At 51.6% G+C, this 124,813-nt stretch overlaps 5 protein-coding genes and 1 pseudogene across 8 annotated transcripts in view; 2 read left to right on the forward strand and 4 right to left on the reverse strand.

Annotated features, from left to right (window-relative positions):
* BTBD2 (BTB domain containing 2) overlaps positions 1-2,823 on the reverse strand; it is an 18,691-nt gene extending 15,868 nt beyond the window's left edge. Inside the window, exon 1 of the mRNA XM_037137961.2 lies at positions 2,426-2,823. Within this exon, the coding sequence (XP_036993856.2) occupies positions 2,426-2,799 (374 nt within the window). The 5' untranslated portion in view covers positions 2,800-2,823. The remainder of the gene's footprint in view (positions 1-2,425) is intronic.
* Positions 2,824-26,376: 23,553 nt separating this feature from the next.
* MKNK2 (MAPK interacting serine/threonine kinase 2) lies at positions 26,377-36,640 on the reverse strand. 2 transcript variants are annotated; one of them, XM_037137953.2, is made up of 14 exons: positions 36,504-36,640; positions 36,223-36,357; positions 33,377-33,464; positions 33,167-33,268; positions 32,985-33,082; positions 30,453-30,532; positions 30,097-30,170; positions 29,719-29,823; positions 29,514-29,569; positions 29,320-29,415; positions 28,664-28,858; positions 27,919-28,083; positions 27,124-27,167; positions 26,377-26,810 (listed from the first exon to the last, which is right to left on the reverse strand). In XM_037137953.2, the coding sequence occupies exons 2-14, from the start codon at positions 36,271-36,273 to the stop codon at positions 26,579-26,581; spliced, it is 1,386 nt and encodes a 461-aa protein (XP_036993848.1). In that variant the 5' UTR covers positions 36,274-36,357; positions 36,504-36,640; the 3' UTR covers positions 26,377-26,578. The 2 variants fall into 2 exon arrangements, with proteins under 2 accessions (XP_036993848.1, XP_036993843.1); XM_037137948.2 differs by having other exon boundaries at positions 26,377-26,816.
* Positions 36,641-54,990: 18,350 nt separating this feature from the next.
* On the forward strand, positions 54,991-55,100 carry LOC119044211 (uncharacterized; annotated as a pseudogene).
* A 1,939-nt stretch (positions 55,101-57,039) lies between these two features.
* Positions 57,040-75,720, reverse strand: MOB3A (MOB kinase activator 3A). Of its 2 annotated transcripts, XM_037137941.2 has the most exons (5): positions 75,506-75,720; positions 74,406-74,497; positions 63,932-64,471; positions 59,018-59,220; positions 57,040-58,432 (listed from the first exon to the last, which is right to left on the reverse strand). In XM_037137941.2, the coding sequence occupies exons 3-5, from the start codon at positions 64,350-64,352 to the stop codon at positions 58,403-58,405; spliced, it is 654 nt and encodes a 217-aa protein (XP_036993836.1). In that variant the 5' UTR covers positions 64,353-64,471; positions 74,406-74,497; positions 75,506-75,720; the 3' UTR covers positions 57,040-58,402. The 2 variants fall into 2 exon arrangements, with proteins under 2 accessions (XP_036993836.1, XP_036993829.1); XM_037137934.2 differs by lacking the exon at positions 74,406-74,497.
* IZUMO4 (IZUMO family member 4) lies at positions 74,946-78,001 on the forward strand. The gene is given in 9 exon segments (XM_053658461.1): positions 74,946-75,054; positions 76,110-76,253; positions 76,256-76,312; positions 76,315-76,341; positions 76,445-76,475; positions 76,477-76,520; positions 76,603-76,639; positions 77,312-77,352; positions 77,815-78,001. Coding segments are annotated over 9 exon segments (657 nt in total). The 3' UTR covers positions 77,982-78,001.
* A 1,941-nt stretch (positions 78,002-79,942) lies between these two features.
* Positions 79,943-121,633, reverse strand: AP3D1 (adaptor related protein complex 3 subunit delta 1). Of its 2 annotated transcripts, XM_037137912.2 has the most exons (32): positions 121,285-121,633; positions 108,011-108,106; positions 107,085-107,165; positions 105,459-105,539; positions 103,079-103,186; positions 101,291-101,420; positions 100,208-100,347; positions 99,959-100,032; positions 98,312-98,361; positions 96,661-96,710; positions 95,823-95,871; positions 94,555-94,700; positions 94,326-94,474; positions 94,018-94,248; positions 93,291-93,522; positions 92,636-92,781; positions 92,059-92,200; positions 91,225-91,296; positions 90,391-90,466; positions 89,944-90,140; positions 89,479-89,552; positions 89,049-89,223; positions 88,457-88,522; positions 87,746-87,874; positions 86,645-86,785; positions 86,247-86,294; positions 85,676-85,865; positions 85,380-85,468; positions 84,883-84,968; positions 84,046-84,167; positions 83,857-83,936; positions 79,943-80,794 (listed from the first exon to the last, which is right to left on the reverse strand). In XM_037137912.2, exons 1-32 carry the CDS (start codon positions 121,378-121,380, stop codon positions 80,699-80,701), a joined length of 3,642 nt encoding a protein of 1,213 aa, XP_036993807.2. In that variant the 5' UTR covers positions 121,381-121,633; the 3' UTR covers positions 79,943-80,698. The 2 variants fall into 2 exon arrangements, with proteins under 2 accessions (XP_036993807.2, XP_036993817.2); XM_037137922.2 differs by lacking the exon at positions 121,285-121,633 and having other exon boundaries at positions 108,015-108,103.
* Between the last annotated feature and the right edge of the window lie 3,180 nt (positions 121,634-124,813).

Here is a 124,813-nt window from a genome sequence, read left to right on the forward strand (position 1 = left end):
CATGGGCCTTGTGAAGCTAGTGCCACAAGAAAGTGACAGGTCCAGGGGGTGGGACAGTCTGATGATGCGAGCATGCACCCCCACACCCAGAAGAGGCTGCACCCAAGACCCCACTTTCAGGGTGGCCCCCTGCTATCGTTCCTAAGCACCCCTCCTGCTCCATCCACACACTGCCCCAGACCAACCCACCCACTTCCATCATTATGGACCCTCGCAAACCACAGACCCCAAAGGCACACTCCTCTGGTCCCAGTGCCTCTGGTCATCTCTCTGGGGTGTCTCAGTCCCTCCGACAGTGTGTGCCTCCATGCCTGTCCTCCCCTGGGGTGCTCAGGCCAGGAGTCCAGGAAACCCCGCCAAGGCCCCTACGCTCCCTCAGCTGCCAAGCTACCCCTCAGCACCTCACAGGAACGTGCCTCCCCCAGAGATGCCGAACCCTTTGTGTACCTGTCTGCTGCCCCCATCAAGCCAGTTGTCTCCAGTGGTATCTGTGGCCCACTCTACCCTTCAAAGCAGATGTGGTCCCAGTGGCCCAGGGTGCCTCTTGCTTCCTCTGCCCAGGCTTTGCATGGTCTCCCATGTGCCTAGCCCCTCTGGTTTCTACGCCTCGTCTCCCTGAACCCGGAGCCCTGCACGCCCCTTCCTGTCCCGCTTAGCACCTCTTGCTCAGGGGTGTCCTCACTGGAGAAGGGCAGCTGTGCCATCACCCCCAGGGCCCTGTGTCTCCCTACTGCTCTCAGAAAGTGTCACTACAGGTCACACCTGTCCTTCCTCACTTCCCTCTCCTACCACAGCCCAGGCTCCAGGGCCACCAGCCAGGCCCCTCTTCTGCTTCTCTCCAGGGGCCCCTGTGCCCACCTTTCTTGTCCCCATTTTGCCACCAGCCACCAGACCTTCAAGCACAACTTAGCACCTGTCCCCAAGGTCAGCTGGCACTCAGAGCAGGAGCCCCGCCCCCTCACTGCCCTCAAGCAAAACCCTGAGATGCCCTGGGGGGAAAGGGCTTCCAGCTGCACTGCCCTGCCCCTCCCCAGAGGGCTCCGGTAGGGTCAGGTGGGCAGGACAGCCTGGACTAGACTGAGCAGTATTTAGGAACAGGAGGAGCATGAGGAAGGCCAGGGGTCCAGGAGGGAATCACAGGTGGCGACTGACCAGTGCCCCACCCCCACTCCAAGCTTAGAGGGGCAGTCCACACGGATGACGGGAGAGAGATGGCCACACACACACACCAGGGAGGAGCCAGGGTAGGTCCTGGAGACCTGACCACAGGCCTGGAACATTCCAAGGACAGGAATCCAGGCTCATTTGTACCCAAGTAGCTAAGAAGAAACCAGCAAGATTCTCAAAGGCACAGATTACTGACCACGCTCCAAAGAGGTGGGGGACCCTCACAGCACGTTGGGGGACACTGCCAGAGGAGAGGCAAGAAAGCCCCCAATTCCCCTTCCCCCATGTGGTCCCCAGTGAGCCTTCCCCACCGAGGTCCCTGGGGTGTGCTGGGCAGCAGGGTGAGAGGGACCAGGAGTGGGCAGGACAGTGTCTGACATTAGCCCACCCAGCCCAGGAGTTTGAGGGTTGCACCCTGAAACCGGCAGAGGGATGGGGCCTGCCCCTCTGCCGGTTTTCCAGAGAGGAGGAGGCCTGGGGGTTGGGAGGCAAAGGGCTGGGGAGGTCCAGGGCCTGGGGTCAGGGGGCTGGAAGGGCTCTGGGACTGGGGGTCCAAGCTGGGGGGTGGTAAAGGAGCTAGGGTAAGGTCTGGAGGCTGGGGGAGCCAGGGGGCTGGCTCAGGGGCGGGCTACATAATTTAGGAGTCTGGGGGTCCTGGGTTTATGAGGGGGAGTCTGGTAGAGTTCTGGGGGCAGCAGTGTGGAGGAGGTCTCTGAGGCAGGATGGCAGGGCCCAAGGGTAAAGGAGCTGCTGGGGGTAACAGGGCCTGGAAATCCTGGCCAGGGTGGCAGGGATGGGGACAGTTATAGGGCCACAAATTTCTGATGGGGATCCTGGGAAGAGGGGAGGGCTAGTACTTCGGGGTTGTGGGTTGGGTGGGGGCCTGGCAGGGTCACAGGGCCCAGTGAAGGTTGGGCCTGCAGAAGGTGGTTGAAGGCAGGGGAGGTCCTGGAGGGGTCCTGTGGGATAACGGAGATCTGGCAAGGTCCTAGGGTCCAGGTGGTGAGACTTAGGGGCCCTGGTGGGGTCATGGAGGGTCCTGGGAAGCGGGGTCTGGGGATAGGCCGTCCGGGGTCCCGGTGATGGCAATGGAAGGTCCCGGGGTGGCGGGTGCGGGGATGGTGGGTCCCGGAGATAGCAGGTCCCGGGGTCCTGGGAGGAGGGGTCCGGGGTCCTGGGAGGAGGGGTCCGGGGTCCCGGGTTCGGGGATGGTGGGTCCCGGGGTCCGGGATCCGGGTCCCGGAGCGGCGCGGCCCACCTGTGCGCGGGGATGCGCTGCGCGCCGAGCCCCTTGCCCACCAGGAAATGCACGTCGCACAGCACCTCGTTGTTGAAGAGGAAGGCGAAGCGCTCCTGCACCGTGGGCTTGGTGGCCTGCCAGTTGTACACGGGCTCACGCAGCAGCGCCGCCGCCCCCGGCTCGTCGGCCGCCCGCTCCCCGCCCGCCGCGGCCTGCGCGCCCGGCCCCGAGCCCGGAGGGGACGTCCCGGGGGCAGCGGGAGCCGAAGCGGCGGCGGCGGCCGCGTTGCCGGGGGCGGGGGCAGCGTTGGCGCTGGGACCCGGGCCGCCCCCCGTGCCCGCACCGACACCCGGCGGGCACGACGCGCGGCCGCCGCTCCCACCCGCCGCCATCTTGTCGGTGCGGCGCCGCGGGGCGGGCGGGGCCGGCCTGTCTGGCGGGGGCGGGCGCAGGGAGGGGGAGGGGAGGGGAGGGGCAACGGGAGGGGGCAGAGGAGGGGGCGTGGGGAGGGAGGAGGGTGGGAGAGGGAGAGGGAGAGGGAGGGAATGAAAGAGCAGCGGGGGCCTGTCCAGAAGGGCATAGCAGACCCCGGGCTCCACATCCCAGACCTCGGGCAGGGACCCCGTACGCTACATCTCCTGCTTCACACTCGCACCCCGGACTCGAGACCTTTCATTTCAGACCTCGGCCCCGGACTCTAGATCGCATTCCTCAGACTCCCGGCCTCAGACTCCAGACCCTGGATCCCGAATCCTGGACCCTGGGTCCCCGGGCCTCAGACCTCGGATCCTAGACTCGGGTCCTGAACCTCAGTCCCCACATCCCAGATCCTACATCCCAGACCTCAGGCCTCAGCCCACTTGCTCCAGATCCCACACTTGCTCCGGATCTCAAGCATCAGACCCCAAGCCCAGACACTGAACCCAATCTCGGGAACCAGATCCTGATCTCTGGCCCAGGTACCCAAAGCCCAAATCCAGACTCCACCCGAGCTTGGACCACCGAGTCCATATCCCAGACCTGGGAACCTGGGCCCCAGCCCTCAGCCCTGGACGGTCTGCCTGCCCACTGGAGGGAACCTCTGCTGTACAGAGGGGCAAACTGAGGCTGGGAGGGAGACTGCTGCTGTATTGGATGCTCTGTGCATTCAAGACTCAACAGATACACAGGAGCGTGCTCTGGGCCAGGTCCCTGTGGATCCTACAGCTCTTGTAGGTCAACGCCTTGCAGACTCACCTTATATAATGCATGTATGGAAAAGGTAGGAACTTGCAAATGCCAGAAAAATATAGGAAAAATGAATACCATCTATTATCCTACTATGCATAAACAGCTAGTGTATTTGTTTTTTATGTTTGTTTGTTTTGTGTTTTACAAAGAGCAGCATCTTTTTTAAAATTATCAACTGAGGATATGTTTATTGATGTTAGAGAGAGAAAACGGCAGAGAGGGAGAAAAAAAAACCAAACAAACAATAATCAGTTGCCTTCCTTACTCCAACCAGGGATTGGACCCGCCCCCTAGGTATGTGTCCTGACTGGGGACTGAACCTGCAACCTTTTGTTGTACAGGACTACACTCCAATCAACTGAGCCACTCAGCCAGGGCTTGCTACCTGTAATTGTTGTTGATGAAAGATAACTTTAGCTGGGCTCCTGTGTGCCTTCAACACCTCCCAGAATTTGGAGAAACATCCTTGATTGCTGACAACAAAATATTCCAGCCTGTATTATACCTCCTTGCCCCAAAACATAAAATCAGCTATTATGTTTCCATAAGAACCCTCCTTCCTTGAAGTGGGAAAGAGTATTGAAGACTGCGTTTTTAATACTGGGGATTCCTCTCCAATTATTGCACACAGACTTTTGGTGGGAAACCGATTAAAGGCTACTTCAGTGCTCAGGTTGAATTGATAAGTTTTAAAGACTGTGAGTTCATATTGCTATTTCCAGTGTAGCTCTAACAATATTCCTTAACAGGTATCCTTAGTGATTACACCCAGCCAGGCCCACCAGCTGTTATTTAAAAATTTTAAATTGACTTGAGAGAGAGAGAAAAAAATCAGTTTGTTGTTCCACTTATTGATGCATTCATTGGTTGATTCTTGCATGTGCCCTGATCGGGGATCGAACCCACAACCTTGTCACACTGGAACAGCACCCCAACCAACCGAGCCACCTTGCCAAGGCCATAGTAAAGTTTTATTGTCATGTAGCCACACCCATTCATTTGCTTTCTGTCTACCTGCTCCCTGGCCTCCCAAAAAAATCTTGAGCAGTTGCCCTATGGCATGTGAAGTCAAGAATATTTATTCTGTGGTCTCTTATAGAAAATATGTGCAGACCCCTTTTTTAGAAATGATTTTACACTTTTCTCTCATCATTTAGTAAACCATATAAATTTCTTAAAATCATTATTATAACTTGTGTAATTTCTTATTTGTTTTATCTGTCAACATAGAATATAAGTTCAGATCATAATAGTCATATCAACAGTATCTAAAATAACTTCTGCCCTGGCTGGTGTAGCTCAGTGGATTGAGTGCAGGCCTGTGAACCAGAGTATCGCGGTTCGATTCCCAGTCAGGGCACATGCCTGGGTTGCAGGCCAGTTCCCAGCAGGGGACGCATGAGAGGCAACCATACATTGATATTTCTGTCCCACTCTTTCTCCTTCCCTTCCCCTTTCTTGAAAAATAAATAAATAAAGTATTTTAAAATAACTTCTGCCCTGGCTGGTGTGGCTCAGTAGATTGAGCACAGGCCTATGAACTGAAAGGTCGCTGGTTCAATTCCTGGTCAGAGCACATGTCTGGGTTGCATGCCAGGTCCCCAGTTGGGGGTGTGTGAGAGGCACCTGATCAATGTTCAATGTATCTCTCACACACTGATGTTTCTCTCCCTCTCTTTCTCCCTACCTTCCCCTCTCTCCAAAAGTAAATAAACAAAACCTTTTAAAAATAAAAGAACTTCTGTTGAAAATTAAGGTCTCAGGTCACAGCAGCTGTCCTGGCATGAATGACCGGCCAGCTGGCCGATCAGCCCAGGAACTGGGCATGTGACCAATGTTGGCCACTGAGATGAGAGGATGAGTTCACATGGTGGAGGATTCCAGAAAACAGTAGACTGGCCCCTAGGATGGCAAAATAGGGCAATGGAAAGAATCTGCCTCCGAGACGACGCTGCTGAGCTTCTCTGGCCGCACTAAGCCTGGAGGCTGCACTGGCCTGGGCTGTTTGTTTTCTGAGCTAATAAACGTCTCTATGAAGTTAAGCAAGTAAAATCAGGCTTTCTGTTACTTGTGGCTAAAAGCATGTAACTGATGCAGCTGGCCGTGGTAGCCACTTTGAACACCTCTTGCTAATGACAGACAGGGAAGTAACTTTGTTCTCGCCTCCCTTATAATAATCCCTAATGTTATGTGGTTATGTATAATATAAACAGTTGCCTGGTGAGTAGTTTCAGTTATCTGTAAGCACATATAAAGACTTGGGGGGACATGGGGAAAATGTCTGGGGATGTGTAATAGCTGTAACAAAATTTCACAAAAGTAGTGGCTTAAAACAGCACATTTATTATTGCACCATTCTGGGGTCTGAAATGGGTCTCATTTGGCTAAAATCCAGGCCTGGGCTGGCTGGTTTCTTCTGAAGGCTCCAGGGAGAATCATTTCCTGCCTTTTTGGGCTTCTAAGGGTGGCTGCATTCCTGGGCCTAATCTCTGGATCACATCTCTGACTCTTGACCACCCTGCCTCCCTCTTACACGGGCCCTCGTGATGATCCTGGGTGCCCTGAGAAATCCAGCATAATTTTCCCATCTCAAGATCCTTAACTTCATCCCATAGGCAAAGACCTTATTTCATGGAAGGTCATATTTTCATAGCTTCTGGGAATTAGGATGTGGACATCTTTGGCTGGGGCCATTATTCTGCTGACCACAGAGTGAATGGACTATATCTTTTTGTTTTTTGATTCTAGGGGTTGGCTGGGCATTTCCTGTCTTGATCTTACCTGGGCTAATTTATGAGACCATAGGCACCTGGAGGATTGGGGGAGGGGCTGGGCTGGAAGGTGCAATATGGCTACTTTGGCATATTGGGCAATGGGTGCTGACTGTTGGCTAGTTTTCCACACAGCAGCCCAGCCTTCAAGAAGGCTTCCTTACATCACATCTAATTCCCACATCTCACTTCTGCCGCATTCTATGGATCAAAGCATTTGATGCCCAAATGCAGAGGGGCAGAGAGACAGACTCCCCCTAGGGAGGAGAGCAGCCTCAAAGTCCCACTGCAAAGGGAAAACAATACTGGAATGAAAGGAATTTTCAGTCACTGCACAACCCACCCAAGTCCTCTGGTCCAGCTGTTTAAGTTCACATTCTCCTGTCGGTGTTCTGACACCTGACACTCTTCACTCGGCAGCTTTCAGCCATCAGTTCTTACCTGATGGGGTGTTGGGGAGGTCAGCTCCAAGAAGCTCACTTGACGAGACAGAGAGAAAGCAGCAGAAGCTATTCCATGTCTGAAGGCATCACGAAGAGGCACAGCAACAGCCCACCTGCAATGGCGTTCATACATGGCAATAAGTTGAAAATCAAATGCACATAGTCTGCTCGGGTCCCACTAGAGGACATCACTTTTATTCTGAAGTTGGAGGGCTTCTGGGTTCACCAGGTTCAAAAGGCTAGTGAAGCCGGTGATATTGGCAAGAGTTTGTAACTCTTCATGAAATTATTGATTCAGGCAATGTTACTGATGGTATAGAGACCCTGAGATGAACGGCTGGTGGGGAATAGAACCATCCCACGTGAGGGATTCTCATCACACACAATGATGTCCATATTCCTAGCAAGACTCCTCAAACAGCTATAGTCATTAAAAAGGAGGTTGAAGGGCAGACGGATGGATGGACTAGGAGCCTAAGGCAGACGGTGCTCACATCTGGAGGGTTGGATACAGCAGAGGAAGTAGTAGTGCACAGCAGTGCAGAGAGGACAGTCTCTCAGTGAGCAATGCCAGGCCCTGGCTGGTGTGGTTCGTGGCTTGGGCGTCATCCTGCAAACCAAAGGTTGCCCTTTTGATTCCCGGTCAGGGCACATTATGCCTGGGTTGCCAGGCAAGACTGGTGTTGGCGGCTTGCAAGAGGCAACTGACCCATGTATCTCTCACTCATTGATGTTTCTCTCCCTCTCTTTCTCCCTCCCTTCCCCTCTCTCTATAAATAAATAAATAAAATCTTTTAAAAAATGAGGCTGGAACAACTGGATATTGCTACTGAAAAAGTACAAAATGGGACCCCTCCCTCATACCACATACAAAGTCAATGTGGGGAGGACTGTGACATAAATGGGAAGAAACACAGAGCAATGACATCATAGAAGATGATTCGGGACAATACATTTATAACCTTGTGTTAAGGATTTCTGAGGTAGGTCACATAACAATAAAGCATGATACATTGGGTTATATAAAAATTAAATAATTCACTGTTGGTGGGATTGCAGACTGGTACAACCACTATGGAAAACAGTATGGAATTTTCTAAAAAAACGAAAAATCAACATGCCTCTCGACCCAGCAATTCCACTGTTAGGAGTATATCCTAAGAACCCTGAAACACCAATCCAAAAGAACCTATGCACCCCAATGTTCATAGCAACACAGTTTACAGTAGCCAAGAGTTGGAAGCAACCTAGGTGCCTATCAGTAAATGAATGGATCAAAAAACTGTGGTACATTTACACAATGGAATTCTATGCGGCAGAAAGAAGTAAGGAGCTACTACCCTTTGCAACAGCATGGATGGAACTGGAAAGCATTATGCTGAGTGAAATAAGCCAGGCTGTGAAAGACAAATACCATATGATCTCACCTTTAACAGGAATCTAAACAACAAAACAAACAAGCAAGCAAAATATGACCAAAGACACTGAAATACAGAACAGGCTGACAAGGACCAGAGGGGAGAGGGGAGAGAATTTCAAGGGAAAAGGGGAGGAATTCACAGGAACAAGTATAAAGGACACACAGACAAAAACTAAGGTGGGGCGGGGAATGGGAGGGAGGTGAGGAGCACTGGGGGGGGGCAGGGTTGGGAGTAAAAGACAGAAAACTGTACTTGAACAATAATCAAGTACATTTTAAAAATAAAAATTAAATTAAATTAAATAAGAACTGTTTAAAAGACACCATTGGGAGAACGAAAAGGCAAATCACAAAGGAGGCATTTGTAATGCATGTGACTGATAGAAGGTTTATATCTAGAATTTATAAAGAGTGCTTAGAGCCCTGGCCAGTGTGGCTCAGTTGGTTGGAGCATCGTTCCACAACCGAAAGGTCACAGGTCCAATTTCCAGTCAGGGCACGTGTCTAGGTTGCAGGTTCTACCCAGCTGGGGTATGGGCATGTGCGAACCCCGGTCTGGGCACGTATGATTCCCAGCCTGGGCACCAATCCCCACTTTGGGAACATGCAGGAGGCAATCAATCGATGCTTCTCTCTCACATCAATGTTTCTCTCTTTCCCTTCCTTTCTCTCTTAAAAAAGACAAAAAAGTATTCCTAGAAATTGAGAAAAGGTCAGGCAGCCATGCTGAAAATTGGGCTGTACTCAGACGAATCACAAAGGGGAGAATCCAAATGGCCAATGAATTACGAAGAGGTCAACCTTACTAGTAAATAGGGAAATGGAGATAAAACCACCATGAGTTAGCATTATAGACCCCACAGATTAGGAACCAAAATTTAGGTGTGCTAATAAGCTTTGCAAAAATACAAGCCAATGGGAGCTGTCCTATCCTTGTGGTGGGTAGGGATGTGAATTTATGCAATAACTTTGAGAAAGAGTTTAATCTTTTCAAGTGCATTTGAACCTACACAAACACTACAGCCTGGCGATCCCGCCCTTGTATATGTGCTTTAATGAAGCACGAGTGCATATACAGCCAGATGTGTTCATATCAACACTTAACTTGTAACAGCCCCAACCTGAAAATAACCCATGTCAACCTGAAGACAATTGGATGCCTACAGCCATGAAAATGAATACACTGAGCTACATGGAATAACTGAAATGAACCAGACCCAAAGAAATACATGCAGTATAATTTCACTTATATAAATTTTTGAAAAAAGCAAAACTAATATTATTTACGCTGCATACTCATGTGGTCAAACTATAGACAAGGCAAGAAAGTCATAATCATAAAATTCAAGGCACTGGCTGTGCTGGGGGTAGGGAAGTCCAGGCGCACACGGGGCCTCAGGTTGCCAAGGTATGGGGCAGGCTTCTCGGGTCCTGTATAGGGTCACGTGTTAGCATTAAAATAACTTGTTAATTTATCCCTTTATATGACATGCGCTGCTCTAAAAATGTGTGATTTCATAGCAAAAAGGTTTTCACAAAAGATATCAGTCAGATTATCAGTAGTTCACTCACTTGTAGAGTTTTTATTAAAGAAAATAAGAGGAATTCAGAAAGCATCAGCATTTCAACTTTGATGAAAAAATGCAAATCTTCACAGGGATTAAAACAGGCATTGATGGGACTTCCAGCCAAGATGGAGTCGTAGGTGGAAATACTGCACCTCCTCGCACAACCAAGTTTAAGGACAACAAAGATTTAGAAACAAAAACACAACCAGAACAGACAGAAAATTGAACTGTACCAAAGTCCGACAACAACGAACCATTCATCCAGACCAGGAAGAGGGGTGGAGTCAGCGGCTAGTGGAGAGGGGTGCCCGCAGGAGGAGACGGTGGTTGACAGAACTGGGTGTCAGGAGGAAAAAAGGCGAGAAAGGCGGTTGGCTGACCAAAAACAAACATTCGCGCACAGATAAACTAGGAAAAAAAAAAAAGGGCAGTGAGACAGACTGCACAACCCAGGTCCCCAGCGACAGGAAATAAAGCCTAAAAGCACCGATTGGAAAAACTTTTGGGGGTTAAGGTGCTGCGAGCACCAGATGGGCCCAAATTGCTTGTGGGAAGCGGCAGAGGGGACCAAAATCCGAGAGAGAGCAGAACAAGAGCCATTGACCCTCTCTGACCCCGCCCCACATACAGTCACAACCCAGCAACTGGGTTGCCCTACCCTGGTGAACACCTAAGGCTCCGCCCCCACATACGTAACAGGCACAAACAGACCAAAACATTATGGCTCAAACAGAACATATCAAAGTCCCAGAGCCAATACTTCTAAGTGACCAAGAGATAGCCAACCTATCAGATGCACAGTTCAAAACACTGATGATCAGAATGCTCACAGAACTTGTTGCTTTTGGTTGCAAATTACATGAAAAAATGAAGACTACACTAAGTGAAATGAAGGGAAATGCACAGGGAACCAATAGTGATGGAAAGAAAACTGGGACTCAAATCAATGGAGTGGACCAGAAGGAAGAAAATACAACCAAACAGAAAAGAATGAAGAAACAAGACTTCAAAAAAATGAAGAGAGGCTTAGGAACCTCCAAGACATCTTTAAACGTTCCAACATTCTAATTATAGGGGGTACCAGAAGGAGAAGAGAAAGAGCAACAAGTGGAAAACTTATTTGAATAAATAATAAAGTAGAACTTCCCCAATCTGGCAAAGGAAATAGACTTCCAGGAAATTCAGGAAGCTCAGAGAGTCCCAAAGAAGTTGTACTCAAGAAGGAACACACCAAGGCACATCATAATTACATTACCCAAGCTTAAAATGAAGGAGAGAATCCTGGAAGCAGCAAGACATCAGGGGACAGTCACCTACAAAGGAGTGCCCATCAGACTGTCAGCTGATTTCTCAAAAGAGACCTTACAGGCAAGAAGGGGCTGCAAAGAAGTATTCCAAGTCATGAAATCCAAAGACCTACATCCAAGATTGCTCTATCCAGCAAAGCTTTCATTTAGAATGGAAGGGCAGATAAAGTGTTTCTCAGATAAGGTCAAGTTCAAGGAGTTCATCATCACCAAGCCCTTATTATAGGAAATGTTTAAGGGACTTATCTAAGAAAAAAGAAGATAAAAAATATGAACAGTGAAAGGACAGCAAACTCACAGTTATTAACAACCACACCTAAAACAAAAGCAAACTAAGCAGACAGCTAGGTCAGGAGCAGAGCCACAGAAATGGAGATCACATGGAGGGTTAGCAACAGGGGAGTGGGAGGAGGAGAGGGGTGGAGAAGGTACAGAGAATAAGTAGCATAGACAGTGGGGAGAAAATAGACAGGGGGAGGGCAAGAGTAGTGTGGGAAATGTAGAAGCTAAAGAACTTATGACACATGGACATGAACTAAAGGGGGGGATGTGGGGGAAAGGGGTGTGCAGGGTGGAGGGAAATGAAGGGGGGAATGGGACAAGTGTAATGGCATAATTGATAAAATATATTAAAAAAAAACAGGCAGCAACGCCCAACCCTCAGTGCTGTGTCCTGTTGTATCTGTCCTGTTGCTACAGAGATTAATCAGAACTTAAAAAAAAATAAAAAAACAACCCTCTGAGACTTATTTCTTTAATAATACATAAGGAAATATTCCAAAATGAAAAAAATTCAATTTTCATATGCCTTATTCTTGATTTAAATTAAAAATATTTTAAATTAAAAGCTTTTCATAAGAACCCCTAAGTTTGAAAGCATTTTAAATTTGTAAGTATACTTTATTGATTAATTGATTGATTTTCACTGACTTGAGAGAGAGAGGAAGGGGGTGGAGGGAGAGAGAGAACATTGATTTGTTCCACTCATTTATGCATATAATGGTTGATTCTTGTGGACTGACCTGGGATTCAGCCTGCAACCTTGGCTATTGGAACACCACTCTAACCAACTGAGGCTGCCTGGCTGGGCTTGTCAGTAAACATTTTTTAAAAATCATCTGTACCCTGGCTGGTGTAGCTCAGTGAATTGAGCGCAGGCTGCAAACCAAAGGGTCGCCAATTTGATTCCCAGTCAGAGCACATGCCTGGGTAGTGGGCCAGGTCCCCAGTGGGGGCCAAGTGAGAGGCAACCACACATTGATGTTTCTCCCTCCCTCTATATAAATAAATAAAATCTTTTAAAAAATTACCTGTGGCCCTGACCAGTGTGGCTCAGTGGGCTGGGCATTGTCCTGCAAAGAGAAGGGTCACTGACTTCACTCCAGGTCAGGGCACATGACTGGTTGCAGATTTGGTCCCTGGTCAAGATGGAAGCAGCCGATTGGTACTTCTCTCTCACGACAGTGTTTCTCTCCCTTTCTTTCCCTCTCCCTTGCCCTCTCTCTAAAAATAAGTTAAGAAAGGAATTTAAAACCATCGGTGGTTGGAGAAGAGAACTGCCACGCCCTCCTCTTGGCGGTGTTGGAGCCTTGGGAAAGGTGGGGTTGATCGTTTCGATTAGAGAGCGTCTTCCTCAGGAGCAAGACTGTCTTTTCTGTTTTTGAAGATTTTATTCACACATTTAGAGAGAGGGGAAGGTGGGGAGAAAGAGAGGGAGAGAAGCATCTATGGGGCACCTCTCTCAGCCACCCTACCAGGGGCCAGGCCCACCTGTGCCCTGACCAGCAATCCAACCGGCAACCTCCTGTGTTGTTGGGCGTCGCTCAGCCAACTGAGCCCAGGAGCCCAGGGCGAGCCTGTGTTTTCTGAGCAAAATCAGGACGAAATGCAAAAGCGGAGGAGTCGACAACCATGCTGTTTCAAACCACTGTACTGAGGACCCATGGTGGTCAAAGGAAGTTAAATTACTTCTGAGGTATAATCTACATGATCTGTATTTATTTTTTAAACATCTCACACTTCTGTGATTAGCCAGGGAAGAGACCAACGTATCTCTCAATAAAGATTTTTGTGCTCTGAGTTAAATTTTTTTTTTATTTCTCTCAACCACAGAATTTCTTCCTTCATGTCATACACTTATTTGCAAGGTCACAGCTCTTCAGCCTTGTGCTGGGGACATCACGTGTAGTCCTGGCTAGATGGATTTCCGGAACAGGCACAGCCTGTGTGGAGACAGAAATCAGGGCAGGGATTGTCTGGGGAATGGAGTGAACTTTCTGCGAGGCAGGAGAGTTCCACATCTTGATGAGGGTGGGGGAGATATAGGTTCTTGCCTAAATTACTCATCAAACTACGCTTAAGGTCTGCGTAGATCACTGTAAATAAACTGTATCTCAGTTAAGTTCTGGCGACATAATAATACTACATTTTTGCCTTCAGGTCTGGCTGCTTCTCCAAGACACAGATTACCAATGCAGAAAGTGAGCCCAGCAGTCCCAGGGTGACAGGGAGGATCACCGCGACTTTTTTTTCCTAACCCTATTGACATTTCTTGCTGTTTGTTGATCAAACACCTGTCCCCAGTCTCTCGCTATAACTTTGAGAACATGTGAGATTTTCACCAGCTGGTCCTTGAACAGCCACTGTCCTCTCCACGCCAGTGCTGGCCTCTAGAGGGCGCTGTTTGCACAGTCAACCCCAGGAATTGTTTGTATGTATGTATGTATGTATGTATGTATTTTCTGCTTGTTCATTTATATTGTTTTTTAGATTCAACTGTTGATAGCTATGTAGTTATTGCCATTTTATTGTTTATATTTTTAAGATTTATTTATTTAAGGAGAAAGAGTGGGGGAGAAACATCAATGTGTGGTTGCCTCTCATGTGTCCCGAGGACCTTGTCTGCAACCCAGGCATGTGCCCTGACTGGGAATCAAACCTGCCACCTTTTGCTTCACAGACAAGCACTCAGTCTGCTGAGACACACCACCAGGGCTTATTTTTTTAATCTTCTTCTTCTTAAAAAAAACCCTTTAATATTTTATATAACACTGGTTTGGTGGCGATGAACTTCTTTAGTTTTACCTTGTCTGGGAAACTTTATCTGCCCTTCCACTCTAACTGATAGCTTTGCTGCGTAGAGTAATCTTGGTTGTAGATCCTTGCTTTTCATCACTCTGAATATTTCTTGCCAGTTATTTCTGGCCTGCAAAGTTTCTGTTGAGAAATCAGCTGACAGTTTTATGGGAGCTCCCTTGCAGATAACTAACTGCTTTTCTCTTGCTGCTTTTAAGATTCTCTCTTTGCCCTGGCTGGTGTGTCTCAGTGGACTGAGTGTCAGTCTGCAAACCAAAGGGTCATCGGTTTGATTCTCAGTCAGAGAACATGCCTGGGTTACTGGCCAGGTCCCCAGTAAGGAGCACATGAGAGGCAGCTACACATTGATGTTTCTCTCCCTCTTTCTCCCTTAACCCTCTCTCTAAAAACAAATAAATAAAATATTTTTTAAAAGGTTCTCTCTTTATCTTTAACTTTTGGCATTTTAATTATGATGTGTCTTGGTGTGGCCTCTTTGGCTTCATCGTGTTTGAGAGTCTCTGAGCTTCCTGGACTTGTCTATTTCCTTCACTAGGTTAGGGAAGTTTTCTTTCATTATTTTTCAAATAGGTTTTCAGTTTCTTGCTCTCTCTCTTCTTCTAACATTCCCATGATGCACTTTTTTTTGCTGTCATTCACTTTGGTACTTATGAATTTCAAGAATTCTAGCTAAACATTATACAATTCACTCATGCAAAATTGATTGACCACCACCCCATGAGTTTTTAAAGTAGTTTATGCCCTGTGTGGGCTTTTTCACCATCATATTTTTAGTATAAGTGGAAGCTTTTTTTAGCCTGAACTGTGTTTGAAGAGTTTTTTAAATGGTTGAAACTAGGCCAGGTACTGTATCACACTAGAATCCCACTGCCACGCTCTTTTCTCCCACCCGAGTTCCTTCCCTCTCACTTTGGGTAAAATCACAACACAGAGGGTAGACCTCATCACAGCCCCTTTCACAAGACTGTTCTGATTGTGGAGGGGCATGAGGTCTGTCTGGAAAAAGTCCAGCCACTGTTAATATAACAAGAATGGTTTGTGTGACACCGATATAACCTGGCAGCCAAGGAGAGTGGACTGCAATTCATAAGTGTGAACAATGATGATTTCACTGTACTAGTCAGTAGGAGTGGTAGATGCTAGTGAGTGAGCATGTGTACTGTGTGGCTATCACATTCAAAATGACTGAGTGAGTAGAACAATGAATCTGCAACTGTGTGAAGCTTGAACATTCCTCCATGGAAAATATTCAGATGATTCAGAAGGCCACAGCTGTGAGCAACTGATGATTGGCAGCTTCACCATGACAACGCACTGCGATGCAAATGTCAGTATATTTGAAGTTGCTCCAAAGGCTCCTTATGCTTTCCTCATTTGAGGGGATCCTGTTTTATTTTTGCGGTTCTGTTTGGGTGTTTTTTGCTTCCTTATATTTCAAATCACTGATTTGATTCTCAGCTTCATCTGCTCTGCTGTTGATTCCCTGTAAATTTTTCATTTCAGTTACAGTGTCCTTCATTTCTGACTGGTTATTTTTTATGGTTTTCATGTCCTTTTTTTATGCTATTGAAGTTCTCACTAAGTTCATTTATTCTTCCCTTAAGTTCACTGGGCATCCTTATAACTAAGGTTTTGAATTCTGTATCTAGTAATTGTTTGTCTCCACTTTGTTTTGTTCTTTTTCTGTAGTTTTCTTCTGTTCTTTCATTTGGAGCACATTTCCTTGTCTCTTCCTTTTGGCAGCCTCCCTGTATCTGTTTCTATTATTAGGTAGAGCTGCTATGTATCCTGGGCTTGGTTGAGTGGCCTAATGTAGTAGGTGTCCTGCAGGGTTCATTGGCACAGCCTCCCTGTTCTCCTGAGCTGGGCACTCCAAGTGCACTGCCTGCCTCACCCGGTGTGAGCTGTATGCAGCCTCCTGTTGTAGTTGAGCCTTAGTTGCTACTGACACATCCATGGGAGGGATTTACCCCCAGAGCAATTGATCGAAATGACTGGCTGTGACTGTTGTGGAGGATCGGCTGTGCAGGGGCCCTGTCCACACTGCAGGACTCACTTCAGTGGGGTTCTCGTGCCTGCTGAGTGTTTCATTTGTGGCGGCGTTTGCGTGGTGCTTCGATGTGGTCCACCCAGCTGTGCACTGGGTGTGCTGGCTCTGGCGCCTCCTGGGAGGTGCGAGCCACGGTCAGTTGCTACATGTGTTCTGCCTCAGACCACAAAGCGTGAGCTACAAAGTGATCTGCAGATGGCAGCCGCTTGCGGTGGGTTTGGAGGTGCCCAGGAGAGGCCGGTCTGTACACCGAGGCCGGCTGCTGCCGGTGCTGGGCCTGTGGCCCCTTAGCGAGGGGTACGGGGCACGCTGAGGCCAGATGCTGCTTGTTTGAGAGATTTTAGCAAAGTCTGAAGCACGAGGCAAGACAGGCTGTTAGTATGGAAAAGCCACTGGAAATAGTTTGGGTGGACCTACAAGTTGGATGGTGGCGCAGGCGTCTCAGGGAACCAGCAGTGCTGGGTGAACAGTGACAGCCAGGCTGGTGGGGACTCAGATGTGGCGCCCAGTCCAGGAATTTCTATTTCCTTCTGGAGCTTCTACAATTTCTATACAACTGTCACTGGCCAGCAAGGTGGACAGCGTCATGTCCCACTGCACTGCCATGACGTTAGGACACTGGAACTATCTATCACACAGGGGTGTCATTCACATCAAAAATGCCTGATATGGGAGGAAATAGACTGGGCAGTTAGCAAAAAGATTGGGGGGGGGGAGTGCAGCTAATGCAACTGCAGAGGAGCAGGGTGTGCCACCCAAAAATACGCTACTTTGGCATGAGAACTCTTTTGAGCTGAAGGCATTCGGATGCCTCCGATCTCTTATCTGCCTAAGAGAAGAGCCTCTTGAAAGAAAGTCGTGAATCCCTTCCTGGGATCAACTCTGATTTTCTGCTCTTGGAAAGAGAAGCTGCGCCACTCCCAGACGGACTGTGTCGCAAACTACTGCACCCCCGTCTCTTCTCCCGAGGGCCCATTCGTCTTCCCTGAAGTTCACTGGCTCTGCCGTCAGCGGCCGTTGCTTCCTCCTCTTCCCTTATTACTGTGTGTGAAAGCTATTACCTCACTGCTCCTTTGGGCATTCGCTTATTTCTGTAATGCCCTGAGCATGTAAAATGAATAAGTTTAATTAATAGAGATAAAAGTTAACGATGTCTCCTGTTAAAATGTCTTTCATTAGTTTAATTTGCAGACCCCCCAAATTAAGAGTGTAGAGAGAAAGGTTTTTTCCCCTATACACCAGAAGTTTGCCAAGTAAGATCAGCTACAGGTGGATGCTCCTTCATTCCACTTGGCCTACATTAGCTGGGGTCAAAGGTAAGAATGCTTCAGACAAGCCAGCCCAGCCTTCTCCTTGACATCCTGGCCAGGCGGGGACCTCCTGCAAGTGGGTCAGTGACCCCAAGTGGGCAGGGCCCAGGTCAGGTGCCCGGTGCGCTCGGCCTGGATTTAATCCTCGAGCCATTTGTGGTCCCACACCCACTCCTGCTGCGAAATCTGCCTGTGCACAGAGTGGAATATTCACCCCCAGGAACGGCACGGCCTCTGTCAGGTCATGAACTGAGTACGTGGCTGGGTTTGGGGCAACGAAGGAGTCACCTTCGACTGAGACCAGCCAGGAGCGTGTAGCTCTCCATGAAATTCTCAGAACTTCAGTGGTGTTGAAACAACAGGCGGAGTCATAGAAGGGGAGCCGGGTCACTAGTCTGGTCACATGAGTCCCAGCCACGCTACGCTACTTGCATCCTTTTTGTCCGAGGATGAACTCCCATGAGTCCAAGACTCAGGTCTGCTTCTGGGAAACCGGGCCCGAGAGAGACACCGAGGGGAGAAACCACAGTCTGGGTCTGCGGGTCTTCAAATAAGCGGAAGGGCCTCCGAAGAGCCCCCGACAGGCCCGACTGGTGTACTGACACGTTTACAACTCGCTGAGTAGCCATTCTGTTCCTCATGTCAACCTGCTCTGGAGCCCTGGCTGGTGTAGCTCAGTGGATTGAGCGCGGGCATGCAAACCACATGATCGCGGTTCGATTCCCAGTCAGAGACAACCACACATTGATGTTTCTCTCCTTCCCTTCCTCTCTAAAGATAAATAAATAAAGTCTAAAAAAAATACTCCTCTTAAAAACAAAACAAAAAAAAATGTGCTCTGGGGATGGAGCCAATGACCTGCTTTACACGCTTTAGGCTTGACTGTTATACTCCAGAAGTAAGTATTTAACAAGCTGGAATGTTCTGAAAGACTTTGCACCTGTCCAGAAAGGGCCGTGCAGCACCGAGGAGCCTTAGGTAAACAAACGGAGCACCTGAGCCAAAGCAACGAGTCCCACCTCCATCCCCCCTCCTGGTTATCTCTTCGAGATGTGGAAGATCCCACGTCCTCCAAATAGTTCCCTTCACAGCGACGAGCCCTAGCACTGAGGTTTGCTCTCCCCCCATGTAGCAGAGCTCTTTCCTGGGGAGATGGAGCGCCTCTTTCCCAGAGGCGGCGCTGGGACGAGTGAAGCGCTTGGCATATGTTACAAGAGAAGGCGCGAGGCCAGCTCTGAGACTCTGGAGGTGCCTGCCACTGTCCTCAGGGAGGAGCAGAAGCCATGAAGACATCAGCTCTGTGTTCTGATTTCCACAGCGTCAAGTGAGCAGGTCTGTCCCATCAGGACCCACTGGGTGTGTGAGCCCAGCGGCGGCTGAGTGAAAGGGAGCCTCGCCTGGCTCGTCTGTGAAGTTGGGGTTGCTTCTGCCCTGGCTGGCTGGTGAGCTGAAGGACACGTCAGTATGTTGTCCTGTTCTGCATCACCTCTTTGTCTCCACGGGGTCCCTGTGCCCTTCAAATGCTGGCGCCATACCCCCCTCCCTGGAAAGCCCCCACAGGCCAGCCCCCGTCCCAGGTGCAGAGTCAGCCCTGTGGGCACAAGGACATGGCCGTGGCCGGGGGTGGCAGACCAACCCCGGATGGGGTGCCAGGGCTGCTGTCCCCCACAGATTCTTGGTTCTCTCAGAGGCATGGTAGGGGCTGGGCGGGCTCATGTGAACGGTCTGGCCAACGAGTTATGGCTGGAAGGGACATGAGTAGCCGGGATGACTCTCTCCAAAAGCCTGTCTCCTCTGTGCCGTTGGAGGCTGTGTGCCTGGGAGCGGGGAGATGCAGACAGATGGGCCCAGCCATCTAGGACTGAGCCAGAAATAAGCCTATGTGGGGCTCATTTGGTTTACTTACTTTTTTCTACTGTAGTAAAACATACCTTACCATCTTAACTACTTTTAAGTGCACAGCTCAGGGGCATTAAGTCCAGTCCCATGTTGGGGATATCATCCCCACCATCCAGCCCTGAAGGTTCTCATAGTCCCAAACGGAATCTTTGTCCCCATGAAACCCTCCCAAATTCTTGCTGTTCCCATGGAGAAATCAGCCCTCCTACAATCCGGTGCCAAAGGGAAGGACCAGGAGCCAGGACCTGCCAGCAAAGCAAACCACAAACTAGACCTTCTCAGTGACTGTGACGTCACCAGACACACCATGACGCAGTAGAACCCCTCTGCAGGCAGAGACCGAGCAATGCGCCCCCCACCCCAGGGCGGGGGGCGGGGGAGCCATGATTACCACCTCTGCTTCCCCAGTGTGGACACCTTAAATGAAAACTTTTATTCACGTACAAATTTGTTAAAACTCACAGCACAAATATGTTTTCTGTATTTTCCTTCTGGGAAATAAAGTAGTCCTGGGGTATAGCAAATACATATTGCTTTTATGACTGGAAGGCAGGGATCAAGTGGAGAAAGAGGCAGAGAGGCAGAGGAGGCCTGAGTGAAGTCAAAGAAACTCCGGGAGAGTGCCCCCTGCGACTCGACACGCCCGGTCCCCGTCTGAAACTGTCCCCTCCTCTGCGCTTGGGTTGCCTGGAGTGGCCCTCCCAGCCAGGGCCCCAAACGCAGGAGCGCATGGAACTCCACTCCCACTGGGTCCTTGTCCCTTGCCTCCACCCCTCACTCCAGGGTGGGGGTCCTGGTGACCCCACCCCCCAGGTGCCACCCACTGCTGCAGTTTGTTACCCCAGGCGGCCATCGCAGAGCATAAAACCTGGTGGGGGGTGTGAGAGACAGGAGAAAGCCCCCACCCCACTTTACAGGACGGGGCGGGGCAGGCCTCATCCCACACAGAGGGAACAGAGCGGGTGTTAGAAAGCCGCCCAGAGACCTCAGTCACTGGGCCTCTCCCTCCAACAGCATTTTTGGAGCACCAGCTGCATGCCCGGGACACAGGACAAACGGATGGAGGACATGAGAGCTGGGGGCCAATCAAGAACTTGGGGTGAAACCCAGGACAATACAGAGGTGGGGCCTCTTCCACTGAAAAGGGAGGGATTTTCCCACCAGGGCCCCAGTGGCCCACTGGGCTACATAAATTTAAGTAAGTAAAAGAGGAAGTGACGAAAGCATTCTGTTTCTCATTCTCATTGGCCACGTCACAGGCTCAGTAGCCACCCGTGCCTGGTGACTGCGGTACTAGTGAGGATGGAGCACGTGTCCGTCATGCCAGAAAGTTCTTTCTGAAGCTGCCTGGTTCGTGTCTGATGCGGGTCCATTTCCAGGCGAAAACAGAGGGTGAGCCGAGCTTCCCTTGGCTGCACACATAGTCTGTTTGCTGAGAGACCTGCAGCTGGCCCAGGACACACATGCTGGATACAAGGAAAAGTGGTGGCTTCCCGATAAGATGCATTGTAGCGATGTCCACATTGCAGTTGTGACATTGTAATAGAGTTTTGCAAAATGTTACCACTGGGGGAAACGGCAAAATTTTTCTTGCGACTGCATGCGAATCTATTTACAACGGTCTCTGCAAAAACTCACAGCACAAAATACTATCTTGACAACTGTGTTCTTTGGTGCCCCCTTGAATTCCCTGTCTAGGCCAGGGGCTTGCTCACCCCTGCTTGGTTCTGACCCCAATTTGGAGAGAGGCTATGAGCTAGTTTCTTGCCATTTCGTGCCTGACACCACGCCGCAGAGACGGGTAAGATTGTCCTGGGAGATGGGGACTGCGATCCACAATGAAGGTCTACAGGTTGGACAAGGCTGAGTCACTGGGGTAATGACCTTGGACCAGGAGTGACCAGGGGTTGAGCTCCCAGCCCTCATACGGCCCCCGCACCTGCGGAGTGGGTGCCACAAGGAACATGCATATAAAACTCTGGCAACGCCAGTGCGTCCCTGTTTGTCATTTTGCGAATCATTCCGGGGTCTTGGCAGCCTCTCACCAGAAGCTCTCTCCAAGGGCCTTGGGTGTGGGGGTTTTGGACCTCCGACCTCAGAGACCTCCTGTCCGCCAAGCCAAGCGTGCAGCACTGGGAAAGCCCCCTGTTCTTGGTGTCCGAGCCGCCTGCAGTCTCACAGGAGGTCACAAAAGGGGAACTGGGCAGGGGAGTGATGAAGCTGTTGCCCTAACATTCCACATGGGGAAACTGAGTCTCCATGAAAGAGTGAGGGATGTGATGGAAATTCCGTGGCACCTTCCTGGGGTCGCCTGCCGACCCCACACCTTACTGAGCGGGAGTGCTTCATGGGTTTCACAGAGGGGACGAATGCAGCCTGGAGCCTCTGGGTCCCAGCTGTCTGTCCACACCCCAGAGGCGAGAATCCGGCCCTCCGCTCCCTCGCCCCGTCTCACCCCATCAGGCTTTGACCCACGCGGTATGTTCTTCCTCACATCTGACTTGATTCCATCACGCTCTGTTTTAAACCCATTTCTCCCCCTTCTGAGTGAATCTAAGACCAGGAGGCCACTGGATTTCCTCTGGAGATGAGAAAATTAAGGAGGACAGTAATGTGGGGTGATTCACAGGGAGGGCCTGTCAAGGGGATTAGTGACAATGACAGGGATGAAAACCTGCGCGTCTCTAAGGCTGGAGGAGGTGCCCCTGGACTCCCCCCCATCCCTTGGGGTGGTAAGTCACTCCTTGGTGCGTTTATTGATCACTTACTCTGTACCAGGCCCTACATAAACTCGGTCCCATCATCCCTTTAATTAAAAAAAAATTGAGAGGGGGGGAAGGGAGGGAGAAAGAGAAGGAGAGAAACAGATGTGAGAGAGAAACATTGATTGGTTGTCTCTCATATGTGTCCTGACCTGGGACTAAACTGCAGACCTTCACTTTGGGGGATGATGTCCAACCCACTGAACCACAGTGGTTGGGGCTTATCCTTTTAATTTTTTAAAAAAGATTTTATTAGTTTATTTTTAGAGAGGGGGAAAGAGAGGAAGAGAAGCATCAGTGTGTGGCTACCAACTTGAGCGACCCCCACTGAAGACCTGGCCCGCAACCCAGGCATGTGCCCTGACTAGGAATCGAACCGGCAACCCTTTGGTTCATAGTCCAGTGTTCAAACCTCTGAGCCACACCAGCCAGGGCATCCTTTTAATTCTTATTAAGAAGAAATTCAGCACTAGCAAGTGTGGCTCGGTGAGTTGGAGTATCGTCATGTAAACTGAAAGTTTGCAGGTTCGTTTCCTCGTCAGGGCACGTGCCTGGGTTGGGGACTCGGTCCCTGTCTGGGCACGTATGACAGGCAGCAGGTGGGTGTTTCTTTCTCAAATGGATGTTTCTTTCCCTCCCTTCTTCTCTAAAATCAATAAGCATTTCCTAGGGTGATGATAAAAAAACAACAACACTTCATTCTTTCAAACAGGCCAATGACAGTACATTTACTATGTCATGCAGCCATCACCCCAAAAAGAAGTCCCACCCCCATCACAGTAGTCCCCCCCCCAACTCTGCTAACAACCATGAACCCACTTCCTGTCTCTGTGGATGTGCCTGTTCTGGGCATTTTACATAAATGGAGTCAGACACTGCATGGCCTTTCATGTCTGGCTTCTCTCACTTCGGTTTTAAAAAACAAAATGTTTTTTTTTTTTTAAAGTTTCAGGTTTGCAGGAAAACTGTGCCATTACTAGAAAGGGTTTCCATAGCCCTGCCTATTCCTCCTGTGTTAGCGCCACGTATCAGCACGGACGCTGTCTTGTCAAGGGGAACGAGGGCAGCTCCCCAAGTAACAGATGTCTTTCCGATGGCCCCCACTGGGACGTGTGGGGCCAGTGCCTGCAGGCAGCTGGGGAGCCCAAGCTGGCATCTCTGTTTACCCAGGTGGAGACTGGGCCCAGTGCAGCCAGGGCAGCCACAGCCACCAGCCTAGGAATAGCTCGCAGCTGCTCCAGCCCGGGATTTTCCTGCTGCTCCTGGAGGAGAGACGTGGAAGGGCGGGATCTGCCAAGAGGAAACCACCAGCATGAAATCTACAGCAGAGGCTCAGGGAACAAGCTGTGCCGGGTTACAGGATTTGGCAAGCAGCTGGGGGCAGGGAACGGTCATTGGCATGGTCTGGCAGGGCTCTGTGCCACCTGGGAGGGTAGTGGCTGGGCGTGTAGCACCCACCTCTCCCCACCCACACACACAGGCAAGGCCAGGCAAGGGACAAGAGAGGAGCCTGGGGAAACTGAGATGTGGCCTCTGGGGGCTGGGAGGCCAGGAGACCTGGCTGGGCCATGGTCCTGGAGGGGGCTGGTGGTGGCCTGGTCTGGGGGTGGGTATTTGCGGGATCTGAGAGGAAGGGTCTAGGAGGGAGCCGAACAAATGGAGGGAGCAGGGGCAGGCTCCAGGGTACCCAGGTTCCCTCCTGAAGGGCCAGGTGGCAAGAGGGTGTGCCATCTGCTGATCTGAGATTTCTAGGCAGGACAAGGGTGACCTGCTGCACCCCGCTATCTTAAGGAATCATAGGTGTGCTTTCCCTCCCAACCCAGAGAGCCCCCCTCTCACTCCCACCCAGCATCAAGACTGTCCCCAGGTTCTGGTGGGTCACCTCCTCACTCTGCCTGGCATTTATCACATTGTGATCTGCCTGGCATCACCCCCACCAGGCCTGTTATCCCTCACCAGGCTGCCTTCAAGGGTGGCAATGGCTCACCAGGCTTTTTGGGCCCCAAGTCCACACTCCATGAGGTGACAAGAATGTCCTTCCAAAACCGAAATCTGATCGGGCCTCTGCCCTGCTCACATCCCTTCTGCAGTGTCCACCCAAGAGAAATGAACACAAATGTCCACAGAAATCCTGTGCCAGTGTGTCCGCAGCAGCATAATTCACAGTGGCCAAAAGTGGTATCATGGACAAATGAAGAACCGCGACGTGGCCCATCCAGATACCAGAATTACCACTCAGCCACGAAAAGGAGTAAAGTGCCGGTACTCGCTCGAAGGGATGAACCTTTAAAACACGATGCTCAGTGTGGGAAGCCACGCAGTCTTAGGGGCTGACACTGAGTGGGCCGCCTCATCCTCATCCCCACCCCCACGGACCCTGCAGACAAGCCACGCCCACAAGCCCTACCTGAATTCCAATCATCACGTCAATGGTTCAGGGCCACTAACTAGGTTTGGGGCAGCTTGCTTTGTGGCAACAGAAAACCAGGACAAGTTTTTATGAGTTTTATTAAATCCTTATAAAACAGAATACAAAATCCCGGCACTGACAGTTGGTGTCGAGGAGAACTTCCGAGCTGCATCAGTGCGCCCGGTACAGTGGAGTTAAAGTGCTTAGATGTTTTTCCCCCACTTTAAAAAAACTTGAGTTGTCTTTTCAAACACATCTTGACATGGAAACACTGCCATTGCCCCACCCCTGGGGCCAGAGCAGCCCAGCAGCCTGGGTCCCTGGGACCTCGGTGCTCATTCACAGTAGCGGTTCTGGCCCAGTCCTCCAGGTTGCACTGCAGATGTGATGGGGGAGAGGAAGTGGCTGTCCCACCATTGAAGGGGGAAAAAAAGCTGCTCACAGCTCAGCTTTCCAGACCAAAGTGGCCACAACGTCCGCAGCTGGGTGAGGCCTCATCTTTCACAAAAAGGCAGAACCCCCAGTTGGGATACACTGAACCACTGATGGGCAAGAAATGGAGGGGAGGGCAAGTGCCCACCTGGGGTCTTTGGAACGGCCAGCCCAGAGTCAGGTGGGTGGAGATGGACACCAGCCTGCAGATGGCAACAATTGTACAAGACTCAGGGGAGGGGTCAGTGTCCGAGCCCCCCAACCCACGAGGCCCTCTGACATTCAAGTATTCTTCAAGAATAGGAAAGGAAAGTCAACTGATGTTCTTAAAAAACTAATGGAACAGAATGAAAAACTAGACGCCAGAGGACTGTCCAGCTGGCTTGCCTAAAGACCCAGCCGCAACTCAGGCCGAGCTGCCCTGGTAAGGGCTGGGGGCTGCCCTGCTGGCAGAAGCACACACGTGCACAAAGGAAGAAGCTTGTATTGCATAGTGTTTCCCACCCAAGGACGAAGAGGGGTGTCAGAGTCTCCCCAAGCCCAGCGGGTCATACGACATCTGACCTGGGTACTGGGGTGGAGTGGTTCCTGGGTGTCTGAGGGGGCGGTTTTCCTGAAGGTGGGCACAGTGGAAATGCTGCCTTCGAGGAACAGGGGATACAGCAGGACCCCTTGCCAGCCCTGGCTCCAGGGAGGGGAGGAGGCAGGGCTGACAGAGCTTCTATGCCAACCCAACAGTCAACAGGGATGCGGCCATGGTCAGACTGAGCCCTGAGCAGGGGCACTTGGGTGCCTGGGGTGAGGGGCTTTACGGGACCTCCAGGTTGGCTGACAGGTGCCGGTCCAGCTCCCCCCCTTCATTCCTCCAGTGGCCAACTGCCCTAGACAGAGCCACCAGTGGGGGTGGGTCTAGTTGGCAGCTCTTCACCCCACCCACCCACTCCCGGGACACCACTGGCCCCCAGAGTGCCTTTGGGAGGAAAGGAGGTGCGGGATCGGTCCAGTCCTGAGAACACTGTGAGGGCTTGGGAGGGGGAGGGGGTGTGTGTTCCGGGGCCCCCCAGCTCTGGAAGACAGCTAAGGTCCTCCTCTCCTGAGTCACATCGGGCAGGGGCGAGGGCACAGGGCCTTTCACAGTACAGGTGAGCGTGTGGGGCCAGGGTGGCGGGGCGGGGGCTCGTGCAGCACACACACCCTCTGCTCTTCTCCCAGGGCACCTGTTTGCTTTTAACACCATTCAAAGGGGAAAAAAAGGGGGTAGGGGACAGAAAAAAAGGAAAAACCCAACAGCAAAAACTTTATATAAAAAGACACCCCCAGCTGAGCTGAGCTGAGCAACTCAGAACCCATGGTGGGGGGAGGGGGCGGGTAGCACAGCCCGCTGGTCACTGGCTGGCAATAGCTTAAAAAACTCTTGAGATCTAACGGGGAAGGGGGCGACCAATGTACAGAGGGAGGGAGGGAGGGAGGGGGTCACACGTGGTCCCCGACTAGGACCACAGGGGCTGCTGACAGACTGGCTCGCTGCCGCCGCTGGGCCAGCTTAGATTGGGATGGTGGGGACAGATGCAGGCAGCGTGAGGTAGGTCGGATGACCATGGGCTGGCCCTGCTCCACTTCCTCCAACTCGTCCTCCTCGCGCTGAGCCAGCTGCCGATTCATGGCGATGGCCTCGGCTGCGAAGGACGTGAGGTCTTTGGCACAGCTGTTCCTAGGGACAGGGCAGGGTAGTCATCAAAGAGGGGGAGGGTGGTGGCTGCCAAGTGTACCCCCTGCTTCCCTTGGAATGCCAGAGCCCATGCAGTGCCCTGGGGGAGGAGTTGTGGGCCCCCAGTGCCCCCGACCCCAGCCCAGGGCCTAATCCATCACTGGATACAAGGATGCCCCGTGCCTGAGCAGCTTCCCCTATAACTTAAAGGGTATTGATTAGCCTTTTTAAAGAACTTAACTTTTAACATACAACCCCCCTTGCACTAGGGGCTCCCCCACCAGGCCCCAAGACCCCATGCAAGCCTCACCTCTGCAGGACCATGGGCGTGGGCAGGGTGTTCTCTGGAGCGCACTGCAAGGGGACCAGGGAGGCGGGGTGAAGAACACAGCAAGGCCCATCCTCCCCCAAACCAGCCCTCCCAGGCCCCCAGCTGTCTGGAACACCGAGGGTCAAAGAGTACACCTGCCTGGAAGCTGCGGCAAGCTGAGATGAAGGGGGTGCTTCAGGAGTGCCTGTAGTGGAGGCCTGGTGGCTCACCGGCCACCCCGCCTAACCATTACTGACCCAGCCCCTCTTCTCTCTTCTCAGTCAGGGTCTCCTGAAACTCCCACCAAGAATTCAGAGCCCCCTCCTCTGGCTTGCCTTGAGTAGGTGGTCTTCGCTAACCATGGGGCCCCTGCCCTGGTGGCCCCAGCTTGAACGACCACTGGCTGGGAGAAATGCCAGGCTCTTCTGAGGTCAGAGGGAACAGAACCCTTTCTGAGGCCAGCTGACCACCCATTTGCCCCCTGGCTGACCTTAGCTTGCTGCTCTATGCCAGACGGGAAGAGGCCTGAGAGCTCTGGAGCACAGGCTGGGGATTTGCTAAGCAGCTCCTGAAGCCCCACCCCAACCTGGCCAGCAGGCGGGGGAGATTTCCTAACTGTGCCTGGGCCTCCAGAAGATGACCGTGACCAAGCCCCAAAACCACGCCTCAGCAAGGGGCTGACACTGGGCCCTGAGGGTTCTCCCACACTTGTTCTGAATCGCAACCTGGGCCACTGGAGGCCGGACAGAGGCAAAGCCCCCATGCCCTGCTGGCCCCAATGGGGCTGGTACTCACCCCCTGCACCCAGGGGTGCTGCAGGACCTGCGCAGCGCTCAGCCTCTGCTTGGCATCGCGAACCAGCAGCTTTGAGATGAGGTCTTTGGCAGCAAAGGAGATGTGGGCCCAGTCCTTCTCAGGAAACTCGTACTTGCCCTCTTGGATGCTTTCAAACAACATGTTCTGGGGGAGGACACAAGGGAAGGATCAGCCGCAGCCCAAAGGGCCAAGGCCCAGGCCCTGACATCTGATGGGCAAGTCTGGACCCCCGGGTCGGGGGGCGGGGGGGGCTGCTGCTGCACCGACAGGTTCTGTCAGGGTCCTGAGGCCTGCCCTGTGGCCAAGGAACCAGGTACAAGGACCCTGAACTGGCTACTCAGACAACAACGTGAAACTCAGGCCCAGGGTCCTGGGATCAGCTGGCAGGGCCAGGGACTCTCTGGGGCCTAGGAAGGCGAGGAAACAAAGGTCTAGCGGTAGCTGGTCTGGAGAGCTGCCCTCCTGAGGGCTCCAGGACCTGAATCCTGGGCTTCTGGCCCTGTCCAGGAAACAGGAACTCCATCACCCCAACCCATAGGCCTCACTCTGCCTCAGCGACCTGAACCAAATGCTCTCTGCTGTTAGGCACGGGCCCCGAAGAGCCTCAAGAAACCTGCTAAGGTCAGGCTAGCGTTACTCTGTGGATGCGGTCAGCGTTCAAGGGCCAGGCGCTGAGAGCCACACAGCGCAGGGGTTGGGGGCGCACAGCAGGTCCCTTGCGCACCTGGCAGGCTGGGCAGGCCTCACCACGATCCCAACCGCAGTCGCTGCCACAGTGGCCCACGAAGGGTGGGTAGCCACTGAGCAGGATGTAGAGGATGACACCCAGGCTCCAGAGGTCACAGCGCTTGTCGTAGATGCTGGCCTCCTCGCTGAAGGCCTCCACCACCTCAGGGGCCATATACTCTGCAGAACCACACTGTGGGAAGGGGAGGGGGTGTGTGTGACAGCAGGACGTAGAGAAGGAGGGCAGATAAGGGCAACTGCCAGGGACTTCCCAAGGTACTGAGAAGCACAGGAACGCCTAGTCACCTGAGCCTGAGCCCCGCCGTGAATGACAACCCTGCTTGGCCAATCATAGGCTGACAATGAGGGCCAGCCCCGCCCCCTTACCACGGCTCCGCCTCAACCCCCACCCCAGCCCAATCAACAGGTGCTGAAAGCCTGCCCCGCCCTGCCTGACCGCAGCTCCACCCTATCCCACCCAAAGAGCCAATCAGCGGCTGTTGCTAAGGGAAAGCCAGAATTCCACGGCCCCAGCCCCCAGCATGTGAGTAGCTCTGCACCTTAGCTAGGGACAGGATGCAGTCCCCGTTTCCCCAGCACCTGTCCCCGCCCCCAACCCCCCTGCCAGCCTAGCCCTGACCCTGGGGCCCTCACCGGGGTTAGCAGCTCTGGGGTGGAGATGGGGGAGCAGTCCCCATTTAGTTTGATGCCACTGCCCAAATCAAAGTCACAGATCTTCACAGGGGAAACCTGGGAGAGGTTTGGGAAGGGATTGAGGTGGGGCTCCTGTCCAATCTGCACAGGGCCCCATCCACCCCATTCCACAGAGGTCACAACCCCCCCCATACCTGGTTGGGGTGCTCACAAAGGATGTTTTCTGGCTTTAGGTCTCTGTGGGCGATACCTGTGGGTAAAACCAAAAGGGAGGGTCAGTGGGTGGGGTCAGCTTACCTTTCAGGAGCCCTGGGCAGGTGTGCTGGGGGCAAGGCTGGACACCCACAGGACCCAGGCAGGTTGGTGAGAAATAGGTGGCACCCTGAGCAGACAACCCACCTTTGTTGTGCAGGAAATCCAAGGCGCTGGCCACGTCCTGCACGACCACGCTGGCCTCCAACTCATTAAAGTGTCTTCGCTTATGAATGTGGCTCAGGATAGAGCCTGGTGCCAGGCCATAATGGAGGGAAAAAATGTGTAAGGGTCACCTCTGTGTCCCCAGGCTACCACCCAGAAGCCCCTCCCACCTGGCAGGGAAGTCCCCACTCTGGCCTCTTTCAGCCCAAAGTCCTGGAACCGAGCTACTGTGAGGATAGGAAGCCCAGGCCCCCCAAATACCCCTCTGGTGTACAGGACCCTCTAAAAGGCCTTTCATGGTGGCCTTGGGCCCATGGCTCATTAGGACCTCACTGGGCATGTCTCCCAGGCCCCACGTACCACCACGCATCTTCTCAAACACCAGGTAGAAGCGGTCCTCCTCCTCGAAGAACTCAATCAGCTCTAGAACGTTCCTGGGGTGGGAGGGATGGGGCAGGATAGGAGTAAGGCCCTTGTGCATGCCCAGTCTGGGAGGGGCATGCCCTCCCCACCTCCACCTGCCCACAGGAAGGCTGGGACTGGGTCCACAGGCCTCCTTCCACCTCGCCAACTTTGAACTGCTGCCTAACACTGAGCCCAACCGCAATGGCCTGGAACACAGTGGGAGCTCCCTAAGTGCTTGCTGGGGATAAAGAAGCATTCAGGCCCATTCATTTGCTAAGACATGGCTTGGGGCTGAGGGTGAATCACATTACCTGTGTCCCTGGCACTGATACAGCATCTCCACCTCCCGAAAAACCCTACTCCGAATGTGGCCGGGCTGCTTTTCAATGATCTGAAACGTGTGGGGGTGGGGGAACACAGCAGCTGGGTCAGCCTGACTTTCCAAAGCCCAAGGGGCCCCACCAGAAACTTTCCCTGTGCCACGCCTGAAACTGTTAGAGCTTTAGATCGTTAAGCTCTGGAAAGCAGAGCTCTCCTATGGGGACCCAGAAGTTGCCAGAAGTCAGAACTGCATTATCAGCACAAGTAGTGGGGCAATGTGTTTCCTGAGCAACACTGAGGGAGGGGTGAGTGGGACAAGAAGGCAGAGAAAAAGAGCCAGGCCCTCTCCACTCCTGACCCTGACAGGCCCAGGGATGTATTTGGGACCTGGGAACACCTTTTCACAGTGGCAGGTTCCCTTGGACTGAGAAGCCTCTCCTTCCTGATGAGGAGACTGGTGGCCACTGTGTTGGCTCCCATACCACCCAGGGGACTAGCGGGGCCTCCGGGCACCTGGCTGCCAGTCAAGCCATACCCACCTGCCTCTGCACCAAGTCCTGCCTCCCTAGTTCCACACCAGTCTGTGTTGATATCTGTGGCCCCATGAGCCTAGGTGTTTCAGGCCAGCCCACAGTGGCCCTGCTGCCCACCAGCAGACCCAGCCTCCCAGACTCCAGAGCCTTAGCAAGCCAACCCACACTTCAGTGCCAGCCCCACCTGGCACCCAGGAGCTCTAGCTCTAAGGGCCAGAAAGTTCTGGACCCATCACCCACATGCCCCCAGCCACCTTTGCTCACAGACAGGTGGGGTCAGAGGGTGCCTCGGGTTCCCTCCTGGCTGGGAGGATGGGCAGGCTGTTACCACCCATGCCCAGGCTCCCTTCCCATCACAGCAGCCCTGAGGAAAGGAATGTGGTGTGTTCCACGGGCCAGGACCCCGCAGCAGGCAGGCACACAAGTCCCTGGCCTTCAAGACCTGGGCCTATGCACTGTCCCACGTATCTCACGTGTCTAGTGACAAACACACCTGTCCCAAAGAGGGGCAGAAGAACCAGATTCCAGGGCCTCTTGAGACAAAGCCACCAGCCACACCCTTCTGCACTAAACCAAACCTCATCCTGCCCCTGGAGAATCTGGCTGGGACCCTACTTCACAGAGAAGACTGCAGTGCCTTAGAAGAGGGAGATGGCCTTCTGGAAGGTCACACGCGGTGTGAATCAGGCTACCTACTCCCTCTGAGCCCCAGTTTCCCTATCTGTCAAACAGTGACAGTGAGCCAGGCTGCCCAGCAGGCTCCTTAGGAGAAAGGTGCTCAGAGATACACCTCATATGCACAAGCTCCATTCTAAGTGTATTTTTTAAAGATTTTATTTAGAGAAGCATCGCTGTGTGAGAGAAACAATTACTTGTCTCTTGCACACTCCCACTGGGGGTCTGGTCCGCAACCCAGTCAAGTACCCTGACTAGGAATTGAACCGGTGACATTTTGGCTGGCAAGCTGATGCTCATTCCACTGAGCCACACTAGCCAGCGCTCCATTCTAAGTGTTTAATTCTTCCACACCATTGCCACTGCACCTGGGGGCTTCCAGGGGGCAGCGACCACAGCCACCTTTGTGACTGGACTTCCACCAGAGCCTGAAGCTTCTGGTCAGCCCTGCTTGCCAGGGAGCACCTGGCCTCCCGGCCTGGGCAGCCAGCCTCCTATGACTCCACCCAGCCCCAATGCGGGGTCACAAGAGCCTGGAAGGTTTCTTGAAATACAGAGTCCAACAGTCTGGCCAGACAACAGAGGTCACAGGGCCACAGGGCCACAGGTCCGAGGCCATATCTTGGGTCAGAGGCCACATGGGGTGGGAAGGAGGCTCTGCCCTGGTCCCCCTGAATGCTGAGCCCTCAGTACAGTATTGACTTTTAATCCTAGTAATGAATCCAGGGATACTAGTTGTCCCTGGGGGCCAGCCTGAGGTTACCTAACTGGAAAGCATCAGCTTTTTTTAAAAAAGATTTTTATTTATCTATCTTCAGAGGAGGAAGGGAAGGAGAAAGGAAGAGAAATATCAATGTATGGTTGCCTCTTGTGTGTGCCCTGCTGGGAACTGGCCTGCAACCCAGGCATGTGCCCTGACTGGGAATAGAACCGTGGTTGTTTGGTTGGTGGGCCTGCACTCAATCCACTGAGTTATACCAGCCAGAGCCAAGCATCAGCTTTGATAAAAGCCCTGCCCCTGTCCCCCCCTCAGTGGCCATTCTGGTACCAGGTCCTTAGCCACCTGCATAAGGGACTGCCCTTCACAGTCACTTCCCACCTCTGCCTGGATTTGGGGACTCAGTGCAGGCTGACCTGGATTCCTAGGGGTGGCCTGAGTCACTGGCCCTGGGGCCATTTTTAGACACTAGTTTTCCCCAGTTATGAGTCCAGGAGTTCAAATGCCAGTTCCCTTCCTCCCACTACCAGGGTCTGCACCAGGTCCCAAGTGCTGCTGGGAAGAGGTAAGGGGACAGGTGAGGGCACTGTGCTCACCTTGACGGCATACTCCTGGTTGGTGATGAGGTTGATACAGGTCTGCACACGGGCGTGGGCACCCTCCCCAAGCACATCCTCTTGTAGCTGGTAGACATCTGGGGAGCACGGGTGGTAGTGAGAGCCACCCTGGGTGGCCTAGTCATCTCCCCACTGTCCCTGGCTCCGCCTACCCTACTCACCTTCAAACCTGCCTGAGAAGCTGTCAGTTGCCCGGCACCGCTTTTTCTTCTTGCTCCTTTTCTTGGCATCTGGGATGTCAATGGGCTGGCTCGTGGGCATATCTGCACCAGGAGACCGGGACATGAGGCCCATGAGGCCCATCTGGCCTCTGCAGCTCTCAGGCACCACCTAGCCCTCCCCCACAGTCCCCACTCTCCTGGGCCCCTCACCAGGGCGGGCTGGGTGCTCCAGGATGAAGTCAGTCTCCCCGAGGTGAGCTTGTTCTAAGGAGAAGGCCAGCTCGAAAGGATTCTGCCCCTGCAGAGAAGAGGAGGGAACTCTCAGGCCCTGCTGCTGTTAAGGCTGTCTATCACAGAATGACCTGGCCTATGTACATAAGCCAAGGGAGAGAAAGCCTGGCTCTGACTGACCGTAAAGAAACAGACCTTCTACCCCCAGCCCAGGGCCCTCACGGCTGCCAGGGAGCAAGTGAGAGTCACTGTGGGAACCTTGATTTCCTCACCTGCAGAATGGGGACAGCTGGCTCGGGACCAAAGGTGAAGAGCTGTCAGCAAGGGGGTGATTTATCAGCTCTAGGGTGGGGCTCCCAGCTGGCTGCCCTGCCTGCTTTCCCACGGCCTCATGGGCTCAGCCCTTCCTCTGTAATGAGGTGCCATCAACCTCCCTGCCTTATGCCGCTCTCTCCCCTGTTCCACCATTCCCCCGAAGCTCACAGGAGAGGCACCCATAGGCTCCAGCATGAACAATGGGCTGCCTCTGCCAGGGCCACAGCCTTCATTGTCCCATTCATCCCCAGATACCCCTAAGAGGGTGCCCTTCACAGGCCTAGTGCCCAGCAAAATAAACTAGCCCTGTCAGGGAGGGGCCTATTCAAGGTCATTGGGTGGCCCCCAGAACTAGGGAGAGGCACCAGACCTTGCCCAAGAAAGACAAGTAGCTGGGCATTGGAGAAAACTCCTATGTGGCAAATAGAGGGCTGCTGGGATAAATGCCATTTGTGCAAAGCAGATGATCCTGTGTGAGGACTGACAGTCCCGCACATAAAGACTTCGAGGCTGGGACACTGAGACCTGGCTGGGTTCCTTCAGGAGTTAGTTCTAATTTAACTCCCAACCTTGTGGTGGGCCAGGTGGTCAGGGCCCTGGTGGGCATGGGGTGGGGGAGCCTGCATCTGCAATTGTGGTGCTAGGGCTAATGCCTGATGACCTGGGCCAAGTCACTGGCCCTCTCTGGGCCTCGTGACAGCTGGAGTTGGGGCTGTGGGATGAGGGTCATTCAACAGAGAAGAAACTCCAGTGGGGCTGTGGGATGAGGGTCATTCAACAGAGAAGAAACTCCAGGAGAACCCTAGGGATACCCGGAGGGGCCCACTCTGCCAGGCCAGATTCCTACAGACAAGAAGCCCGGAAGCCAGGCCAGCTGCAGAGAGGGCAGGCAGAGGTCAGAGGGAGCAGCTGAATAACAGGCGGGCCCTCCCAGCCTCCCTACACACCCTGCAGACAGTTGTTAGGAGGTACAGGGGAAAGGGAGGAAAGGAGCACTGCAACCAGTCTGCCGACGCTCATCCACCAGCCCCTGCCCCTTGAGCAGACTGGCTCCCATGGGGACTGAAATCAATGCTCTGGTAAATCTCCATCTTCCACCTGAAAGGAGGGGCCCCAGGGAAGCCACAAAAGGGGGTGAGTAGGATGGAGGGGGTGATCAGGACATGAGAAGGCTGCCCCCAACAACTGAGTAAAGGTGTAAGGACCCGAGGGGATCATGGGTACTTTCGCCACCCCCGTATGTCTGTCCCAGCCCCCAACTCAGAAGAGATGGACCCTGGACAGCCACCTCAGCCAAGATTCCCTGTCCAGTGTCCGTACTCCCTCCCATGAGACTCTCCCAGTCCCGCCTCAGCACAGGGCACACAGGGCTCTCAGGCAGCCTGCAAATGCCAGCCTTCAGGCCTAGGCAGTGTAGGCGGGCCAGGCCCAGGGCTGGCTGTGGGCCTCCAGTCAGCAGGCTTTGGCAGGAGGTGGCTGGAACCATCCAGAAAGTTTGAGTATGCTTTGACCGCAGAGCTGGCCCTTCCCACTGACCCTGTCTCAGCTCAGATCCAGCCCCAGGAGTTAACAGACCACCACCAGTGAGATCCTGAGTCCACCTCTCTCCCACTCAGCCAGGCCACTTGGACACGCCAAGACTGTCACTATTCTGTGGGGGGATGACGTGTGTGTGCACGGGGTGGGGCACTGGCAGGAAACGCTGGCTGGACAGGCCTGGGAATTCTAACCCAAACACTCTAGGCTGGCTCCTCCCACCCTGGTGTCTGGCTTGTCTGTACACACACACACACACAGGTCCTGCCTCCTCTACCGGGCAACAGGTCCCTGCCCAAAGAGGCCCAGGAAAGCCATTACATAACTTGACAAGCAGGGTGGGGTGGCTGCTGACATCACTGCGTCCCTTGGGCCAGGCCCTCTGGAGCCCCTGCCCAGCACCTGCCCGAACCCCCTAGACTTGCTCTGAGACCAAGACTCCGAAGCCACGGGGCCACCACAGAAACTTCTCGCTCCAACAGGAAATAGTGCTTGGGCCTGGGGTGTCTGGGAGGTGCAGGGTGGGGGGCATCCAATCTACAACCCCATTCCTCAGACCACCTAGGAGAGCATGTGTGGGAGGGGTGGGCCTGCAGCACTGCCTGGGGCTCTGGGAGGAAGGACCCCACAGACCTCATGGTGCTGGCAACAGGACTGTGGCCTGCTGACGCCCCACCCAGCGCTATACACCAGCTAGGGCTTGCAAGGGACACATAACTAAGGGCCTCCACGGGCAGGAGCCCCTGGCCGGCCTAGAGTTCCTACAGGAAAGACTCTAGAGGCCCCAGGGCGCATGAGACTGGACTGTCGGTGGCTGACTACACCACGGGCGCGCACACCGCTGGGGCAGCCCCAGGGCCCAGGTGGGGGGCGGGCAAGAGCCCTGGGGATCCTGAGGACGAGCTCCGCGCCTCTCCCACCGGCCACTCGGGTGGCCAAGCCCGGGGCGCCCCTGAAACCAACAAGGCCCTCACCTTGAACGAACGATGGAAGCCCTGAAGTTCGGCTGTTTTCTTCTGCACCATCTTCTGTCCGGGCCCCGCCAGCGGGGTAGGGGACTACGGGCCCCGGGGGCGGCCCGTGGGCGGGGGGCGGCTGGGGAAGGGTCCCTGCAGGAGGGAGCAGACAAAGGAGGGCGTCAGTGGCCGCGGCCAGCGCACCGGGAGCCCAGGCCTGGACGGCGAGGTTCCGCGGGGCCCGATCCCCGCGCCCGGGTCGAGGACAGGCCGGGCCGGGGTCGCAGGGCCGCACTCACCGGGGTCGGGGTCGGGCCGGGGCCGCAGTTCCTTCGCCGCCGCCCGACACGCGCAGCGCGGACCGCGCGGGGAACAGCAGCGCCGCCGCCGCCACCACCACAACCACCGTAGACCCCCACCACCCAGGCCGCCACCGCCGCCGAGTGGAGTCGCGCGCGCCCGGCCGCCGCCGTCTTTAAGGGCCAGGCGAGGCCCCGCCCCGACGCAAACCCCGCCCCTGGGACCCCCGCCTACACGCTCGCGGAGGGGGCGGAGTTGGAAGGGCTCTGTGGGCTTGACTGAGGCTGCCTGCTCTGGACGTGGTGTGCGTACCTATGCGCTTGCGCTGTGCAGCGCGCTTTGATAGGGGCGCGTGATAGAGGAGGGGTTACGGCGGCTGCAGGGGGGGGGTGTCTGAGACTTGAGGCCTGTGGGACTCTGATACGGAGCCGGAGTTGGATCCTGGCCCTGCCTTCTGTCAAGTCCCCTAGTGTGCCGCCCAGGGCCTAGGATACATTGACTCTTTTTGGCGACGTTTCTCCTCTAGAACCTGCCTTGCAGCTCCCTGATCCAGGCGCCAGTTGCCCTCCAGGCACACCGGAACAGGCTTTGAACTTCCCTAGGGTTTCATCCTGTTGTTGGCAGGGAAAAGGGACCATAGTAGGGAATGGGTACTAACATCCATGAAGGACCCTCCCTCAGTCCTGCAAAGGAGGGTTTTTTCTGGACTGATGGGGTGGGGGGCTAGAACAGGAGGTAAAACAATCCCATTTTGGCTGGGGCACCCGATCCAGGCTAAGATACAATCAACCGTACCTGATCCCCACTAACTCCCTGTCCCCCCAGCCCAGTGAAGCAGCCTGGGTACATGGAGAGCACAGGCCTGTGAGTTGGAGTCCTCCTGTCCCCCAGGACCTAGCTTGTTCTTCCAGAGGCCTCCACCGACCCACCCCCAACTCCCCCAGCCAGGCCCAGCTGACCCGAAGGTGGACTGTCCCCTCATCCACTAGCCACTTCTATTTATATGCTTCCCCCACAAGACCACAGCTCAGGCCACAGGAGCTATAAGGTCTAACCTCAGCTAGCCTTCCATGTTGTTTGGAAGGACCTCCCCAGCCAGCCCCTGCATGTGCATATGTGCGTGTGTGTAGACACATACATTGGCTCCAGGTGCCTGAGGCTGGGCTGCCAGACCTGTCTGCCCAGGGTAAGTCATGGGTCCTTCCTCGTCCTTCCACCTCTCTTGCCACCCCTGCCTCCTGTGCATTTGTGGTCACCTGCAGGTCTTCATGTACCTCTGGATGACAGAGTGGATATCAGTGGGCCACTGCCCCTCCCCAGAAGGTCAGTTCCATGAAGGCACAGATCTAGCCATTGCCCAGCGCAGGGCCTGGAACACAGGCAGGAAGTACTCAACGAGTACTGAAAAGAAGGCATGTGTTTGAGCATTTGTATATGTGTTCACATACATGCATGTGTGTGGGGTTGGGTGTGTGCCTGTTATAGCGGTGGTTCAAGTGTGATAGCTTCCTGCGGCTGCTCTAACAAGGTACCGCACAGGGTGGCTTAAAATAACATAAATTTATACTCTCTCACTTTGGAGGCCAGAAATCTGAAATCATGGTATCAGCAGGGCCATGCCCTCACCAGTAGACTTTAGGGGAAGATCATTCCAGCTTCTTCCAGCACCTGGTAGTGCCAGCTGTCTTTGGTGTCCATGGTCTTGTAAAGTATGAGGGCCAAGCACTGGGACCATCTTGGTGCAGGCATCAGTGGGTACCTTGGCTGTGCTGGCCCGAGTGAGACAACCAGGTACAGCCCCAGCCCAGCCTGCTCTGGGGGCGAGGGGGGATGCTAGTGGGAATCAGTGGAGGGGAAGGACCTCTGTGCCCTGCCTGCTGGCTCTTAGGCCTCAGCGCTGTCCTGATGTAGGCTGGCCACCAGCCCCAGACAGCCAATACCTGCCATCCTCCTGGAGGATGGCCCTCTTTACAGGCCCAGCTTCCAGAAGTGTTGGGTTTTTAGGGTCTGGGGAAGGTGGGAGGGCTGGAAGGTACATCTGGGGGCACAGCTGGTCCTTCCCACTCTGTATGCTTTTCCTGGGCCCCCCCCAGGGGTCTCCCCTACTTCTGGGAGGAGATCCAACCTGCCCCTGGGTGGAAGGAGGCTGCTAGGCATGTGAGGCAGGAAGCCTGGCCCCTACTCTCAAGCCTTCTGATTTGGGGGCAGCAGGTTTCCTCCATCCAGGCTGGGGCAGTGACAAGTCAGCAAGAGGCAGGTCCAGACAGGGCTGATGCGCAGGACAGGCAGGGTGCAGGACAATGGAAAGGGAATGCAGGGTGCAGGATGCCAGGGAAAATGGGCAGCCTGGGAGGGGGACTCAAGATTGCCCTGGAGGGCCAGGGGCCAGCCTGAGGCTCCCAGAGCAGGAAGAGGTTTCTGGGAGGTGATGGCCTGGAAAAGGAGAGACTGGAAGTGAATACCTTTCCCACCCCAGTCATGGAGGGGACTTGACAAACCTTGGGCCAAAGGTGTAGGGAGCTGGCTCTCTGGAAGGTGTCCCGTCCGCCTCCAGCCAGCCCTTGAGAGAAGCCTTTCACTTCTGCAGGGTGACTCTCAGCCTATGTCACACATATGATCATCCCCATATATGATCATCCTCAAACTCCAGAGAAGACACAAGGCAGGCCCTGACTGCCAGCCCTGGGGTCTCTGCTTTTCCTCGCCTCCCTCTTTTGAGCCAGGAGGAGACCAGCTGGCTAAGCGGCATCCACTTTGACCTGGTCAGGTGGCTGGAGCCCTGGCTTGGTGGCTTAGTTGGGGGATCAGTTGGGGCTCAGAGTTCACCTCCTGAGTACTGACTGGGGAACCCCAGGGCAGCTCAGAGCCTCCACAACCAGCAGGTAGAGCTCCCAGACTTAGCACATAAAACAGAGCATGCCAATGAAATTTGAATTTCAGATAAACAATGAATAACTTTTCAGTATGAATCCCATGTATAAATATGTCTCAAGCAATTATTGTTTATCTGAAATTCAAATTTAACTGGTTCCCTGTATTTTTTCTGGCAAACCTACCAGGGAGTAACAGTAAAGACCTTTGTCCCCCAACATTAAAAAAAGGCACCAGTTTGATGTGTATGCAAGTGTGAGCAGGCTGGGGTGTGTGTGTGTATGTCTGTGCATGTTCACAGAGGCACTGAGCCAGTGCATCTCTGAGAGTGGAGTGGAGGTGTGGGGAACGTGCACACACCTGTGTGGGGTTGGGAGCTGTGGGGCTGGTACTGGGACCATCACAGTATCCTCACAAGCCTGTGCCTTTGAGGGGATGATTACTCTCTCCTCTGCTCAGAGCCAGACACCTGAGGCTCTGAGGCTCACTGAGCTGGCCCTTTAGTGCTGGGCTGCTGTGTTAGGAGCAAGGAGCCCAGATCCCAGCCCAGCTTCTAAGCTAGAATCAGGGTTAGAGCTAGAGTTTGGAGTGGTTATGGGTATGGGGGGGGGCGGGTGGAGTCAGAGTCCTGGGCTGGCACCCAGCCTGGCCTGCGTCCTCTCTGCATGTTCTCACCTGTCAGACCCCCCCCAAAGACAGGAACTACAAGCCCAGGAGATCCTTAGATAAATGAGGGTCATGGGCCAGGGCCTCTGGCAGTGGCACCACAAGGCAGGAACATCTGATGCAAGTGGCTGTAAGTGTCTCTTCCTGCTGGCTGACTCACAGCTCACACTCCATTCCAGTGGCTCAGCAGTCCTGGGGCATGAGCCAGGGCTCCAGTCCTCCTTGAGGGGGTAGGGGGTAGGGCAGGGAGCAAGGAAAGCAGGGGTGGGTGTGGCCAGGAGCTCCAGGCTCCACAGCCTGCCTGGCTGTGGTTGTCTCTGCAGGCTTGAGGCCCACCCCACTGTGAAAGGGGGTAGCACTGCCCAGGTCTTGCCTCTCAGGGGTCAGTCACCAGAAGTCCCAAGGGCCAGGGGGTGATCAGGATTGGTTCAGCAGATGGCCAAAGGCCACCGCCCTGCCCAGCGACTGACAATGGGGCACTTGGCTTCTCATCACTTCTCTATCACGTCCAAGGCCACTCAGGTGGCTTTTGGGGAAGCCAGGTTTCCTATTCCCGACAGCCTGCTCCCCAACAGTGACCTGGGGCATCATGTATACCCCCTGTATACATGAAGAGGGTGGAGGCTTTCACGGCATGTATACAGGTCCTAGGAGGGGCACAACCAGAGGAGGACAGAGAGGAAGGCCAGAGTGTAGCTGGATGGGTATTGGGGGCCAAGAGAAAAAGGGAGGTGAATGTGGAGGAAGCCCTGTGCTTGGCCAGGCCGCACCACTCAGCTGGCCTGCTCCCAAATCATCTTATCTCACAGCCAAGGGCCTCTCCCTGCTGGCGGACTCCAGGAGTGGTTCAGGGGCCATGGTCAGCTTTCTGCCAGGCCAAGCCCCAGGCTTGGAGTGGCTCTGAGTTCTATTTGTGCTCATGACACTCCACCTAGAGCCAGGCAGAGGGCAGAGCTGGCTGGCTTCATGCTTCAGGAAGGTCAGTTATGCCCTGGTGTTAGCAGAATAGCATCCCCCAGAGACATCCCCTTTTCAGTTTCTGTACCTGTGGATGCGAGACAGAGGGACTTTGCAGGTGGCATTAAGTAAAGGACCCTGAGATGTGGATGACCTTGGATTCTCTGGGGGCCAGCCCAGGGTCACTACCAGGTCCTCATCAGAGGGAGGCAGGAGGGTCAGAGTCAGAGATGGAAGAGGTGGCACTGCTGATTGTGAAGACAGAGGAAAGGGCCACGAGCCTGGGATGCAGCACCTCTAGAAGCTGGAAAAGGCCAGAAATGACTCTCCCTGGAGCCTCCAAAGGATCAGCCCTGCCCACACCTGGATTTAGCCCCTTGAGGCCCATTTCGTATTTCTGGCCTCCAGAACTGTCACAGAATAAATGTCGAAGAAAATCCCTAGCCCTGGCTGCGCAGCTCTGTTGATTGGAGCATCGTCCCTTACACTAAAACGTCAAAGGTTGTGGGTTTGCTCCCCTTCGATCAGGGCACGCACCTAGTTAGTGGGTTCAGTCCCTGGTCAGGGCACATATGAGAGGCAACAGATCGATGTTTTCTCACATCATGTTTCTCTTTCTCTCAAATTAATATTCTTGGGTGAAGATTAAAAAAAGAAGAAAAGAAAGTCCCCAAATCTGTAGTAATTTCTTACAGCTGTACTAGAAGTCTCACACTGGCACTAACACCAGAGCATCCTAGAGTTGTCATTTTGCAGATGAGCAAAATGAGGCGAGTCCAGCCAGGCCTGGAAGCAAACCTGGTTTCCTGGTCAGGGTCCCTTGATGGGGCAGGAGACGGGGGCAAGGTGTCTAGGAAACAGGAGAAGCTTAGAAAACTGGACTGCTGGACCTGCCAATTTGCCACGGAGGCCCCTGGGACCAGAGGCAGAGGATTGCTCCTGACCACTGCGGGTGAATGAACCAGGCTCTAGAAATGTCCTCCCCGACAGGGGTGAATTTGCTTGTGCTGCTAAATGCTCAAACCGATCTGCTGCCAGGCATGAGACTCGGCGCCTCTGAACTCTCCCCGCCCTCTGCAGTGCCCTCCCCAGCCTGTTCCCACACCGTGACCCGCGCCGGGGCCAGCCATCCCCGAGGCGCCTCCTCTTTATCCATGTAGCCTTGGCAGGCTACCCTTGAGGTAACTGGGGACCAGGGTCGCCAGCGTGGGGCGCTGGGGACGCCCCGGTCAGGGCTACGAGCCCTAGGGACTCCGGTGCCCCTACTCTGGCCCTGAGCAGACTTTGTCGTGTAGCTGGAGCGGTTGCCGGGGCAACGTGTTTGCATCAACTAATGTGGCGCGGGGCCCTGGCTCCCTCATTGTAGCCAATGGGATTGTTATTGTCTGGGCTGTGCGAATAAGGCCGTGCCTCTTTTAAAGGGGCCGCATACATCTTTTTGCTCTCTGCTTGCTCCCTGGTTCATTGCGGGAGGCGCTGCCCACCGTTGGGGGTAAGCCTGCGGTCCACAGCTCTCCCTGAGCCTCAGTTTTCCCAGATGCCCGCAGCAAGGGCGTGGGGAGAGTGTATTCAGAGCCCGTGGCTTCCTCGAAGGGCGCCCCTGCATTAATGAGGCGCCACGGTGTGCAACTGGACCCCAAGCGGTGCCCTCCATCCCCGGGGGAGTCACCACGCCCCTCGGTTTTAGCGCGAGACTGCACCTCAGAAGACCTCACGGCTGGTGGGTGTCGGAATTTGTTTGCAGGCCTGAGCCCCTGCACCCACCTCTTTCCCCATGCCAGGGAACATCCCTTACGAGGATCCTTATCCACCTGGAGGGGTAGGGAGTTTGGGTCCACGGGGTCTCAGGTCTCAATGCCCAGCACTATCCCCACGGGCTTCCTGTCCCCACTGCTGAAAGCCAAGGGGTAGTGGTGATGAGGACCCTGTGGATTCCAGGGGGCAGTGGCCATAGTCACAATGTCCCCACTCTGTGGACAGGTCCTCTTTTTGGCTCTCTTGAGCTCTCCCTGTCCCAAGCCTGGACTGCCTCCCGGGGTCTGGCCTGTGGGGAATGGAGGTTGCCTGAGGCCCAGACCCCTGCTAAAGCTGGCCTCAAGGAATAGGACTGGCATCTGGAGGGGTGGCAAGGCCCAGAGATTTGGGGAAGAGAGGAGCAATTGGCCCCATAGTGTTCCAGGTCCATAGCAGGCTTTAGGATACGGAACCAGCTTCCCCCTGTGGCCCTCCTTCCTGCCCCTTCATTGACCCTCATCCTAGTACCCTTGGACTCCACTAATCCAGGGTGTCCTGCTTTGATCCTTGTTCCTTACGTCCATCATGGACGTAAGATGTTCGCTGTAGGGAAACAGGGTGGGGGTATCCGGGAAATCTCAGTATAATTTCGCAACTTTTCTGTAAGTTTAAGACTAGTTCAAAATAAAGTGAAAGAGAAAACACACCATTCGTGGTAAGTAATTTCTGAACACTATTGTGTCTCCACCCCTGCCGACCCATAATAGATGACCTTCATCACAGCCTTGCAACACATGCATCTGGACATACCTCCAAGGTTCCATGGCCTTCAGCTGTTCTAGAAGCAGTCCTTCTGCTTCCCAGCAGGTGTGCTGGGAAGGGCTGGCTTTGGTCTGGGTAGGCTGTGAGCTGTCAGTGGTCTCCACACTTCCCAAGGACCAGTGGGAAGCTTGCCCACATATCCAGGATTCTTTGGAGCTTGTGCAGATACCACTGTAAAGATGGAGGAAGGAGTCACTTCCTCCTCTAGAAGCCTCTGGAAACTGGAAAAGGCAGTGTTGGGAACCACTCTCCCTGGTTTCAGGAGTTGTAACTGTTCCCCATGGATAAGGCTGAGTGAGCGACCTTTGGACTGTGAGCCACTAAGGAGACAAAGCTTATCTCCCTGGCAGGAGCGCTGCTTCTACTTCATCCATCTCTAGCCCCCAATGCTTGGTTGGTTAGTCAATGACGGGTAAGACCTCTCAGAGAGGGGGCAACCTAAGCCAGACACGATCACTTGGGAGGCCCTCAAGGAAGGCCTCGGGGGTGCTGCAGCAAAGAGGGGGTGATGGACCCTCACTCCCCGGCTATTCTGACATAGCCTGAGTCCCCATTCATGTCTGGGAGAAGCGCTTCCTGGCTGTAATCCACTTAAGCCTAAAAACTTACAATGGGGAGGGCAGTGCAGTCCTCTGCTGGCTAGAGTGGGATCCAGGGTGATCAAGCATAAGAAATAATATGTAAAATCCAGACTTCCGGCCAAGATAGAGGTGTAGGTGGAAACACTGTACCTCCTCGCACAACCAAGTTTGAAGACAACAAAGTTTTAGTAACAAAAATGCAACCAAAACACAGAAAACTGAACTACACATAAGTCGAACAACAACGAACTGTTCAGCCAGACCGGTAAGAAGGGCGGAGCCAGTGGCAGAGTGGGGTCTCACAGGACAGATCCGCAGGACCAACCCAGGCACACAGGCAGCTGTTGGCAGATCCCAGGTATGAAGTAGCAACGGGCGGACCCAGTGAGGGCATAAGGCAGCAGGCTCACCGCAGTCACACATTCTCACGTAGATAAACCAGGTGAAGGAGTGAGCAGTGAGACCAACTGCGCAGGCTCCAGCATCGGGAAGCAGCTGGGGGGACCACTATCCTCCCTCTTTGACCCCGCCCCCACATACAGCATCACAACCCAGCGACCTGGGTAGCCCTGCCCTGGTGAACACCCAGGGCTCTGCCCCTCATATATAACAGGCACAAACAGACCAAAACATTATGGCTCAAGAAGAACTCAAAGCCCCAGAGCCAATAACTCTAAGCGACCAAGAAACAGCCAACATATCAGATGGACAGTTCAAAACACTGGTGATCAGGATGCTCACAGAACTGGTTGATTTTACTCACAAATTAGAGGGACATATGAAGGCTAAACTAATTGAAATGAAGGGAAATGCACAGGAAACCAATAGTGATGGAAAGGAAACTGGGACTCAAATCAAGGGAGTGGACAAGAAGGAAGAAAAAAATGACCAAACAGAAAACTATGAAGAAACAAGAATTTTAAAAAATGAGGAGAGGCTTAGGAACCTCCAGGACATCTTTAAACGTTCCAGCATCTGAATTATAGGGGTACCAGAGTTCCACTCTGGGGAAGAGCAAGAGCAACAAGGGGAAACTTACTGGAACAAATAATAAAGGAGAACCTCTCTAGTCTGGCAAAGGAAATAGACTTCCAGGAAATACAGGAAGTTGAGAGAGTCCCAAAGAAGTTGGACCCAAGAAAGAACACACTAAGGCACGTCATAATCATATTAGCCAAGATTAAAATGAAGGAGAGAATCCTGGAAGCAGCAAGACATCAGGGGACAGTCACCTACAAAGGAGTTCCCATCAGACTGTCAACGGATTTCTCAAAAGAGACCTTACAGGCAAGAAGGGGCTACAAAGAAGTATTCCAAGTCATGAAATCCAAAGACCTACATCCAAGATTGCTCTATCCAGCAAAGCTTTCATTTAGAATGGAAGGACAGATAAAGTGCTTCTCAGATAAGGTCAAGTTCAAGGAGTTCATCATCACCAAGCCCTTATTATAGGAAATGTTTAAGGGACTTATCTAAGAAAAAAGAAGATAAAAAATATGAACAGTGAAAGGACAGCAACCTCACAGTTATTACCATCCACACCTAAAACAAAAGCAAACTAAGAGGACAGCTAGATCAGGAGCAGAACCATAGAAATGAAGATCACATGGAGAGTTAGCAACAGGGAAGTGGGAGAAGGAGAAGGGGGGAGAAGGTACAGAGAATAAGTAGCATGGATGGTAGGTAGAAAATAGATAGGGGGGAGGGCAAGAATAGTATGGGAAATACAGAATCTAAAGAATTTGAGACATGTAGACATAAACTAAAGGGGGGGAATGATAGGGGATGGGGTGTGCAGGGTGGAGGGGAATGAAGGGGCGGAAATAGGACAACTGTAATGGCATAATCAATAAAATATATTTAAAAAAAAAGAATATGTAAAATCCTCCCTGGCTGGTGTAGCTCAGTGGATTGAGAGCGGGCCTGCAAACCAAAGGATTGTGGTTTGATTCCCAGTCAGGGCACATGGCCTGGGTTGCGGGTCAGTCCCCACTGGGGAACCCATGAGAGGCAAACATACATTGATATTTCTCTCCTTCTCTCCTTCCATTCCCCTCTACAGATAAGTAAATAAAATATTTTTTAAAAAAGAATATGTAAAATTCTGTGAAACCTGCTTTGTTTAGAATGCTCTCTTTTAAATGATAAAGGTCCGAGCAGGAAATGAGTATGTCTCCCAAAGTTTTTGCAACTCTCTTACCTGAGAGACAATGACTCAGATTAAGCCCTCAGATTTCTTTGAAATGTTAGCTATTGTTTGATCCTTGCCACCTGACACTGATTGATGAGCTTTACCTATATTTCTGTGTGTTTCGAACCTAATAAAAGCTGTTGAGGAAGGGCTTCTTGGTCCTTCTCCTTTGAGAGATTGACCACCTCTCCTCCCCAGGCAGATCATGTCTGCTTGGCAGTTTTATTTTCATCCATGGCGGACGGGGGAACTCGCGCGCAAAGTTTCCCCCACAGGCAGGAAATAGATTCTCCCCTGGAACTTCCAGAAACAACCAGCCCTGCCCACACCTGGATTTTAGCTCTGTGAGGATATCTGACCTCCAGATATGAGGTGATGAATGTATGGTTTTAAGCCACTAAGTTTTGGTGATTTGTCACAGCAGTCCCAGGAAACCACTGTGTCATCTCTGCAGGGTGATCCCAAGGGATGAGGGTACATAGGTCTTCTGTTGCTGTTATGACATCTAAGCATGACTCCTTAGCAGCTTTTGGGAACTGGATTGAGAGACAAAGATGGTCATTGACGGAGGGTGAAATGGTTCCACTCGCTCTGCCCCTTTCCTGCAGGACTGCTAGTGGAATGCTTGTCCTTTCTCAGCCCAGCTATGTGGCCAGAACCCATGACGGGCCCCAGAGCTGAGCCCAAGGAACAGACAGAGGTCTGCTCGCACATCTGGGTCACATGGGGGGAGGATAGAAGATGCAGAAGATGCAGGGTGTCTGCTGGGATCCTAGGCTCGGGGCCATGTCCCTACCTCATGACTGACCAGGGACCTTGCTTGGGGTCCCAGCCAATCTCAGGGCTCATCTGTTGATGAGGGCAAGATTAGGGCCCGGAGAAGAGGAAGTTCCCAGCAACTCTGTCAATCAGCACTGGATGCCTGGGCTGGAGGCGCAGGAGTGAGCGTGCCTGACTCCATCTCCTTTCCAACTAAGTGCTGCAGGGGCCCAATGCCACCAGTACTATTTCACTAGTGTGAATCAGGTCAACCCTGGCATCTGATAAACACTTAGACCCCCGACGCCTGGCAACAAAGCGACAGTGACCTGCTAGCTTGGGTGTGGGGATGAGCCTGTGCCCCATCTGCCTGGGGCGGACATAGATGTTTCTGGCTATTTTCCAGCTCAGCAGGACTTCCTGGGAGCGGAATTCCCATCCAGCTGGGCAGGGCAGAGCATGGTACCTGATTTTGTTTTTCATCTGCTTTCTGTGGTTTGGGAATAAGGGCAGATGTCTCCAGAAATATCTAGGATCATACCCCTCCTCTCTCCCCAGGTGGCAGCTGGTGGTAGCATCAGAAGGTGAGCAGAAGTGCCCTGTAAACAGAGGTTTCAAAAGACAGCAGCTCCTGGCACAAAGGCACAGAACTCCGCATGTGACTGGGGACAGCCACAGGTGGCAATGACCTATCAAACAGGTGAACAGACAAGCACAACGGGACCACCCACATGCTGGAATATCACTCAGCCGTGAAAAAGAGTGAAGCTCTGATAGTCATTACGATGTGCATGGACCTTGAACATATGATGCTCAGTGAGAGAAGCCAGACACAGAGTGTGATCCCATTGATGTGACATGTCCAGAAAAGGGAAACCCACAGAGACAAGAAGGGGGTGCAGTGAGGGGATGCAGTGACTATTGATGGGACCAGGGCTTCTTTTAGGATGGTGAGAGCATTCTGGAACTAGATGGAGGCGGTGGTTGCACACAACACCGAATGCACCAGCTGCCGCTGCATGTGCACTGTAAATGGATGAATTGTGCAGCTTGTCAGTGATATCTCAACAAAGATGTTTCATGAAAGCCCAGCACAGTGGAGGCCCACGACTGTGCACGGTGCTGGAGGAGCTTCACGGTGCTGTGGGGGCACAAGAGGAACCTGTTGTCTTGTTGACCAAAACTGGACACAAAGCAAGTAGGGACACACTACAGCACCTGGCACATTTCCTGGCCTGGATAAGTTATGGAGAAGAGCATCTCTGTGTGAATAAGCAGGGGTTAGGGGTTCCTGAGAGTCTTGACATGCAGACCAAAAGCTGCATGCCAAGGCTGTGCACACTGAGACTGCACTTTCAAGAAGGATATGCACCAAGAAACAAGGCATTCAAAGAAACACCTGCTTTTTACTCACAAAAAGTTTCAGGACGATGATCTGTGCATGAGAGAACGTGTGCTCACAGGCAGCCAACCTCTGCCCTATGGCAGACTGGCAAAGTACTGACATCTTGTGCTCGGAATGGACCCAGAGTCTTTGCACCTAGAGACATGTCTGGAGGCAGCTTTGGTCGTCACACTGGGGGGTGCTCCTGGCATTGACTGGGTTGCTCCAGGGGTGCTGCTCAGCACCCCAAAGTGCCAAAAACAGCCCCACAGAGTGTGACCTGGCTCCAGTATCAGCAGTGCCCGGGGTGGGAACTGGCCTAGAGAGACTGTCCTGATGCAGAGCGGGAGGAGTCTTCAGGAATGTTCCAGCAGCACTGTCTCTAGAGTTGAGTAGTTCCAACCACTTTCATGTTTTCAAATAGGCACCTGGTGGCTGTTCCTGTCGCTTAATGGAGCTGGATGTATGACTCAGGCCGTGTCAGTTCCACTTAGTGAGAAACAGCGGTACAGCTTTCAGGTGTCCTTGGTGACCTGCCTCCTGCTGGTCGGGTCCTTGTGCAGTCCCCTCCCCTGACTTGCTCCTGACCAATGAGGGGGCCAGTGGTCACACCAGCTTGTCATGACCGTCCGGCTCCCTCTCTGATGATGGCTCTGACGAAGCATGTGGCCATGTTTTGGTGGTTCACCTACCAGCCAGCAAAAAACTGAGGCCTTCAGCCCTGCACCTGCAGGGAGCTGAATTCTGCCAACAACCTCGAGGGCTTCTCTATAACTTATCCAGCGGACCCATCTCTGGTTGAGCCTCTGGGTGAGACCCCAGTGCTGCTGACACCTTTACTGCAGCCTGAGCAGGGAATTCCTGACCCATGGAAACTGAGACACAGAAAGAGTGTTGCCTCAGCCCCACCAGCAGGATCTCTGGCCAGCTTGCCGAAACCCTGGGTGATGACATCTTTGACGATTTTTCCATTCAGCTCCCTGATGACCTTGTTGAGCTGGTCGTTGTCCACCTCGATGCCCATGCTGTCCAGGATCTTCTTGATGCACTTGGCACTGAGGGAGGAATTGCCCTTGAGGATGGCCAGCACATAGACAGCAAGTTAGCCCATCTCAGTGGCAGTGGCCAGTGTGTTGTAAATATTGTCTGTGCTCATTTGTTATGTAGTGGTAGCCCATGAATACAGCTATTTCCTAATTAATAACTAACATAGTTAATACAGCTTCTCTTACAGACACAGATGTGCGATCTCCATGTTACACTCAGAAGCCAAGGTCGAGACTTGACGTTTCTTGTTAGGTGTTCTGACCCTGCTGCCAGGACCCTTCCCTTGAACTCCGCCTGGGCTGTTTTCTTTCTGCAGAGGGGTTCGGGAGGAGGCTTCGAACCTGCCATGGCTGAGAGTTACTCAACCCTGGCTATTAATGTCTAGTTTTCCTGCATTCTGCTTAGAGCTAATGACCTGTACAATGTTTGGTTTAATTTTTTTAATTTCACATTTTTCATGGAGTTGAATATACAATTAATTTAAAAAGAAAATCAATTTTCACAAATGTTTTTATGGTATTCTGGCAGAAAAAGAGGTTCCCCAGTTGTAGACTAAGAAAGTTTTAAAAGTCCAATGCTTTATACCACAAAGCCTCGGGTAAGAAATTTTTTAAATAGCCCTGACTGGTGTGGCTCAGTTGATTGGGCATCATTCAGCAAAGCGAAAGATCACCAGTTCGATTCCCTGTCAGGGCACATGCCTGGGTTACAGGCCTGGTCTCTGGCTGGGGACCCACAAGAGGCAAACGATCGATGTTTCTCTTCCTCTCTTCCTCCCTCCCCTCCAGTCTCTCTAAAAATAAATAAGTAAAATCCTAAAAAAAGGTAAAAAAAGATTTTATTTATTTATGTTTAGAGAGGGAGAGACACATCGATGCATGGATGTTTCTTGCACCCCCCCACCGGAGATCCAGCCTGCAGCCCAGGCAGGTGCCCTGACTGGGAATCGAGTCAGTGACCCCCTGATTCACAGGCTTGCGTCCAGTCCACTGAGCTGCAACAGCCAAGGCTTTAAAATAGCCAGCAAATAAACCTTAATGAATTACTTATATATAAAATATTATTTTAATTTTAATTGTTAAATTAATATATACATGACTTATATGACATGAATCAATATACTAATAAATCTATATGTAACTTTATAATTAACAATAAATAAACTGATATTAATATATCAGTATATTGATACTTATTTTTAACCTGCCTAAAGTAACATTAAATGTTTAGGAAAGCACTTTACCATGTTTTCCTTGGTTTGTACCTCATTAATGTATTTCACTAATACGGTTTTCTGATATATTTTCTCTGCAGATATATTAATTAAGAAGCTTCACATAAGTGTACTGTCCCATCTATATTAAGATTCCCATTCCTCCTTTCTCACAGTTTGCTTGGCATTGATATAACTTTGCCTGATCAACTTTGAACTCTTTATGCCTTTTTCATTAACAGCTTTGTCAGGGTGTAATGCACATGTAATGCACAAATAAGATTCTCCTATTGAGCCCTGGCTGGTGTAGCTCAGTGGACTGAGTGCAGGCCTGTGAACCAAAGCATTGCCGGTTCCATTCCCAGTCAGGGCACATGCCTGGGTTGCAGGCCAGTTCCCAGCAGGGGACACATGAGAGGCAACCACACATTGATGTTTCTCTCCCTCTTTCCTTCCCTTCCCCTCTAAAGATAAATAAATAAAATCTTTTTTAAAAAGTATAACTCTAGAAAGCAATAATGATATCTGTATGCAAAATAATATCCTGGAATATGATAATCAGTTTTGTTTCTAAATATAAATAAATAAAAAAGTTAATGAAAAATTAAAATGAAAGATTTTTTCTGAATGTTATACATGCAAAATACATGTGTGTGTATGTGTGTATACACACACACATATACTTTTAATAAACATATTGAACTTGCCCTGGCTGGCGTGGCTCAGTGGATTGAGTGCCAGCCTGCGAACCCAAAGGGTGCTGGTTTGATCCCAGTCAGGGCACATGCCTGGGTTGTGGGCCAGGTGTCTAGTTGGATGCCTGTGAGAGGCAACCGAATCTCTCACACATTGATATTTTTTCCTTCTCTTTCTCTTTCCCTTCCCCTCCCTCTAAAAGTAAATAAATAAAATCTTTAAAAATGTAAGAAAAAACATATTGAACTTAATTTTGCCAATCATCATCATCATCTATAAAGTATCTAGCCAGTATCTAGCCCTGGCTGGTGTGGCTCAATGAATTGAGTGCTGGCCTGCGAACTCAAAGGTTGCCGGTTCAATTCCCAGTCATGGCACATGCCTGGGTTGCAGGTGGGGTCCCCAGTTGAGGGTGTGGGAGAGGCAACTGACTGATGTATCATTCTCACATCAGATGTTTCTCTCACCCTCTTTCTCCCTCCTTTCCCCTCTCTCTGAAAATAAATAAATAAAATCTTTAAAAAGAAATAAATAGTATCTATTGATTCTGCTGATAAAAGGTGAGCATATTCAATTAATGTCATCTGCAGGTGTGAACCTCAACCTGGAAAATGCAGGAGGATGAACCTGAAATTCAGAAGAGATGCCAGTTATAGAACCCATGGTGAAATCCAGAGATTCCCTATGTATTCCAGACATGACCATCCTGAAAGTATAATGGGAAAAAAGTGCCATGGTCACAACCAAAGATAACTAAAAATTAACTTTAAATGAAATGTGCAGAACAGGCCAAGTCCTCAGAGACAGGAAGTAAGTTCCTGGTTGCCAGGAGGCGGGGGCAGGGAGTGACTATTGATGGGGACTGGGCTTTTTGGGGGGCGATAAGAAGTGGTGGTGGTTGCACAGGTCTGAGCATGCGCTAAAATTCACCCAGCTGTGCACTTTATTTACTTATAGGAAGGAAGAGAGAGAGAAACATCGACTGTGTTCTTCTACTTATTAGTGCACTCCTGGTTGGTTCTTATATTTGCCCTGACCAGGGATCGAACCTGCACTCTATATCAGGATGATGCTCTAACCAACTGAGCTACCCGGCCAGGGCCTCAACTGTGCACTTTATTTATTTATTTGTTTATGTATGTATTTATTTATTTATTTATTTAAAAGACTTTATTCGTTTATCTTTAGAGGGTAAGGGAAAGAGAGAGGGAGAGAAACATCAATGTGTGGTTGCCCTTCATGTGTCCCCTGCTGGGAATTGGCCTGCAACCCACGCATGTGCCCTGACTGGGAATCAAACCATGATCCTTTGGTTCGCAGGCCTGCGCTCAATCCACTGAGCTATACTGGCCAGGAGGGCTCATCTGTGCACTTTAAAATGGCAGATTTTCCTGGCCGGTGTAGCTCAGTGGATTGAGCATGGGCCTGCAAGCTAAGGGATCGCGGTTCGATTCCCAGTCAGGGCACATGCCTGGGTTGCAGGCCAGTTCCCAGTGGGGGACACGTGAGAGGCGACCATACATTGATATTTCTCTCCCTCTCTCCTTCCCTTCCCCTCTAAAGATAAATGAATAAAATCTTAAAATTAAAAAAAATAAAATGGTGGATTTTATGGCAGGTGATTTATACTCAATTTTAAAAATTATATGAGCAAGAAAAAGAAAGACCAAAAAAATGTGCAGAACACCACAGAACAGAAATGGCAAAGGGACATGCACGGCTGGAGTAAATGGAGGGGCACCTGAGGCTCCCAGGACCAATCTATGTCCCAGAGTGACAACCTGGGCCCACATTATTTTTCAAATTTGCTATTTTCACCAAAATCCTGGAGGCAATTTCTTAAAAACTAAAAGCAACTATAAATTTCACTTGGACTATGAACAAAATGCAATTCTAAGTATAATAATACTATTACTATCCCATGGACAATATTACTATGATAATTATTTAGAATAGTTGAGAAAATATGAAAATAACAATAATAATGAGGAACTTATATTGCCAGACATTAAAATTACTTTAACTCTGTAAGGTACATTAAAACTGGCAGTAGGATAGGCAAACTCCTACAAAATCCAGAAACAGATACCTGTGTAAATAAGTAGGCTTCTGGCCCCTGGCTGGTGTGTCTCAGTGGATTGAGTGCCAGACTGTGAACCAAAGGGTCACTGGTTTGATTCCCGGTTGGGGCACATGACTAGGTTGCGGGCTGGGTCCCCAGTGAGCGGGCGTGGCGCGAGAGGCAACCACACATTGATGTTTCTCTCCCTCTCTTTCTCTCTTCCTTCCCATCTCTAAAAAAAAATAAAATCTTAAAAAAATAAGTAGCCTTCTGATCCATGTAGAAGCATCATATGGTGTTGGAATGGGGTTCACTTGTTATTGAACAAATAAAGATTTCTGTAGCCGCTTACCTCCCACCACAATGGAAATTAGACTCTCTAATTTACCCGGTGTTTAATATAAATGGAAAGAAAACCATGGAGAACTGGAAGAAAATGGAGGTCGATATTTACATAAAGGGCTTCTCCAGCCCAAGTCTGTAAATTTATCACCAAGGTTAGAAATCATCAAGGAAAAGATTGACCACATATAAGAATGTAAATAAAAAGGGGGGAAGTATACCCAAGGGATTATAAATAAAGTTAAAGACAAACAAGAAACCAGGAGAAATTCATGTAACAAATATGATACATTATATATAGAAAAGGTTTTATAAGTAAGTATATAAAATATTTATAAGCCCATATGTAAAGAATTTTGATAGACTAATAAGAAAAGACCACTCCCCAATGGAAAAATGCAAAAGATGTGAATAGGCAATGTGTGTGGTCAACAATGCACTACTACAGTGAGGATGTGTCCCATCAAACTGATAAATGACACAAAACCTAACATCCAGCGTTGGCAGGAGGATGTGGGGAAATAGAAACCCTGAAACATGTCAACGGAGGCGTAAACTGGTACCACTAAGTGCAGGGTCTGTACAACCCACCAGAAAGGTCCTCCAAGGTAATTCCTTTGACACCAATTTTGGTGGTTTATCTCTGGCAAGCATTAGGGACATTTGTAAAGATTCGACAAGAGGCATATTTATTCTCTATAACATAATGGCTACAATTAAGAGGAGATTTGTGCCCTGGCTGGTGTGACTCAGGTGGTTGGAGCATCGTCCCATATACTGAGAGGCTGCAGGCTCTATTCCCGGTCAGGGCACATACCTTAGATAATGGGTTTGGTCCCAGTTGGGATGTGTGTGGGAGGCAACCAATCGATATTTCTCTCACATGGATGTTTCTCTGTCTCTATTCCTCTCTCTCTCTCTATATATATATCCTCAGGTGAGGATTAAAAAAACAAACAAAAAGTAGAGGGGATTCGTTAAGCTAGGGGACACCCATAAAATGCATGGTTCTCAAACAGGGAGGCCGGTATATGTACATCTGGGCGGCTCCAAGCCGCCCAGCCCTCCATAGCGCTGAATCCCCTGGTCACCCAGGGTTGCCCGCCTTTCCATGATTCCACGCTCCCTCTCTGGTTACAAGTCATGATGAGGACCAGTCTAGTGTTATATGAGAGGAGAGAAGGTTGGCACTCCCCTTGACAAGGATAGAAGAGGTTCTCTGACCTAAAAAAAAAAAAAAAAGATGAGGAACCAGTCTCTACCTTCACTTTCACTGTGACTCAGGAACTGCTTTTAGAAGCGTTGAGGAGGTAAGAGCTTCCTGCCATGGTGGAAATAGCAAGACCCACTGACAAGGGCTAAACAGACACATGCAGCTAGGAGCTGCCTACTGAGCACCAAGGGTCTAGGGCAATGCCCACCCCCATGTGGAAACTTCCAGTAAGAGGGGGTTCCTGATCTTTAGGATGCCCCCACTGAGTTTTTGAGTTTCTGGAGAAACACCTCAATTAGATGCATCAGAGGCTGCCCTTGGCCTTGTTCTGCCTTTCTTTGTCCGGCCAGTGGTGGGGATGGTATAGGTCCGCAGTCACTCCTGAATGACAGCCCCTTGGGCATTGGCCAGGTGGGAACACGGCCAGCTAGTCTTGTCCAAGCTGAACACTTCTGGTTCCTTCTACCAACGCCCGTCTGACTAGATGCCTAGGTGCCAGTACCTGCCCCCCATTACCTCTCCTGCTAGGACAAATTTTGGGGTGAATTGTCCTGTTAGGATGAATCACTCTCAGAAACTCACCTCTAATTCTTGTGTTCCAGGAGCCCAAGTGAATGGGTCCCAGGGTGGCCTGTGTGCAAAGCATTTCTTTCTAAAGGGTGTGTGGCTTTTTTATGGCTGCTGAAACCAATGACCACAAATTCAGTGTCCTAAATAATACAAGTTTATTCCTTAGAGTTCTGGGAGCAGGAGTCCGACATGGGTCTCTCGGGCTAACCCAGCTGTGGGCAGGGCTGGTCCTTCCAGAGGCTCCAGGGAGAACTGTTTTGGGCCTTTTCCAGCTTCTAGAGGCGCAGCACCCCTGGCTCATGGCCCCTTCCTCCATCCCCACAGCCAGCAGCGCAGCCTCTTCCACCTCTGACTCTGACCTGGCCTCTTCCCTCTTGTGAGGACTTATTTATTTATCTATCTATCTGTCTATATACCTATATGTCTATTTATTTATAATCCAGGGTCATCTTCATCTCAAGGGCTTCAACTCAATCCTATCTGTAAAGTCCCTTTACCATGTGGGGTGACATGTCCAGAGATCCCAGACTGGGATGAGGACATCTTTGGGGGATGTTATTCCAAAGGACAATAATGCTCCCCAATTTTTAACCTGGCCCTGGAACTCACTGTGATACATTTGAAAGTGGAAAGGTAAGGAGACAATGGCTTCCTAGGAGGTATTTCCAATAACATGGAATTCACTCCCTTGGAACAGAGACCTCTCCCTTCCCACGGAGTCAGCACGCCCTCTGGGGGCCAGAAGCCACACTGGGCCACACTGGGCTCACAGGTTCCCGGATGTCAGTTGCCTGGTGGCTCCAGGTGACTCCATGTGGCCTTGGCATCCACCAGACCCCTCTTCCCCATCTGCTCCTGTGCCAGAAGAATGGCCCGCAACACACCCCCCAGCTGCCCCCTAAAGACCAAATCCTGTTGGCTCTGGAACTGATATGTTACATTCGAAAGGAGCCCCGGAGAGTAAGATGTCTGCTCCCATTTTTGACGTATGAGAGAGGAGTTGGACGGTCACTGTCTGTGTCAAGGTGCAGGGCTAGTTAGTAAGGGCTGGAACGGGAACACCCCTCTGTTCCCTCCTGATCAGTTCTTCTGTAGTTGGTCCAACGTTTTCTGGAAACTTCTCTCACATGGCAAAAAGGCAAAGGCAATGGGAGAGTGAAGCACACCCCCCCTGTGGCGTTTCCCCACCGATTTTTGATACTTTTGACCTAATTGCCCCCGCCCTGTACCCCATGAAATTCTAACCCACCCCCATTCTGCATATCTAGTTATCGACTGGGGTACTCTGGCGGACCACAAGCTGTTGTGACATCCATTTCCTCACCACTTGAGGATGGATGAGAGCACCCCAGTGACAATGACAATCATGTGTCCCAACACCAGGCCCTCCTGCCAGAAAAACAGAAATGGCAGCCAGCAGCAGCGGGTATAAAAATGACACAATTTATTCTATGTTCATGTGTGAATATCTACAGGCACAAGAGGGTGGAGAGGGGCCCCTTCTCGCCACACAGCACCTGCCACCTTCCCCAACCTGGCCTGGCTGCAGGGAAGAGCTGGCGGTGACCTGGGAGAGGTACAGTGGTTTTGGCATTTGGTCGTGGTTTTGTATTTAAAAGGCGCTATATTCGACTGGGGTCCGTGTGCCCAGGGATCCGAAAGCTGGAGAGTGTCCAGAGGACTAGGCTGAGGTCGTGTTAACTGCACTTGTGTGGTGCTGGGTAGGGGTGCCCCTCTATTCTATAGGTGTCCCAGGCACCCAGAGGTCCTCAGAGGTAGGTGGGGTTGGGTGGGAAGAGCTGCCACTGTGGTGCCCTGAGGGCAGGGGGCCTGGAGCAGCACGTGGCTTCCCGATGTCACTTCCATGCCACGGGCCCCCGTATCCTTTGGGGAGATGGCACTGTGACTCTGGTCCCTTGGCCACAGAGGGCCACATCAAGGGTTTCATATAAATTGGGCAGGCACCTTAAGAAAGGCCAAGTTCAACGACCCCAAACCTGGAAAAGGCTCCATGGAAGGGTCACCCTGGGTTATTCATAATGGAGGGGTGTTTGTCCAGAGGGGAGGTGAGTTCACTATTTATAGATAAAAGCTGTTTTCTCTCAACATCTCAAGGTGGGTGCCAGTTGAGATTGTATACAAACTCAATCTTTTATGATATGTGAAGGGGCCCCAGGAAATCTGGGGTGTAGAAGTGGGGTCTGGGAAACCCTGGCAGATGAGCCAGATGTTCTGGAGGAACTGAAGGAAGAGAAGGGGACTGAGGAAGAGGGTGGGCAGCCAGGGCCATACTGTACCTCTCATGACACAGACACGGGGCTGCAGGAAGCGCGCTGTGAGGGAACTGAGACTTGAAGGCACAGCAGAGGCGGGCTCCCGTCTTGCTGACCCAGAACCCGTGTGGCCTGTCCTCTCCCAGGCCAAGCGTGCTAGGGGCCTTAGGGGACAGGCCCATGAAGGGCAGGTAGAGCTCTGGCTTCCAGGCAGGTCCAAGTGCTTTATAGAGAAAGTGGATTTTTCTAGTTGCTCACAGCACACAGAATCAGAGTTCAAGTTCAGTCTCCCTCCCCCTGTGGGACTCTGGGAGGCTGGGCCTGCTGTCTCCTCAGAATCAGAGAGAGGGCTCAAGCCGTGTCCAGTGCAGCATTGGGGGCACAGAGGTTACTGTCTGACCACTGGGGAGGTCAGTGACCTGCTGGGGCAGAGAGTATAGTCCATATTCCAGGGAGGTGGCCATCAAGTCGGAGTGTCCCCTGGCACTGCCTCAGTGACAGTGGGGCCAAGAGGCTCTCAGTGGCACATCCGTGCAGTCATTTCTTTCTGTTAAGAACAAGCAGGACATCAGGTATTGACACAAGAGGTGAAAAAAATCACACACACACACACACACACACACACACACACAGAAAGCAGGGGATGAAACTCAAGAGAATTATGGACCTCATTTAAGGCCAAACCTTACGGCATGGCTCAGTGGATTGAGCACCAGCCTGCAAACCTGAAGTCTGGTGGTTTGATACCCAGTCAGGGGCACATGCCCGGTGTGGGCTAGGTCCCAGGTTGGGGGCGTGTGGGAGGCAACCAGCTGATCGATGCTTCTCTCCCTCTCTCCCTCCCTCAGCCTTGCTCTAAAAATAAATAAATACAAAATTAAAAAAAGGGAATACACAGCAGCATGCCTAGGGCTGGGGTGACAAGCTCTGTGAAGGGCCTGAGAGGCCACTTTGTCAGCTCCAGAAGCCAGATGATGTGCGGCTGCTCAATTCTGCCCTGCTGCCGAAAGCAGCAGCAGCAGTAAGGGAACAGGTGAGCCTGCTAATGAAACTAACTATTCACAAAGCCCGGTTTACTGGCCCTGCCAGCCAGCCCCGCCCCAGCCCCGCCCACCAGGCCCCGCCCACTGACCAGCGGCTCCAGCTCCTTGGTGTCTATGAGGCCAAACTCCTTGACGAAGTAGTAGAAGTGCTTGTAGCATGTGTTGACGTGCGCCTCGGATCCCATCTGCGCGATGCGGTCGAAGTGGTGGATGTAGACGTGCACGAACACGCGGAACAGCCGGGACAGGATCTTCTTCACCACCTGCAAGAAGTTCTTGGGGAACGGCGTGCCTGTGGACGGTGAGAAGGACCAGTGTACTCAGGAAGCAGCCTCAGGGGTCCAGCTTGGCCCTGGAACCATGCAGCTCTTGGACTGCCAGAGTAAACTAGCCAGTGAACTCGTGAGGCTCAGAGAGGCTGAGACACCTGTCCAAGTTCACACAGACCATGTCCTGGTTTCCTCCTGCAGCCAAGTGTTGACTGATGGGGTGGGAGGTGTCTATTTCTGTGAAGGAGCCCCTTTCTCCATGGTCCATAACCTCCCGACTACCCCACCCCCGTCTCTCACCTCCACGGAGCCCATAAAACGCTGTGAGAAACCCACTGCCAAGCTTAACGATGCTGAGGAAGGGATGAAGACAGGCCTGCGGGTAAAGCCCATCCCCGGGGTAATCAACATCAGCCAGTCTGGCCCTGTTGGTCCAGCCCTTGCTGGGAATGTGCTGGGAGCCACACATTCCATCTGCCTTTGTCCCGTTCCCTTCACAGAACCCAGAACGTTCCCTACCTGCACCTGCCAGCTGTGGATCTGCTATGTCTACTTTGGGACCCGACCATGTGTGTGAAGTTCCAGTAATATTTATTTTTCTTAATAGAATGGGAAAACCCCTAAAAACATTTCTAAAAGTTTATTAATTTATTTTTTAAATATTTATTTATTTTTTATAGACAGGAAGGGAGGGAGAGAAACATCAATATGTGAGAGAGACATCAATCGGTTGCCTCTCACATGTCCCCAACCAGGGACCTGGCCCACAACCCAGGCATGTGCCCTGACCAGGAACTGAACCAGTGACCTTTCTGTCCACAGGCCAGTGCTCAATCTACTGAGCCACACCAGCCAGAGCAAAAGTTGATTTACAGAGAGAGAGAGGAAGGGAGAGAGAGAAAGAAACCTCAATTTGTTATTCCACTTATTGAGGCATTCATTGGTTGATTCTTGTATGTGCCCTGACCAGGGATTGAACCCGCAACCTTGGTGTATTGGGACGACGCTTAACCAAATGAGCCACCTGGCCCAGGCCTAGAAACATATTTTTGACTTTTGATATTTCTCACTTGATATCTTTCTCTCTCTCCATTTAAAGTGCATTCTTATAATATTAAATTTGATGTACTCATCAGAGCTTCATTGAGTGCACACACTACGCTGCACTTTCTTCTCCAGTTATCATATTTCTTTACTTTTAAAAATTGTGGTAAAATACACCCACCGTGACATAGATTCCTTATCCGAGCCATCCGAGGTGACAGGTGGCTGGCATGAGGCACATTCACGTTGCTGTGTGCCCCATGGACTCCTTCCTGCTTCCCCAACCAAGGCTTTGAGTCCCCTTCATCCCACGGATAAGATGGAAGCTATGTGTTAACGAGATCCAACCAGGGCTACCAGGTAGGGACCAGGACTGACAGACCAGCCCATCCAGAGAGGGGTTGATGGGTCAGGGGGGACATGGGGATGTCACTAACAGTGGGAAAGCCACAGGCACACACTCTCGGGTGATGGGACCTCAGCAGCTGGATAGCACTGTGCTGATGAGGCCTGCGGTTGGCTGAGTAATGGCCCAAAGAGGTCCAGGTGAGTGAGGGACTCCATGTGCAGGGGCATAGGGAGCTGACAAGGCTGCTCACCACGGCAGAGGTTCAACACATGTCCAGTTAAAAGGCAACTGGGAAAGAACAGGCTCTCTGTGCACAGCAGGTCCGACCTGGCCTGCTGCCTCCTCCATGTCTCACAACGTGAGACCTGATGACTCTTTATTCCTTCAGCTGCACTCCCTGGGAGAGGGAGTACGGGAATCAGCAAGGGTGATGCTGGGGAAGGCAAGTGATTTAGAGCAGTGCAACCTAGGAGAAGGGCTTAGAAATGTAACCTCCGGGATGGCACCACCCATGCCTGCAATGGTATTCTCACGCTGGGGCTGAAATCAGGCCCACCACCTGCTTTTGTAAATAAAGTTTTATTAGAATACAGACTAGCTTGTTTGTCTATATAGTGACTGCGGAAGCTTTGGGGCTACATGACAGGTCTGAGTAGTTGAGACAAAGACCTTCTAGCTCATAAAGCTGGAAAGATATGATCTGTGGTCCTTCTTTTTTGATGTTGTCCCTTAGAATTTTGTGGTTTTATTAGCACAAACAATGTGTACACAATTTGTTCCCTTTCTTCGCTGTGGAGACTGGGACTGGTGACCCTGAGGGCCAGCAGGGCTGCTCCGTCCACACAGACCTCGCAGTTCTCTGGGGAGACGTGGTGAGCAGTCTCGGCGCAGCAAGGTTTGCTGCCTGTCAGCAGCACTTCAAGCTCCTTGACACTGACACCCAGCGGGCAGCACGTGCGCCATTTTCTTGGTGCTCCGATGACCAGCGCTGGCACTAAGACCTGGCCTCAACTCTTCTGCGCGCCCCACTGTCAACGCCTCTTGATTTCCTCCAGTTGAGCTTAATTGACATATCAGTCTGACTGGTGCCAGATAAACTTAAAAAACATATATATTTTTTAATCTCACCCAAGCGTATTTTTTCCCATTGCTTTTTTAGAGAGACAGGGAGGGAGAGACAGAGAAACATCTATGCGAGAGAGAAGCACTGACTGGTTGCCCCCTATACATGCCTGGACTGGGGACTGTACGCATACCCAGACAGAGGATTGAAACTGCAACCAAATGTGTGCTCTGACTGGGAACCGAACCTGCAATCTTTTCGGTTACAGGATGCTGCTCCAACCGAGCCACAAGGGCCACAGCCAAATGAACTTCTTAGTCCTTTTTCTGACAATCTTGTGTTTTGTGAGGGGTCTGAGGGCAGCCATGAAGCCGAGTGGGAGATGGCTGCCACCTTCAAAGGCAGTGCCAAGGAAGAGCTACTGTCCTTCATGGGAAACGTTCACCACCCCAATCCAACACTAAAGAGCCTGAGCCAGCGGCGTGGGGCCTAGGTGGGTGTGCTGGCGTCAACGGCACAGGCATGGGGGCCTGGGATAAAGTTTGGACCCTGTTTTTTCTTTGCTCAGCCACAAATCTAACCCCGAAGAACACCTGGAAGGCTCTGCTTTTCAGAAACGCCACAGAAGCAGCAGAGACACTGCTCTCCAGGGGGAGCACTGAGTCCCGCCAGCCTGCCTGGGGGTCAGGGCAGGCCGAGGGGCCCCAGGACTTGCACAAAGGGTAGGATGGTACGGCCTGGGCCAGACAGACCTCAGGAAAAGCAGGGTGACTCTAGACTCCATGATGTGATTGTGTGGCAGAGGCTGGGGCCCAAACACATGTCTGGGCAGCCACGTGGCACCTGCCAAGTTCACTTTCTCTTGATTGCTCGTCAGTTTCCTCTTTGGTAAAATTGCTGGAATTATCATTCTACAGGTGAGGAGCTGACTAGAGGAACTCAGGGTCTAAGGGTCCAAGTTCTGGGGTATGGACCCCTTCAGGAACTGTCAGGACTTCAGGGGTGGCCAGTGGGCCGTGCGGACAGACTGCGGCCACAGCACCACTCGGTGATGGGTGGGAAGGTTGGGGCACCTGTGAATCCCTCCTTTGGCAAAGCGTCTCTTCTGAGCCGGCCTTTCTCAGACGGGCCTCTCTGAAGGCCCCTGCCAGTGGCAAGCCCACTCCCTGTACAGAGGGTGAGCGAGGTTGAGGTGTGAGAAAGCTGACCAGGCACAGAGCCCATCAGCCACCAAGAACTGGGGCCCGAGGCCTCTGAACATTTGGGCTTGAGACCCATTCACCCTGTTTTCCGAGACGCTGTGTTGACGCCAGTGGGGACAGTGACAAGGGCCCTGTGTGGGTCTCCTAGGGCTGCTGTAACAAACACTGACAACTCCGTGCTTCAGAACTGCCCTCCCGTCTTCCCTCACGGTCCTGGAGGCTGTAGGTCCCACGCCAGTTACACGGGGTGGAGGTGTCGTGGGCAGGGTTGCTTCCTTCCAGAGGCTCCAGGGCAGATCCATTTCCTGCTTTTTCTGGAAGCTGCTGGCATTCCTGGGCCATAGTTCCTTCTTCCTTCTCCTGTTGTTACATCACCTTCTCTTGTAGGTGTTGAGTGTCCCTTTGCTTCCCTTTGACAAGGACGCTCCTGATGCAATTTGAAGCCCACCTGGATATTCCAGAACAATCTCCCCATTTTAAGAGCCTTAACATGAAGCAAACCATACCCCTCTGCACACTGGAATATTACTCAGCCATGAAAAGGAGTGAAGCTTTGATCCTCCCTACAACATGGATGAACTTGGAACACATGTGGCCAGACACAGAAGGCCACAGACCGTGACTCCATTTATGTGACGTGTCTAGAACGGGCAAATCCACACAGGACAGGGAGTGAGTAAGTGGCTGATGGGGACAGGGATCTTTGAGGTACTAAAATGTTCTGGAATTAAAGGGGATGATTGTATAACCCTGTGGATATACTAAACGCCACTAAACTGACACTTTAAATGGGTGCATTTTGTGGTTTGTGAATTCTATCTCAGTAAAGCTATTATTAAAACATGACCACCACCTCTCCCCTCTGCACACCCACACCTTTTCCCTCCTCCCACCCCAGGGTGGGTTACCTTTACCTTTCTCTCTCCCAAACTCCAAGGGCCCTTCTTTTGCCTCTGTAACTTGTTTTCTGAGTCCATTCCTTCTGTCGCTCACTTCTACTTCTGCTACTTTCTAAACAAGCTTTCTCTCATGGTGTGAAAAACAACCACGCCCCAGCCCCAGGCTGCCCAACTCACCCACGCTGGTGGGGAAGACATCTTCGTTGTTGATCTGCACCTCGATCCAGTCCATGAGCAGGTCCATGTACTGCGGGGCCGACAGGGCTGTGGGCTTGCGGAACCTGTGCTCATCCTGCCAGCGGTACTCGTACTTGGGGCCGCCGGACATGACCGGGCAGGACTGCTCGGTGCAGTCATCGCTGATGGTACCGTAGATGAGGTTGACGCGGTTGAAGAAGTCCACCACGTGCACGGCCACCCAGTCATTGAGCTCCTCGCCGGGGGGCAGCTGCACGGCCAGCTTCAGGTCCAGCCCCGCGTTCAGTGAGGCCTGCGCCTTCTTGTGCAGCTCGAACCGCTGGGTGCCTGGCTCAAATTTGCGCTTGGGGCGGAAGGTCTTGTCTTTGTTGAAGACCTGCTTCAGGAAGGGGTTGGACATCGTGGTCCTCACTGTGCGCTCTTCCAGAGGCTTCCGCAGACAGGGCTGGGCAGGATGCAGGTATCAGCCACCAACCCAGGTGACCAGAAATTCACTGGCCCCCAGGTCTTCCCTGAGATCTGAAATACAGAAAGAGGAAGAACTGTCACCTGTTCCCGGAAACCCTGTTCTGGAAGCAAGAGTGGGCCACACTGGGGAGTTTTCCCAGGACGTCTGGTTTTATCAAAAGGGAGCCAGCTCCTCAGTAAAAAGAACTGCCAGAGGCATGTCCTCATTGCCTCGGAGCAGGAGGCACTGAGTCAGGACCTCCGAGAGCCCAGGCCAGCTGGCACCCTACTCCTGCCCCCAGCATCTGGAGGCTTTCTATAAACTGGGAGACAGCACTCTGGCTCAGGGTGACTGCGGCGGGCCAAGTAGTGGTCTCCATACAGAGATGTCCACATCCCTAAGACCTGTGATTAGGAAAAAGAGCCTTTGCAGGTGTGATTAAGTTAAGGATCTTGGGATGCTTGTGTCCTGGATTTTCCGGGTAGGCCCTGAATGATGCGTGCCCTCCTAAGAGGAAACACACACGTACACACGGGGGAGGTCCATGTAACAAAGCAGGTCCGTGTAACAAAACAGGGGTGATGAGTCTACAGGCCAAGGGACAGCAGTGATTGCCACCACCACCAGAGCAGGGCCTGGAGCAATTGCCCGCTCTGAGCCCCAGAGGGAGTCAGCCTTGCTGACGCGCCCCCAACCCCTCTGGCTGGAAGGGAAGAAATTCCTTTTGCTTCTCTGTATGTCTATATCTCATTATTTGATTAGGGCCTGCCTTATAATACAATGGGACCTCATTTTATCATCTTGATGACATCTGCAAAGACCCCATTTCCAAAGGGTGGACATGCATCTGGGGGGACACTATTCCCCAGAACATTAGCTAAAAAGCTTGGATGAGCTTGTCTGGGTCTTATCTGCGTGTCCATGGGAACATGCCAGACACCCACCCGGTCCAGGGGCAAGGCCTTGAAGGGGGCTGCAGCCATGTTCCCCGCCACAAGGGCCCCAGTCTCCCACCAGATCCACCTTCTCCTGTCCATGCCCAGTCTCCTCTGTTACAGGCGGAGAGTAACAAGCTCCATCTCAGAGGTGAGAAGATAAAAGGAACACAGGAAGCCACAAGCCCTGGTCACATGCAAGCTGCCATCACTCCGTCATCCCCTACATCACCATCAATCTGCCACAATGATGGTGCCGCCGACCTGCATCCTCCTTGTTCTCCCTCCTCAGACCCAGGTGGGTGCACCCTCCTGGGAATGTGCAGGGGGTGGAAAGGAAGGGCAGGGCTGGTGGGGTGTTCGCCAGAGAGAGGAAGTGGAAGAAGCGCCTCTGTATCACCACAGGCCCAGTTCCACAATACTCACCCATGGGTAATAAATAACCATTTACAATATTATAGGAAATCCCGTCCTCTTTGTGCTTTGCTTCAATTGCAGTGTGAACGAAAAAGGGGCAATCGAGTAGACCTGACCAGCCCCGGGGCCACGTGGCAGGCCTGGCATGCTAGTGACCAAGAGAAACTGCACTAGATGATGTGACCACCTCCCCAGGCAGGTCGTGGAGGGCAGTTACATCCCAGGCCTACGGCTTCCTTAGCAAAAGGGCAGTCTTTTCCTTAAGCAAGCCCTCCCCACTGTTCTTGTGCATCTAGGTTAACACTGTTGAAATGTCAGAGATCTTTTTCTCCAGACCCCTCGGCGGATGAACGTGCTCACCAGCTAGCACACTCACCCCGCAGCATTCTCGGGGTGCCCATACCCGCCCATGCACTGTAAATGCTGCGTGTTAGCTGCCCTGCACTCCCCGTGTAAAAGAAATGCGTGTCTCTCCATTTTCCTTTTTACACAATCCTAGGATTTCCCCCTTTCCTTTCTCCTTAATCTCCCACCAATAGCCTTCCTTATTGTCCCTCCTTTGATTCCAAATTCAGAAAAAGAACTGCAAACTGCCATTCTGGAGCATTTTCTCAATCCCTTGAGAACTAGTTTCTAGGCATGTCCTCAGTTTGGCTAAAAAAAAAAAAACAACAAAAAAAAACTTAATAAATTCTTGTAAGATCCTTCTTATAAGGTCTGGATGTATTTCGTCAACAGTGGGAGTTTGTTTCCGTGCTGTGTGGCCAGCTGGGCTCACCTGGATGCCTGCCCTCCAGGCTCAGCATGCTGTGTAGCAAATGAGCCCAAACCAAGGAGACTGGTCCTCACGTCTTCTGCAGAGGTGCCACTCAACCGCCGAGGCCCAGGGCAACTCCAGCGGAGTAAGATCCACTGAAGTCGGCTCAGCCAAGGCCAGGCTCAGCCAAAGGGAAGCACATGTCCACTCCGACCACAGCACCCAACTTAGTGCAGCGGGTGTAGGCCAGGGTCTAGTCTAGTCCTTCCTGGGCCCAGAGAGTGAGCCATCACATACAAACTGTGTCCTTGGGGCCAAGGTGAAGTGACTCTAATGACAAGATGGCCTGAGGGTGCTGAGGATTTCAGCACATTTAAAAAAGCTGAGTCATGACTTGGGCCTCATCCTGGAGCCCAAGAGCCTCCTTCTGGCTGGGCCCTGCCCTGCTCTGGGCACAGGAAGAGTCTCTGTGTGCGGAGGGCTCCTCGCCCCGGGGCCTTCAAGAGATTCCTCTGGAACCACAGCCAGCTCGAGTCTCTCCCATTGCTGGGCTCAGAGGGAACACGACAGAGTTTGCCCTTCCACCCTCATGTACTCAATGGAGACTTCAGGGCGGAAGGTCCGGCTCTTTCAGAAGCCTTTGGTTTAATTCCAGAGACCAGATATATAATAAAAAATGCCTAAACCAGCGTTCTCACCTGGGTGATCCTGCCCCCAGGGGACTCTGGGTGATGTCTGGGGACATCTGTGGCTGTCACAACTGGGGGTGCTCCTGGCATCAAGCAGTTGGGGGGCAGGGATGCTGTTCAACACCCCACAGTGCCCAGGCAGCACCCCACAAGAGTGATCCGGCCCAGTGGCAGCAGTGCTGGGGTGGGGGTGGGGAGCAGTGGGGGGAGTAGGTCCTGGGGTCATTTCACACAACTGGCGAAACTGGGCAGACGCACCCTTCCGTGTGGCAGAAACCAGGTAAAACACAGACACTGAGGGTGGGGATGGAGGAATCAACCAAAGATAACCAAGCCAGAGGACGAGAGGAGCCCCAGTGCAAGGGCGGCAAACTACCCCCACACACAAGGAGGGCTGACAATCAGTGGTGCTGGCAAGGACCAGGAGAAACCGGACACATTGCCAGCTGGCGAAAATACCAAAGGGGCAGTGCTGTGGAAAACGGTCTGGCAGTTAAGCAAGCAGGGTTACCATCTGGCCCAGTAACTCACTCCTAGGTATCTACCCCAGAGAAACAACAACACACATCTACACAAAACCTGCACACGGAGCCTGTACACGAATATCCACAGCAGCACGACTCATGATAATCACTGAAGAGTGGGAACAACCCAAGCATCCATCCACAGGTGATGGACAACACAACGTGGTCTGTCCGCACACACTGGAATATTACTTGGCCGTGAAAAGGAGCGAAGCACTGATACTTGATACAACACGGGTGGACCTTGAACTCAGTGACAGAAGCCAGATACAAGAGGCCACAGCGTGTGTGACTCCATTCATACGAAATGTTCAGACAGGCACATGCATGGGGACAGGCTGGGGAGGAAGGCAGGGTAACAGGTGACAGGGACCGGACTTCTTTTTGGGGTGGTGAGAATGTTTTGGAACTAGATGGAGGTGGTGGTTGCACAGCTCTGAACACACCAGATGCGCACGTGCACTTTAACGGGTGGAGTGGACAGTGGGAGGATGACAGCTAACAAAGCTGTTACTTCTTAATAAAGTTTTACACTTATAAATACAGAATTTAAAAGTTGTTATTTTTTTAAAGGTGGATGAAGGACAAGCTGATCAAGTGCTGGCTGAGTATCTGCCCCAGGAACCTTGAAAAACTAGAGATGCTCCCACCTGTACTTCTTACAGAAACCACTCGTAGAATCACTGTAGCTGTGATTCTACAGAAAACTATCCGAACTATAAGGTGCAGGGAGTGATGCGCCCCAGCGTGAACAAGGCCTGCACAAAGTCTGACCCACTGGGTGATGCCGCCTGAGGCAACCTGTACTCTGGAACAGAAGGGACCCAGTGCCTCCCACCAGACCAGAAGGGCCACTATTTCCTTCCCCAGATCCAGCCCTGGGGCGCTGGCTACCATCGTCACTTTCTGCCACCTTGGTCAACACCCAGCTAGGCACGATCTGAGAGGAAAACGGCACCGGCACTTTACAGATGGGGAAGATTAGGCCCAGCCTCGTCCCCCGCCCCCTCCCTGCCATAGCATTGCTGACTTTGGGACTGGGTCACTCTCCTGGGGGCCTATCTTGGGCACTGTGGGGTGGCCCCATCCACTTAACGGCAGGAGCACCCCCAGCTGTGACAACCACAGATGTCCCCAGACATTGCCCAGCCCAGGAGAGAAGCACTGGGTCAGATATGAGTCAGTTCTGAGTAATTACTGATCACCGAGTCAGTTTTTCAGGCCGTGCAGCTGGTAGGAGGAAGAGCCGGAGCTCAAAGCCTGAACCATGAGGGTGAAGCCTGCAGTTCTTTCAGCGAGGCCATGTGCCTTTAAAAGGTACCACCCATCCATTACTCCAGCATCCACCTGTTTTATTTCAAACCCAGTGCCAGGTGCCCTCCAGGGTGGTCTCTCCCCCACTAGAAACCTCTGCAACGCCAGCCAGCAGAGTCCAGACCAGTGCCCTTCCAGGTTTAGGTGAGTGGGCACAGCCCTGGGTGCCCAGGGCCTGGAGGGCAGGAAGGTAGTGTCCCCAAGAAGGGAAAGGGGCAGCCCCACTCTACCCGCTTCTCTCCTACCATGGATGGACAGGACAGGGCCCAGTCTCAGACCACTCCCCACCCCCCCCTTCCAGAAGCTCTGACTGAGAGGCCACTCCCTGACCCTTGTCTCAGAGACTAGCTGCATCCCCCAGGGCTGGGCAGCCCAGGGCTCTTCCATCCCATGGGCAGGTACACAGGACACAATGGGTGGGGACCCTGCAGCACCACCTATGACTGCTTACTGCCCACGTGGCCCATACACCTGCCTAGGTGATGAATCTGCAAAAGGAGCTGCTGTCACGCCAATCTGGGGGCGGGTCAAGGGACGGAAACCTGTGTGGGCTACCCAGAAAAGCCAGCCACCGTCCCCATGCCCACTGTTAGCTGGCACCATGGAAACACTTTCTCATCCTTGGTCTTCTTTCGGCCTCCAAACACCCCTCCACATGCGGCATGGGCTGCCCCACTTGGCAATAAGACGAAGTGCGGCACTGCGTCCCTCGTGGAGTGGAGTGGCGCTGGCCCAGCAGGGCCACAGAGCCCACAGCTGCCTCCATTCCAGGCTCCTGTTCATCCTGCAGCAAAACATCTGCCCTGATAACACAAAGAAATCTGCACCGCCAGCACCTGGTTGCTACCTCCTGTTTACTTGGGTGCTTCTCTGCTGATGGCTTTGGGGGTTTAACCTCTGACATCAACTGGGGACAGGAGGCCTGGGAAAGACAGGAGCTTCAGAGAGGCGGTGGCCCCACTGCCGGCCTCAGGCACGCTGCCTTCTCTTGGTCCACATCCTCCCATGCCACTGCCGAGATGGTTCTGGAAGATGGGGCAGGGCAGTGGAAGGAACTCGCAAGGCTCCTGCTTGCCTTTCTGACTCTTCTCAGAAGGTGGGAGGATTTTGTTAAGTGGAAGCAATGATTTTCTGAAAAACTTCCTGGACAGGTAGAGTTCCCGCTGAAGGCAAATGATTTTCTATCAGAAACACGCACACATCCCATGGCTGAGGGGTGACCAGCTGCGACCCGGGCCATATTACTGCCCTTTTACCGTGTCCTGGGACAAGCTTGTGGGAACTCACTGCCAAGGGCTCTCCTGGATAACTGGTTAATTTTTCTTTTTTAAAAGATTTTATTTATTTATTTTCAGAGAGTGGGGAAAGGAGGGAGAAAGAGAGGGAGAGAGACCTCTGTGTGGCTGCCTCTCTCGCACCCTACACGGGGGACCTGGCCCTCATCCTAGGCACGTGCCCTGACTGGAACTGAACCGGCAGTTCACTGAACCTTTGGTTCACAGGCTGGCGCTTAATCCACTGAGCCACACCTGCCAGGGCTATTTTTTAAATACTTTATTTTTTATTGTACTTTTATCCCATTACCATTTATCCCCTATACACTCTCTCCTACCTGCCCCCACCCACCTGTCTGGTTCTTTCCACAGATGAGGTGTGCGTGGCACCCGGAAGCTTCTAGCGTGACGGAAGGTAAGACAACAAAATTCCCAGCCAACACATGCCTACCTCCCTTGTCTTCCTGAAAACAAAACAGAACACAAACCCTAGTTCCTTTAAGTAATGTCAGCAGCAAAGCCCAGCCTATCACCACTTCCTTCCGGTGCTTTCACATCCTGCCTCTTGCTGCTAACACTGCCACCACCGCAGGGACACTGCCCCAACCTGGGGGTGGGGGTGGGGCGGGAGCGGCAGGCCCCATCTGTGACATCGGTGCATGGGTTCAGGCTGGCAGCCCAGGCGTTTGGCTGGAAGATGCTCGCGGCCCGGGTTCTGTCCCATATAGAAGCCAGTGTCCCACACTGCCTTCCACCACCCTAATGTTAATTTTTATTTATTTACTTATTTTTAGAGAGAGGGGAAGGAAGGGAGAAAGTGAGGGAGAGAAACCTCTATGTGAGAAAATCGATTGGTTGCTTCTCACATGAGCCCTGACCAGGAACTTGACCGAAAATTGTACCGGCGACTTTTTGCTTTGCCGGACGATGCCCAACAAACCAAGCCACACTGGTCAGGGCGGTAAAGTCCATTTTTCAATTTCACCACAGTCCCCAGTACGGGAAGGCCCCGCCATCTTGCCGGGTGCTCATGGGACTGGCTTTGGGCCTCCCCCTGCACAGGGAGGGGTTTGCATTCTGTTGGCCTTTTGCACTTGCACCTTGGCTTTGCGGTGGAGCTCTCCGGCATGTGCTGTACAAAAGCAGGAAGTGAGGTTTATAGGGGCTGCTCCATGCCAGGTGCTGTTGAGGGGTTCCATAGATTCCAGCCCAAATGACGTACAATTCACATGCTGTAAATTCCACCCTTTTAAAGTATACCCCAATTCCACAGCATTCCCATCACCCCAAAAGACACTGTGCCCATCGGCAGTCACTCCCCTCCCCCCTCGGGTTGAATTAAGGGTTGCATAGTGTCCCCCCAAAAGATATACTCAAATCCTGACCCCGGTAACTGTGAATGAAACCTCGTTTGGAAATAGGGTCTGTTAGGGTGAGGTCACACTGGAGTAGGGCAGCCCTAATGTAAGGACACATGTTCTGATAAGAAGAGGGTGATTTGGACACAGACACACAGAGAAGATGGTCATGTGACAATGGAGGCAGACAAACCCAGAGATCAAGAACTGCCAGTAAATCGACAGCAGCTTGGAGGGGCAGAAAGGACCCTACGCAGGGCTGAGAGCAAAGAGCTCACTGCATATGGAGAAGGGCTAGGATCCGAACTGGGTGTCCCTACGTCCCTGCCTCTGTTCCACTAAGACAGAGGGGGGTGCAGGGGGTGCATGGACCAGCGTGAGGATCCTGTACCTGATAAAGAACTCCTCTCTCTGCCTCAGTTTCCCACAGGGGCAAATAAAGATGTAATTGTTTGACAAAACTGTGTCACCTGGGGGGCAGAGAGGAACGTGACAGTGGTCATGGATTGTTGATATGTCCACTTAGGAGCCACACCTCCTTCTTCTGAGGACGCAGCCCAAGGTTTCAGGAGATCCCACTGCATCCTCACTGACCAGAGGCATGTCAGGAAGGGCAGAATACATGAGATGGTGCTGCCTTAACTGCCATCCAAACATATGCCCTCTTGCTGGCTGCCCATGCTTCCTTTTCACATTGGGAACCTTGGATATGAACTTGACTGTGCACTGACCTTCGGAGCAGGGGGTAATGGAGGAAAGGAGTCATAACTCTGAACCATCCATGGAGAGCCAGGCCCATCTACTCAAGGGTTGAATTCTTTCCTGGGTGCTGTGAACAGGTCCCAGAAAGTCAGCTACAGCAGTGGGTCTCACCTGGGGCGGTCCTACCCCTAGGGGACTCAGGCAATGTCTGGGGACATCTGTGTTGGTCACACTGTGGCTGTTTCTAGCATAAGATGGGTGGAAGCCCTGTCCTTCTCAGAATCCAGTTTCTTAAGTCAGATTCCCCTTTTCTGTTTAAGATATCTAAAATTCAAAATTCCAGGAAATCAGACACACAGCTCACCAGCTGGGGCACGTCTGGAACTTCCCAGAGTAAAAACCCAACTTCCCAGCCAGTGCCGGGGGATTTTGTTAAACCTCCATTTTATGAGGCTCTGGTGATGTGAGAACAGCTCCCAAAAGATGATTAATGGCTGACTCTTCCATGAACTTAAGAGCTCCGCCTCAGAGCACTTCCACATAAGAAACACCCTGCCCTAAACTTGTTAGATGAATCGCCCAGTTCAAAAACTGGGCCCTGGCCAGACAGCTCAGTTGGTTGGAGCACTGACCCCAGTATGCCAAAGTTATAGGTTCGATCCCCAGTCAGGGCGCATACAAGAATCAACTAATGAATGCATAATTAAGTGGAACGACAAACTGATGTTTCTCTCTTCTCTCTCCCTTCCTCTCTCTCTAAAAATAATGAAAATTAAAACATAATAATAATGAAGTAAAAAGTTCAGGAACTGAACTAGCCTTCTGTGTGAATCCCCTGAGGAACTAAAATACTGCTTTTGCTGAGAAGAGGCGGGGGAGGGGAGAGGAGGACAGGAGAGAGACGGGCGGACAAAGGACGGAGACTGGAGCTAGTCACAGTTACCTCGCACACGGGGACACTGAGCTCAGCTCTGTAGGAGATGCAAAGATGATAAAGACACACTCTCTCCTTTAGGGGTGTTCCTATGAAAAGTAAGCTACCAGGTGTGAAAAGACAGGAGGAACTACGAATGCATATGTCGAAGAGAAAGAAGCCAGTCTGAGAAGGCCACACTGTGATTCCAGCTCCAGAACATTTTGGAAAGGGTGGAACTACGCAGACACTAAAAGGTTCAGTGGGTGCCAAAGGCTGGGAGAGGCAAGGATAAACAGGCAGAGAACAGAGGATTTTTAAGGCAGTGATACTACCCTGCATGACATTGTCATGGTGGATACACGTCACTATGCATGTGTCCCAACCCAAAAAATGTACAACACAATGAGTGTCAACGATGGACCTGAGGGAACAGTGACCTGTCAGTGTAGGTTCATCCTGTAACTAATGTCCTGCTCTGGTTGGTGAGGTTGGCAGTGGCTGTGTGTTCTTAGGGGGCGGGGGTGTAGAGGGTAATAGGAAATCTCTACGCCTTCTGCTCAGTTGCACGATGAGCCTGAAACTGCTCTAAAAAATAAAGTCTATTAAAAAAATTATAGCTAACATTAATTCACCAATTACGACACATCAAGCATTTGGCTAAAACCTTTAAGCAGCTCAACCCTTTGAAGAAATTACTAAAGCTGCAAACAGGAAGCAGAAAACCATGAAGCCTAGCAGAGCAAGAATTGAACGTATATTTGCAGAAGGAATAAACACCAGAGAAGGCATTAGAAATATAATGTGTGCCCAGGCTTAATTTCAAATTTTCCAGTGGCTACTACTTGAAAAGCAAGGAAATGAAAAGAAACAGGTGAAATCAGTATTCATAATATATTCTATTTAATCAATCCAAGGGCAAAAAATATCAACACCTAATGAATATAGAAAGTATTAAGGACATAGTCTGTCTTTTTTAAATCTATGAGTCTCTTGTGATCTGGTGTGAATTTTGTATGTGTAGAAGGTTCTAATTTAATAGCCATGTTTCAAGGACTTACTAGCCACGTGTGTCAAGTAGCTGCAGCCCTGGATAGCTCAGCCACAGAGGGGAAAACCCACCTGTCAGAAAACAGCAGCAATGGAACAGGTGTTGTGTGAGGTGGGTGTAGAATGGACCCCAGGGAGGAGAAAGGCAGCCATCAGAGCCGGATCTGGGATGAAGAAACAAAGGATGCCTTCTGGGATGGAGGCGGGGCGGAGCCAGGGCAGCCAGGACTTTCATTTGCTGTCTTCTCACACTAGCCCCTTCAACGAGTTCTGGTAACTGACTGGCACACACTACGGCAAGCACGTGGAGGGAAAAACCATTCATTCCTTAAGACGTCAAACAGAACGGAGGGCGCACTACAGCTTAAGGCTTCTGGGAGTCTGCAGCCCCTTGGCATCCCTGAGATGCCTGAGATTTTATATCTCAGCACTGAGATATAAAATAGGCTGAGAGGCCCTTTTATGTTGGATGAAGGAAGGGATGAGAAAGCAATTACCTAGAGGCCACGTGCGTCTAACACCAGCAAATCCAAAAATAGATAGTACAGACAGGCCCCTGGACTGTGAAATATGCAAAAGTACACATGCATCATATTCAAAATTTATCCGACTATGTGCTTTGAATATGCGCAGTGGATTGAATGGCAGTTAAACCTCTATCAAAGTTTGCAAAAACACGTAGAAGAATCTTACTCCAAAATTAACACTGGCTCTTTGGGTGGTAGGTCACCCAAGATTAATTTTCCGCTTTGTGACTTTCCAACCAGCCCCCTTTCCCTTTCAAGTGCCATTTTATAAAATACATGGTCACTTGAAACCAATGACAGCCCACCAGCTTCAGAGAGGGAGTTGCGAAGTCCTGCCAATGGGCAGTGCGGACAACACCAACACCTCCCGCTCTGCCCTGTCCAGTGACTCTGGGGACCAGGAAGCAAGAAGCGCGCTTCTAAAGAGCCGATTCCCCGTCTGGGAACCCTGAAATCCTGTGGATCTGATTCAAACCATAGGCGGCGGCCTACGATAGTTAGTGTGACACAGTCTGGGTTTGACCCAAAAATGACATTTAGAGCCACGAATCGACCGAGGTCCACAACTCCCTTCCCGCCACCCGCGTTCGCCCCTCCGAGGTGTTGGACTTCCCGCGGCCCGTGTTCTTCCCTCCGAGGACCCACCTGCCGCTTCACGCAGACTGGCAGGGCCACCCTCGCCTCCGTTCTCCGTTTTCTGTCTCGGTATTCCGTCTCTGGCTCCTTCTCCCAGGTCCTCTGAACGCCGTTAGTCGAAGCCCCACCTCCTTCCGCGGAGGAACACCGCGCAGGGTCCACAGTCCACCCCGACCCCGCCCGGCCGGATCTATTTTCGCTACTGGCCGAGATCTCCCCGGAAGTCTAAACTGAGAAGGGGAGCGCCCAGACCCCGCGCTCTGCGTTGCTTGGCAATCGAGGACGAGACGTGATGCCATTGGTTAGTGGACGGGAATGTGGGGAGGGGCCTTGAGCAGGGGCTGGCCCTGAAGGAGGAGCTTGCGCCGGCACTGGGACCACGCGAAGGGCGCGGTTTCAGGGTGGAGCCATCTGGCGAGTGGAGACTTTCCCGCTGTGGCGGTTCTTGGGCGGGGCCTGGAGGCTGAGCCTGCCTCAGCATTTATCTATTGAGGGGAGGGCCCTGAGCTTGGGGCGGAGCCTGCGCCGGCAGCGATCTGGGGCGTGGCCTGGGACGAGAAAAGCTCCCTTGGTTGGTGAGCGGCGGACAGGTGTGGCGTGGGAGGTGCCCTAGGTTGGCAGGCGGCGCTCACGGCCAGGACTGGGTCAAGCTGTGTGCCTGGGCCCCCGGCGCGCTGGCCCGCTGCTTGCCTACACTGCCACGGCAATTTTGCAGAGAAGTTCTCCTTACACTGCCATCGTGTGAACCTCAAACCCGGCGGGCGGGCGACATCCCCGTGTCGAGCTAGCTGCTCACAGACTGGAGCCAGAACACGATGGACACCTGGCCATCCCCTCGGAGATCAGTGAGTGCGGGGGAAGAGGGGGGCCCCGGGCGCATCCCTGGTCCATCCAGAAGACCCAGGCCCAGGCTACTTACTCGCCTCCCCTTCCCCTTCCTGGCCCCGGCCCGGGAGAAGCTTGACCAAGTGGCAAACGCCGTACCAGATGATGGACCAGCTGTACCAGGGGAAGATTTATTTTCTGGCTAAGGGGGCGGCCCACCCACCCCAAGACACCTCAGTCCGCCCACCTCTCATACTTGCCTTCCTCTTGCCTCCCCCCATCAGGGTATTTCCCTAACGAACTTCTAGTCATCTTCCAGTAAGAGACCATTTCCTGCAGCAATTGCAAGTAGGAATGGCGATGTGCTGAGGGCCCCATTGTCCAAGGGGTCCAGGGCTCTTCCCAAGAGGCCCATCCTCCACCTCATCCCTGCTTTTCACTACCTGGGTAGGACGGCGTGTAACGGCTGGCCCTTCTCTGAACTTGGGGCCACACTGCCTCTACACACACGTGCCACACTGCAGGTCGTCTGTGCAGAGGACAACGGTTGTGCAGGGTCTCCTCCTTTACAAGTGAGTCTTTGTAGAACTAATTGGCAAAAGTAAGTACCCCCTCCCCAAACCCAATGTGAATTTTATGAGAGGTAGTAGGTTGAGTATTTGTAGGGACAGCCACCAGGAGGCAGGACCTTGCCCCTGTGCTCAGGGCCCCAGCCCCTTTCCCTCAAGGGTTTCTGAGCTCAGCTGGCACAAAGTGGGCAGATCATCCTGACTAAAGGGTCCCTCCCCCACGGGGTCTGGTCTGACTCCTGCCCCAAGTGGGTGTCAGGGCTGTGGTCAGAACCTAGGAGGGTACCCCATGATAGATGTGTCCCAGTGGAGTGCTTTGGGGCACAAAACTTGGAGTTAACTGGGGCCTTCTTGTGTCTTTCAGACAGAACATCAGCACAAGGTGAGCCCCACTCTCCTCTCCATAGCCCTGGCCTGGCAGTGGTGCTGGGGAAAACAATAGCGTGGTGTGGGGCTCTCCAGGTGAGTGGTGGCAGATGAATGTGGGTGTTGGACGGGGCAGGCACAGCCAGGCAGGGCTCTCTGCACCTGGGATATGCCAGACATCACTTGTGCTGCCACATCCAGGTGATCGCTTCGTGAACATGCCCTCCTCACCGCTTGGATGCACAAAATCACTCCAGCCTTGTGAGTTGTCTAGAGGGAGGAATCTGCATGGATGGGGAGCTGGGGGAGGGGGCCCAGACAGCAGCACAAGCCAGGATGTGGATCAAAACCCAGGAGCTAATTTACCACAGACCCACCCAGGAACTTTTGCAGCCCACTGTGGGAGTTGGGTGGGGACAAGAAAATAGGGCCTCCCAAAATCAGCTTTGAGGGTCTGTCTGCAACCCTGTCACATGCCCCAGCTGGGAAAAGAGGCACAGTTCCCTAGCAAATATCCACCAGTTAGAGGGAAGCTGGGAGGGGAGAGGAAGTACTGAGGCACCTGTGTCTCTCTGCAGCCAAGCTTCACATGTCTAGAACCCCATCACCTGGCAAACCTGACTTTTGAAAATGCTCCCAAGTGCCTGAGCAGCACTGATGGCTGCTGGCCCCAGCTGCAATGTGGAGCCAGGTCTCAGCTGGGCTGTCCCAGTCTGACCCTATGAACCAGGCTTCTTGTTCTCTGGAGTCCCTGCACCCTCATCAGAGCCCAGGCAGGGCCAGGGCTGGGAGGGGGGTAAGGGATGAGTTATATATAGCAGATGCCAGGTGGGATTTCAGAGCTATATGAAGAATGATGAAATGTTCCTGACATGTCTCATCACAGAGCAGTCCCTGTGAGGTCAGGGAGGACCGTGTGAGGCAATGGGCTGGGTCCCCAGGCAAGGCACATCTGGGTCATGGGCACAAGGTTCAGGGGTTCCCACATCAATCTGACTGCATGTAATTTGGCTGAGTGTACCTGGGCAGGCCCACCCGGAAATGAGTGTATTTCCCACCTGGAAGCATGTATATTCCTCTGTTGACTCAAAGTGACATTACAGTCTGGTCAAACAAGGCCTGCTTGGCTTGTGTGTCCTGGGGCTCAGCTTGCCAGGTCACATAGGGCTGAACCTCAGCCCAAGGAACCCTACAGCACTGCTTCTGAAATCACTCCTCGTGGGTTCTGATTCAGGCTGGACAGCAGTTCCCAAGACAGGAGGGGGGTTGGAGTGCTGCCCACAGCACCTTTTGTGACTGTCTGTCCCAAGCCTGGCACTCCTTTCTCAGCCTGGCTGCCATTTCTCCAGCTCCCTCTTGCTCTCACAGGGAGCTGGGCATGCATGCTTGGTCAGGAGAGTCACAGAGGTGCCGATGGACCCTGCAGGGCTGGCTTCCTCCTGAGGTTTCGCTGACCGAGTGTTTATTTGGCAGGGATTAGACAAAATGCCACGAGAAAGACTCAGGTGATAGTTGGGTAGACAGACATATAGCTGAGTCAGAGGATGTCTTCAAAAAGCACCTTTCACAGGCATGCATGCTGGGAGCAGGGCTGGCTGATCACCAGGATCCTGGTCACCCTGTCAGTTTCTGCCACCTTGGACTTTGCCTTTTCCAGCCTGAGGGGCTGGCAAAGGGTTGGTGTGTTGCAGGAACCACTCTTTCCCACTAATGGGGAAAGCCTGCTGGCGGCGGACAGTGGTAGAAGGCAGGGTTGCCGAGGCTTTTCTCCCCATTGATGCCCCAAGTGGGGTTTAGTGTGCGGCTGGTTTGTGCCTGTGGTCTTCATCCTCCCACCCCTGGGAATTTAAGTTGGAGCTGATTTGGGCTTTCTGTCCACTGACCCAGACTGCCCACGTTTGAGAAATACCTGGCCGTGCAGTGTCAAAAAAGGCAGTGGACACGTGAATGCACAGAGCAGCACTGCCTTCCAGTACCTGCTCCTGCCACTCAACCCCTGTACCAGTGCGGTCCAGGGAAGGGGTGTGTGATGGCCACTGCGTTGTTGTTGGACCCTATGGGGCCCCAGGGACCTAGACGGCATGGGGACTGTGTCAGCTCCCGAGAGGATGCTGAATGGGCAGGCGGGGGGACAGGGCTTCCCAGCATGGGGCAACCTCCATGGGGGCTGCCCCACAGCCCCCATCTGACCAGACCCTGAGCAGCTCAGGGATGGATGTCCAGAGATGTTGGCCCTATGACCACCCCACCTTGGGCTGTGGGGCAGTGCCCCTGGCTAGGACACCCAACAGGTAAATGTGTTTTGCAAGTTTATTGGATCATCTTGACACAAAATCATGACAGCAGCGTGATATGTCTTTCCTTTACACGGGAATGTTGATAGCAAATTCTTATATAACACATCATACAATTTTGAGATTCTAGAATCACTGCACAGGATTCTGCATTAGATTACATGCTAAAGTGACAGTTTTCATCAAAAAGAAAGTAAAAACATCATTGAGGACCATCATTTGAGAAAAATCTCATTGGGGTGGGCTGGAGTGCTCTGGCCTGCCCATGAGACACATTAAGGGACCCAGCCTCCTCCCCAGGACACATGTGCTTCACCACAGGGGCCATGGGGTTGAGGACTGGGACCTCCCAGCAGCTGTGGGCACGATGTAAGGATAAACCCTGCCAGTGACGAGAGGGGGGACCTGGAATCATAGCACTCCACCACTCACCCCTAACGTCAACCAAAACATATTCTACCGAACAGAAAACCGTGAAAACCAACAAGGTCCAGCCTCAGCTCTGTTAGGGGTCCTGACTACTGAACCCCCTCCCTTGCTCTAGCCCCCTACCGGAGCCTTGGTGTCCACCACCGTTCTCTACCTGGCATATGATCATGGCAATGGGACACAGAATCCAATGGACAATGGCCTACATGACCCTTTTCCCACCACGTGTCCTGGGAAAACAGAACTGACTGTGGCTGTGAGGATGAAGGGGAATGTTACTGTGGTAAGCAGCCAGCCCATTTCTCATGCCCCTAGGTACCATGTGGGGACTTGGGGACTTGATGACTTTACAGAAGCGGGACACACCTCCATCTTGTCCACTGAACACCCATCACCTGGGCCCACTGGCCAGACCCCTGGCCTGGACAGTGGTCACGCTTACTCCTTGGGCAGCTACTGCAGCTCTGTGCAGCTGGCCCTGGCTACAGGAGTCACTGATGGTTTGGGGACTGGATGGCTTTCTCCCCAGAGAGGCGGAAGAGTCAAAGTAAAAAAGATGACAGAAGAAATCAATGGACATATGACCTCAATGTCTAACCGGTGACGACACTGGACTTAAATTAATGCCAGGATGGACAGTACACGTGACAGAGGAGAAACTAGCGCTTGGAATCTGTCTCTCCTTTGTGTCCTCTCTGTGGTGGCCTCAGTGGTGACACTCAGCACTTCGCCAGCGTTGCCTTCACCTCCTCCAGCAGGTTGCTGAGTAGAGTGGCGTCACCACACTTCCCGTCCACGGACACAGACTTCTCGCCCTGTGGGGGAGAGACGCTGCTTGGTATATTGAAAACTACATGGAAGTCTTGCCTCACAACTACATGTACTGTAGTTTGGGGTTTCCCAAATACTGTCCGATATGCGGGCGCTTTCAAAATCAGAACAAGGTGGAGGGGTCCCCAGGTAGATGGCAAATGGAACCTGGACTGAGGCCAGCAGTGGCAGCTGGGGACCCATGACCAGAAGCAGCTGCGAAGAGCTTGACAGAGTGGGGTGACCACTTTATGGCTGGGAACCCCAGAAAGAGCATCCAGAGTCTGAAGGATTCTGCGGAATAGCTTGGGGAAAGTGACCTGAAATGCTGCTCATGAACCAAGGGTCTGCCTAGAGCTGAATACCCAGGGCCCTTAACCTTTCGGGCCAGCGCACCAGACCTGAGGACAGAGTACTGCCCAGTCCTGGCTGCACATATGGGGCATGCAAGGCAGCTCCACACTATGGAGAACAAAGGCAGTGAAAACTGATGGACACTGGAAGTAGGAATCCTGAAGCCAGAGCCTATGTATTAACATTCTTCCCATGATTAAGCAAGGCCCAGAGAGTCTCAACATATTCAAAATGTCCAGGATACAGCCCCAAGTTACTCAGCATACAAGGCCAGGCCATCTCAGCTGCCTGGGAAGGACAATCAGTAAACACCCACGCTGATACAAGGCAGATGTCAGACCGATCTGACAAAGGCAGTGCAGCAGCTGTTATGAGAATCTCCCAGAAGCAATCACAACACTCTTGAAACAAAGAGAAAACAGATCATCGCAGCAAAGTAATGGAAGCTTTAAAGAAACCTCTAATGGAAACTGATAATCCAAAATAGGATAACCGAAATAAAAAGCACACTGGATGGGCTCACCAGCAGGATGGACACAACAAAGGAAAGAAGCCAGTAAACTTGACAGCAGGTTACTAGAAAGACTCTTCCAGTCTGAGCAGATAGCACGAGGGGTGGGATGGGGTGGGCAGAGCCTCAGAGTTAGAGAACAGCAGCGGAAGGTGTGGGTTCACATCTTCAGGCTCCCTGGAGAGTATAGAGAATGCAGTGCCGAAAAAGTAGATAATAATACCTGAAACCCCAAATTTTGCAGAGAAATATATGCAAAGAATCACCAAATTCACCAGACTTCGAACAGACAAACCCAAAGACATCGATGCCCAGAAATAACATAAAGTGCCTGAAACCAGAGACAAGGAAAACCCAGAGAACAGCCAGGAGTCACACTTCCCATAGAAAGAATAAATAAATAAAGGTGCAGAGGAGTGCAGACTTCTCATCAGAAACCATGGATACCAAGTCAAAATGGCATATTTTTAAAGTACAGCCAGTCTCTGACTTACGATGTCTGGACTTTAAGATGGTGCATAAGCAATTTGCATGCAGTAGAAACTGAACTCTGAGTTTTGAATCGGGACCCTTTCCTGGCTAGTGATGTGCAGTACAGCATTTCGTGGGCTGCTGGGCTCCTTCCTGTCAGCCTGGTGGTCCTGAGGGTGAACAACACATACTCTGCAGCATGCTGTATTGATGCTAGTGTTTTCTGAATCTTGTGTTCTGCACACCTTTAAAGCAGGCTGGGCAAATTCTGAAGTTTGGTGGGTTAAGTATATCAAATGCATTTTCAATTTATTAGGGTTTTTCAGGATGTAACCTATTATAAATCAAGAAGCACTGTACTAAGAAAGGACTATCAAAGCCAGAATTGTAAACACAGCCAAAGTAGTCCTGAGGAATGATGGTTATAAAGAATAACCTTGCCCTGGCTGGTGTGGCTCAGTGGGCTGAGTGCCAGCCTGCAAATCAAAGGGTTGCCTGTTTGGTTTGCAGTCAGGGCACATGCCTGGGTTGCAGGCCAGGTCCCCAGTAGGGGACACATGAGAGGCAACCACACACTGATGTTTCTCTCTCTATTCCTTTCCTAAAAATAAATAAATAAAAATCTAAAAACAACAACAACAAACAAACAAAAAACAGATGAAGGACTACTGAGAGATTTGTAGCCAACAGACATGTCCTAAAAGAACTGTTAAATAAAGTTTTCAGACAGAAAGGATGAAGCCAGAAGATGATGTGAACATTAGGAACAAAAGAACAGAAACACTAAACGTGGGTGGGCACAGCAGACACCCTGCTCTTCAGGCCCCAGAGAACCACTGAGGATTGAAAACAGAAGTGTAACATGACACGATGGCATCTCTGACGTCTTCAAGTGTGACACAGCCTGCCCCCACAACAGGGAGGGTCCAGGGACCAACAGGGCAGCAATGTGTCCACGTTCCACCCGAATTTTTTTTTTAAAGATTTATTTTTAGAAAGAGGGGAAAGGGAGAAAAACATCGATAATGTGAGTGATACCTCGATCACTGGGAATCGAACTAGTGATGTTTGGGTTTGTAGGCCAGTACTCAATCCACTGAGCCACACCTGCCAGGGTCCACCCAAAATTTTTATGTAATTCTTTCAAAAGATTAATAAAATTGATAAACTCTAGGATAACCAAAAAAAATGAGAGAAGACACAAACAACTAACATCAGGAATGAAGGAAGATTATCATTACTGACACTCAGACACCCCGAGAACGAGTGAGACCCAAATGACTCTGCCCACACCAAGTCAGTACCTTCGTCGAAACAAACTAATTCCTCGAAAACCACATACTACCAACTCTCACCTGAGGGGAAATCGAGAATACTATGAAAAAGAAAGTGAACTTGTAGGTAAAAGGAAACCTCTCAAAAAGGAAACCAAAAGGCCTGGATGGTTTCACTGATAGATTATGCAAAACATGCAAGGAAGAAATACATGAATTACCACCTCTTCCAGGAAAAGCAGGAGCGGGGGAGGGGCAGGGAGCTCCCCACCCTATGTGATGAGGCCATGAGGGCCCTGATGCCCAAAGCAGACAGAAAACACAAGGCCAGTGGTTCTCACAAACGTGGCCTCCGCGGACCTCAGCAGAGCGCTCACAGCCTGAACTCAGCCACGTGTTACATAGGAAAATCTGCAAGGACTAGAGGAAGGAGACACGGTGACATCGTGTGGCTCACCTTCTTCACCAGGAGGCAGATGTGGTGGCCCTGGATGGATCGGCTGTACAGGGAGGCGCAGGAGTCCACTCGCTCCACAACTGCAACAAAGCAGGCAGGGGTGAGGCCATGCGGCCCTGAGGGCAGCAAAGGGAGAGCCATGTGTGAGCAAAGGTTGTGCCGCCAACCAGTCCCCATCAAATCCCTTACCAGAAAAATGGTGGTAAAAACAGATCTTTGTCAGAAGGTTCTGGAAGGACATATTGATGCCATCAACCTTGATTGAACTCATGCTTAGGTCCCCGGACTCCAGCAACTTGGCAAAGGCGTCGCTGTGGGAAAGACAAAGGACAGGAGGCTGACAACGGCCAGGCTCCCTAGCGTCAAGGCAGACAAATTCTCCAGGCCTGGGGGGGGACCCATCCTGTGTGCCTGCAACTTGGGAGGTCTCCAAGGGTCACGTAACATGTCATAGGCTGAACTCTGCCTGCCCCCCAAATTCCTATGTTGAAGCCTTGTACCCAAGGACCTCAGAATGTGACTATATTGGGAGACAGGGGTCTTTAAGCAGCAGTTAGAATGAAGTCTCTAGGATGAGCCCTGATCCAACATAACTGGGCCCTAGTAAAAGATCAGAACTGAGGGACACACAGAAGAATGACCATGTGAGGACAAGGAGGTGATAGAGTCTATATACCAAGGACAGGTGCCTCAGGAGAAACCAGCCCTGCCAATCCGAGAAACCCTGATTTCAGATTCCAGCCCCCAAAGGCTGTGAGAGAGAACCATATCTGCTGTTTGAGCTACTTGGCCTGCATTGTTTGTTATGTGGCCTGAGCTGCCAACATGGCAGAGAAGCTGGACTTTCTGCACTACCTACAAGCTGGTCGCCTGACACTTGTGCCCTTTCACACTTAGGTCAGAGGTCTTTCTGCAATGATTGCACAGAGTGCCTCCCAAAGCAGTAAAGCAGAGCAGGCCCACTGTGGCTTCCCCACAGAACCCAGGTGCTGAGGGCAGAAAGGGAAGGCAGGCGAACTTGTGCACCTGTAGCATGGAGTCGTGATCAAGTATGAGGTACAGCTGAAGTGCAACTTGAAGTCCAGCTTCTCATGGGTGGAGCCTTCATCGTTCTGTGGGAGCAGGGTACAGGGTGAGTGGAAAGAGGAGCTGGATCTTGAGCTTAGGCATGCAGTGAGTAGGGATGCGGGCCAGGCCTGCGAGTTTGAGCACAGGGTGAGGGGGGTGCAAGAACCAGACCTGGAAGCTCCGGAGCAGGGTGTGTGGGAGTAGGGCCAGCCTTTAGTTTCAGCATGTGAAAAGTGAGAAGTGAGGGGTTGAGCATTGAGCTTGGAAGCAGGGTTAGGGAATGGGGCAGGGCCTTCAAGCTCAAGTGCATCCAGGTGTTCTGGGAGTGGCTCCCATCCAGGGCCTCACTTGCTCTCTGGACAACCAGCCCTGGATTTTGGGTGTGCTCAGAGTAGCAGAGGTGGGGGGCGGGGGGGGGGTTTGCAGGCCTCTCTGCTACCTCAAGCCCTACATACCTTAGCAATAAAGGACAGGGTCCCCTTGAGTTTCTGGGCCATGACAATGCTCTGAATGGTGAACACAAACTGAGCTTCGTTGGAGATGCCTGGTGAGGGAGGCAGAGGAGAGAGAGGGAGGGAGGGGGGTAGGATGGCCTCAGAAGCAGTGCCAAGCAGGCCCAGGAGGGACCCAGCCAGCCCCTGAAAGCAGGCAAGTGGGCACACCTAGGAATGAAGAAGGTGTGACAAGAAGGAACTCAAACTTAAGGGAATGCCTAGGCTCCACCGAGCCCTGGACGTCAGCTACCACTCACCTGGGGGCAGCTGGAAAGGCACGGGGACACCATCATGGACAGAGGAGCCCTCTGGCCGGGCCAATTTGGTGTTGAGTGAGTCCAGCACATTGAGCTCCATGCTCTTCAGGAAGCTGTTGCTCTGGTTCTCCAGTACAATAAACACGGTGACCTGGCTGTCTTTCTGCAGGCTGCCCTGGATGTCATATGTCTGCAGAGCAAGGCCGGGGTCAGTGGTCATGGAAGGGGCCTGTGGGACCCGTTTTGAGCCAGCACAGGGGCCCAAGGGAGCACAACACCCATTTTGCAACCACAGAAAACATGAAATGAATGCCTCCCAGTCCTCTTTGAAAACCTTATCTCCCTTTCTCTGCAGTATTTAGCTATTATTCCTGCCCTTTCTCGAGAATCTGCTATCCGCCAACCCATCTGACCCTGGCCTCACAGTGAGTTGGCCTTACTGTCGTACATGTGGTGTGTGGGGTTCTTTCCCAGAGAGCTGCTCATACCCCCATCGAGTAGCACTGCCCCCTTCCACACAAAGGGACACCAAGCCACCCACCAGCACCTCTGCAACACCTGCATAGCTCACCATTTTAACATAGGAATTCTCAGCCAGGAGGCAGTAACTGGACATGGGCTGAAAACAAAGAAAAACTATTTAGCTTTGGGTCATCAGGGGCTCAGAATGCCCGCTCACAAAGGTCTGTGTGATGTGGCCAAGTGCCCTGTGTTGAATACTGTCAGACTGTCGGGGGGTGGGGGGTGGAAGGAGGTGCTGGGCAAGGAGTCCCTCGGACAACACACGTTTACTCCCCAGGACTTCTGACACCAGAATGGCCAGAAAGACGTCCTCCCCTTGAAACCTACAGTGAAGCCCCAGAGGCCACCAGCCCACCACTTAGGTCCCCACTCCTGCCACGCCTGGCTCTGACTTGGCTCGGTGAGTCTAGACCAAGGCCAATGGAAGGCAAGTGAAGTACCCCTCACCGGGAGAGGCTCCTCATTGAGTGCGCCATTCTCCAGAGGCTCCTCTACCCCATCGTCCACGGCAGGCTTCTTTTTGGATTTCTTCTTGTCTTTGGGTTTCTCCTCCTTCTTATGCTTCTTTTTCTTATGCTTGGCAGGTTTCTGAAGCCAGAGAAGTTAGAGTCAACACCAAACTTCTCTGGCAATGCCCTCCCCACACGCCCTGTGGATGAAGACACAGGGACTGAGTGTGCCCAGGTAAGGGTCACACATTTGGGTGGACGGGCCCACAGGGAATGGACAAGTCCAGCTGAGGTAGGAACCTGAGAACTCAGTGTGGGACAGTTGCTGCTGACTTGGCTAAAAACACACGGGGGAAAAGAATGAGAATTCGCACACAATGGCACAGCAAACAGGAACTCCTCAGAACACACCTGAGAGATGAAAACCTATGTCCAGAGAAACCTGCACACACCTGTTCACAGAAGCAGGATTCACAGTGGCCAAGAAGCAGAAACAACCCCAAAGTACTTCAGCAGATGAAGGGGTAAACACAATGGCACCCACCCACACACTGGACTATCATTACCCAGCAACGAAAAGGAGCGAAGTGCTGACACTCACAATGTGGATGGATCATGAACACGTGGTCCCCAGTGAGAAGCCAGACACAAAAGGCCACACACACAGTGTGAGATTCCATTTACCTCCAGAACAGGCAAATCAGAGACAGGAAGTGGATTCGTGGTTGTAAGGGGGTGGAGTAGGTTTGACTGCTGATGGAGATAGTTTTTTTTTTTTGGAGGCGGCGGGGGGTGGGGGTGGGGTGTGTGATGAAATCTTCTAGAATTAGATGGCTGCACAACTCTGAGAATGTACTACCAACCAGGGAACTCTATAAGGGTGAGCCTCATGGTGTAAGTCAGAAATCAGTAAAGCTGTTGTGAGAATCAGAACCCCACAAGAATGACAGGAGACCACCACCAGAAAGCTCCCAGCCCCCACCGGAGGGATTTGGGCAGCAGGGGACCACGCTCCTCCCTGGACCTGGCTCTTTCCCCATAGCCCTCAGTGTGGGTGCACGACCTACCCCCATGAGGATGAGCAGGCAGGATCCCTCACCTTCTCAGGGTCTTGCTCCTCCTCTTCCTCATCTTGTTCCAGTCTCTTGGGTTCCTCGTGCTCTCCCTCAGGAGTGGTAGTGACTGCATTCACCCTTGGCTCTTCCTCCAGGGAACCTGGTGGCGGAGGCTTGGGGAGATGGGGGAAGGGGGAAGGATATAGCCAGGGCCTGGAACAGGTGTCCTCCATCTCGTGCCCTGATCTGCCCTTGTGCTTCCTCCACCTGGTCTCTTGGCACGCCAGATGTTCTGCCAAGCACACAGGTATGTGGCTACCAGGAAGTGCAAATGGGCGACAGACAATGGGAGAGGAGGCCTGGTTTGAGACCAACTGGCACTGACTGGGGTCACTGCACAAGATCCCAGAGCTGCCAGGCCTTGTCAGCTTTCACAAAGTGACTGCTCAAGGCTGATGTTCAGCTCTGTGTTGAGGGCTAGATGCCCAACCACCTCCGTAATGCGACAGCCAATGCCCAGGCAAGACGGGCACGGGAGCCTGCACGAACCTGGCTTGCCTGTGTGAGGGTCCACCACTGGGACCTCAGTGGCCAGGAGGATCCGATGGGTGACAGAGGGGAAGGGCTGATGTGGGCAGTACCTAGAGGGGGTGTCCTTGCACCCCTTGGGAAGGCAGCTCTGCCAAGGCCATGAAACGCACCTGTCCAGCTAAGGATCTTGTGGGGTTAGCACAGTGCACCCCTCAGGGCCTTACCGTGGGTGGGGCTGGGGCAGCCGCAGGTGGTGGTGTGGTGGACAGCCAGAAATCTAAGTCCTCGCCCTGAAACCACAGAAAGACAGGTCTGAGCCCAGGCAGCAGGGTGGGCCCACAGAAATCCTGGGTGGAACCTGCGGGGTGGCCCCCAGCAGGCCCAGGGCCATACAGGTACACACACAACCACAAAAAACGTCCGGGTGTTCCATCTGTGAAGGCGGGCAAGAGTTCTCTTCCCCCTAAATCACAGGTGGCAAACACAAGGCCTGTGAGCCGAATCCGGCTCTCCACCTTGTTTTATTTGGCCTGGCACCTTATTTCTACCTGGCAGCAGCACCAAGCTCTCGCTTAATTGTTAAGGAGTAGTTACATGTACACAGTCCTAAAATTACATTTGGCCCTTCGAAGGCAATCGCAAGGCTATTGTGGCCCCCAGTGAAAAAGAGTTTGACACCCCTGCCCTAAATCATGACAGGCTGTGACAAGTCTCAGTGCTGCCAAACAGTGGGGCGTCTGCCCTGTCCCCTGTTCTGTCACCCATCTGTACCTTGGGGAGGGAGGGAGGAGGACAAGACCTGCAGGTGAGCTTCACCTTCCGCTCTTTCTCCTTCCTTCTTTCCCGGTCTCTTTCTTTGTGCTTCTTCTCTTTCTTTTTGGGTTTCTTGCTTTTCTTTTCTGTGACAGGCGTGTCCTCTTTCTCAGGGGACTTGGAGGCGTCAGCATTTCTATGTTTCTGAACAGGAAGCTTCTCGCTGTCAGCTAAGGGTCTGGGGGCGCCGGGGCAGGCGGAGGTCAGAGAAGGAGCCAGGCCTGTCCTCCCACACTTGACACCTGCCACCAAGTATACTCGTGGCCTGTGTCGAGGCCTGGAGGAGGAACCCTCTGCCTCCCCTTTTGTCCACCCAGGTTGCATAAAAAAAGGCAAAGGATGGAGGGGAACAGTGAGGAACAGAAACACCAGGAAAGCCTAGGCCCGAGTCTAGCCCTGCAGGGCAGCTAACCGGCCCCAGCCCCGCACTCACTTATCCAAGTCGATGTCCAGGGCTCTATAAGGGTCATTGGGGTCTTTGTCATCCTCATCACTGGGCAGAGCATTCTGAGGGAAGAAAGGGACATGGCGTCCAGTTTGTCCAGCCTGTGAGACCCTGAGCTTGAGCCTAACAGAGCCCCCCGAACTCCCTTCTCAGAAATGAATGCCCAGGTCCACACCCATGAGTGTGCCTGATCGGCTCGAAAGGTAGGATGTGCCCGCACTTCCAGGCCGCAGGGAAAGAGAGTGCAAGTGCAGGATGGGAAAGAAGAAGGGATGACACACGTGTTCTCACACCTTAACATTCCTGGCCCGAAGCCTTGGTTATAGGGCAGCAATGGCTTTCAGCCTTCCCAGGCCAGAGAGAGAGAGGCAATGACAAATCCCACTCAAACGTGGCCCTCTCATCAGCTGGGTCACAGAGATGGCAGGGAGCCTCGCAGGGCGAAAGACTGACCTCAGGCATCTCCTCAGTGATAATGTCCACCTGCTGGGCTGGGGCGATGTCCTCGTCACTCTCCGTGTGCAGTGAGCTATGGCGTCGTGGCTTGCCCTTCTTCTCCTTCCTCTTCTTCTTCCGCCTGTCCTTCTCAAGCCTCTGCTGGTGCCGCCGCTCCTCCTCCAGCTTCACGTACTGCTCTGATGTGGGCAACCCTGCAGGCACAGAGGCAGCACTGAGTCCTACCTGACTCTGGCCCCAAAGCCATGCGCAGGCAGCCTGGGGCTCAGGGGAGAGCACTCCACACCCCATCTGCACTAGAGGATGAAGGGACACATGGGTACTGTCCCTTGAGCCACCTGGACAAGGGTAAGGGTTTTCTGAATGATGGCTGGGAAATGGGCTCAAGGTCTCCATGACACCCATCACCAGGGGGCTCCCTGTCCCTAAACTGCAGACACTTGCCTGGCACCTTTAGGGGCACTGAGAGGTCGATCTGCACCACAGGTATGTGCTCCACACCCGGTGCATCCTGGTACCGCTAGAGAAGCAAACAGAAAAATGTTACTGAGAAGGATGGACACTGACACCTGAAGATGGGACACCGCCTACTGAAAGGCAGGCGTGCTGACAACACGGAAGGAAAGGGCCCTCCTGGGAGACAGCCTCCAACAGGAACAAATATAGGTCAGCCACAAACTTCCATGAAGGCCTCCCTCTGAATTCTTTTTTTCCAAGTCAGAAAAGGAAAATAGGTGAGGAACCTCAGTGAGATGGCAGATGTGTCCCTGACGGCAGGTCAAAAAGGAAGACATCACAAATGCCCGGTGGGAAAGGGTCTGTGGGTCCCTGAAGAGGCCAAGGGACCCATCATCCCAAGGGAAGCACTTGAGGGCCCACCGTATCTCCTGTGGGGCGCCCAAAGCGCCCTCTACGGGGGGTTCACTGGATGAAGGCTACCACCAATGATGGCAGGGGACACCACCCCAAACCAAGATATAGAATGTTTTTGCTATAGGCGGAGAGTTCTGTCGCGTGCAGTCCCCTCCTGCCTAGAGGTGCCACCTCTGCAGCTTCTCTGTCTGTGGGTCAGAGTACCCCATCTCCAACACCATGTGTGCAACTGGCTTTCTCCCAGGCCCCAGTGTTTAGAAACAAACGTCCTCAGCCCTGCCATGTGGATCTATGGAGACCGCCCACTGCTGCCCTGCAGGTGACTGCTCCTGGTCTGACTGAAAATGGGCTGGATCCCACAGGGCTGGTGGGGTATTCCTGGAGGGTGTTCTGGGCAGGCCTCACCTTTTGGGGGGATGGGGAGCTTTTGATGTAGAAGGGGTTGTTGGCCTGCTCCTGCTTCCGGGCTTCTCGACGCTGTAGGGACAAAACTCAAGGTTAGTGAACACGTGGAGTATAAGCCCTCATTCCTTCCTAGGTGTGGGCTACCTCCATGCTCAGAGCCCCAAGTAGAAGGTAGGGCTTCTCAGTATTTTCACTATGGGCATTTGACTAACAGGAATACTGAGGTGGGCAATGGGAAACAGCAAGTGTGGGGATAGGCGAAATGTGGCAGTAATCACAGGAGGTGGGGACCACCATCTCTACTTCAAGGATGGGGTCTCAAGTGAGGAGGCCCCTCAATTCCAGGGCACAGCTAAGACGAAAGCCAGTTCACACTACCCAAAGGCTTAGCCTGAAAGACCCAGGACAGTCCAGAAGTGTGGTGGAGGAGCTCCTGGGGTCAGGGATGGCATACCCAACTTCAGAGAGACAAGAGCCAGACATGGTGGGGTGGGAAGCCAGCATCTCTGTACCTCTCCTGTGCGGTGTGAACCCTACGTGTTGTTACAGAGTCCTGGCTTCCGGAGGCCATGGAGCTGACAGAAGTGTGCGGAGTGCACCTACAGGGTTCTGCATGCCTGATCAGGCCCCCATGGGTCTCTCTAGGGAATTCTGGGGTCAAGAGAAGTTTCTCATTTCAACAAAACTCAACTCTGGTGTCGATGGCTGACTCAGCACTTCATGGAAGTCCGTGGGACACTGCCTGGATCCAGCAGGACCAGGCACGACTTCCATGAGCTTGGGGGCCAGAGCCTACTCTGAGTGGACCAACTGTCCCAGAACTGTGGCACTCACCCGGGCTAGTTCCTCCTCATCAGCCTTGGGGGGCTGCTGCTTGGCGTGGCGCTGCTCCTCGTCATGGAAGATGGCCTTGGGCAGCTCATCTTCAGACTCGCTGTCTGAGGGTGGCTCGTTGATCCAGGCATCCAGATCCAGGCTGCAAGGCACAATGAGGTCACACACTGGCTGCAGCCTATGTGCCCAATACTGGAACCCTTAAGGCAAGGGTCACAGAAGATGAGGCAAACTCTAGGGGTCCCTGGAGTCTGGCCTACCCCTCATGGCCCTTCCCATATTCTAGGGTTCCTATGCAGACTCACACTGCTCCCGAGGTTTACAGTTGAGAGCTGCCAACAGACCCACTTCCTGAGAGTGGCACTAAGGATAAGATCAACAGGACCCCACAAGAACTGGTGAGCACCCAGTACGGTCTATGTGTGGGGGTCCATTCAGCCCATGGCAGGCTTAGGCACAGGAGGCCCTTCCTCCTTCCCATACTCAGGTCCAGGGTGCATTACTGCTCCCACTGCTTGTCTTGGGGCCACAAATCCTGGCCCAAGCTCCATGTCCTCCGATGGGCTGTATGGCTCACCCTTCAGGGACCGGAACCTTCTTCTGGGCCTTGGGAGCCACTGGGTTCAGCTCCCCAGCAAAGAGAGCGCTCACTTCTTCTGCTACTGGCACCTCCTTGGCCTGAAGCTTCTGGATGTGCTTAACCAGCTGCAAGATGCAGGATGCCTGTGGGGGCCATGGAGGAGTGATACATGAGTTAAGGACCACAGGATTCTGAAGGCTACCAGGTAACTGCAAGGCATCACTCAGACAGTGTGAGAACCCAGAGTAGGGAAGGGACACCCCATGAATTTGGCTGGAGCCTTGCAGAGGACCCCTGCAAGGCTCCATACGAAGCCTTTGGCCGTAGAGGGATCCAGCCAGAAAGGAACTAGCCCTGGCTCCCAACTCCTTCAGCAGAGTGAAGTGGGGGACAAAAACAGGCCCACAAACAAGATGAAGGGGTCACAAAAAGAGTACCATCCCCCCAGACAACTGTCCCAGAGAGACTGTGACCAGCAGCCCTATGCATCTCAGACTCATGCTTCAGGAGTGCAGCCCATGACCCCACACCTGATGATCACTCTCTTAAATCAGCTCTTATTTGTCCACAAACTCCTCGCTGCCCTCGCTGGACTTCACCTGTGCACTCCCTCCCACACCCTGCCCCAGAGGTTCTGCCAGCTGGTGCATACCCGCTCCTGGACCTCCAAATCTGCACTCTGCACAAACTGGGGCAGCCGCTCCACCATGAACCGGGTAAGCTCCTGGGCTGCCTCAGCATCTGAGTCCCGCTCCTTCTGCTGCAGGATGGATGCATACAGCTTCACCACATTCTGCACATACACAGCCTGGATGTGGCCAGGCAGGGTAGTAACCTTGGGCCGCAGCATAGCTTCCAGAGTCTGGTGGGGCTCCTGTAGGTGCCTGAAGGAAGGAAGGCCAGGTGAGCCAAGAGGAGGGGTCATGCACTCAGCTGAAGGGGTGGGTCACTGCCAACCCCACACAGCATCAGGGGCTGAGGGAGGGAATTTAAAGGAAAAAAACCTGGCAACAATGTGGCAATCACAGAGTACCTGAATGGAAGAGTTAAGAGAACAAAGGGAAGAGCACTGTTCAGCAAGAATCTGGCGATGGATAACTTATAATGAACAAGGACAGGAAGGAAATCTGGAAAAAGACCTTATACCTGTGAGAATGGGTGGTACATGGGAGTCACAGGACTTACAGAGACTTTTTTCCAATGAAAAAGCAGCAGAGATGCTGCCAGTCCAAAGCCAGAGTGCTCTGTGATGAGGAAACCGGGTTTGCAGAATAGACTTTGGTCTGGCAGGTGCCAGGGAGGGCACAGGTCTGCCAAGCACGTTCCCTCGTCCTTTCCTCTTGGGAACACAGGCCCTAAGCCCCCCCGAGCCCACTCACTCAGAGAACTCCCCGCAGATCCAGGCAGCAGCATAGAGCACCTCGCAGATCCCATTGCGCTGGGTGCTACTGGCCACAAGGTGAGCACTGTCCAGCAGCACAGACATCTGAGACACAGCGAATCTGCGGATGGCCTTTACTCGGATGGCCACATCCAGCATCTGTGCAGCAATGAGATGTCCATGGCGGGTGCCTTCCAGCCGCGTCAGCTCCACCAGGATGCTGATGTACCTGTGGAAGGGAGCCATTGAGATATGCCCACAATGAAGCTCGTCCCTGTGTCCCCTGGGTTATGCGTTGGGACACACCACTCAAAGTTGGTGATATGTTGGTAGTTGGACTGGCTACAGATGTCAATGATCTTTGTAAGCAGCTCATCCCTGTAGGTCGTGCCCTCAGCCTTGTCCACGTGGGTCATCAGCTTCTTGACAATCTCCATCAGGTTCTTCTTGGACACCTATGGGAAGGCATGATGAGAGAGGGTCCAATCGAGGGGACAGGGAGCAGTGACAGGCACAACCCAGAAGGGGCACACACCATTCCATACAGGAGGTCGAGGGCCCGCAGCCGGATGGACTCATCCTTGTCATCCAGACACTGTAGAACAAGGTCTTTGTGAGCCTGCACAGACTTGGGGTGCGTCCTCAGGATCTTGGACATGGCCAACAGCCCCAGGTACTTCACTGAGGAGACAGTGAGACATGATTCAACGCAGATGCATTGTAAAAGGCTCAGGGCCCGAAAGAGGCCAAATCAGCAGACAGCCTGCAGCCTGGCCTTGACCACCAAGGCACCCCGGCAATGTGTCTCTCTGCTGGCCTTCGTCCTATGTGGCACTGTAGACTCCGAGGGTGTTCTAAAGGGTGCAGTGGAAGAGCCAGAACTCAGGACAAGACAGCAAGAAGGCAGCCCCCCCCCACCCATTTGGTATCGTTAACATCTGCTGTCATCCAACGTGGTCACCAACACTTTCTAAATGTGGCAGTGAACACAACACCCACCTACTTGCCTGGTCCACATGAGGAGAGCTGATAGAGAAGTCCCAGGCTCCAAAGACCCCTCGAGGACCTCACACATACCAGGGATCACTGTCCGCCCCCAGGGCAGCCCCAATATAAGATCATCTAAACAGGGGTGGTTAGCTGCAGCCCTTAGGCCTGTTCTGTAAACGAGGTCAAACTGGCAAACGGCCATGCCTATTACTTACACATCGACTGGTCTGCTTTCAAGCTATAGTAGCAAAGACTATGTGACTACACAGCTGAAGACTTACTGGCTAGCTTGGCTCTAAAAAAATCTGGCCCTGCTTGGTGTGGCTCAGTGGACTGAGTGCCGGCCTGAGAACCAAAGGGCTGCCTGTCCGATTCCCAGTCTAGGGCACATGCCTGGGTTGCAGGCGAGGTCCCCCGTAGGGAGAGGCAACCACACATGGATGTTTATCTCCCTCTCTTTCTCCATTCCCCTCTCTAAAAATAAATAAATAAAATCTTTTTTAAGAAAGGTAATAAAACCTTTAAAAATTTAAAAAAATTAAAAAATTAGAATTGAAAATAAGTAGTCAATACACTTGGGCCTTAGACCCCCTGGCCCATTACAGCCAGGCACCAGGTGGAGTCACTGGCTGGAACCTCTCAACAGAACACATTTACAACAGAAGAGTGCACGCAGGCACACAAGACTAGCAGGGTCGCTCTAAGCCCATCAGGAAAGACACCAAGGAGCCTTGAACTACCCTGTCTAATCGGGTAAGTCCCATGCATCTCAGAAGGAACACGTGCACAGCTCTACAGAGCCGAGTGACTTACAGTTTTGGTCAGAGTCTTCTATTAATATCCTTAACTTCTGAACACAGAGCTGCAAACAAGGAGATGACATTGGTTACATCTCTTGAAGCAGTAGTGAACGCAGTGACCCTGACCTGCCCCACACTCCCATGAACAACGGGGACCTGTGCACAGCAGGGCCTCCACACTGTGGAACACTCAGTGCTCAGGAAAGCTGTCTCTAAGTGCCACTGAGGACAGACGTCTGACAGTAGATATCTGTCATGGATGCATGGGAAGCATCCACAGTAATATTCACAAGACAACCTAGAGCTTTCCAGGGGCGCCCACACGTGAGAACATGACAGCATGGCAGTGTCTTCTGGGGATAGGCTGAGATCTGGGGACCTACTTATGTTACTTATGTAGTAAAAATAAATGCAATCCCACCAAACAAAAGTGATAATTCCAACAATTCCCAGGCCACTCAGGGAGCCCATGGGGCTCCAGGGTGCACATAACATTTGCAGGGGTCACAGACAAAGAGGATGAGGATCCAAGATGGCAGAGATCTCCGCACAGGGAACGAGACACAGACACATGCTCAGGTGGCTGCAAGGGGAAGGCGGGAGATGCTGGAGAACTCAGAGCTGTGCCAAGGCAGTCTAACAGATACAGCAGAGCCACGGGTTTGTGCCCTCCCAGGCACAGTGCAGGGTGGAGGGCACCAGACATGACTGATGGGGGCATATGAGGAGTTACAAGGCATCTGTAAGGTTACCAGGGCAAGAGGCTTGCAGGGCAGGGACACTGAGGGGAGAAGAGGCCCAGCCAGTGGCAGAGTCTCCGGACCCTGTGCCATGTCTGGCCCAGGACATACCTGGATGCTGGCACTGTGGTTAGGCATGCCGGAGGACAGGGAGATGAGAACTGAAACAGATAACCTTGAGTTACAAAGATGTCCACTCAACATATCCAGTGTGTGCCTGGTGGGAGGGACCCAAGACGGAAATACTACCACACTGAGAACTGCCTGGCCCAGCTGAACATTGGTGCAGGAAAGGGTTAACACAGCAGCCTGACCACTCTCTCTGGGAAGGCAGACTCGCAAGGCTGGAAGGCTGGCCCTCAGAAAAAGAACCCGGGAGCTGAACTGATGACGGGGGCTCCCTATCCCTAAACTGTGCAAACATGTAGTGTACGTTGACCCAGTGTTCTCATGGAGTCTGCAATCTTATGTGTGCTGGGCGAGGTGCCTGCATGACCAGCCCCCAGTGAGAACTTGGGGTGCTGGGTCTCTGTGGACAAGAGAGAAGATCAAAGTCCAAAGCGTACCAGGCATCTCTGTCCAGGGCAGTTCCAAAGAACTCAGGCTACACTGTCCCGCCCAGCACTCAGCACAATCACCCAAGACCTGCTGCCCCTGAAATGTGCCAGCCCCTGGACAGCTCACCCAAGCCCACCGTCCTCTGCTGCATCCCCAATTTCTCCACCATCTCCAGGGCAATCTCTGATCCTGCCGTGCCACAGTCCTCCCCATCAACTTTCCAAATGCAGAAGCCTATTCTCTGGGGTTTCTGGTTGCCAATTCCAGGCACTGGCCTGTGCAAAATGCCCACCCTTTCTCTCCTTTACTGTCATCAATCCTTAGGGACACTCATGGCCCAGGCCACGCAACTACAGGCATGGAGCACAGACCCTGGGTCAGCTTTCAGCTTCACCGGATTTAAGGCCACCCACAGGTCCATAATGAGGAACCATGAAACTGCTTCCCAACAGCTTTGGCCAGGGATGGGGTGGGGGACAAGCAGGGACAGGCAGGCAGTGAGAAGCTAAGCCCCTTGAGCTTCCAGCTCTCACTGCTAGTTTGTAAGATACCCAGCTGCAGGGACACATGGCCCAGATGGCAAACCAGGAGACGGCCAGTCAGGCCCAGGAGCAACAACCGGACTTCCATCAGATACAGTGGGCACAGACAACTCCTCAATGGTGTGGATGTGCATTAGCAGCATTCTACGTGGCCCTGGGCCAAGTCCTGACCCCAAAAAAGGCCTCTCAGAAGACCTTCTGAGGAGCACCTATGATTGTATCTCATGAGTCTGTGTTGGGCATTTCCACACCTAAGTGCCTACAAGGGAATAGTCTGCTTTAACATACTCAAGGAAAACAAGGGCCTGCTGGCGAATGTGATGGACAGACAGGGGGATCTGACACTGGAGCCAGTGAAGGCAATGGTCTCTGGCTGTGACACTTCCCACGGGGTTGAGAGTGGGTCAGAGATGGAAGTAAACATCCAGCACTGAGAGCAGGTGGGCATCAGGGGGAGAAGGCTGGGAACCTGTGACTCCAGGTGACCTTGCACCATACTGGCAGGGCCTGGGGACAGCCACCAGGGACCAGCCTGTTGCCGGCCCGCCACCAGGATGGGTACCCTCCTGTCCCCACCTGAGATCCTCCACTCGAGTGGGAGTGGGGGAGGGCCTCCCACTAATGGCAACCACCTGTTTCAGAACCAGGTAACTGCTTCTCACCTGCGATGACAGTGTTCACACATTCGTAGAGAAGGGACATAGCAGACGTGCTGGGGAAGGAAAATTAGACATGAGGACTGTGCTGTGCTGCTCTGTGAGACACGAGAAGACCTGAGTACACTGTATCTGAAAAAATATGGTCATGTGAGCAACGCATCTGCGACACCTAACTCCTGAAAGCCATACTGGGGATGTCCCCACCCTCTGACCAGCCCCCTTCCCCCAGACCTAAGGCTGGGGTCAGCATTCTGACTCCTGTTCATGCTCCTGGCATCCGTATCTCTGCCCGTCAGCGAGGCCCAGAGGCCACTCTCTCACCTGAGTCCTCAGAACACTCTGATGGGTAAGAGCAGTCCGTCTGCTCACCACGGGTGGCCTGAAACACTCCCTCCTTAGGAGCCTATCACCGCACCCTTTCAATTATGTGACTCCCATGAGGAAAAGCCAAGTTCTCCACTTGCTTTGGCGGCAGGAAGATGATTCCACCAGCGCCAAACACTGCCTGGTTCTATTCCACTGGGGGAGCCTGCATGGCCACACACAGGCAGGCAGGTCACAGAAGTCTGGCCCTAATACCACCCTCAGGGCACCTAGGGATCATGGGGCACACAGCATAGGCCAGCAACTGAAGTGAGAATGTTCTCGAGTCCAATTACCCAAACCCCAGAGTATGGAGGCTGCATGTTCCAGAGCAGAGGCAGTCAGAGAGCCAGGCCGCATTCCTGATCACACGACCAACAGCCTCTTATTAACCTCTGAAAATCACAGCTGCGGTGTGAACTCTGTGACTGGTTATTTAATGTCCCTAGCCCAGACACCTGTTGTACCTAACAATCTCGTAATATCTTACTGGTTTACGAGCCAGGAGCTTGAGGCTCAGAAGACAGTGGAAACCTGTACAAGCCCTGGATCTTACCTGAGGGAATATGTGGCTCTGATGAACATGGGACCCTGATAGCCACAAACTGAATCCCTAAAAGGTCAGGGGTCCTCATCAATAAGGGGTAGGAGGTTGTCCTGATCAATAAAAGGGGTCATCATACTGGCTATTCTGTGTACAGAGCCCCTGCTTGTGCCTGGCGCTGCACCCATCACTTGCGGGCACAGCTCAACCCTCAACCCCTTGGGGCCCCTTGGGACCCTGACCACCACTGCTCCCTAGAGAAGATGGCCTGACGGCTTCAATTCTTCCTGCCATCCGAGTCTGTGCCACCAGGGGTCTGGGAGCAGATCTACTAAACCACCTGTCACTCAGCCCCCACAAAACAAATGGAGGCATCTTAAGTGGCATGTCAACTCTTGGAACCTCCCAGAACTAACCACAACACAGTCTAAAGCGTTCACTGGGACAGCTGAGGTCCACTGGGTGCCGTTCTTCCTTTTGTTTTGTTTGTGCTGTTTCAAAAACTGAATGAAGAAAAGCCAGCCCAGCCTGTGACCCAGGAGGACCAGCAGGTACCAAGGCACAGCTTCTCATTTGTGGCAAAGTCACAATGCATGTGTTTGCTTCTCTATCCCAAGAGACTTTCCTTGGGCTCACCCCTCCCATACACAAGCAGCCTCCCAGGGAGCACAGGCCTGCCCGTGGCGGGTGCCTGTGTCCGTGTGTATGGGGGCATTGGAGACAGACAGGGCCCCAAGGCTCACCTGTGAATCAGGTTGGTGAGAGGCTCGATCAGCTTCTTGCCCAACCTTGGCTCCAAGGGGGTCAGAGCACCAAACTAGGGAACAAAGGGCCTGGGTCACAGACAGCAGGAGCAGGATGGCACATCTGGGATTCCACATGACTATGCCAACCCATTCCAACACCCACCACCTCCCAGCACTGAGAATTCCCAGGATGCCCCCATGGCCTTTCCATACATGAAAAAGAGAAGAAAGGTTGGGGACACTTGCCAGTTTGATGATTTTAATGAGGACCCAGTTGTTGGTCGAGGAGGTCATCAGCTTGAAGAATAGTGGGGCCAGGGAAAGGTAGTTTTTGGGGTTGCGCCTTGCCAGCTCACAGATAACATTGACTGCTGCCGACTGGACACCTGTGAAATCAGATGAGTCCTCATCAATAAGGGGGGGTCCTCAGCAGGCTGGTTATTCTGTGTGCCGGACCCCTCCTTATGCCCAGCGCTACACCCCATTACCTGTGGGCACAGCTCAAACCCTCAACCCTTTGGGGCCCTGACCACCGCCACTCCCCAGAGGAGACAGCTTCATGACTCCAGTTCCTCCCACTGTCCACGTCCACCTCACCAGAGAAGAGGACCCAAGGCTATGAGGCAGGTCCCTGCAGGATCAAAGCAGCCCCAGGAGCAAGATGCCCACCACGTGAAATGACTGCACTCCCCTCCACCTGGGGTGGCAACCACTCCTGCCCCTAGCCCACCACAGCCTTGGCTGTTATTTCTCCAGCCAAAACTTTCTGTGCCCTCTAATTCTCTGTGACCCACAGCAGATTTCCCCGAGACACACAGAACCTTGCAGAAGATTTAGAGAAGCCAGTGTACAACTGCTCAGCCCAGGTTTCCACACTGGAGAAAGGAATGACAGAAAATGATGGGCATAAAGAGGACCAGAATGAGCCCCATGGGTGGAACAGAAGTTGAAGCTTTGGAATAAACTCGTGACTGCTAATATGCAGATAGACAGACAGACACCTCCTCAGGGTGTGAGTGTGTGCTGAGGACCTAGAAGAGGGATACCCTGGCAGCATTAGTACATCTAATGCCCCAATCTCAGTTTCCAAATCCTGCACCAATAAATGAGACCAGGGCTGCTTAGAGAAATGGCAGATTCCAGGGCGGAATCTACCTCTTTTGGCGCCAGAAAGTAAAGAGGTGCGAGAAAGGGGGCAGTCTGTAGAGCAGGGGTCCCGGGATCTAGTGCCCTAATGCCTTCCTCATAAGACCCTCCACCAGGTTCTAGATGCTGGTGGAGCCATGCATCCCAGCAGCATTATCGCCATTTTAACTCAAATTAACAAACCGGGGTCAGGGTCCTCTAGCTTCTCTTTCAGGCGGGGGAAGGCGGGACGAAGCGACTCAGGGTACTTCAGGAACACCTTGTACATGATCAGCACAGCCTTCTTCCGGATGTACGGCTTGGTGTGTGACATCTATGGGAACAGGAGACCATCACGCGCCCTTCAGCACTGCACCCCATGCACCTACCTACACACCTGATGCTCACTTTCCACACCACCTACCCACACCTTACCTTCCCACACCTGCCCTGCTCACGTGCTGTGCACACCTTCTTGCTCACCCTCCCACATTGCCCTACTCAACTCCTACACCTGCCTGTGTCTCACCTCCACTTCCCAGAGGAAAACCCTCTTTCCAGCTTCCAGCCTTCGAGCCCTACCTGTATACCTGCTCCGCAGCCCCGCCAAGCCCAGTTATCACACAACAGTGTCTTGGGTGGGGCTGAAACCTGCCTCCCTGTGTCCCGGGCACTAGGCTTGCCCTCCAGAGGCTGAGGGGCATCCTACACCCCCCTCGCCTGGGGCTCAGTCTGCTCTGTGCCTCCACACCGCACAGCCCTGGAGCCCTGTCCTCCTGGGACTGTGCTCCAGTGAAGGCCTCTCATTCCCAGATGGGTACATTCTTTACTGTCAGAGCCCCAGGGAGTTGCCCTCTAAGAAAGCTGCCCCAGACCCCCATGACCCAGCCAGCAGCCACATACACTGTGAGCAACTCACTAACACCCCCCTGTGGGCTCATACTGCTGTCAACTAGTTTGAGTATGCACACTTTCTCTTTTTATTGATTTGAGAGAGAAAGAAAGACAAAACATCAATTTGTTGTTCCACTCATTTATGCATTCATTGGTTGTTTTTTACATATGTCCTGACTGGAGACCTTGGTGTAACAGGACGACACTCTAACCACCTGAGCTACCCGGCCAAGGCCTCAGCACACTTTCTGAAAGCACCTGTTGGTCAATAATATTTTCAGCCTCCTGGGCCATAAGGTCTCTGTCCAAGTATTTGGCTCTGCCTTTGAGCTCTGAAGCAATCACAGGCACCGAGTGAATGAATGGATTTAGAGCAGATGGCTGTGGTGTGCTGGCCTTTGAAATAGAAGCTGGTTGCACTGACAGTCCTCAAGGCCATGGACTGACTGGGCAAGGACAGGAGCACCCTCCGCACGACTCTAACGTGACCGAGGAAGAAAGAAGCACCCTCCTCCCAGTACAAAGGCTGGAGACCTGGCACAGAGTCACTGTCTCCAACAACCATGATTTCTAGGAGGACATCTGTATTCAGAATGACATTCCAGGACTGGCTGGGGTTATGCCTTTCGCACTGACTAGACCATGAGAAGTCAAACTGTGACCAGACAAAAATAAACGGTATCAGGAATGGAGAATACAAAAGAAGATCACCCTGACCACACTGCCCGCTGAGACAACTGAGAGCGTCACCTCAAACCTCAGTAAGAGAGTAACTGATGGGTTACATGCCTGACCTCAAGGGTAAATTCCCTCAGCCAGACCTCATATGCCAGTGACACCCACCCCTTCCCCAAGCAGGACTATTTCAAAGGAGGTGACAAATTCAAAAATGACACTGGCCTGAGGCCAGGCCCTACCAGGTGATGAAGATGAAGACAGTGACTCAGCACTCCCCTCTCATCCCAGGGATCACGGCCCATTTCTGAACGCCTGAGTGTTCTTGGCGTGACGTTTTAGCCTCGGTTTCCTGGGCACCCATGCACTCCAACTTGCTCACTGAGCAAAAGCCCAGGGGTGGCCGCACACTCACAAACTCACCAGTGTCATGATGTCATTGGCCAAGTCTCTGGCAAGATCTGGGGTAACAAAACAGGACAGTCCAGTCAGTGCAACACCAGTGTCGTACTGGCTGGGGCTGCTGAGGTCCTGGAAAGAGAGGGAGAAGGGTCAGGGGCAGGTGCCAGCTGTGCACTGCCCAGGTCCCTGCTGTGCCCCCGCTGGCCCGAGGACTAACACAGAGCAGCCAGTTCCTCACTGTCACTGGAAGAGCCAGGATGGGTGTAAAAGGAGGGCTGTACCTCAGTTCCAGCACAGCGCCTGTCCCAGAGTGCGACTGGGGCTGAACTCCCTGCCTGCAGTACAGAGCTGAGGAGACAGTGTGGCCAGCCAGCCCCACCACGCAGCAGGAGCCCTGACACCTCTACTTCTACTGGGACGTCTCCCTTATAAGAGCCAGGGACCACTGCCCTGGGCCCTCCCCAAAACAGAAAGTTAGACCAAGGCCTCACCTCCAGGGGAACGGGAAAACCAGCCATAAAGAAGTATACACCCCTGCCTCCACTTGCCCCACCCCGAGTCACTCACTCACCTGCAGTTCTCAATTTCCAGTTCTAACACTAACTGTAGAAGCACCTTTATACCGCAAACTTATTTTTATGGAGACATTTTCTAAGGAACCACGCAAAACTTTTTATATATGCATATGTGATAAAAAAACAAAACAAAAAAACTGACGCCTATTAACAGTTAAGCTTTTGGACTATTTTCAATAGTATGAAAATACTGGCTTTCAAAATCTACTCCACCCAAAGCTGAGGAGAGAAAAATACATCAGAACCCGTAGCACAGAACTCAGCCCTGACCGGCAAACTTTCTATCTCTGAGTGATTTACAGAGGGCTGGAGAGAACGTGAACATGAACACCACGGGGAATGTCACGGGGCTTCTCAGAAACGGGGGCATGTGGAGAGGACACTCAGTTGTCGTTTAAGTGGGAGAAACCCCAGCCCTGGCGGGCATGTCTGTGGCAACTGTGTTCCCTAAGTCTCAGGTTCATTTAAAATGGCACATACAGGACTGCCAACATTGGGGATGTGAATGGAGACAAATGGTAGAGGTGGACGGGGCTGTGGCTTCATAAAAGATAGGACCCTGTGAGCTAGGCTGAGATGGCAACAGGTAGAGGAGGCAGAGGTGGAGGTCAAAGTCACCTGCCCTGGTCCTGCTATAATAGGATGTATCATTTCCTTATTATGAGGACATTCTCAGGTTTGGATCATCTCCCCAGCAGAAGAGATCTAAGTGATCTAAGAGATCTAACACATCTCAATCTGAACTGGTGACAAATATCTGTCTAAATCGAGGGGATAAGGCTTGTATAGAGATGGCCAGCAGGAAAACCAAAGCTGGGCCTCAGCAGGTGGGCTGGTGTCTAGCTACCCAGGTGGCCAAAGCCCCTCTACCCGCCCCCCCACTCCATTTACTGTCCTGACACCCCACATCCAGAATGCTTGTCACTCCTACCTCACCTCCTCTCCAAGGCCACTATTAGTCAAGTTCACCCCTTGCAGCCCCACGGCATCTGGAATACCCTGCGGTACCTCGCAACCTGGCCCACAGTCACTAGTTGCTATCCCCACCGCCAACCCAAACTGTGAGCATGGCAGAGTTAAGTTTTCAAACCTACATCTTGTCCCAGCCAGCACTAGTACCTGGCTTATGCCAGCACAGTCAGCTGCCTGCCCATGGTGTCTACCCAAGAGCTCATTCCCAGGTCACCATGTGGGGTGACCAGAGCTCACTGGGATTTGGCCCTGGCACTCAGCCACTAAGAAACTTGGGCTACTGCCTCTAACTTGTGGTCTGGGACCCTGTGGTTCTCAGATTCTCGGTGACACCCCTCCGAACACAGGGAACAAAAGATGCTCAAAGTACTGAGGCCAAGAAAGAAATCTATTACTCAGCAGTCTTCAGAGCCCATTTTAAAACATAACTCACATGTAACTGAAATATACACATGGTATGACAGAAAGACCCAGTGGGCAGAAAACCCACACACTGGGAAGGGTATGTAATGTCAACAGGCGCTCCTCCAAGAGGGACAGGACTAGACAGGACAGGACCATGCATGCAGGCAGCTCTCCAATGCCAAGAAGTGAAAAGAAGAAGAGGGCAGTCCAATGAGCCTCCATCTCTTCCACCCACCCAGGCAAAAGAGAGACCTGCTTTCCATGTGTGGGTGCATCTTGGGAATGACGTGTCCAAAAGCAGAAGACTGTCTGCTCGATAAGAGAACTGTGACAGTAAGATCTTGCTGGCCTTAGTGCTTTCTATTCACACACGAGTGAAAGAAAAACAGTGTGAACAGACATTCACATGGGACCTAGGAGACTGCGGGACCTATGGAAGGGTAGCCTACCTTGCGAATCTGGTTTGTCGTCAGCATGATGACATCAGTCCCTTCATGAAAGCACTGGGAAGCAGCGAGGTAGCCAATTCGCTGTCAGGTTGAACAAACAAGGGCATTAGAGGTAAGACAAGGGGACCATGCAGCCTTCCTGGACACCCCTAGCCCTTCTCCTGAGCTTGGCACCAAGCAGCCCCTGCCCTGGGGGCCACAGGAGGGTGGGCATGGGAAGTCATTCAAAATCCAAGCCAGGAGTCTTTAAAACTCCATGAGGAGGAGCATACAATCTTTGAAACAAGATGTTCCTTTAAGGTTTGCCAAACCATGGAGTCCTGTTACTAACGTATCTTGTCAACCAGGGACTGCTTTTATGATCAAATGCAGTACGTCATCTGAAGTGCTATTGTTTTTAGGACTCAAACCTCTCTGCCAGGCTGACATGGTTACCTAGTCACACTCACACAGGTGTATGATGCTTTAATACACGTGCAGAGCACCATCCCAATTTCGGCAAACGTGGCATTTTGTTTCTGCAAGAGTAACCAGTAGGCAGGACGACTGCATCCTTTGGAAGGAGCCTGGGCTTGACCACAGCAGAGACCCACAAGTAGGTGCTCAGGGCTGGAATGGCCTTACTGCCTGGCTGGTGTGCCTTCTCACTGACAACTGAGCCAACCCAGGAAAATCCCAGAACACCCTCAAATGGACCACAGAGTACAAAACAGTTTTTGAGAAGATGTACTACAGCAGGAGACATGCTTATATTATACTATGAAGTGAGAAGAAAGCAGTGTCCCAAACTGCTCATGAGTAGGACCCCTCAGAAGATGACTAAGAGGCACAGGACAAGGGGCCAAGTGATAGCCTCTGGGTGAGATCATCGGTGTTTGGTTTTTTATTTTGAGGAGTTACAAATTTATTTTAATTTGTATTTTAAAATATATAACCAATCCTATAAACTCGTAATTTCAGATATTACTTAAAACTGAAAGAAAAACGTGTAACATATTAACATATATGTTACATAAAATATTTACATATTAACATTATGTAAATAATGTTAATAAAGAATTTGACAAAAACTGGAGGTGAGACATTTGAGTGGCTAGTTTGACCACATGAAGCAGAATTCGCCCCAGCAGGTTCTGGTGCCAGGATTCTCCCTTTGGATATGCTGCTTGTGAAGCTAAGTGGATCCTGCTCTGATATTGTCTGAAGCCCGCTACTGGGTGTGTTGGTTCTGGGCCTCTTGGAAGGGACTTTCTGCTGTAGATCAATGTCAGATGCTGCCTATGACTGGCCCAGGGCAAACTGTTTGGAGCTACAAGGCAATCCACAATTTGTGGCTGCCTCTGCTGGACAGGGTTTGTGCAGGAAGGACCAAGATACATGACAAGGATGGCTTTTAACCGCACCAGGCTTGGGGGCAGGTCAGCAAAAGTCCTGGGGCTTCTGCCTGGTGGCTGCCTATTAGGCTCAGTCACTGAACGTCACTAGTGTTTCTTTGTTATTTTGGTTTTTTTCACAGTGCAGCCTCTGGCCATGGATGAACTGCAAAGATGCCCAAGGGGCCCCTCCTCCACCAGGGACCCACCCTGCCCTAGTCCCCATCACCACAGGGTTCAGCCCCAAACTCACCTTGAACGTAAACTTGGAGGCACTCATCACTTCTATGATGTTGAAAGCGGCCCAGCTGATGTCATATCCCAACATTTGCAACTGTTGGGAGGGAGAAAGTGACTCACAGGCCAAAGCCTAAGCCCTAACATCTGCATCCCAGCTCCCAGAAGGAAGGACACATGCCATTATATTCTCAATGTGCAGGCTTCGCCCAATACACACCCTGGGCATTTCTTTTCCTCTGATGAGTTAGTCTTCATTATGAAGACTACAAGGGTAGTAACAAGGTTACCTAATTGGTTACGAGGTTAGTAACAAATACTACAGGAGGATAAATGTCTGCATCTGAAATCCTAGCACCCTGTGTACTGGTTCAAGTTCCCACAACGATATCCATGAAACCTACAATGCGATGGGATCTCCACCCTTGCAAACCCCAAGTCTCCCATCCCTGACTAAGAAAGAAGCTAGGAGGGGCATGCCTGGCCCAGGCTCCCACACCGACGAGGGACTGCGGTCAGATACCGCAGGGAACATTGCAGAGAAAGTGCCCAGGATGGTTCAGAGCTCCACCCAACAGGCTTCTCAGCATAGCCCAAATGGAAACTGAAGGTAAAGGCCCCACTGGACTCTGGGCCAGCTGGGTTGGCATCTCCACCATGTCCTGTGCCATCTGATCACTGCTCACCTCTCCCTTGACTGTTAAGAATTAGCCCTGTGTGCCTGAGGCCAGTGCCTGGAGCTGATGGAATCAATTAATATTTAGCAGGTAGACAGACAAATAGTGGACCAATGGATGGAGGGATGGACACACAGATAGTCAAATGGATGGTGGGCAGAGAGATGGAGGGATAAATGGACTGAAGCTGAAGTTGATGACCAGCCCGACAGCACGAGGGATGCAGGACAAGGGCAATGCATGGAAGCGCCGCCTGAGCACTCACATACGTCAGCTTGCAGACGGCGTTCGCTTTGACTGCGATGTTGTCCTGCTTTAATTCTTGCTTGATTTCATCAATGCATTGAGAGATATACTTTGCCTGAAAGGAAAAGAGAGAAATTATGAGTGCCTGGCTAAAACAATTAAGAATAATTATTTCAGAAAGAAGCCAGACCCAAAACAAAAGGTCACAGTATTATTTGATTCCATCTACGTTAAATGTCCAGAACAGGCAAATCTAGAAACAGGAAGTAGACTCGGGGTTGCCAGGGGCTGGGGCGTAGGATGAGGTGACCACTGATGGGGAGGACTTGCTTTTTGGGACAGTGGAATAGTCTAAAACTGATTTTGTGATAGTCGCACAGCTGTGAACATAATAAAAGCCACTGAGTTCCACACCTAATAAAGTTACTTGAAAAGACATTTCAGTATGCTAAGGGATGTGGTGTGGGGGCACCAGCTGTGAAAGACAGCAACCAGGCACTAGGGTCCAGCCTTGCTCCTACAGAAAAGGGCCAGAGGCCCAACAGCCCAATAAAGTTATTTGGTGCGGACTGCAGAGTGCTGGTTCCATTCTACTTAATTGCAGTATACAAAATTGTGTTTGAGGGGGAGGAAGGGCCAGGCCCTGTGGCTGCCCAGGAGCAATGTCAAGGTACTTATAAAGCACAGGCAGGCCAGACTACATTGACAATGGGGTATGTGCACCTGTGAGGGTACAGATAAGGAGCCAGGCTGGGTGAGGGCTAGGTGAAGATGGGCTGTGAGAAGCCCGACTGCCCTTGGGGCCCCAGGCATCCAGGTGCTCCCAGGGCACCAAGCACGCCCAGCTGGCTGCACACTCGGCCTAATCCTCTCCAAGCTCCTGGGTCCCATTCCTCAGAGCTTGCAGCCTCTCTTGAAGCAGAGTGAGCTTGACCAGACATCTCTGTCTGTGACTCCCTTGCCTTTCTGAGAATGATCTCAAGGCTCTTCAAAGCTGTAGCAAGCATCAGTGCTTCATTCTGATTCCACCAGGTGCAGACAGACGCCACTGTGCTTGTCCTGTGGATGGACACTGTGTGCATACAGACCACAGTGCGCATATAGACCACACTATGTCTCTCCATGCCTCTGTGGTCACTTGTATCCTTCCTACTTTTTGGCTCTTGTGAACAGTGCTACTATGGTCATATGGGTACAGGGGTTTGTTTACCTATAAGTTTTCAATTCCCTTGGGTTTCCTTGCTAACTCAAAACATCTCCTAAAACACCATTCAAAAAAGATTTGACCTGCATCAGTTCTGATCCACAGAGTTCAGAGCAAGCGATGTGCCTACTGGGAGCAGCAAGGTGCAAGGCTCCTATTCCTCCCCACTTGGGAGACATACCAAAGAGAACCGAAACCTGCTGCGAGGCAAGGAGTGGTCATCATTGGGCCCAGAATGAGTCCGTCCAGTGCTCCATGAAGCATAAGGAGCCCCGCTCAGTTATTTGACCAATACCAACAAGAACTGTCCAGCTGGGAGCAGGATTTCTTGTTTCCTTGCTGCGCCATCCAGAGAACCTGCCTCCCAGAGACCAGGCAAGCAAGCACACAAGGCAACAGCAGACAGCGGGCTCCGCTCCAAGTGCTGCAAATGCTACCTTGTGTACTCCAGGCTTGATTCTTTGAGGGAGGCCCAAGCAGCTCCCGCCATTCATATGGCACCCTGGACCATAGCCTGAGACCCTCAGCCGTCTCAGCAGTCCCAAAGAGAAAAGAACTGCCTGAGTGCTGTGGGCTACGGAATGGTTTATGAATATTTCACGATCAGGAGTTGGTACAATGGAACAAATGCCACCATATCCTTCCAACAGGCTTCAGATTACTCAATCCCATTCAGGGGACCTCAGCTCCTGTCCCTGCACACAGATGACCCCTTCCTATCCTCTGGATCACAACTATTAATGATTTAAAAGGGAAAGAATAAGAAGACAATTACAAGTGTTGGAGAAAGCAGCCAAACACAGCAAATGGGAAGTGAACAGTACAGCCACTGAGCTACACCAGCCCTGCGAACCAAACAACCACGGTTCGATTTCCAATCAGGGCACATGCCTGGGCTGCAGACCAGTTCCCAGCAGGGAACGCATGAGAGGCAACCATATATTGATATTTCTCTCCCTCTCTCCTTCCCTCCCCCTCTAAAGATAGATAAATAAATAAAATCTTTTAAAAAAACATCCTCAGGTGAGGACAAAAAATAAAAAAATAAAAAGGGTAAACACAGTGCCTGCTCCCAGGTGGATCCTGAAATCCCTGATACAGGTGCTCAAGACACAAAAGCACTTGAATGTACAACTTGTGACAGCTCCAAGCAGAAACAACCCAAATATTCACTGGCTGATGACACACGGTGCGGTCCACCAACCTATGTCAGCTCTTGGGAGGGCCAGGCAGGGTCAGTCCACTTCCTGCAACGTCTGAGTAACTCCCACCACACCAAGCTCTTTACAAACATTGTTTAACAACAATTATCCAGACACACTGGAGAGCAAGCAAAAGCATGGGCAATGTCCTGTTCGTTGCAGCTTTTATCTTGAGTGTCAGGCAGAGAAGTTAAGACAGAGAGAGGAAACCTGTGTCCAGCTAACTGGCTTCAAGAATCATGCCAGCGCCCTGGCTGGTGTTGCTCAGTGCATTGAGCACCATATACTGGTGAACCAAAGGGCCACTGGTTCAATTCCCAGTCAGGGCACATGCCCGGGTTGCAGGCTGAGTCGCCAGTAGGGGGTGTGTGAAAAGCAACCACACAATGATGTTTCTCTCCCTCTTTCTCCCTCCCTTTCCACCTCCAAAAATAAAATAAATAAAATCTAAAAAAAAAGAATCATAGCAAAGTTTAGGGTGAACATGGCCACTGAAAGGTGAGGAGGGAAATCCCAGAGGAGAGACGATGGTTCCCCATTCTGCATATAAACTCCTCCCAAATTTCTGGCCGACACCAGAACTATATACATGCAGGCACATTCTACACAACCCAGCCGATGCTGGAAAAAAAACCCCACAAAAACTGTTTCACAGTCCTTGCGCCCTTGTAAGAGAGGCAGAGCTGGAGTTTCAGCCCAGATGAATCAACTGCCCACTAAACAAATCCCCCTCCCCACAGAATCAATACTCAGAGAACACAATGGAATCCAGAGTCTCTACAATGTCCTATTTGCAATGTCAAGGATACAATTCAAAATTATTCAAAATAAGAAACAGAAAAATTCAAGAAGACCACCAATGAAGACAGGCCCTGAGAGAACTGAGATGTGGAAATTAAAATACAAAAATCCAATCCAGCAACTGTAATCATGCTCTCATAGAACACAAAAAAATATATACTCACAGTGAATAAAAAAAAGAGGACATTTAAAGAGAAAAAGTAACAGAAAACCACCAAATGGACAGGCCATTTGAACCCAAGGCAGCACGCATGGGACCTATCCCAAGGCAAATTGCATGGGACCTACCCCAGTGGGCCCATGAGGCTGTGGTGCTCCTAGACCACCCCCTCCCTCAAGATGTCAGCCTTTACCCCAGAACCCATACGGCAGGGAAGCAACTGTGGGCCCAGGGTCCTCTGTGTCAGCCATGGACCCACACCACAGAAATGTAAGCTCGAAACCCTTTCAGTCAAGCTGGTCACCAGAGACAGACATTTGGTTCTGAAGGAGATCTGAAATCTTCAGAAGACCACACACCTATTGTTAAGGAAGAACCCCATCAGCCACCTGGCAAGAAAAAAATATGTATTAAATCCCCCCATGGCATGGACTTCAACTGGCAAGCCCAGGCCCTTTTGGCCCTAGAAGTAGCAGAAGCATTTCTAATACATCTCTCTGAGGATGCCTGTCTCCTCTACCTATATACTAGCTATGCTACTCTCTTCCCGAAGGATGTGCTGCTGGCCAGGAGGATCCTATGCATTTAGGAAGGGCTTGGCTGAGCTGCCACCTGCCCCTAGATGACACCAGGGCCTGCCTGGAGCTGGGACCAGATTCATGGAGTCCAAGATGCTGCGGGACTTGCTGTCTGTGAGTAGAGAATGCATGTTGCTTTTGTGATTGGTTTTTTTTAAAGAAGCAGACTGCAATGGCTTTCTCTGCAATAGGAGGTAATATATAAGAAAATCCCCATAGCTCCAGAGGGTGGAGAATTATTTTCAGATGGAGATTCCAATTTGTAACATTATTAATGACTACTTTAGCGATTTTAAAGACATCATATTTGCTGATATTTAGTCAGTTGCATGGAAGAACCTGCCACGTCTAACATAGAAAGCTCCTTCCTTCAGATTAACTTCACTAGTGGCAGCAGCAAATGCCTATGTGGACTGCGCCTATCAACAAATTATAGCTTGTTTTCAAAAACTCAATTGGGGTGAATTTGAAAATCTGTAAAGTTTGATGTTCTGGCTCCTCCTGGTAGTTTCTATCAAAATCACTGAGAAATTTTAATTTGTAGAATTTTATAAAATCACAGATGTAGCAACTTACATTTTAGAATTTTTCATTCTAGATTTTAAATATCTTTTCAGGGCCGGGATTTAAGTTAAGCGTGGCAGCCATTCCCTCTTGGCCATGTGGGTTTAAAAGGTGCAGGACTCCCACCTGCCTGCCACGAAGTGGTACCACACAGTTTTGGGTTAAGAGCTGAAGAACCCAGTAACACGGCTGATGGTGTTGGGGAGCTGTGGGACAAGCATGGATTAATGGGAGATGCCTGAGTTGCTAAACAGACTGGGTGAATGCCGAGCTGCAAATTTCTGTTTTATTTTTCTCCTGAGAGATGGTGCCTCTAATTGGCCTAATGTGGCAAAATGGAGGCAGGAGTGACTGTGTGTTAGTATTTTAAAGGGAGTGGGACTTGAAGGTAGAATTCCACCATTATTCTAAATTTGTATAACTTTTAAATAAACCCTTCTTTTCTTTTTTACCCAACTCTGGCACTGGGAGTTTTGGCAGTGGGCTATCGGGTCCACGTTATGTTTCACAACTGCATAGAGGCCGGCATTCTGTTACACAGAGACTCTGTAAAAGTTGTGTGTTCAGAACCCACTTCTGCCACCACACATCTGCTCAGATGACACTCCTCTCCTCCAGCCTTCATCCGCCAGGGCCAGCCTCTTCTTCCTACCCTGGGCAGAGCCTGCCCTGGCACTCAACTCCTTTTCCCTAAATGTCCCCTAAAATCCCCCACATGTGTATGTCTAGAAGTCTTAAAAAAAAAAAAAATATAAAAAATATATATATATATATATATATATATATATATATAATTGATTATCCTATTACAGTTGCCTCATTTTTTTTCTCCCTCACCCTGCGCCCCCTCTCCCACCAGTATTCACTCCCCTTAGTCCACATCCATGGGTTGTACATTTAAGTTCTTTGGCATCTCCATTTCCTACACCATTCTTAACCACCCCGTCTATTTCGTGCCTATCATTCATGCTTCTTAGTCTCTGTACCTTATTCCCCATTCTCCTCCCTTCCCCTCCCTACTAATAACCCTACTAATAAAGGTTCTGTGATCCTTTTCCTGTTCTAGTTGTTTGCTTAGTTTTTGTTTTATTTATGTTCACCTGTTGACAGGTATGAGTTTGTTCATTTTGCTGTTCATAGCTTTATCTTCTTTTTCTTAGATAAATCCCTTTAACATTTCATATAATAAAGGCTTGGTGATGATGAACTCTTTTAACTTTACCATGTCTGGGAAGCACTTTATCTGCTCTTCCTTTCTTTTTTGGGTTTTTTCTTTGGGGGGAAAATACTTTATTTATTTATTTTTAGAGAGGGGAAGGGAAAGAGAAAGACAGGGAGAGAAACATCAGTGTTTAGTTGCCGCTGGTACACCCCCTATTGGGGACCTGGCCTGTAACCCAGGGATGTGCCCTAGACTGGGAATCAAACCAGTGACTCTGCTTCACAGGCGAGCACTCAATCACTGAGCCACACCAGCCAGGGCCGCCCTTCCATTCTACATGAAAGCTTTGCTGGATAGAATAATCTTGGATATAGGGCCTTCTTTCATGACTTTGAATACTTCTTTCCAGGCCTTTCTTCCTGTAAGGTTTCTTTTGAGAAATCAGCTGATAGTCTTATGGGAACTTCTTTGTAGATAACTTGTCTCTTTTCTCTTGATGCTTCTAAGATTCTCTCCTTATCTTTAATCTTGGGTAATGTAATTATAATGTGCCTTGGTGTGTGCTTCCTTGGGTCCAACTTCTTTGTGAGTCTCTCAGCTTCCTGGACTTCCTGGAAGTCTATTTCCTTTGCCAGATTGGGGAAGTTTCTTTATTTCTTTTTCAAATAAGTTTTCAATGTCTTGCTCTTCCTCTTCTCCTTCTGGCACCCCTATGATTTGGATGTTGGAATGTTTAAGTTGTCCCAGAAGTTCCTAAGCCTCTCCTCATTTTTTTGAATTCTTGTTTCTTCATTGAGTTCTGATTGAATGTTTATTTCTTCCTTCTCCAAATAACTGATTTGAGTCCTGGTTTCCTTCCCTTCACTGTGGGTTCCCTGTATATTTTTGTTTCACTTTGCATAGCCTTCACCTTTTCCTCTATTTTGAGACCATACTCAACCATTTCCGTGAGCATCCTGATTACTAACTAGTGTTTTGAAGTCTGCATCTGATAGGTTGGCTATCTCTACATTGCTTAGTTCTATTTTTGGAGCTTTGATCTCTTCTTTCATTTGGGCCATTTTTCCCCCCTCAGGGTGCCTGTAATGTTGTAAGGGGCAGAGCCTTAGGTATTTGCTAGAGTGGGGCAACCTATTGTCACGGAATTTAATTTGGAACACAGAACACAAACATCCTTCACAGATGAACCCCTCAGGGCTGCAATAAAACAGCCATTTCAAGCCTGGCTGCTCAGGCAGAGTTACCTGGGCCACTTGCAAAAGATCTGGACTCCCTGGCCTTCCATGGACTAGTGGTCAGGATCTCTCAGGGAGAGGCCCAGAGTGTCTGTGTTTTCCTAAAGCCCTGCAGTAGATTTCAAGGTGCTGACAAGCTCAAAGCCACACTCCCAACATCACCCAGTGTCCCCCGGAGCAGAAGCACACAGTGAGAACTACTGCACTAGAGTCAGAACCCACAGTGGAAAGACACCAGGACCTGCAGGTTTGGGGAAACAGTAGCAAAATGAAGAACCCCCCCCAAACCCTGGCTGGTGTGGCTCAGTGGGTTAAGTGCCGGCCTTGAACCAAAGGGTTACTGGTTCAATTCCCAGTCAGGGCATATACCTGGGTTGCAGGCCAGGTCCCTGTAGAGGATGTATGAGAGGCAACCACTCATGGATGTTTCTCTCCTTCTCTTCCCCTCTATATAATAATAAGTAAAATCTTTTAAAAAAAATGAAGAACCCCAAATGGCTTCTGTGGTCTCAGTAAAAACAGGAAAAGTGTACCCAGTAGGAGGAAGTGGGTAGTTTGAGAAGCATGTGGAAGGCTGAGGGAGTCTTTGTGCAGAACAGGAAGACCACTAGAAAGGCCCCTGGTGGTGCCCGGGCCCAGTTCTGGAGGGCATCTCTACAGATAGGCCCAGTCTACACAATGGGCTTTTTTTTTTTTTAATTTAGAATTATCTTGTTTTTTTTTTGGTATTATTCTGAATTTATTTTTAGTTGTAATTGACACACAGTATTACACTAGTTTCAGATGTACAAGACAGTAATTCAACATTTACATACCTTACAAAGTAATCACTCCATAAGTCTTAACAGCCATCTGTCCCCACACACACTTATTATGATATTCCTGACTCTACTCCCAATGCTGTAATTAATTACATCTCTATGATTTATGCCATAACTGGCAACATGGAGTTTTCCAGCATAAGTGGGGACAGGATGCATGATGGATCAATCCAGGGCTGGTGTTGTTCGAGGTAGACAGTGAATACAATGGTAGCAGAAGAGCATCTACAGGCTGATGTTCGGAGGGACGAGAGGTTGTGGTATGGGGCAGTGTATGTGTAACTGCAACACTTCAGGGCTTAGGCCCAGGGAGCAGTGGCTGTGGGAAGTCAACTGGGGGAAGTCAGTGAGACTCAAAGGCCAGCAGGCTGGTCAGTGTCCTGCAGCTGCTATAATATTCTGCAGCCATCACACATTCTGTATATTAAACCACACACATTTATTCTCTGATGGTTCTGGGGTCAGGAGTCTGACACAGGTCTTCCAGAGGCTCCAGGAGAACCATTTTTGGTATTTTCCAGTTTGTGAAGGAGCCACATACTTGGCTTGTGGCCCTCTCCCTCCATCTTCATAGCCAGCAGTACAGCCTCATCCACCTCTGTCTGACTCTGACCCCCCTGCCTCCCCCTTACAAGGACCCATATGATCATACTGAGCTCTGCAGGGAATCCAGGGTCCTCCCTTGTCTCAGGAGCCTTGACTTAATTCCACCTGGAAAGTCCTTCTACCATGTGAGGTGACATGGCCACAGGTCCTAGGACTAGTTTGGAGATATCTCTGGGGGCCATTATTTAGCTGATCAGTCAGGTCACCTAAGGCCGGTGGGGAGATCAAGACCAGGAGGCAGGAAGCCACAGACTCTGCAAGCACAGCAAAGAGACCATGGGATGGAGAGGCCAGGCCCACTCGTGGACAGAACGGCAGCAGCAGCAGCAGCACAGCTGCCTGAGCCTCAGAAGGAGGAGGCCCATCCTTACATACATGAGCACAGGTAATCCACCTAGAGGACTAAGCTAGTCCAGAGTGCCAGTCCCAACCTCGGGTTCCTGAACAACAGGTAACGTTAGCTCCAGAGGACATAAGGTGAGGCATTTCTCAGAGTCATGCTCTAGTGTCAGCATGGGCTTCGGAGGTTGGTGGCAGGGAGCCAGGCCAGTAAACATGGGTAGAAACCCAGGGCCCCCCACTAATAGCTGACCCCAAGATGGTGTTACTGTGCCTGGATATTGTTGGGGACAACTCCTGTGAGAGGAAATGAGAGGGACCTGGGAGAAGACCATGGGGATCTGGAAGAGTGATGGACCAGGGAGGAAAGACTGGACAAGAGTGCCTAAGGAAAAGTCAGCAAGGCCAATCAGTCACCTGCCTAGGTGGCCCTGGAGAGTAGCAGCATGGCCTTTGGAACACAAGGTGATGGACTTCAAAGCTGAGCAGCTAGGCTCCTAGTCAATTATACTCAGTAGCTGAGGTCTTAAGAGGGGCTACAAACCTCAGGAGCCTTGGAAAGTGCAGGGCGATTCGAGGTGAGAGGTCTAAATTAAATTACAAAAGCAAAGGCAAAGGGAGAATGGCCAGTCACTGGGTACTCAGCACCAGGAAGCAACTCGGCAGCTGCCAACACAACGTTTTCCAGAACCTATTCTATCCAAATAGTGCAAGGTACATGTAGAGCTTGTACCCAACAGAGTGAACCGCAGCCCCAAACAGCAAACAACTGGAACAACTTAAATGCCCATTTAAGGGGGACTAGCTAAATAAACTAATAAGAGGGTCTTCCTATGCTGACACAGAAAGCTGTCAGTGAGACTGCTCTACATACAGCAAGTCACAGCAGAATCTTAATCTATATTCAGAATCACCCCTGATTTCTATGCAAAGAAAAATCTCAAGTACAGACACCAAACTGATTCACAGGGAGAGGTGTTGTCCCTTTTGACTTTAATAAACACTGAACTTATTACAGAAAGTTATAGGTATAGTTTTATAAAGATTAACAGAAAAAGTTTTGAAAGCCCTGGCCAGGTAGCTCCGTTAGTTAGAGCATTGTCTGAAATGCCAAGGTTGCAGGTTCGATCCCAGGGAGGGCACACATAGTAAATGAAACAAATTGGTACTCCTCCCCCCTACCCATTTTCTCTTTCTAAAATCGATTAAAAAAAAAAAAAAGCTTTCCCTCAAATATGAAAAGTGCCCACGAGAATAAAATATTAAGCCAACTGGGTTTTCTCCCTAATCATATCCAACTTTCAGAAGTAAAAACAGGCCCTGGACACACTAGCTCAGTTTGCTGGAGCACTGTTTCAAATACACTAAGGTTACAGGGTCTGATCCCAGGTCAGGGCACATACAAAAGCAACCAAAGAAGCATAAATAAGTGGAACAACAAAGCAATGTTTCTGTCTCTTTCAATCTCTCTAATCAATTTTTTTTAAAAAGATTACTATGACGTGGCTGGTGTAGCTCAGTGGATTGAGCGCGGGCCTGCAAACCAAACAACCACAGTTCGATTCCTAGTCAGGGCACATGCCTGGATTGCAGGCCAATTTCCAGCAGAGGACACACGAGAGCCAACCATACATTGATGTTTCTCTCCCTCTCTCCTTCCCTTCCCCTCTAAAGATAAATAAATAAAATCTTTAAAAAATATATTATTATAGAAGCAAGGACACTCACAAGTGGATTTCCCCCTACCTGCCAACATTATTCTTTTTGCCTTTATCACAATGATAATAAATTCGCATTCCAGAAATGTGTAAATTAGACTATTTTTTCAGACTTCTGGAACTCATTTTAAGGAATGTTTTCCATGATAACCCAATACAAAGACACACATATACACACTTAGTATCATAAATCGAAATAAAAGTTTCAAGAAACAAGTTATTCTGCCCTAGCTGGTGTGGCTCAGTGGATTGAGTGCTGGCCTGCAAACTGAAAGGCAGCTGATTGATTCCCAGTCAGGGCACATGCCTAGATTGGGGGCCAGGTCACCAGTTTGGGGGCATGCAAGAGGCAACTAATCAATGTGTCTCTCGCACGTCAATGTTTCTCTTCCTTTCTTTCTCCCTTCCTTCCCCTCTCTCTAAAAATATATAAATAATATTTTTTTTAAAAAGAAACAAGTTATTCTATGTACATGCAGGCTGTGATTTTCTAGTTTCTTTCCTTTAAAAAAACAGATTTATTTATTTTTAGATACAGGGGGAGGGAGAAAGAGAGGGAGAGAAACATCCATGTGTGGTTGCCTCTCCCTATAGGGGACCTGGCCTGCAACCCGGGCATGTGCCCTGACTGGGAATTGAACTGGCCACCCTTTGGTTCGCAGGCTGGCATTCAATCCACTGAGCCACACCAGCTAGGGCTACTTCTTTTTTTAAACAGAACCCACTAAATTGAATTCATAACCCACTAAGGGGTCACAGGCTGAAAACTGGAAATAGCTAGGGAGATGGGGTGCCCCGGTACTCACTGAAGCCTGCATTACGTTACTCACTGAATCCTCATAAGCACTGGCTAGATGGAAAGGCAGCAGTTGCCCCCACTTTACAGGTGAGAAACAGGTCAGGCGTTCTCCTCAGGTTACCCAGTTAAACAGGCCCAAGAACTTGGACTCAGATCGCCTGAACTTCATAGAAGTTCTACTAAGTCACCCTGCCTTTCCACACATAAGCCTCATTTCTGATACTGCAGAGATTTCAAGCTAAAGTCTATTATAAAAAGCAAACTTCTGGCGAGAAAGTATACTGCTGCAGAAAAAGCAAATTTTCTGAAGTCTCAGTTGGTGTGGGGTGGGGTGGGGTGGGAGGAAAGAGCCTATCTGAGAGAGTGGGAAACTAGGAGAGTAACTCAGTAGTCATGAGCCAAGCTCCTTCAGGGAAAAAGATAAATGTCTAGAGTCAAAAGTGACACCTCTGAAATCGTGATGATCTTCTGATGACAAAAACCACAGCACTAGATGCCAGTCCTGCCAGGAATGATCAACAGGCCAGAGGCAGAGACCACTTGAAAACCTGTGACTTTTGAGGGCTTTCAGCACCAGCCTGGACTGTGCTTTTTGAAAAATGCTTCCACCATCTATACCCATTTAATGGGTTCCCAAACCTGTGGGGAAGACACCATCAATCCCCACTAGTTCCAAATGAAGAAGGCACAAGTCAGGGTACTGCTCAGTGACGATGAACACTCTGCTAAAAAACCAGATGCCCTAACAGGAGTATGTGTCTCTCTGCCAGAAAGACACCATGACCTGTCCTCAGAATCCCAAATAGGCTGCTCAGTGACATCCAATGAATGGGGGAGGAAATCAGTACAAAAAAAGAAATCTAAGGATGCAAATCAAATATGCTTAGCCACTGCTCAGTAATAAGGGACAATCAACTACTCTTTCAACTCAAAACAAAAGATCAGGGTAAGAGTTAGATACACATTTGCAATCATTGCCATCAGGGAGAGTTTCCAAAATGATGTAAAACCCCGGGAAGGGTTATGGAAACGAGGAAAAATAACCTAATCACATTTCAGTGAGATCACACCTCTTCTGAAAAAGTTCCAGAGGCTGGAACTCAGCCTCTCACCAACTTCAACTTCCTTGCACTTTCTAACCTGTAATATCTGACTTCCCTGGGCGCCACTTTGAGGAAGGTTGGTTAGCATCTGGTACTGGGACCTGCAGAGCATCAAACGGCTGCTCCCCTCAGGGTAGCCTCTCTCTAGCCAGAGAATCGGGCACTTTCTTTAATGTCTCATCATGTAAGGGCCTACTTGCGACTCTTCCATGAAGCCAGAGGCCTGGTGGCCACTAACTGTCTTCATTTCTCCTAAATTTAGGTCACAGGTTGGGGGTGGGGAGGCGAGAGAGAAAGGCAATGGTGTCCATGGTTATAATTTTACTTCTGGAGAATCTTTTCTTGCCCCCGCTTTTTAAATTTCTAGTTGAAGTCGGCTTTGCCATTTCAGGATCCCTCAGCAGGGTCCTGATTTGGGCCTGGGACGCCCGCTGCCTTCACCCCATCTCCCCCGGGAAGAACTGGTTCCGGGCCAGGCCCCAAAGAACAAACAGGACTCGTACTAATCCCGTAAGTGGTTCCTCCAGCGGCGACCGGTGGACACAATTGTGCTCCAGGAGTCTAGAGACCTGGGGCGGGGCCGGAGGCCCCGTATTTTAAACAGATGATCCAGACACACATTCAAAGTTGGAGACCCTACTCGGGGTGACCTGCGAAGTCTCTTCCGGGGTCACCGCGGCAAAGGGGAAGAGGGCCCCGTCGCCGAAAGAGTAAACTGAGGCTCCGAGAGGCCATTCAGTGGCAGGTCCCCCTACAGACGAGCGGATACACGGACGGGTGGGGGATGGGGTGTCCGAGAACCGTGACTTGGGGGCCTGCGGGATCTCGTCTGGGGCCACCTTCGGCACTCGGGGATAAACTGAGGCTCAGGGTTGACACGGGTGTGTGGCGCTCAGGCTGCGGGAAGGCAAGATCGAGCCGAGAGCGGGGCCTCCGGGGCAAGTTGCAAATCGGGGTCTCGGGCAGAGCCAGGCCTGCCCCGCGCGGCGCTCCCGGCTCACCTCGTCCTCCTTGTGGTTGCGGATGCCCCGCACCAGGTCCTGCAGGTTTTTGTCGAACATGCGGTCGATGCTGCCCTTGACCATCTTGAGGGCCATCGCGGCGGCCGCCGGCAGGCAGCAGCCCCGGGAGGCCCGAGGCCGGGTGCCGCGCGGGGGTTCGGGAGTCGCGCTTGCTGCCCGTGGAGCGCTGCGCTGCCGGCCGCCGCTGCGGGGCGGGCTACCAGACCAGGCTGGCGACGGTCCGTAGGGCGGCAGCGGCGGCCGCGGCGGCTGGATGCGCTGGGCAGGCCGCGATCCCCTCCCCTCACGCTCCGCGGCACTTGCAAATGGCGGACGAGATGGCGACCGGTCAGCTGACAGCCGGACTCCAGCGCCGGGGGTCCACCCCCGGAAGTCCCGCCTTCCACGAAGTCTTGCCCCTACTTAGTCGAATAACTACGTTTCCCGGACGACACCAGGCCGCGGAAGGGAAACGAGGACTACGCCCTCTGAGCCCACTGGCCCCGCCCTCTCCGGATCAGGGCTCAACCCTATCATTGGTTAGTGTCCTCAGGTGCTCCAGCTACTTCCTTGTTTGGCTTATAACCACGCCCCCTAGTTGAGACCTCCCGGCCAGCCTCTCAGATAATTGACAGCTGTAGGCGGGGCGCCCACGTGGAGCCTGAATCCAGCTCCGCCTTTTTTGACTCTAAAAGCTGACATTTCCTGAGAACCTGCAAACTTGTCGCTGCGGTGAACGGATCCTGTGTCTCCTGCCCATCTCACTAAATCTTGTGAGATGGGTAGGACAGGCCATAATTACGGCCCAGAATTAGGATTCCCAAAGCAGTCATTTATTCAACATTTATCGAGGGCTTTCTGTGTGCCAGGAATGGTAACGAGCGCTGGTCACAAAACAGTGAATGAGATACACTTAGTGCCAGCCCTCTAGATAAACCATTCAGAGAGTAAAAATGCACGTAACAAACAGATAAGACTTGCAATAGATATATCTGACAATGGACTAATAGCCACAACGTGGTCCAACAAGCAAGTCAAGCAGAACAATATAAAAATTCTTACGATTCATGAGAAAAAGACATGGCAAAACATGTTAAAACATGGCAAAACAAGAACATGTATTTCATAAAAGAAGACATCCAAATGGCCAGTGGATGGGTATATTTAGAAGGTGCTCCATCTCATTAGTCATCAGGGAAATTTAAACCATAATGAGATACCTCTGTGCCCCCATGAGAATGGCTAAAATTAGAAAGACTGATGTTTTTACACTTCAGGTAGTAATGTAAAATTATACAGCTACATTAGACACCTGTCTGGCTGTATCATTTAAAACTAATGTATGGCCCTGGTTGGTGTGGATCAGTTGGATGGAGCGTCGCCCTGTAAACTGAAATGTGGGAGTTCATACTAGAGGCAACCAAACAATGTTTCTCTGTCTCCCTTTCTTCCCCTCTCTCTAAAATTAATAAGCATGTCCTTGGATGAGGATAATTTTTTTCTTTTTTAAAAATTATTTTTCAAGTACAGTTTTCTGCCTTTTACTCCCTTCCCAGCCCATCCCCTGTGGTCCCCACCTCCCTCCCATTTCCACCCCCCTTAGCTGTTGTCCATGTGTCCTTTATAACTAGTTCCTCTAATGAGGATAAAAAATTTTTTAATTTAAAAAGCTATGTATGCAGGCCTGGTGGGGTGGGTAGCTCAGTTGGTTAGAGAGTTGTCCTGGTATGCCAAGGTTGTGTGTTCTGTCAAGGTCAGGGCACGTACAAGAATCAACAAGTGAATGCATAAATAAGTGGAACAAAAAATCAATGTTTCTTTTTTTTTCTCTCCCTTCCTCTCTCTCTAAAAATTAATAAATGAAAATAAAGCTAACATATGCTATCTCTGTGACCCAGAAGTTCCACTATTTTTCCCAACAAATATGCAGTGACATAGGCCTTGACTAGTGTGGCTCAGTTGGTTGGGTGTCATCACACAAAGGGCACATGCCTACACTGCAGTTCAGTCTCGGTCAGGGTGCAAGCAAGAGGCAACCTGACAGATGTTTCTCTTTCACACTGGTGTTTCTCTCCCTCCATTTTGCCCTTCCTTCCCCTATCTTAAAAAAAAGAAGAAGAAGGTCCATGGTTGGCGTGGCTCAGTGGATTGAGCGCTGGCTCAATTCCCAGTCAGGGCACATGCCTGGGTTACAAGCCAGGTCCCCAGTAGGGGGTGGTGTGTGAGAGGCGGCCACAAATTGATGTTTCTCTCCTTCTCTCCCTCCCTCCCCTTCTCTCTGGAAATTAATAAATAAAATATTTTTAAAATAAAAATAATTTTAAAAATAAAGAAATCTAATTTAAAACTAGGCAGGAAGGTGAAGGCGACACACATCCTGGAAGACTCGGGCCTGTTCTATGTGTGCAGAGCAGGGCAAAAGGTGGGGCTTGGGAGGGCAGCAGGGGTGGGATCTCAGGTCCTGTGAAAAAGAGGGTGTTGGGGATGGAGCTCCCATTTCCCCTCCCCTGAGCACTAACAAGGTGGAACCAGGTCTCCTTCCTCCTTTAATCCTGACCCTAAGGATTTAGCACACAATCAAGCTTATGATGGTTGAGTGGATGCTTAGATGAGTGACCGGAATGTTAATTCCTAGCTCAGCAGCATGGTCCCATAGAATTTCCTGCCATGAAGGGCATGTCCTTCACCTGTGTTCTACAAGTGGCAGCCACCAGCCGCATGTGAGCTACTGAGCACTTGAAATGTAGCCAATGGGATTAGACACTGCATTTGAAATCTTACTCAAAAATGAATATATCAACAAACAAAAAACTGGGTATATCAACAAACAAGAAATTAACAAGAGTTGGCAAGGATGTGAAGAAATTTGAACCCTCATTTGCATTGCTGATGGGAATGGAAAATACTGTAGCCACTGTAGAAAACAGTCTGGTGGTTCTTGAAAGAATTAAACACAGAATTACCATATGATCTAGTAATCCTCTGTTTGGTATATATCCAAAAGAATTGAAAGCAAAGACCCAAACAGATCTTTGCACATGTGTGTGTTCACAACAGCATGATTCACACTGGTCGAAGGGTGGAAGCAACCCAAGTGTTCATGGATGAACCCTGAAGACAGTGCAGTAAGCCAGACATAAAAGGACAGGTGCAGTATGACTCTACTTTATGAGGTCCCTAGAGGAGTCAGATTTATAGAGACAGAAAGTAGATGGTGGGTGCCTGGGGCTGGGGAAGAAGGGTTGGGGGCTTGGTGTTTAACAGGGACAGAGTTTCAGTTTGGGAGAGGAAAAAGTTCTGGAGATGGATGGTGATGATGGTTGCACAACAAAATGAATGTACTTACTGCCACTCAGCTGTGCAGGTAAAATGGTAAATTTAAGGTTATGTGTATTTTACTACAATAAAACATTGAATATGGTGGCTAGTGAGGGCCATGTTAGAGAGCACAGATTTAGATAATGTGGAAGAATGACATACAGCAAGGGGGTCTGCATTCCAAAAGACCTTGATTATGCTCCCAGTTCTG

Source organism: Artibeus jamaicensis, unplaced genomic scaffold, assembly GCF_021234435.1.
Source record: "Artibeus jamaicensis isolate MK-2021 breed Jamaican fruit bat unplaced genomic scaffold, CSHL_Jam_final scaffold_537, whole genome shotgun sequence".
Taxonomy (NCBI): domain Eukaryota; kingdom Metazoa; phylum Chordata; class Mammalia; order Chiroptera; family Phyllostomidae; genus Artibeus; species Artibeus jamaicensis.

What these genes read in the sequence shown, in the direction of transcription:
- MKNK2 (XM_037137948.2), bottom strand. Translation starts at nt 36,273, where the DNA reads ATGGTGCAGAAGAAAACAGCCGAACTTCAGGGCTTCCATCGTTCGTTC. An exon ending in GTTTGAGAAGATGCGTGGTG is followed by an intron (nt 29,824 to 30,096) that starts GTACGTGGGGCC and finishes GCCTGGCACCAG; the next exon opens with GCTCTATCCTGAGCCACATT. An exon ending in ACGCCCATGGTCCTGCAGAG is followed by an intron (nt 26,817 to 27,123) that starts GTGAGGCTTGCA and finishes CCCTGTCCCTAG; the next exon opens with GAACAGCTGTGCCAAAGACC.
- AP3D1 (XM_037137912.2), bottom strand. Translation starts at nt 121,380, where the DNA reads ATGGCCCTCAAGATGGTCAAGGGCAGCATCGACCGCATGTTCGACAAA. An exon ending in GCAACCACAAGGAGGACGAG is followed by an intron (nt 108,107 to 121,284) that starts GTGAGCCGGGAG and finishes TTTTCCTTTCAG; the next exon opens with GCAAAGTATATCTCTCAATG. An exon ending in AGGAGCAAGACCCTGAGAAG is followed by an intron (nt 86,786 to 87,745) that starts GTGAGGGATCCT and finishes CTCTGGCTTCAG; the next exon opens with AAACCTGCCAAGCATAAGAA.
- MOB3A (XM_037137934.2), bottom strand. Translation starts at nt 64,352, where the DNA reads ATGTCCAACCCCTTCCTGAAGCAGGTCTTCAACAAAGACAAGACCTTC. An exon ending in TGTCTTCCCCACCAGCGTGG is followed by an intron (nt 59,221 to 63,931) that starts GTGAGTTGGGCA and finishes CACCGTCCACAG; the next exon opens with GCACGCCGTTCCCCAAGAAC. An exon ending in CCAAGGAGCTGGAGCCGCTG is followed by an intron (nt 58,433 to 59,017) that starts GTCAGTGGGCGG and finishes TGTTCTTAACAG; the next exon opens with AAAGAAATGACTGCACGGAT.